The 111476-nt window shown below is 40.1% G+C and overlaps 2 protein-coding genes and 2 long non-coding RNA genes across 13 annotated transcripts; 2 read left to right on the plus strand and 2 right to left on the minus strand.

Moving 5' to 3' along the window:
* Positions 1–27822: 27822 nt before the first annotated feature.
* Positions 27823–44665, minus strand: LOC120094226 (uncharacterized). 2 transcript variants are annotated; one of them, XR_005488372.2, is made up of 3 exons: positions 38253–44665; positions 38109–38151; positions 27823–37688 (listed from the first exon to the last, which is right to left on the minus strand). It is a non-coding gene; the product is annotated as an uncharacterized LOC120094226 (long non-coding RNA). The 2 variants fall into 2 exon arrangements; XR_010054239.1 differs by having other exon boundaries at positions 27823–38151.
* Positions 35742–57704, plus strand: Plscr1 (phospholipid scramblase 1). Of its 4 annotated transcripts, none has more exons than XM_006243537.4 (9): positions 35742–37515; positions 44629–44649; positions 45763–45813; positions 49660–50009; positions 51200–51242; positions 52388–52608; positions 52709–52870; positions 55576–55737; positions 57261–57704. In XM_006243537.4, exons 2-9 carry the CDS (start codon positions 44637–44639, stop codon positions 57315–57317), a joined length of 1059 nt encoding a protein of 352 aa, XP_006243599.1. In that variant the 5' UTR covers positions 35742–37515; positions 44629–44636; the 3' UTR covers positions 57318–57704. The 4 variants fall into 4 exon arrangements, with proteins under 4 accessions (XP_006243599.1, XP_006243600.1, NP_001410588.1 ...); NM_001423659.1 differs by having other exon boundaries at positions 37351–37515; positions 44624–44649; XM_006243538.5 differs by lacking the exon at positions 45763–45813 and having other exon boundaries at positions 37285–37515; positions 44624–44649.
* LOC102550510 (uncharacterized) lies at positions 55315–62388 on the minus strand. The gene is made up of 2 exons (NR_186860.1): positions 62139–62388; positions 55315–55830 (listed from the first exon to the last, which is right to left on the minus strand). It is a non-coding gene; the product is annotated as an uncharacterized LOC102550510 (long non-coding RNA).
* A 43-nt stretch (positions 62389–62431) lies between these two features.
* On the plus strand, positions 62432–98956 carry Plscr2 (phospholipid scramblase 2). Of its 6 annotated transcripts, none has more exons than XM_039081540.2 (8): positions 62432–62753; positions 70280–70360; positions 88733–88965; positions 90846–90888; positions 91777–91997; positions 92116–92277; positions 96797–96958; positions 98436–98956. In XM_039081540.2, the coding sequence occupies exons 2-8, from the start codon at positions 70282–70284 to the stop codon at positions 98463–98465; spliced, it is 930 nt and encodes a 309-aa protein (XP_038937468.1). In that variant the 5' UTR covers positions 62432–62753; positions 70280–70281; the 3' UTR covers positions 98466–98956. The 6 variants fall into 6 exon arrangements, with proteins under 6 accessions (XP_038937468.1, XP_063121643.1, XP_063121642.1 ...); XM_063265572.1 differs by having other exon boundaries at positions 62435–62937; positions 88721–88965; XM_063265571.1 differs by having other exon boundaries at positions 62437–62503; positions 88721–88965.
* Positions 98957–111476: the final 12520 nt, after the last annotated feature.

Below are 111476 nucleotides of genomic sequence, written 5' to 3' on the forward strand. Positions count from 1 at the left end.
ATTTTTCAGGAAGTCTCTTCAGGAGAACCATTGCTACTGGATCATGATCCCTTTCAGAGATACTTACTAAATGATGGGCAACTCCAGCATCAGGTCAGATCTCGTCCCTCTTGTGGTTTAATCATCAAGCCAGCATTAGTAGGTCTGATAGTAAATATATGTTAAAGTAAGCTCCTAAGATCATAAACTAGTATGAGCACAAAACCAGGCCGCATATACCATCCAGAACAGGATGTGGTGTCAGAAGGGAAAAGGGAAATAAAAGAGAAATCCACTCTTTCCTGTACAGGCAATTTTTCAACCCCTTGAGTATTTAATTGCAGGGATAGATGATTTCTTAAATGCCAGTGTCCAGGCCTCATTTGCAGACCAGTTAAAATGTGATTTGTACACATTTTCTTGGTCACTGTATATAGTTTTATAAGAAAAGTCTGTCTAAATTTTGTCTAATAAGCAATAGCAGCTACCTACACAATATTGCAGAAAATGGAAATTTAGTTTTGATGCAAACTCTGTGTTTATCATTCTAAAGCTTCAGTGGGTAGGCTTTTTAGTGGACTCAGGACACTCTGGGATCCCTATGCTGATACCTAGCTAGCTGGGGTTTGTTTTTTTTTTTTCTTTTGACTTGCATTTCAGATAAAGCAGGTAATTACAAGTTAACAATACAAGCAGCGATGTCATCTCTTGTCTTACTCCTTCCTGTACTGCAACGCACTTCTACAGATACTAATGTGCTGAGCTGGGTCTCACAGGAACTTGAGAGACTTGAAACTTGAGAGAGTATCGGTCACCTGCTAAAGATGAGCAGGTATAGCCCTCCCCAATGCACCAGAAACGTAGAAATGAACAATAATTAACAAGAAATGAAGCAGCTTTATTCTGGTTTATGTCAGGTTGTAAATAGATAAAACACACAGAGAGTGATGACTCAGACCTTTAGGAAGAGCAGCTGATCCCTAACTTCAAGGATATCCTGGTCTACACAGTGAGTTCCAGTAAAAATGTGTAATTTATACTTGAGCAAGTATGTGCTAGATCTGGTAACAGTACAGCTATAAAGTTCTTACAGAAAGTAATATGAAATTAAGATCCCAGATCTATTTTCAGAAGCTTCAAATCATGATTCAGTTCCAAGCCATAAAAGTATCACACAGGAAAAGGAAGGGAGAGGTGCAAACAGAAAGAAGAGAGAGTAGAAAAGTGGGGAGGAAAGTCGAAATACTTTATCTGCTGTCATAGAAGTCATATCACCTAAAACAGATAGCCATTTTCTTCAGTTATACATATAACAGAATGACAGGCAGGCACAGGTCTACTCCAAAGTATTTAAATGTGCAATTTATACTTGAGCAAGCATGTGCTAGATCTGGTAACAGTGCAGCTATAAAGATCTTACAGAAAGTAATACGAAATTAAGATCCCAGATGTATTTTCAGAAAAATGTTTATATAGATTTCTTTTTTTTTTTTTCAGAAAAAAATCCCCGGGACTATATTTTTGAACTTGAATTGGTAAAATGTGGCCAAAGAGTCAAGCTTCCCCTTTCTACACAGTTTTATCTACCAAACTCAGACATAGAAATGAACATGGGTTCAGAGATAAGAAGGCATTCTTGACCATTCTTGGCATAAGCCTCAATACACAGGAGCGCTAAGAGCCTTCATGATATCTCAGAATAATCTTGATAGAGCTCTGGGAAGTTAGGCACTTTGTTTCAGAACACAAACTTGACAGTTGTTTCTTGACCTTCTGGCTAAGAATAAGTGTTTTGTATTTTGGTTGGTTAATGGATTTTTCAGACTGCACCTTGTCAAATTAATTAAAGAAGCTAGCTGTAGTTTTTTGTGTACATGACATCGAGAGAAATGAAAAGAGTAAATAACATGAAAAGGTCAATATTCCTGTTTGCAAGAGCAGAAGCACAGTTACACATCCATCTGTAAGCCACATAAAATGTGTGCAGTATGATTAAAAGGATGACAGCCAAAATACCTCTACCTTCCTGGTCTTAGTCTACTCAAAAAACAATTGCTTCTTTAGCTCTTTGCTCAATCTAGCAGAAAAAATAAACATGCATTATAAAAAATGATATCAGTAGTCTTCTATGCTTAAATATGAATAAACTAAGTAGTATTATATCTATGTACACACATATACACATGTAAACAGACACACAAACACCACAGACACATAGACACACACACACACACATACACACACACACAAGCCCTGTCTTGGAGTGGGGGCTATTGGGGTTCAGGAATCACCACTCAAACCAAACACATATGAACTCAGTCAAGCAAGAAAAGTTTATTGAATGCACACCAAAAAACTGGACGTCCAGGCCTGGGAGCCTAATTACAGACCTAGTCATCCCTCAGAGTAAACATTTTATAGGAAAAACCAGGTTCAAAAGTTCAAAGTGCAAGGAGAGGAGCAGTTGGCTTACAAGGCAAAGTATCATCCTGTAACCTTGAAGCTAATTGGTCTTCAGTAAGGTGTGGGGGTGGAGTGGATGGGTGGGGAACCGGAATTTCAGAACGTTGAGATAACAGAGCATGAGTAGTGTAATCATAATGTTTTGGCTTTTTATTAGTGTTCTTTAGTGTCAGCCACAAAAAATGCAGTGAGCTTATATGTAGGTGCAGGAAGGGTTGCCCAGTGGCCGTCTCTGACTCAAGCTGTTTTAAACATAACAGTTTATATTAACATTTGATTCGATGAGTCCTATGTAAAGCTTCGTGGAATTTCTTAAGATGAGCAAACCTCATACAAAACACTCAGAATATAGAGAACAAAACAGGGTATGTGGTCTGCATGTTCTTGAGCCCCGTCACTTTTCTGTGTCAGTGACTGACAGGCATGTTACAGCAATGATACGAGCATGGAACAAAATGGCTACAGCTATTCTGGGGTTAGGAGGTCCAGACTATGACAGGGATGGGATGGGCAAAGATTTCCTACCCTAAATCTGGATCATTTGAGACCAGAAGACCCATCCTAAATCTGGGTCATGTGCTCTGGTGATTCTTTGGCTGTTTTGGAGAACAGTCATGGTAGATCCCTTTCTATGAATGCCCCATAGCTTCAGTAATAGTGTCAAGTCTTGGGGCCTCCCCTTGAGCTGAATCCCACTTCGGGTCTGTCACTGGACCTTCTTTTCCTTAGGCTCTTCTCCATTTCCATCCCTGTATTTCTTTCTGACAGGAAGAATTATGGTTCAGAGCTTGACTGTGAGATAGCAACCCCATCCCTCACATGATGCCCTGCCTTTCTGCTGGAGGTGGATTCAATAAGTTCCCTCTCCCCACTGTAGGGCCTTTCATCTAGCCCTCCAGCCTTGATTCCTGAGAGTCTCTCACTTCCCAGGTCTCTGGTACATTCCAGAGGGTCCTCCCAAACTCCTTCCTCTTGAGGTCCCCTGTTTCCATTCTTTTGCTGGCCCTCAGGGCTTCAGTGCTTTTTCTCCACCCAGTACCAGATCATGTTCCCCTCTCCCCGCCACACCCCCATCCGTCCTCTGTCCCTCCCTCTCTCCCTCCCTCCCCCTTGTGGTTGCTTTCTTCTCCCTCCCAATTGGGACTGAGGAGTCCTCACTTGGGCCCTTCAGCTTGTTGACCTTTTGGAGTTCTGTGGACCGTATCTTGGGTATTCTGTTTTTTGTTTGTTTGTTTGCTTGCTTGCTTGCTTGCTTGCTTGTTATTTTGGCTAATATCCACTTATTAGTGAAAATATGCCATGCATGTCCTTTTCAGTCTGAGTTACCTCACTCTGGATGACATTTTCTAGTTCCATCCATTTGCCTGCAAAACTCATGATGTCCTCATTCTCAATAGCTGAGTACTATTCCATTGTGTAAATGAACCACATTTTCTGTATCCATCCTTCTGTTGTGGGACATCTGGGTTTCCAGCTTCTGACTCACAAATAAGGGTGCTATAAACATAGTGGAACATGTGCCCTGTGGCATGGTGGAGCATCTTTGGGGTATATTCCCAAGAGTAGTATTTCTGTGCCTTTAGGTAGGTCTATTTCCAATTTTCTAAGGAAACTCCAAATTGATTTCCAGAGTGATTGTACCAGTTTGCACTCCTACTAACAATGGAGGAGTGTTCCTCTTTCTCTACATCCTCGCCAGCATCTGTTGTCACCTGAGGTTTTGATCTTAGCCATTCTGACTGGTATAAAGTAGAATCTCAGGGTCATTTTGATTTTCATTTCTCTGATCACTAAGGACTTTGGACATTTCTTTATGTGCTTCTCAGCCATTTGATATTCCTCTGTTGTGAATTCTCAGTTTAGTTCTAGACCCCGTTTTTTAATTGGGTTGTTTGGTTTTTTGGTGGTAAGCAATAGTGATAAAAACTGCATGGTGTTGGTACAGAGACAGACAGGTTGATCAATGGAATAGAACTGTGAATAAAAGCACACACTTACAAACACTTGATCTTTAACAAAGAAGCCAAAAGTATACAATGGAAAAAGGAAAGCATCTTCAATAAATGGTGCTGGTCTAACTGGATGTTTGTATGTAGAAAAGTAAAAATAGACCCATATTTATCACCATGCACAAAGCTCTTGTGTTCTTGAGTTCTTTGTATATTTTGGATATTAGCCCTCTATCAGATATGGGGTTAGTGAAGATTTTTTCCCAATCTTTAGGTGGCTGATTTATATTATGGACAGTGTCCTTTGCCTTACAGAAGCTTTCAGTTTCATGAGGTCCCATTTATCCATTCTTGATCTTAGAACGTAAGCCATTGGAGTTTTGTTTAGGAAATTTCTGCTTGTACCAATAAGTTCAAGGCTCATTCCCACTTTCTTTTCTATTAGATTCAGTGTATCTGGTTTGATGTTGAGGTCCTTGATGCACTTGGACTTGAGCTTTGTGCATGGTGATAAATATGGGTCTATTTTTACTTTTCTACATACAAACATCCAGTTAGACCAGCACCATTTATTGAAGATGCTTTCCTTTTTCCATTGTATACTTTTGGCTTCTTTGTTAAAGATCAAGTGTTTGTAAGTGTGTGCTTTTATTCACAGTTCTATTCCATTGATCAACCTGTCTGTCTCTGTACCAACACCATTCAGTTTTTATCACTATTGCTCTGTAGTAGAGCTTGAGGTCAGGGATGGTGATTCCCCCAGCTGCTCTTTTATTGTTAAGAATTGTTTTCACAATTCTGGGTTTTTTTCCTTTCCAGATGAATTTGAGAATTTCTCTTTTCATGTCTTTGAAGAATTGTGTTGGGATTTTGATGAGGATTGCATTGAATCTGTAGGTCGTCTTGGTAGGATGGCTTTTACTATGTTAATTCTGTCAATCCATGAGCATGTGAGATCTCCCCATTTTCTGAGATCTTCTTCGATTTCTTTCTTGAGAGACGTGAAGTTATTATCATAAAGATCTTTCACTTGTTTGGTTAGAGTTGCTCCAAGATATTTTATATCATCTGTGGCTATTGTGAAGTGAATTGTTTCCCTAATTTGTTTCTCAGCCTGTCTATCATTTGGAAGACTACTGATTTATTTGAGTTAATTTTATATCCTGTCACTTTGCTGAAGTTATTTATCAGCTGGAGAGGTTCTCTGGTAGAATTTTTGGGGTCATTTATGTATACTATTATATCATCTGTGATACCTTTAATTCTTCTTTGGCAATTTGTATCCCCTTGATCTCTTTTTGTTGTCTCATTTTTCTAGCAAACACTTTGAGTACTATATTGAATAGATATGGGGAGAGTGGACATCCTTGTCTTGTCCCAGATTATAGTGGGATTGCTTCAAGTATCTCTCCATTTAATTTGATATTAGCTGTTGGTTTACAGTAAATTGCTTTTATTATGTTTAGGTATGGGCCTTGAATTCCTGATCTCTCCAATACTTTTAACATGAGTGGGTGTTGTATTTTGTCAAATGCTTTTTCTGCATCTAAGGAGATGATCATGTGATTTTTTTTCTTTGTGTTTGTTTACATGGTGGATTACATTAATGGATTTTCTTTCAATTATTTTTCTAAGATTGACTTTAAATGTGTGCGTGTGTGTGTGTGTGTGTGTCTCTTTGTCTGTCAGTGCATATGTGCATTTAAATGCAAGTACTTGATATAGCCAGAGATATAAGCCCCCAGTTCTGAGGTAACAATCTGTTGTGAGCCATCCAGAGTGCTCACAGAAGCAATCATACTCTTAATGCTGAGATGTTTCTCCAGCATAATTTTGATAATTTAATTTGAATTTAATTTAAAAATAATTAAAGAATCTTCTCTCTTCATCTTCTCCCACCAACGTCTACCATCTCTCTCCATATCCTTCTCCAATTTATAGTCTTTTTCATATATATCTATATGTTTGTGTATATGTATATACACATAAACACATGTTGGGGTTGAGAAATCACCTCACAAACCACAGGAACAATGGTCTCTGTCAGATAGGGATAGTTTATTGAGCATCCAGGACTGAGCAACCAGGGCCATGGTCCAGATTCGGGAACTGAACCATGATCCCAAGGTCAGGTCCTACAGGGCTTCTTAATCCTGAGATCTACAAACATCTGTGCCAAGTTGATTGACCAATAAAAAGTTAAGAATAGGGGGATTTCCTTAGGAACGTGTCTTTGTGGTACACTTACCCTGCTCCCTTTTGTTGCAGTATTCAACTGTGACAGGGGGCTTGCCTTATCTAACATTCATGTCTTAACTTGTTTACCAGGATGGGACATGTCTAACATTTATGTCTTAACTTGCCAAACAGGATGTCAATTTCCCACATATATGTTTGATTGTTTTTGTTTCTTCCAAGAGGAATCTCAATTCCCATGAAATCTTGGGAACTTAAACGTTACTTGACCATTACTCAAAATATAAGTCTTATTCCAAATAGTGTTTTTATATTGGCGCAGGTGTCTTTCTTATGTTGGGATGCATCCCAATGGCAGCTTATAAAGGCAAATAATACCTTAAAAGTTTGTACACCAGTGCTGGACATGATGCTAGGTTGTTGGTTCAGGTCCAAGCCTATTGAGGGTAACTGTACAAAACAGTTCTACTGATTTCTATTGAGACTGGTTTCCAAGGGCACAAATCATAACAAAATGTGTAATCAACTCAGCATTAGAAAACTTCCTAGTAACAGCAAAAACATATGAGAAAATGTCCTTATAATGGCAGGCTAGCCAGGTAACAGTTACCTAGGCCTTAACACTTTACCTAAGCCTTAATATTTTACCTAGGCCTTAATATACGTGTGTGTGTGTGTGTGTGTGTGTGTGTGTGTGTGTGTGTGTTCATTTGTATGTATGTACATCACATATCTGTAAAAAGTCCTGCACTCATTGATAAGTGGCTATTATCCCAAATGCTTGAATTACCCTAGATGCCTAGAACAAATGAAACGCAAGACGGATGATCAAAATGTGAATGCTTCACTCCTTTAAAAGGGGAACAAGAATACCCTTGGCAGGGAAGAGAGAGGCAAAGATTAAAACAGAGACTGAAGGAACACCCATTCAGAGCCTGCCCCACATGTGGCCCATACATATACAGCCACCCAGTTAGACAAGATGGATGAAGCAAAGAAGTGCAGACCGACAGGAGCCGGATGTAGATCGCTCCTGAGAGACACAGCCAGAATACAGCAAATACAGAGGCGAATGCCAGCAGCAAACCACTGAACTGAGAATAGGACCCCCGTTGAAGGAATCAGAGAAAGAACTGGAAGAGCTTGAAGGGGCTCGAGACCCCATATGTACAACAATGCCAAGCAACCAGAGCTTCCAGGGACTAAGCCACTACCTAAAGACTATACATGGACTGACCCTGGACTCTGACCTCATAGGTAGCAATGAATATCCTAGTAAGAGCACCAGTGGAAGGGGAAGCCCTGGGTCCTGCTAAGACTGAACCCCCAGTGAACTAGACTGTTGGGGGGAGGGTGGCAATGGGGGGGTTGGGAGGGGAACACCCATAAGGAAAGGGAAGGGGGAGGGGGGAGGGGGATGTTTGCCCAGAAACCGGGAAAGGGAATAACACTCGAAATGAATATAAGAAATACTCAAATTAATTTAAAAAAAAAAAAGCAAAACCAACAACTGAAAAAAAAACGTCCTTTGGTGTTGCTTATATGTATATGTCTTTATGCTTGATCACTTGGCAGTAGTTAACCACTGAAGGGGCTCATCCCTGGGGAAGACTAACTTTCCCTCTCTAGCAGTTGTAAATTGTTTGTAATTCCTTACCTCAGAGTAGAGCCCTATGAGATTTCCCAACTCCACATTGGTATGCCACCAGGTATTGCCATTTCCAGGTGTTGGTCAAGCATCCACTGTGGAATTTTCATGGGTACAGCTTCCCTGCCATACATAGAAAACTCTATTTCACTGCAGGCTTCTCATCTTCTGCCTCTTACAACACTTCTGCACTCTATTTTCCAATGTTCCCCTAGCCTCATATAGTAGAGTTAGTGTTATAAACATAGTAATTGTGGCTAGGTCCTACACGGTCAGTTTTTCTCTGTTTGTTTTGACCAGTTGTGTTTTCGGTAATGTTCTCCTGTTGTAAAATAAATGCTTCTTTGATTAGGGATAAGATCTATACTTAACCTCTGGGTAAGATTATAATGTACTTAGGCATTCCAATGGTTAAGGAAAGTATCAGGAAGTAAATTCCATACTTTACTAGCCACATATAGCTAGCTAAGTTTACAGTACCAAGTATCATTTGTCTCCTGTCAACCAAACCTTAAGTCCAATTACATGGTTACTGCCAAGATGTAGGTGACACTATTGTACCTTTAGGAACATCTTGCCATGCTGATGGTTGCTGAGGTTCATAGGCATCAAAGCTGGTAGAACTATTTAATGGCTTCCTCCTTTGGCAACTTGTATAGCACCTCCCAGTACTATTTAAAGCTGGTTCTCATGAAGAAGACTTTGGATCAGACTCAGCTGAAATGTTCCACATCCCATGTCTGCACTACATCGGAACTTACCTTCACATTCTGGGAGCCAACCGAGGGCAAAAGAAATAACCTATATTGTCGTGGAAGTCTTTGGACTACCTGGACCAACGACTCAAAAGGAGGTTTCTCAGGCCTAAAGTTGCTATTTTTTTAGATAGTCTACAATTCTTAGGGTAAGCATTATCATCCGAATTAATATACTAAATATATGTGTGTGTGCACATATAACATATATATATATATAAAACCATATATATTATAACATCTATAAAACCATAATGTGATATAACATATAACATGATATGTGTGTGTGTGTGTGTATATATATATCATACATATGGTATAATATATATACATATGTGTGTATATATTTAACTTTAGATAAATATAAAATAATGGTTCCTTTTGTCTTTCACAAAGTACTATTAGAAGTACTATGAGAAGGGAGGAATAAATAGTTCCTTTAAACAGAGGTAAATACTAGCAATAAAGATAACAATAATGAAAAAGAAAGGTTGAACAAAGGCATGTAGACATCCATTACATGATCCCTTGGTAATGTGTTTGTTTAGCGAATGTGCCAAAAGCAATAAATAGGAGCCAGATTTTCTAATTTGTAGATTACGAAAAGAAATGTCAGAGTCTGTGCCTCTCCCAGCTTTTTTATGAAATTATAAAACTTTTAAAGATGTAATCCATGTAAGTGATCCAAGAAGTCTCGTTAAAATTGACAAAAAGGATTAATTATTTTCTTAAGTATTAATGCTACTATTTCTTAAGCAACTGAGAGTATGGTAATATTTATATTAGTTAAAAAGTCATCTACATAAATGGATAAAGAAAAGATGCTATGTGTACATGATAGAATTTATTTAGATGAAAGAAAGAAAAGAAGGAAGGGAAGGAAGAAAGGAAAGAAAGAAAGAAAGAAAGAAAGAAAGAAAGAAAGAAAGAAGGAAAGAAAGAGAAAGAAAGAAAGAAAGAAAGAAAGAAAGAAAGAGAGAGAGAAAGAAAGGAAGAAAGAGAGAAAGAAAGAGAGAAAGAAAAAAGAGGGGGTACAAAATACTAATCTTTGCTGGAAACTCAATAGAACTGGAAACATTTGAAGTATTTGTTTTATTCTTAGTTGAGATATGTGTGTTTGTCTATGTGTGCACCACATGTGTGTGGGTGCCCATAGAGGTCAGAAGAGGGCATCCTTGGATTCCCTGGAGTTGTGGTAGGCATGACTAAGTACATCCTGAGAAAGAAACTTGAATTATTGAAAAAACAAGAAAAATCCTTAAGCTGTGGGTCCTTTTTTCAGCTGTGCAATGGAGAATTTAAATGAAATGAGTAAGAGAGAGAATAATAAATTTTACATGTTTTCTCTTGTTTGTGGGTCATATAATTCATTATACACAAAAGACACACACACACACACACACACACACACACACACACACACACACACACACAATTTGCCCTGAATCCAAAAGAGAGACTGAAAGAAGTAGGCTAGTGAGGCAATCAAAAGAGGAAAGCATGTTTAGAAAGCATATGGTCAAGGTATGCTTTAAAAATGTCTATAAATAGCCCAGCAGTAAGAATGATGCCAAAACCCAATACTCCTCCTGGATAGCTGGCTTCCTGTCTCACCTTCTGACCTGTCTGAAGCACTTGGCTCTTGTAATTTCCTCTGCCATGAGGCCTTCCGCCGGAATTAGAAGATGCGTTCAATGTAAGCCTAGCTTCCCAAATGGAAGGAAGAGAAGTGGAAGGACCAGGAGACAAGATGAAGTGCTATGACTGATGATGGGATTCCAGTGCCACCGAAAAGCCTCCAGGGACACAGGCACAAGGCCACTCTTCTGCCTGCCAGGCCACAGACATGCAAAAGGAGCCATTAGTAGTCTGGACTACTAATGAATGCATAAAGCAACTGTCTCATCAAATTAATATGAAAACAGCATAGAAGATCTCATGTGTTTGCAATAGTACCACAGAGAGGGGGAAAGCATGCCTTAGTGAACCGTGGTGTGTTTAAAGAAGCAAAGGCCAAGGAAGGTTTGAAAACAAAATGGAAGGAGATAACATGACATTTTGAAACACTATCCTGGCCACAATGGTTGGGAAATGTAGAACAAGGCCAAAGTTGAGCAGGCAGTGGACTGCTGATGTCCTCATCTAGGATTTGATGTAAGGCTGAGGCAGCTTCTCTGAAGACCAGTGGTTCCAGCACCATTGTGACAACTGCCATGAGACAGACCTCTCTTTTCAGAACTTCAATTCTTTTTTACCTGTTAATTGTTGAAAGAGGTTGACAGCACTTGACTTTATTTGACCCTGACCATATTCCCATTTCTTTCAGATTTTTTAATGAAGTAAAAAGCAAAAACAAACAAACAAAAAGAATGTTTGTTTCTTAAGAAGAATGTTAAGAGAAATATCAGTGAATTGGGCACCAAGACTTGGGGGAGCCTCACCTGGTCCTGCATTGAAAATTAAAACCCAGAAAAGTGAAGGTACACTTATAAATAGGTAATAGGTCAGCTGCCCTCTCAAAAAGTCCTCAAGAGTCGACAAGCACTAGATAGCCCTGGAAGGGGAGAGAAGACAAAGCCTCTTTACAAGTAGGATTTCAGGACTGTAGACATTAGGCTCAACTGTTACATTTATAAGCTTCCTCTGTAAACCTTCAAGGCAGATATTTTCTTAGTACAGTGCTGAACCTCACAGACACCCTGTTATCCGTGCCCCTTTTCTGCCACTTGCGGAGTCCCAGGGCAGCTCCTGGAGCATCAGTAGTAAATCAATAGCCATCCCAGCTCCAAAGGAGATGCTTAGACAAATCACGGAATCAAGGTCAAACGTAGGAACACAGACCTGGTTCCCTGACAAGCATGTAGATCCTTCTGTGGCTACAGCAAGAGCTGGTTACCCAATGGCCTGGCAAGAATGAATTGACTAACAACTCAGACTATTCCATCAGCTATCATTTTTCACGTTCCTCTTTTTGTTTTCCCCCCTCTCCCCTCTCCCCTCTCCCTGTCTCCATGAGGATGCTCCTACTCCCACCTACCCACTCCAATGCTCTAACATTACCCTACATTGGGGAAATGAGTCTCTTCACAGGACCAAGGGCTTTTCCTCCTATTGATGCTGGACTTGAATGCCATAGTTCAGATGGCTTGTGGTTTAGACCCATCGACCCAAGCAACCTCGGTTTTTACACCCATCAGTTTGTTCTGGACCTTTAGAATGTATTGTAATCTATCTGGTAACACTCTCAACAAAGGAGAGTTATTTAAAACATGTAATCACCCTTCAGAGGAGTTGAAAGTTGGGACACTTCACATCTGGTACATTCCAGTGACACACCTTTGTCCTTCAAAACCAGACATTTCTGGCTCCTCAGCCTACTGACAGAGCCACCCCCATTCTTGGGGGTATTACTGCCTTCTGGGCCTTGTAGTCCTCATTCTTGGCAGCACTAGTGCTTTGTGGGACTTGTAGTCTACCACTCCATTCAGTAACTCCGTTTTGTTCACCACTAGTCCAGGAAATGTGACATCGAGTACTGATTGGCCTAAGGCCACTGAAAATTCTCCCTCATCTGACTCATCTTCCTTGTAAATCTGTCATGGGGCAGACCTGCAACCCCTTGTAGATATGGAGTATCACAACTTGAAGAAGAGAGCCTTGCATGGGTTTCTTTTGTACTTCCCTTATGAAAGTGAAAATCGGGGAGGGAGGCAGTCTTGAGATGTATTTTAATCTTGTTTCCTGCTCCCTGACTGCCATATCTTTGCAAACCAAATTCACACAGGAAAGGTCTGTAAAGATTTTTTTTTTTAGATATTGTTTTGTAACTAACATCACACAGCATTTGGGCTTATGCTTTCAGAGAAACAGCTGGACTCAGCTACAAATTCTAGCTTGATCTGACTTGCAAGCACTGTTTCACATTGCCACGAAGCATCTCCTGCCATATTCCTCTCTCTCTCTCTCTCTCTCTCTCTCTCTCTCTCTCTCTCTCTCTCTCTCTCTGCATGTTGCCATTAAAATTAAGAAATTAATTCCTATCATTCAGAACTTTTGACCTGTAACATTTTTATTAAATTATCAAGCTTGGTTGTTAACTTCAAAAATATTTTGAGGGCCCTATGCTCTAAATACAGATATTTTGAAAGACTGAAGTTGTCGAATATTAAACACAGATTGCAGAAATGGTCACTGTTGATGTCACCAGGGCATCTCTCAATAAAACTACAAAGCCCACTAGGTTGGTAAAAAGCAAAGATGAACCACTCTGGAGAAGGTTAGGGAACCAGTGTCTGCCTTATTTCATGCAAGCAGCCATTTATAGAGGGGAAACCTATCAGTGATGATTGGTTCGGACGCTCCCTCAGATTGGACAGTGAGCTCTCTCACCGTCAGGGTTTCTGTGCAGAAGAAGCACAAGAGCCAGGAAGAGTACAGACAGGCCAGTTACAGGTTACTCATGCCACCTCTGAATTCAGTGTTCTGACATCTAGGAATTCTCAGGATCATGGTGCACCATGTTTCTAATTTAGAAGCACAGTATGCCGGATAGGCCGACAGCCAGTCATGCTCGCATTTTATCCTTCAGTTAACAGACCTTGGAATACTCAGTAACTAGAAAAGCATTCAGTTAAGATAAGTATTTTCTGTTCCTCTTGAAATACACTTTTTATACTTTTTAAATGTGAGCCGAAATGCACCTAGCCAAGTCTTAAAACAGAAGTGTTTCTAAATAAATACAACATTGTGCTTTACTTTGAAATAATTTCTTTCAAAAATAAACATTTAGTCCATCAGAGTCGAGAATATTCATATCCATTACAAAAAAGGATGTGATAGGAGCCAAATGTACAAACCATGTTATTGCCTTATAGTATAATTGAAATACATTTTATAAAGTGAATACCAAGAATAAAATATCACAGATAAAAACACATAGGCCATAGTTGTAAAAAGTTATATTCTGAGAAAATATTCTGCTAGATGGAGAGGTAAAACCCATTTCTGCTTTCAAAATGATACAAATTTCATAATTCTGTAATTATGAAATTACAGAACAAAAACAGTTCTCCACAAACCTGTAGTCATATGTTAGGTAAAGCCTCTGTGTCTGGCTTGAATAAATGTTTCAGTGAAGCCTTGCTATATTTGGGTGACTCGGGAGAGGATGAAAAATCGTTTTTACATTGTTTAAACCTTGCAGAAATGTCTCCCGGAAAAGTCTACACTTGCTACTACACGAGAGCTTGCAATGGGACGAACGTCGATTGTTGGGGGGAGGGCGGCAATGGGGGAGGATGGGGAGGGGAACACCCATAAAGAAGGGGATGGGGAGGGATTAGGGGGATGTTGGCCCGTAAACCGGGAAAGGGAATAACACTCGAAATGTAAATAAGAAATACTCAAGTTAAAAAAAAAAAAAAAGAACAGGGCAGAGAGACCTGGGAAGGTTTTTCATGTTTAAGAGTGATCTAAAGTTCATTCAGAACAAAAACAGCAGGTCAGGAGCTCAGCCCCTAAAATCTAGAGCCAACATGACTGTGGCACAATGAGCTAGCAGGAAAGAGAACTCTGCGTGGCATCTTCAGTGCCGAGAGAAATCAAGAATGAAGTTGGGATCGTAGTTTCTGTGAAAATTGCACATGGGAAAACCTATTTAGGCTGTTGTGAAGGAGAACAGGTGGAGATATATACCTGGGAGGGAGATGTCTAGGAAGAAATAAAACAGGAAAACCCAACGCTCTGATTGATGGGACCTGAGGGTGTGTGTGCGTGGTGTATATGTATGTGGTGTGTAGATGTGTATGCTATATATGTCCTGTGGGTATGTGTATTTATGGGTGTACGTGTATGCTATCTGTGCATTGCTATGCATGCATGTGTGTGTGGTATGTTATACAAGTGGTGTGTACATGTGTGGTGTGTGTGCTGTGTGTGTGTTATATACATGTGTTTGTGCTATACCTATGGGGTGTGTGCGTGTGTGTGTGTGTGTGTGATATGTGTGATATGTATGTGTGTGTATCTATTCATTCACTGCTGAAACCTAATTTTAATGAAACCACTAACCTTTCCTCTTAAAAGCACAGCTATTAAAGAATCACTATTTACACAGGGGTGTTTCAAATAATAACAAGTCAGTGTTTTGGTATATGCACACAAATAATGCCAAGCGAACACCATGAGTTTTTAATGATAATGGAAGTAAAACAATATTCAGCCAAATGCTTTTAAATTAAAATTTAATAAAGAAAAGATTAAAAGATGAAAAAAAAAAGATACTCCTGTCACACTTCCAGTTCTTACTTTTGATTGTGGTTGGCCACAGGAGAACTGAAATTTGTGTGGGGTGTCTACCCTTTTGGGCAGCAAGGGCAAGAGAACTTGGTAGATGGAAACTTTCCAGCCCCAATTAATTTTATGTAATGATTGAATAAAAGTAACTGGAATGAGCTAGTTGGGGCTAGGACCAATGTCAACCAATATAAACTCCTTTGAAAGGCACATCACTTACTGTTTTAGGTCTAGTCACAGCCTTCAGAGAAAGCCAACATGTAAATCTCTGTTGAGCAGGGTAATTCAATCACCCAAACAGCAAATGGGGGTTGAAGCTGGGGCTGAGGAAGTATGTAAAAGTCACCACCCAGTTGCTGGGGCAAAGGCTCAGTCAGAAAAGAGCTCGTTATGAAAGCAAGTAGACTTCGATTCAGATCATTGGTAGCCACATAAAAAGCCAGATGCCTGAGTACATACCTGTCATCCCAGTGTCAGACTGACTTACAAAATAAAGAGAACACTTTAGGACCAGACCTTGGGCCCCTATGTAATTTGCACGCACACACACACACACACACACACACACACACACACACACACACACATTAATATACAATCATTATGTGTACTGGCTGGTTTTGTGCATCTACTTGACACAAACTAGAGTTATCACAGAGAAAGCAGCCTCCCTTGAGGAAATGCCTCCATGAGATCCAGTTGTAAGGCATTTTCTCAATTAGTAATCAAGGGTGGGATGGCCCATCGTGGGTGATGCTATCCCTGGGCTGGTAGTCCTGGGTTCTATAAGAGAGCAAGGTGAACAAGCCAGGGGAAGCAAGTCAGTAAGCAGCATCCCTCCATGGCCTCTGCATCAGCTCCTGCTTCCTGACCTGCTTGAGTTCCAGTCCTGACTTCCTTTTGTGATGAACAGCAATGTGGAAGTGTAAGCTGAATAAACCCTTTCCTCCCCAACTTGCTTCTTGGTTGTGGTTTTTTGTGCAGGAATAGAAACTCTGACTGAAACAAATTGGTAAGACAATAGTGGGGTATTCCTGTGACAACCTGACCATGTTTTGGGGAAGACTGTGGAAGGACTTTGGAACTTTGGCTAGGAGAGCCATTAGATGTTAAGAGCTCTGTTTAATGATCTGCAGGAGCTTGGAAGATAATGTTGAAAACAATGCAGAAGATGGAGGCCTGGATTGTGAAACTTCAGAGGGAAGAATAAAGACTCTATCAGGGCCATTGCTGTTTCAGTTGTGAAGATTCTGTGGTTTTGGTTAGCTGGGGCTGACGAATCAGCTGTGATTAAGAAGATACCAGAACTAACCTTTGCATTGCTGGGACTATTGATGCTGGTCAGCTGGAGCTAAGAAATTAGTGATAATTAAGAAGAGAACAGCATCATGGAGGTGAAATCTTCTGGGAAGTGTTTTCTGACTAAGACACTATGTATGATTCAGATACTGGTTGCAATATTTCACACATTTCTACATAATTGCAAAAACATAACCAGAATTTGCAGATCTATTGTCTAAAAATGGAGGGACACCGTGACCTCCAAGTCAAAGAATCAAAATCATAATATTAAAGTTTCAAATTTAATTTCAATACTCAAACAACATCTGGCTTTTTGAATACATGCAGCCTGACTTGCTTTACCATGACAGAGTTTCCATTTCAAAGCTTCTCTCATTTTCATTCATTCTCACATTAGCATTTCCATTCTTTTCATGTCCATAAAATACACCAAGAAGCTAATTGTGGAAAATACCATGTTCTATAATGTGTGTACACATTCAGTTTCTGCTCTCACCCACCTGAACTAGCCTGAGCTAGATCTAGGCAGGCTCCTATACAGAACTGGGTTTATTGTCTTTCTTTTGTGTTTTTGATTTGTCCCCACCCAACACAGGACACTGTGTTACATATAGTTCATTTCCATAAGGAATTGTTGTTTTTATGTTTTTGTTTTTTTGGTTTTGGGGTTATTTTTTTTTTTGCTTCTTTATTTTTATTTTGGTTTTGTTTCGTTATTTGTTGTTGTAAAACAAATGAAAAATTAAGTAAATATTTAGTGAAGTTCTCTATAAAATATCTAGCATTTTAAAAGAAGGTGTGTCAATCTTTGTAAAAGGAAAAAAAAGCTTTTTTTCTTAAGTAAAAGTTAAAAGTAAAAAGCTAAAGTTTAAAAACAAAAAAAAAAAAACCCAAACAACAAGAAAAAACAAGAAAAACAAAAAAAAAAAAAAAAAAAAAGAAGCAAAGTTTAGAACAGAGACTGAAAGGACGCCCGCCCATTCAGAGCCTGCTCCACAAGTGGCCCATACATTTACAGCCACCAAACTAGATAAGATGGATGAAGCAAAGAAGTGCAGGCCGACAGGAACTGGATGTAGATCGCTCCTGAGAGACACAGCCAGAATACAGCAAATACAGAGGCGAATGCCAGCAGCAAACCACTGAACTGAGAATAGGACCCCCGTTGAAGGAATCAGAGAAAGAACTGGAAGAGCTTGAAGGGGCTCGAGACCCCATATAAACAACAATGCCAAGCAACCAGAGCTTCCAGGGACTAAGCCACTACCTAAAGACTATACATGGACTGACCCTGGACTCTGACCTCATAGATAGCAATGAATAGCCTAGTAAGAGCACCAGTGGAAGGGGAAGCCCTTGGTCCTGCCAAGACTGATCCCCCAGTGAATGTGATTGTTGGGGGGAGGGCGGTAATGGGGGGAGGATGGTGAGGGGAACACCCAAATAGAAGGGGAGGGGAAGGAGTTAGGGGGATGTTGGCCCGGTAACCGGGAAAGGGAATAATATTTGAAATGTAAATAAGAAATACCCAATTTAATAAAGATAAAACAACAACAACAACAAAAAGAACCCTTTTACTTAACTAAAAGTTCCAGGGAACATTTGGAAACCAAAGATTTGCTGAGAGGAACGGAGGAAAAAGTCTATGACTAAGAGGTATCTGTGGTACTGTGTACGTCAGTGGCCCTGTTTCCTGTGGGTGACATAATCTACACTTATAAACTATAATCTTGCCCTAAAGCTGAGGACATCTGGGAAGGAATAACTAATAGGAATAAAGAGTCTGTGTTCTCTGAAGAATCAGTATCAGAGGAACAGAGGAGATTAGCTTGTCCATCCAGGAAGCCTGTTTATTTTGTTTTGTTTTGTTTTGTTTTGTTTTTTTATTGAACCAGAGGTGTGGGTCAGGGGAAGCAGAAGTGGGAGAAGAAGGGGAGGAGTGGAGGAAAGAGGGAGGAGAAGGAGAAACTGCAGTTAAGATCTAGAAGAACTTTTTAAAAAAATCAGTAACAATTTCCATCACCAGCGAAGCAAATGCAAGCTTTGTTCTGAGTCATTTGGATGTCTCAGTGCAGTGACCTATAAATCTGACTGACACAGTGGTTGTAAACTCCTCTTAGGACTCCCCTGAAGATTCAGTAAGCCCCAAATAGTTCTGTGCTTAGAGTACGTAAAAGAATGTAATGAAATCTGTGAAGACGCCAGCCTCTCCTTTCCTTACCCTTCTGCAGTGGGCAAGCAGTGATAGGAAAACAGGCAGCATTTCCTCTATAAGAGAAAGCATGGTGATGATTAGAATTCTCTTCCCTCTTAAGAATAAAATAGTTTAACTCTCAACTTAGAAGCTTACAGGGAATATTCTAATCCTGGGAAGAAGTCAAGCTGGACATGCTTCCAGGTAACAAGCAGGGACCGTGACCTCAGAATGAGAAAGCATGGCAGAATGCTAGCAGCTCCTGTGGAATGTTGTGTCACTCTTGGTGGGGAGGAGCAGTGCTTATCTGCTTCCTGTGTGGAAAGGTTGGAATTACTCACACACCTATCGTCATGTCATTAGTTTGAGGCCTATGTGTGCCTGATGGAATTTATGATCCTTGCTCTACAACACTAAAGTGCTGAGAGCTGAGTGCTAAAGATGAGGGTTCAAAGGTCACTGAGATCTGGGAACTGAGAGCTGGGGGCTGGGAGCTAAGGGCTGGGGCCTGGAGACTGGGAGCTAGGGGCTGGGGAGCAGCCACAGGAAGACTCAGGCTCTCTCAAACACAGCTTATTTCATAAGGGTGTCTTATGAAATACCTGGATAGTAGAGATTAAACTGAGGCAGGGAGTAACTAGGATACATTGTGAAAGCCGTAACAGCCCCAACCTGCCTGAAATGTTCTAAACATTTGGAGCAGAAAGGCAGCATCTGCAGTAAACGAACGATGTTATTGCTTAGGAAAATCTACCAAGAGTGGTTTAGGGAAAACTATGTGCTTTATTTTCTGTTGTATACACTTACCTTAGTAAGGTGGAGAAGGTGGCTGGAGAGATGGCTCAGTGGTTAAGAGCACTGGCTGCTAGTCCAGAGGACCTCGGTTCAATTCCTAGCCCCCACTTGGCAGATCACAGCTGCCTGTAACTCCAGTTCTAGAGCTTCAGACGCCCTCACACAGACACACACACGGGCAAACATCAATGCACGTGAAATACAGGTAAATAACATTTGGGAAAGAAGGAAAAAAAATCTGTGGAGAATTTGCTGAATGGCACAGACACGCCAGCATTCTACTATGAAGAGAAGAAGGCCAGTGTCACTGGTGACGTTTAGATCCTCAAGCCCACTTATGTTACTCTAAGTGTAATGTCTCAGAGTAATCAGTTTTCAGTACATGGAATTAAGGGGACTATTTACGGTGAATTAAAAACAAATCACTCTGGATAACTAAACCATAAAATGATGTACAGAAGGTAGGTTTCCAGTTTGGGGATGGAGGCTAATGAGAGGGAGGGGAGTAGAGGAATGCAGTCTGAGCCCTCTTGGTTTGCTCCTGGGAACAAATACGGTGCTAAGAAGATAGGTGGAAAAGAAGAAATCAGGATTTCATAAAAAGTGTTTGAGAATGTGGTAGATTTCCTGAAAAATGAAAGTACTCCTGTAAATTATTCTGATCTTCTTTCATATTTTTGATTTATCAACTCGAGGTAAGCCATGTATTAGAAATAATTACATGAAGAGGAAAATGTGAGCATAAACTCGGAAAGTAAAATGTAAAGGCAGAAGATAGAGAGGGCAAATAAGAGAGCTGAGTAGTGGTGCGTTGGCCTTCAATCCCAGCACTTGGGAGGCAGATGCAGGCAGCTCTCCGGGTCTGTGCTCAGCAGGGTCTGCAAAGCCTCTGAGACGTAGTACTGAGTAACTCACCATTTCTAGTTCTTTCTGAACTCTAGCTGGCTGATTCAACTTGGCTGCTCTGGCTCAAACGCCTCCCCCAGCTGACTTGAACAGCTAGCTTTTCTCTTGGCGTCTGAATTGCTTTGCTTGGCCTTAAACTAACTCTAGCAGTCTTTTCTAATCTCCTGGCACATTGCCATTCTCTTGTTAATTCTGTCTTTATCTGTGTCTAGCTTGTCTCTTCAACTTGTCTCTGTACAACTATCCTGGTAAAACTGCCTCCTTCTCCCTCTCTGTGCTGCTCTATGCTCCCTCTTAACTCTACTGCACCGTTCTCCACAAACACTACTGTATTCCTACACTGTACCCTCTTCTTCCCGTATTGTCTTTCTCTCCGTTAAGTAGCTTCCCTTTCTTCTCATGAGAGTAGAGCATATCCCATTCTGTCAAATCTTTCTCTGATTCATCACTTTTTTTCTGTCACTCAACTAGACATCGCTTTTAAACTAACTTTACTTTGACTGTTTGAGATTAAAGGTGTGTGGTAAGAGCTGAAACACACTCTAACTAGAAGCAGGTCGAAACATCCTGTAACAAATTGATACCAGCATAGTGGGGTATTGCTGTCACAGACCTAGCAATGCATTTTGGGAGGATTATGGGTGGACTTTGGAACTTTGATTAGAGAAGCCATTGAGGGTTATGAACTCTGTGGGATGTTCTGCGAGAAGTTGGAAGATTAGAATGTAGAGAGCAGTGCTGAGTATGGAGGCCTGGCTTGTGAAATTGCAGAGGGAAGTTTAAAGATGCTATTAGGGCTGTTTACTATTTCATTTAAGATTCTGTGGCTCTGGCTAGCAGGGGCTAATGTATCAGTTGTGATTAACAAGAATACCAGAAGCCCTAACCCAAAACCTTTGTGTCACTGGGACAATTGGTACTGATTAGCTGGAACTAAGAAATTAGTGGAGATTAAGAAAAAGAAGGAGAGAGGTTTAGGGAAGGGGAAGACCCTTATAAAAGAAGGGGGAATGGGGATAGAATAGTGTACTCATTATGGACAGGAAACCAGGAAAGGGAATAACATTTGAAATGTAAATAAAAAATATCAAATAAAAAGTGCTGCCCTATTCAAAGTGAGAGAGAGAAGAAGAAGAAGAAGAAGAAGAAGAAGAAGAAGAAGAAGAAGAAGAAGAAGAAGAAGAAGAAGAAGAAGAAGAAGAAGAAGGAGAGGAAGAGGAAGAGGAAGAGGAAGAAGAGGAAGAGGAGGAAGAGGAAGAGGAAGAGGAAGAAGGAGGAGGAGGAGAGAGGGAGGAAGAAGGGAGAAGGAGAACATCACTTAGGTGAAATCTGAAATCTTCTGGAAAGTGTTTCCTGAGAACACAGAGAAGTTGTGTTCCAAAGGCAGCCATGGCTGTACCTCATGTTGGCAGCTGGACTAATTAAAATATGAGCCATTTTACAAAAGGCAGTGGTACTGGCTTTGAAAGGGTGAAGGAGTCATGGAGAGCATCTGAAGTTTGACATTGCAAGAGAGGACTATGACATTGTGTCATTGGTAAACATACAGCCTCAGTGGCAGTTGAAGGCCCAGGGCTGAAGGGTTCATGCAGCAAAGTTGAGAAAGAGAACCTATGAGAGGCTATTGGTGAAAGTGAAGCCCAGTTGCAGCAAGGGACAAGCAGTTTTGAAGATGCCAGTTCCATGGAAGGACCACCAAGAACAGCAGCAGCAAATACAGCCAGCCAGAGTCTAGAAGATAAGCCGTGTGTGCTAGAGAGGGCAGATCTGGAGAAGTAACCCAAGCCCTTTGGAAGAGCCCAGAAGATAATGTGTGGATCCCAGACATTGGATGTTGAACTATGTATACTCTTGCCGTTTAGTTTTGTTTGACTTAGATTGTGACTGTGCCCTGGTTCTTCCCTAAAGAAGAAGGTATTTAAGTTAACTTTGATTTTTACAGGAGCCCACAGCTGAAGGACCTTGAACTTCTAAAAGAGATTTGGGATTTCGAACTTTGAAAGGAGACTGATATTTTAAAGAGACTGAGATTTTAATGTGTTTTAACTTGTAAAGACTGTGGGACTTTTAAGGTTATTTACATTTTTAATGTGAAGTCTTGGGGATGAATATGAAAGTAAGGGTTGAGGCTTAATATTGATGTGCTCATATGTCAAGTTCATTGGGGTCACTTGTACTGCCTGGATTTGTATGGCAATTTGATACCAGTTACAGTCATCAGAGAGGAGCTTCATTTGAGGAAATGGCACCATGAGATGGAGCTGTAAGGCATTTTCTCAATTAGTGATCAATGGGGGATGGTCAAGCCCACTGCCGTTGGTGTCATCCCTGGCCTGATGGTCCTGGGTTCTATAAGGAAGTAGGCTGAGCCAGCCAGGGGAAGCAATCCAGTGAGCAGCGCCCTCCATGGCCTCTGCATCAGCTCCTCTAGGTTCCAGCCCTGCTTGAGTTCCTGTCCTGACTTCCTCCAATGACAGACTATGATCTGGAAGTGTAAGCTCAATAAAACCTTTCTCCCCCAACTTCCTTTTGGGTCAGGGTGTTTTTGTCATAGCAATAGAAACCCTAAGACACTGTTTGAGAAGTTTCTTTATGAAAATAACGTGTTTCCATCAAATCCATGCCCACTCTACTCCCTTAAACTTTCCCCATACTCCCTTACCACTTTCTTCTCCCAACTTTATATGCTTGGCTTTTTTTCCAGCTACTGAGCTCACTCTGTGTTGTCAGTATATACATGGTTATAGACCATCCTGTGGGCCATAAGGAAATGACCAAGGGTTGCATCCCTGAAGAAAATCCACTCTTACTTCTCCAATAGTCATCAGCTACCTCTAGTTCCTCTGCTAGAGATATGTAGCTATGTGATCACTCCCTGATCCATGCCGGAATGTTGCCTGACTTGATACCGTCCAGGTCTTGTGTATGCAATGAAACTCTCTGTCCATTCATGTGTGCTACACTGCTGTGGAACCCAGAAAACACTGCTTCACAGCCGTTCTCCACTATTTCTTGCCCTTACAATCTTCCTGCCCCATCTTCTCTGATGATCTTTGAGGTATTATACAGATTGTACAACCCAGTCTCTTTCTTTCTTCCCTTGGACTAGATATGAATCTCTGCGTTGGGTGTCATTGTGATGGTTTGTATATGCTTAGCTGAAGGAGTCACAAGATTAGAAGGTGTGGCCCTGTTGAAGTAAGGTGTGCCACTATGAGTGTAGGTTATAAGATTCTTATTCTTGCCTAAAAGTCAGCATTCTGCTAGCAGCCTTCAGATGAAGATGTAGAACTCTCAGCTCTGTCTGCACCATGCCTGTCTAGATGCTGCCATGCTCCCACCTTGATGATAATTGACTGAAACTCTGAATCTGTAAGGCAGCTCCAATTAAACGTTGTCCTTTGTAAGACTTCCCTTGGTCATGGCATCTATTCACAGCAGTAAAACCCTAAGACAGTCATCTACTCTGAAATAAAGCTTCTCTGAGGAGGGTTGAGATATGCCCTAATCTGTAGGTGTGAAGATAAGTAAGGAGTAATTTCATCTATGTCAATTTAGCAAAGTAATGGTCGTAGGTTCTCCCTTGGGTCAAGACTAGCCAGTCATGAGTTCTTAGCCCATTTAACAGTGCCAAGCATGAGTTCTGTTTTATGGAACAGGCTTTAAATTTAATCAGAAAGTAGCTGCTTATTCCTGTAATGTTCCTGTCATTATTGAACCAATGGACACATATTACCAGGATGGTTATTGTAGCTCACAGAAATCACAGCTGTATGAGAATGTTGGTGATTTTTTATCAGAGAAAAGTAGTCTTTTATTCCTGAGATAACAACAAGCATTTTGAAATTTCAGTGACAAAATATCCCACTTAAAAGTTACCACAAACACTCTAAAATTATATATATACGTATATACATATATATATTTTAAATGTACAAGAGGTAAGCCTTAAAAATATGAAAAAGATCATTTAAAAATGTGTGGCTACATGTAGACTGTGCAAGGTATTTTGAACTTTGTATTCTAATTATAATATTCATCTTGATGAATTATATGGGAAAGACGTAACTTAAAACAAAAGTGAGGGGTATTAAGAAGGCTTAGGAATACAAGGCACATAATGCTTTGAAGAATACTCAAGTTCAATTTCTAGAACCCCAATGAGGAAGCTCACAACCACCTGTATCTTTAGCTCCAGAGAATCTGACGACCTCTTTTGGCTTCCACAGACAACCCCACTCATGCGCACGTATCCCTGACAGACATACACACATATACATACTTAAAAATAAAAGGTGAATACTGTAAAAGTGAATACTATAAAGTTAAATAATTAAAATACAGACGTATGAAGCTTACACTTGTGTTATTACCTTAAGCCAATGAAGAATAATTAGTAAGAACCATTAGACCTGTAACTGAATATAGAAACAAAGAATTAGGACCCTCCTGTATATACAAGTAAAATATTCTACAAAATGAAAAATAAACTGTGAAGACACAAAGTTAGAAAAAATGGAAAGGAATATATACATTCTTGGGTTTATCGAAACTATTAGAAAAAAACAGAAAAGATAGATATGTGTATGTTTATGGAAACTATCATTGAAAAACTTGGGAAACACTGGCCATAGATCAACAGCCTAAAAGTTTATGCTTTTTTATATTTGTAGGATAATAAAGCCTTAAAATAAAATTAGAAGATGCCAAAGAAATTATTATTGCTTTTTTTAAAACTGTGTTTAAGAAATCACGAAATGTTTCAGTGTGATCAGAATAAATAGTGGCTGCTCTGTGAATAAATGGACCTTAGATGTCAACAAATGTTACAGTCATAATGATTAAAAATTTTACCTTCTTAGTTAACAGACTACTTCTACTGTGATAGAGGTGCCTGCTGATGCACAGTTGGGAGGGGAGGAACATACAAGGTTTTGATAATAACCTCTATGCAACCCCAACTCCCATATCCAACCCAATATGAAGCAAGATCCTAGACAGGAAGCCACCAAAGAGAACTCTTAAAATGGAACTCAGATGCTGAAGAGTAGTTCTTCACAGATGTGAAGAACACAGTTGCTTCTCGCGTAGGTGTGGGAGGGGAAGAAACAATTATATTTAAGGAGCAGGTCCCTGAGAGTTTGACCATACTCTCACCAGTGAGTATACAGATGACACCAAGTGTCTTTCCCTCTCCCTCTCCTTCTCCCTCCCCCCCCCCTCTTTTTTTTAACATTTTTAGGGACTGCATCACAAGGCTGAGGGGCAGACATGGAATGAGTGGGAAGTTAGTGTGATCCAGATGTATGAGGGGAAACTTCCAAAGAATCAATTAACAGTTTTAGGTAGTGAAAGAAAAGAAGTTTACTTTCTCATGAAGAAATAAAAACATGTTAAAATGTTGCCTTTAACATGGCTTAGCAGTAGAAGCCTTACATGTTATGCTTCTTCAAGTGCCTTAGCTGTCTGATTTTAATAAAGTGTATTAAAATCAGTTTATGAAAGTCTATGAAAAGCTGGATGGTTTGAACATTTAACTCAACTGTGTTTATGCCATGCCATACCTCTAAGTATAGTTTCAAAAGCTCTGATATTAAAGAGAAACAGACAAAAAAAAACTTTTCTGCAGTTTTTGAAAGTAAGAGTTGAAAATGGGAACATGCAAGTGTGTGTGTGTAAGTGAAACCAACCTAAAGAAGTAGATTTAAAAAGCTGTGGTCCCTGCCACTAGCCTGGGCCCTGCTCTAGAGCCTCTGCCCGCCTTGAATTACCAGCACAGGGCCTTCACAAAGCCTAACAACCTTTATCCATTTGTGCCCAGCACAGTTCTGTGATACAACAGAAAAGCCGTAATCAGTGTTTGGTTAGTGAAAGTCGATCTTAACTTCCTCAGAACACATATGCCAACAGTCTCTTTATCTTAGCCCCAATAAAAGTAAATGAAAACCTCTCACACATACATTGATCTGAATGACTCACCGGTGAGCATTATGGATAAAATTGCCCTGTGATTCTGGACATCAGGAAGTAAATACTGGGAGGAGAAATGAATATGACCAAAATACATGATCTGCATGCACAAAATGCTCAATAATAAAAGAAATATTATGGGGCTGGAGAGATGGCTCAGTGGTTAAGAGCACTGACTTCTCTCCCAGAGGTCCTGAGTTCAATTCCCAGCAACTACATGGTGGCTCACAACCATCTGTAATGGGATCTGATGCCCTCTTCTGGTGTGTCTGAAAACAGCTACAGTGTACTCTTACGCATAAAATAAATAAATCTTAAAAAAAAGAAATATTCCATTTTGAAAGTCAAAAAATAGCAAATTAGAAAGAAAGGAAGGAAGGAAGGATGGATGGAAAGAAGGAAGGAAGGAAGGAAGAAGAAAGAAAGAAAGAAAGAAAGAAAGAAAGAAAGAAAGAAAGAAAGAAAGAAAGAAATATTCCACACAAAAGATGATTCTCTTGGGCTACAATGAGTCTCAAGTCACCCACAGCCCACCCATATGCCTGACCTAACATCCTATAACTCCCAAAATCTTAAACTGTATTACTAGGAGACCACTAGCTTTTACTGATACATCTAAAAAGTTTCCTCTGAAACTAGTAGAACCTTCCCCCACTTTTCCATAAGCCCTAACCTGTGGCTTCTACCAACATATTCAGTGAACACTGACTCTTTACTCTCCTGGATCTGTAACTAATAAAACATCTGACAAGACACGGGTGAAGATATAAAAAATAAAAATGTCTGCATGGCTTTAAAATATGTGTAATTTCTGAACAGATTTTCAGGTCTTTCTTTGTATACTTTTTCTACAATTAAGTTAGCTCTTAATGTGTTTGTTAGATTTCCTAGGCAGTTTTTACGAGAAATTTCTAACCACATTCACAGGGGAACATGATATTTGGGGAAACTTAATCTGTGTACCCGGAGAGTAAATAGAAGGGAACTCTGTATTGTGTCAACACAAGCATGTGGGGACTCAAGTTGACGGAGCGCATGTTACTGACGGGATCACGGTTCCTCTTTAAAACTGAATGCAGTTATGTTAGCAGAGCAGGAAGCAAGATATTATCACTTTAAGAGCACTGGCCCTGAGAAGAGTAAAAAAAAGCTTCACCTCCTTCAGCTGGGTTCACATCTTCAACTCTGTGCAAAATGTACATCTGCCCTAAAATTGGAATAAAACACTCACCTAAAGCACATAGAATTCTATTGCGTGGCATGAACTTTTAGAGCAAGGAATCTCTCATAAATACTGCCTAAGGATCGAACAAACATGGAAAGAGGTAACGTAATGTAGGAAAAAAATAGAAACCAGAAGAGACGCAAAACTTCATTTCTAAAGTAAGGCAAACACATTTTATTTCCATATGTTCATCCTGCCTTGCGTCCCGGCATTAACCTCTCGAGTCTCTCTGTCCACACAGGACTGTGGCAACACAAGAAAGTGTCTAATTACACTCTAGCAGTAACCCTTAGCACCTGGGCTCCCACTGTGGTTGAGGAAGATATTCACATTTAATGCTCTAGGTGTTTACATTTAACAGATTCTTTAGGTCCCACTCACCTAACTTTTAAACCGAATTTATAATGATCGAATTAAAACATGAGGTGGACAACGTGATGAGTCAGTGCTCAGGGCCGTCCCGAGGGAGCAGCTGCTGAGATGATGATGCTATCAGTGCTCTGAAGGAGACAGAAGCTTAGGCAACGGACACATGGCTAACAGTGTTCAGATTAAACTCTTAAAATGAATGCACTCAAGCTGGCCTATTTCTTATAATGTTTTAGAAACTTCAGAAGTAAATACACAATAGATCAATTTTTATTTAATAAAGTAGCACCAGTTTATGATATTCTAAACACTTTTCACTAATAACAAAACAAATGAACAAATGAGCTGTGGCCTTAGCTCAGTGGAGGAGAGCCTTCCTAACATTCACAGGTACTGTGAAAGAATGCATGTGAGAGAGAAATGCTAGGCCCTGGAGATTTTCAACATTCAAATAATATCCTAGATATTCTCAAAGAAGATTTGACTCCAATACCACAGTGTCTACATTTTAGAATTAAAAACACAAATAGCTCACATATTACTCAATGTAAAATGGGATTGGATAATATTATGAATATGAATCTTACATTTAAAGTAATCTTAAGTATACAACATTTTGATCTAATAGAGAATGAAGTATGTATTTATTTATGTGGAAGCACTAAACTATGTTAATTTATTATTTTATTGAGATGACTCTTTTCTACCAAGTGAGTAGCAAGGCGTCATTCAGTGAGTTATTTTATCAAAAAGAATTGAATTGAACCATTACTTAGGAGGACACGTCCTAGCTTTGCCAGCTCTAGTAAGGATATTAACATGACTATAGTCACTGAGGCATCCTTTTCTGCTCAGCAATTAATATTTCCAGAGACAAAAGCAGACAAAATCTCCAGTATATTCTAGTTTTATGTAAACTCTTCCAATCTGACATCACACCGGAGCCTCCGTTCCAGATTTCTCTGTGGTTTGATTAATTCTGAATTCTGGTGCTGTATATTATACCTGACAGATATGGGGTCCCTAATGTTCTTACAGGTTACCCTTATGCTCCTCCATCAATGTCTTTGCTTGGAATTTCTAAGATGGACGTGTTTTCCCTAGCTCAATTCTGATGTGTTCAAGCCATGGACACTGGAGGAGTTGAGGAGTCATTTAACTGGGCTGCTCAGTTCCAAGTCCAGGAAGTGAGGAATGAAACTGGGTTTAGGCCATCTTAATTCAACCTATTATCAATTTGCTGAGCTGTTTAAGGAGGGATAATTGTACCCAGCTCAAGATTTTTACCAAAGTGGGGCAAAAGTGAACGTTAGTCTGAACAGAACACACAGACACACAGACACACAGACACACAGACACACACAGACACACACACACACACACACACACACACACACACACACACACCAGTCACTATCCAGGTTAACTGTGGTTTCTACCCCTCCACCCCTGGGTTCTCAGGCTTTTGGACTCCTCCTAGAGCCCATGATGTTGACTCAGTGGATTCTTCAGGCTTAAGTCTTTTTTTTGTTGTTGTTATTTTATTTATTTACATTTCAAATGATATCCTCCTGCCCAGTTTCCCCTCTACAAGTCCTCTATCCTCTGCTCCCTTCCCCCTGCCTCTATGAGGGTACTCCCCCACCTGCTCACCCACTCCTACCTCAGAGGACTAGTGTTCCTCTATTCTGGGTCATCAAATCTCCACAGGACCAAGGGGCTCCCTTCCCAGTGATGCCAAATAGGGCAGTCCTCTGCTACATACCCAACTGGAGCCTTGTGCACCCCTTGTATACTCTTGGTTGGTGGTTTAGTCCCTGGGAGCATTGGGGGTCTGACTGGTTGATATTGTTGGTTTTCCTATGGGATTGCAAACCCCTTCAGCTTCTATACTCTTTGCCCTAACTTCTCCATTGGGGTTTGGCTGTGTACCTCCACATCTGTATTCCTTCAGCTCTGACAGAGCCTCTCAGGGGACAGCTATACCGGGTTCCTCTTAGTAAGCACTTCTTGGCATCAGCAACAGTGTCTGGGTTTGGTGTCTGCAGACAGGATGGATCCCCAGATGAACCAGTCTCTGGATGGCCTTTCCTTCAGTTGCTGCTCCACTCTTTGTCCCTGCATTTCCTTTTGACAGGAGGAATTCTGGATTAATATTTTTTCAAGGGTTAAGTCTTTGAATAGAAGTAACCCATTGGTTTTCCAGTGGGGCTTCCCGACTACAGTGAGCAGAGTATGAAACATCTTAATGTCACATAATCACAGGTGACAATCACTTGGATTGGCTCCTCCCTGTAGAAAAGCATACATATACCCTGGTGAGTAGGACTTTCTAGAGAATCCTGATACACACATCTGACATCTAAACATTACATTCTGCAGCTAAAAGACCTCAAATTGCCCAACCTATTATCAGTTTGCTGAACTGTTTAAGGAGGGAGAATTACCCAGCTCAAGATTTTTACCAAAGTAATAAAAGTGTCTAAAGTATGGGTTTGAGAGAGATGGCTAAGAGATTAGGAGCAGGTACTACCCTTGTAGATGACCTAAGCGTGGTGCCCGGCACCCACACCAAGCAGTTTACAATCATGTCATTCCAGTTCCATGGGAGCCATCCGCTACTTACCCTGTCTCTGTCTCTCTGTCTCTTTCTGTCTCTCTTTCTGTCTTTGTCTCTCTCTCTCTTTCTCTTACACACACACAAACAAATCATACATAAAATTAATAAATATTTTTAAAATGTTTAGTTTCACGGACATATTGAAGTGTTCTTCCTTTTAGAAGGTTTGAAATATAATTCTGGTTAATAGCCTGGAAAACATTTATTATTGCCTTTAAGTAAACTTGATTAACAGCAACAGTGTTTGCATTAATTGTCTACAATTCACCTTTTCCTCTTTTATTCTCTAAATGAGTAAGATACAGAGTCCATCTCAGCATCTCATATTTAAAATCCTCTGGCAGCTGTTAAATCACGAACAGAAGGTTGAGGAAAATACCACGCTTGTTCATTTTTAGAACTTCTGACCTTCCTCCAAAGCCTATGATAATTATATTTTATAGCCACTTGGCCATTGTTCTTTTGTAAACAAGTGGGAGACTTCAGGCCTTAAATTCATTGCGTTTGGTGTTACTGATTTGTGTTTTGAGTGAACACAAAGTAAACACTTAAACAAGCTCTGCTCTCAGGCAATGTGTGATAAAATCACAACAGGCACAGAAATGTAACCCCTGCATCTCCTACAGCAAGCAAACACGTGAAGCAAAGCACCACTGATGACCAGAAGGAATGCTCTGCATGGAGGAAATAGAAAAGGGAAAAGGAGCGCTGAGCCCCTGAGGTAGAAACCCCGTGGAGCGGTTCTACCTTCTTTCACACTCTGTGACAGTCAGTCAACAAGGGATTGATTATGGCTCTAGAATTGCATAGTGTGACTTCTGATTCTTCCTCTTCCCCCTCTGCAACTAGAGAAGGTAGAGGACAAAATAAACTAGACATTGTGGTCAACACTGGGCTATGTGTGAGCTCTTTCATTGCTATTAGGTGTCGCTTGGGTAACTAGGTACTATGATTACCTTAGGAGTAAGGCTGGGTCACCTCAGTCAGACTCATTCTTTTTGATTCTCTCAAATGTGCAGCGTCACCGTCATCGGAGAGCCCTTTCTCATTAAGAGTATCATAAAAACAAGCTTTTCTCCTTTCCACACCCCTCTTTGTTACACCTTTCCTCTTACAGGAAGAAGTAAAGGATCCATAGTCTTTAAACTTGAGTGTGTCCCTTGTGTCAACACCTGACCTGACCAGGGGACCTGCTCTATCAGTTCAGAGTATTGATTAGTCTCTTTGATGGGTTCAGTGTCTATGTCAAATTTTGGGCCCTCAGGACTCACTCATGCTTAAAAAACAAGAATCCCCCCCTTCTCTCTCCCTCCCTCCCTCCATCCCTACCCCTCTCTCTAATTAATTTATTTAATTTACATCCTGTTAGAAGCCTTCCCTCTGTCCTCCTGCTCCCCTCCCCTCCCCACCTCCTCCAATCCTCTTTTTCTCCTCAGAAAATGGAGTGGATATTAATCCGCCTTTGTATATCAAGATGCACTAGAACTAGGCACCTTTTCTATTGTGGTTCGTCGAAGCAGTCCAGTTAGGGGACAGGAATCCAAAGGCAGGTAACAGAGTCAAACACAGCCCTTCCTCCTGCTCTTAGGAAGTCCACATGAAGGTGCACAATTATTACCCGTGTGCAAGGGGCCTAGGTCTGTCCCATGTGTGCTCTCTGTTTGGTGGTCCACTTTCTCCAAGTTGGTTGATACTCTAGGTTTTTTTTGTGGTGTCCTTCACTTCTTTGGCTCCTTCAATCCTTCCTCCTCCTCTTCCACAGGACTCCCTAAGCTCTGCCTATGCTTGGATGTGGTCGCTGCATCTGTTTACATCAGGTGCTAGGTGAAGCCTCTCAGATGACAGTTATGCTAGGCACCTGACTTCAAGTTGCTGCAGGGTTCTCTTCCCCCACACCAACCCTCTCTGTGTGTTTGTGTGTGTGTGTGTGTGTGTGTGTGTGTGTGTGTGTGTGTGTGTGTGTGTGTGTGTGTAGCCCTGGCTGTCCTGAACTCAGTCTGTTGAACAAGCTGGCATTGAGCTCCGAGATTAGACTGTTTCTATTTCCCAAATGCTGGAATTAATGGCGAATGCCACCACTACTCTGCTCAAACAGGCTCTCTATAACATTTAGATTAATTAATCAATCTGTTAAATGGATTCAGTTTCTCCACCAAGTGCTAGCTCCTCACTCAAAAAAAAAAAAAAAAAAGTGGCCAGGACTATATCTTAATAAAGTTATCTTCACTTTGACATCTTACAAGATTGCAAACTAGGTCAATCTAGCTCTTCTTCAGATCTCCTTTATAATGTTTTCTGAATTTGAGCATGGTCCATTTTTCAAGGTAGGAACATCCTGTGACAATTCTCTTTCCTCTCTAAAACTATTTAGTTACTAAAGACTGCTTATTCCTCTTCATCAGGGTATATTAATTATACAAGGTGACTTTTCATTCTGACATTTTCATACATCACATAATGTGCTTTGATTATATTCGCTCTTGCCCACTCCTCTTTTTTTATTACTAAATACTGACTCAGTATCTCAATATCACATCAAACGGTTTACGATGTCAATAAAATAATCTCCCCTGTACTTGTTTCTCTTGTCCTACAAATCTTACCTCGTCTTTACAAACAAGAACCTAATAGTGTCTTTCCTGTACTTATAATTAGATAACACCCTCTTCTACCTTCCACAATAAAATGGAATGTCTTCATTACAAGCCCTTGGACTCAATAGCCCCATTTCAACCTCTCCAGGTTAGATTATATAATGCTAGCGGCTGAACACAGTTTCCCTATACTTGGTTATCAAGATGAACTTTCTCTGATTGAAGAACAGATCTTAGCACTTAGAAGAGAATTTGAGACAGTATTTTAGAACTGAGAGATCATTCTGCTTTAATCTAACGTGAGGTCTTACCATCTACAATAAAGTACTGGAAGGACAGTGGGACAATGAAAGCACATCTAATCTTTAGATTCCTGTCTTAGAAGTAACAGCCTTGTTTCTTCGATGACACTGGTACTATTTCAATCACACCTGGAAACAAGGAAATACATTCTAGGGCAAACAACCACTGCTCAGTTTCAATTATTTCCATTGGAAAAAGGAACACAAGTTTTGGTTTTAAAAGTAACTTTTAGTCTCCTGTAATTATCGCTTTGGAGGCCCTTTGCCTCAGTCAGCTAGCCTAGGCCTAGGCCTGGAATTTTCTAGCCTCTGTACAGTCTTATTTAAGTCTAGACTATTTTCAGCCTCTGGGACTTACTGCTGAATTCGCCCTTCTGGTTCTTTCTTAACTAACTCTGGCTGTCTGGTTCAACTCAGCTGCTCTAGCTCAAACTTCTCTCCAAGTTGACTGAATCAATCTGGCTTCTCTCAGTGTCTGACTGAGTTGCTCTTCTTCACCTCCTACTGACTCTGGCAATCTGTTCTAATCTCCTGGCTCCTTCTCATTTTCTGACTTGGTCTGTCTCTGCCTGTGTCTGGATGATTCCATCCGTAACTTGTCTCTGTAACTCTCCTGGTAACACTACCTCCCTCTCTGTCTCTTCACGGCCCCTCAAGAACCTTCCCCTTTCTTTATCTTGTCATGAGAGTTGGGTATATCCTATTTTGTCAGATCTTTCTCTGATTCATCACTTTGTCTGCCACTCAATTAGACATCATGTTCAAACTTGGGCGGTTTGTTCTATAAATTAATTTTACCTTTATTGCTTGGGATTAAAGGTGTGTACTAAGGGTGTTTCTGGATGCTAGCCAGAGAGATTAAAGGTGTGTGTTGCAGCTGAGCCACAGGACAACTAGAATCAGGTTTTTTGGTGAACACAATCTCAGGGTTCACTGTGTGATCAACCATCCTGCAATATTTGGTCTCTGTTGCAAACGTAGGAGTCTCTGTGGTTCCATCCATACCTTTCTGCTGAAACTATGCATGTTTGTATCCTTGAAGTACCTGACCACCTCTCTTTACATTAGTTCTGCCTTCTACTCATGGCTGCTTCCTACTTTTTCCTTTAAAACTTAGTGGAACCATGTGTCATAGAAAGCTATCATCACTGTTCTTTCTTTCCGAATAACTTCTTTGTGTAATCTATACGATTTTGTAGCCATAAATTCTGGATAACCTTGATGAGCTTCTTCTATACACTATTATTTTAAAATGTCAACTTTCCACTTCGTCAAGGGACCTGAAAAGCTTTGGATTAAATATATGACATATTTGGAGTTATTTATTTATTTTTCTTATAAACGTAAGGAAATAGTTCTTTTAAGTAAAAAGATCTAGATTTGCTTAAAGACTTGGTTGCTCATTTATTTAAGAGGAGCTCTTGTTTTAATTTTAGTGGAAACTCCCTAATGATAGTACTTTTTTTTTCCTCAATAGGAAATTCCATTCTTTCTCTTTCTGGGAAGGCTCCACCCTGCATTTCCAATCCTGTCGGGAAAGTTGTGTGTCTTTTTAACCTAATCCAGACTACAGGAGGTGAATAGAAGTGATAGGTGTTATCAGCTCATTCCCTGGCTCCTGGGACCACCCTTCGTGGCTAAGCCCTTTCTCTTCCTTTGCTTATGGACCATATGTTAAAGCCTCGAACTACCTGGAAAGACGTATACTAAAGATTACACAGCCTGGGGCTTAGTATACTTCTAGGAAGCACACACACACACACACACACACACATACACACACACACATACACACCCACACAGACACACACACACACACACACAGAGACACAGACACACACACACACACACACACCACACCACAAACACACACACACACCATACCACACCACACATATCACACACCATACACACCACACCACACACACACACACACACACCATAACACCACACCACACATCACACACACCACACCACACACACACACACACCACACCACACACACCATACCCCACACACACACACACACACCACACCATACCACACACACACACACACACCACACCACACACACACACACACCACACACACCATACCACACACACACACACACACACACACACACCACACCATACCACACACACACACACACACACACACACACACACACCCCACATCACACAGCCACCAAACAGGAACATGTCCATTCAGTTGTTACCTGTTTAATACTTTAGGACATTAAAGTTTGGAAGGTGGGAAGACGCAAACATTACCTAAAATAACTCGACCTCCTGTTAGTAATAAGGAATCAGCATAGTCATTCAACATTTAAATCGTTTGCTAAGGATAGTTTTTCTAAGTAGAAAACTTAGAAAAAAGTTTCTAAGAAGAGTGGGCCTGAGGTACGAAGACATTAGGCAGGGAAGCAAACACAAAGTGAGCCACCAGCTGTCAGCGGCTGCCCATGAAGCTCCACCTCATGGATTCCCCTGTGGCCAAGAGTCTCGGAGCTGCTGGTAACAACGGTTAGCCTAGGAGACACAACAGAGGGGAAAGCAGTAGGAAGACTCTTACTTAGACAGACTGCCCTAATGCTGAAAAGCTCTTCAAGGTATTACCTATAAATAAACGTCAACTGCTTACGTTAAAACAAATAAAAGGACTAGCGAATAGCTATAACTATACTATAACATTCAAATGAAATGAGCCCATTTATGCAAAGAGAGGGTAGTGAAGATCCTTGTTTGGTCTGAGTAGAAAATCGGGTTAAGAGTGACGATAAATACGAGTTCCTACCAGCAAGCCAGTTGAGGTTACAAACCACCTTGAGCTATGTTGAGTTCAGGGTTCATTTCTCAGCATCAGAGTGCCACGCTCTCAGACTCCTTTTGTAGAGGTTCACTTTTCCATGGAAGAACAATATACTGAGTGCACACAGGTACTTATGTGTGTCCAGAAATACATACACAATAAAAGTAGTGAGCTCTTCCCAAGACGCTCCCCAGATTTTTAGTTGAATATACTTAGAAATGCACCAATCACTGGGAAAGAAGAGTGAGCTCACTAATCAAAATTCACCTGTAACCCTTTCATCATCCTTTCATAACCTCCCCTCCCCCAAGAATATCAAATGATTCATAAAATGCAGGCAGGAAAAAATACCTTCCGTGTCATAGGGAAATTTCTTAGAAATGTCCACACCTGGCATAGTAAGTCAGAAACTTTGAAGGTATGACCTTCAAATGCAGTTTTAGCTGGGTGTTTCTTCTCCGGCTGTAATTTGAGAAGCACCATTTTACTACACAAAGCAGATGCTGATTTTTGGTGATCGAGCAGTAGTTCAAACCAAACCTGAATGTTTTCTAGTTAAGGGTGGTACTTTCCCACAATCTGTAGTAAAAAGAAAGTAAAGACTGCTAACAGCAAAAGACTTCAGACGGTTATATAAAAGCCGTGAGACTTTTAAAAAGAGGAGTAAAATGCTGCTAGGAAAAGAATTCAACAAACTTGAAAGTGCAAACAGGGCGGATGGAACAGATGTGGTAATTGATGTTACCACTTAGGAAAGTGTGAAAAGCAGTTAAGTAATTTTGAGGAAACTCGATTTCTTCCACAGAACCCAAATAGGTTGAGTAGTTGAGATGGGGCAATGTAAAGAAAGTTCCCAGTAGAGGCCACTCCCCAGGTGATGAGTAGCCTTCCCTTCCAAGGCCATCAAAATCCCACTTCCTTTTGCGTAGCCCATGGGCGGGGCAGGCAAGGTGGACTGTCGCCTGGCCCCTTGGGCGCAGTTGGAGGATTCTGGAGTGCTGGCTCGCGTCATCCAGAGTGAGTCCCTCTGAGAGGCTTTAGGGAGAGCTGTGCGACAGCTGCACCACTAGCAAGGGGTTGGGACTCACGACTGCCAGGAGCCAGCTGTCCACCTTGCAGACCTCAGAGCAGAAGGAGCCTCAGGTGAGTCCACATTCCATGCTGTCCCGGACTGAGCTCGCGATCTGTGCGCGCACCGGAGCTGGGCACGGTGATGGGGCGTGGGGCTGGCAGGGGTTTACTGGGGGGCGGGAGGAGCAAGCAGGAGCAAGGACTGGGGGCGGTTTGCTCATACGGCAGAGGTTATGGTCTGGAGCCTAGGAGAAATGGCCGAAAGACTTGGGCTCAGTGACCCCGGAAGTGGGAAGGGAACTCAGCCAGAAGCCCTGCTGTCCTGCCCGCTGCTCGGAATCCACACTCTTGTCACCTCTTTGCTAGTTCCTACCGGATCGTTTTCAGTTTAGCACACTGCTTCACACACTAGAGCGGCTCTGTGATAGCGCTCTTTTCAAATGCGCAGAGCCCAAGCTGGAGTCCCATTGCAGGAAAAGGAAAGGGAAAAAAAGAAGAGAAATTGTTCAAAGAGCCTGCTAGCTCTTTAACAAGGGTGTTCTTTGGGATTGTGGCTAGAACTCAAACTATGCATAGCATTCTAAATATAAAAGTAGGGAATGTACGGGGTTAAAGGTCAGGGTGGGTAGGACCAGGAGGCGCAGATTCAGTCTTCCGTTACATACCTTGCATTCTGACAGGGTTTCTTCAGGTGCATTCATCGCTTTCCTGAAATTGTTAACAGTAAAAGACTTAAAGATTGTAGCCACTTTAAAAAAAAAAATCCCTTGGGAGGAAGAGGCATACATATTTCTGAGTTCGAGGCTAACCTTGTCTGTAGACCAAGTTCCAGGACTGCCGTGGCTACGCAAGAGAAACCCTGTCTGGAGAAAAACAAAACAGAGGAAAACCAACCAAAACAACAACAAAAAGAGTCGTTACTTTTGCATCAGTTAATATAAACTGAATAAAGAACCAAGTGGAAAACTAGCGTTTATTCGATTAAATACTTGACACAGCTCCCACGCCTACAACTCTCCCCGCTGGTTCCTGTGTGGCTTGATTTCTGTAATCTTATTCCTGGAAGTTGGGTATGGCCACCTCCCCTGTTCCAAGACAAACAATTACACTTTCTTCCGGCTTACCAGTTGGAACTAAGTAGTAGGTGCCAGTGAAGCTTAACAAAAAGCACCAGGCACTTGAGGGTGGGAGAGTGTGGTTCCTTGAGTTTTGCTAACAACAGAGCTTTCTACCTGGATTCTTACAAAAATTGTGCCCCTTTGAATAATGAACAAACATAAAGAAATAGACTGTTGCTAAACCAAAGAGAGTCCCTGCTTCTGGACAGAGCAACGTGACCTCTCCTTTCTCTGCTGTGTAACTCAGAGTTTGTTCATTCCCCCTGCATGAGGTGAGGTTTTAGCTTCAGGGCCTCGACCTGAGCAACATCACCTGTGTGTAGCGCTCGCTGAACACTGTCGTGTAGACTTAGAGAATTTTGCTGTCTCTGTACACATTGTAAACAGTGTATACACTGTGTAGAGAGTGTAGATAGAATAAACTCTGGTATCCATGAATACCCCCTTGGAAACACAGGTGAATATTTCCTCAGGAAATATTTATACAAGCATATATGCCTGTGTGTGCACAACATACTATTGTAGTAGAACAGTATGAAATAAATAGAGCTTGTTGAAACTATGTATTTAGTTAAGTGTTTTAACAAGTCTTTGTATTTTTCAAATTAAAATTTTGGGTGGGGGGAACTTACCTAGTCACTAAAAGATTGACACCAAAAGTAAACTGGAACCCTAGGCTTTGCTATCTTACAAAAAACGAGTGCCCTTTTAAAATACTTGCTAACAAATTTCACTTGGTAGAAGGTTGGGAGCCTTTTTCTTTCTTTCTTTCTTTCTTTTTTTTTCATTAAACCAGAGATAATGATAGGAAGATATGGAAATGAGCTGCTTTAATTCATCTAGTTAGTGAACTGAGCAGCAGTAAACAACCTTGGCTCAGTGAACTCAGGGGCTTCATTTATAAGTAAGCCAAAAAAAACTCACCTCAAATTAATGTAAAATTTTTTGGCTTCCCAGAAGGTATTTTGCAATCATGTAGGAACCCCAGTAAGAATAACTGGATTTTGAGATGTGTTTTTGCTTCTTTAAATTTACATCTTATTTTTGTAGAACACTTGACGACTGTGTGTTCAGTGGATTCTAGTTGGCATATAATCTATTTTCATTCAAAGCTTGCCCATGTCTCCTTCAGAGTTTAAGCTTGTTTGCTTTTTGTGACCATGAAATAGTGAGGTGGATTTTGAGAAGGAAGCATTCTCTTTCAAAGGATATTGCATTTGTAAGCAATGTACTTCTGGTATAAGTGCACAATCAGGGGTTCTGTTTCCCCAAACGCTCACCAATGCCTTGAAGCATTGTGGAAATGCATTGAACCATTTGGGGAAATATATTTTCATACTCATCTGCCTCGGTTTGACAATCGCTGAAGCCACAATTTGACAGATGGAATGTTTCCTTCTAAGTATTTACTAAACCTTTCCAAAACTACAAAACCTACCTAAAAAAGTGGAGCTAAAATGTACCTAAAAATTATTTGATTTGTGACCCAAACACAACTAAAAGAACCTGGAAAGTATTTGATATGTGACTTCACTGTCACAATTTTGCTTTACCACTTTTTCTATCACAGCTTTTTTTTTTCTTTCCCCTTTACCCACCACGAAGTCTCTCACTCAACTGGTCAGCTCTTCGGGATTCTAATGATGGTTTAAAAGCAGTAGAGTGTTGCTGGGTTGCACAGAGCCATGTGTTGACATTTGGGCTGTGAAGAGAAACGTGAGTTTAACTTGTCCACTGGGTGGTTTACAGGCAGGCGTGTGTTCTCATGTATGCACTAACAGGTAAATTCTGGTTAAATAGCCTCAAGCTACTTATTTTCTGAATTGTGGAGACATGATGTGAATCCCTCGTACTATCTCCCAGTCTCAGATGGGAATGTTTTACAATTCGGAGAAAACTCAGAAAAGAACTGAGGAGATGGCTCAGTAGATAAAGAACGTGTTATGCAAGCATGGAGGTTGGAGGTGGGAATTACCAGAATCTACATAGAAGCCAGACAGTTGCGGCCACTGCCTGAAATCCCAGCTGACAGGAAACAGAGGCTGTGACCAGAGTAATAGTCAAGCTCACTAGATAGATGAGCTAGAACTGGCTAGAACTGGCCAGCGTCAGTAAAGACGGTGAAGTGAAATTGAGGAAGATGCCGGGTGTCCGCTGCGGCTCTCTAAACCTCAGTCCATATCAGCACACACGCAAACACATATAGACAAATGCTTGCATGCCTCATACACACTTAAAAGCAAGCACTTCTTAATTAAAAATTTTAATTAAAAAAACTAGAAATGAAATGGAAACTTGAGGTTGTAATAATAAAAAAAACCCAGAAATTACATAATTGTATTATATAGACTTTCATTAATATGTATAGGGTGCCACAATTTTCCATAAATGTGTCACATAATATAGTAACCAAGAAGATAATAGTAATCAGGAGGTATTTCTTGAAGTTTCTCATTTGTTCTGGGTAATTGCATATCATTGGTGCAGTTTATATATTTATTAGAGACATCACAAATATCATTTTCTTTTTCATAGAAACCTCCTGAAACAAAAAAAAAATTAAGAGCAGAAAACGTTATTTAAAAATCATCAGGATAAAATGTGGGTGACATGCTGCAACTGGGGACACAGTTTCAAGTTATTTTTAAAGCTGGGTGACATTTGGGCTGACAAGGCTCCAGTAAGGTTAAAGAAGGCAGAGGGGTCATTTCTACAGCTAAGGAGAGCAGTCTGGGTAGGCAGCTGTGCGTTTAATGCCTTCATTCATTACACATATGGGTCTCTATTCTAAGTGGCACATGCAAAGGCTTAGTGGCCACCTAACATTCTGCTCTAGATTCCACACACAGCATTTTAAATCCTGGGCTGTTCTAAACCCTCCCCTGGGAATGAGATCCCACATTTTATTCCACAGCAGTTTTTCTAATGGGCGCTTCTCCTCACAAACATAGATCAAGCCTCAAAATTATGAATTAGAGTATTAAGAAAACATCCAGGATTGACAAATGAGCACAGTTTGGGGATTTCTGTGCAAGGAGGAAATTGTCCTTTAGCCCCAAGACAAACAAACCCAGTGGCTTCTCAGTGGGTTATGTTATACAGACAGAATCTTATTACACCACCACATTCTTAAGGTCCACCTGACATGGCTTTGGAATTCCCCTCTTTCCACATCCTAAGAAGAAATATTTGTCAACAAAGATTTTCACAGTCAAGCTGTCTAGATAGACTAGCAGGAATTGGCAAACTGTAGGTTCAGTGGGAGTCCTGCCCCAATACATAAGGTAAATTACAACTGAGGAAGATACCAGGGTCAATTTCGGCTCTCTAAACTGTAGCCCAGGTCTACACATGCAAACATACACTATCTGCATTAAACATATGTACACATTTTACTTTTCACTCTGTGTGGTATGCATACATGTGTACAGGTATGTTTACATGTAGGTATTATATGTTTGCTTGTGTCCCACCATGAGAAGAAAAGGTGTTTTTAATTAAAGTATTTTCAAAGATTGAACTGTTGAGCTGGTTCATCTTGAACATTGGATGAGTTAGGGAGAGGGAACTGCTCGCATTTTATAATTGGAATTCAATAACTATGACAGGATTTTTTTTTTCAAGTTAAGAGCTTTGTTTACCAAATGTAAGAAATATGAAGTTGTTTGACTGGATGGAAGATGAAAATAACAGAAAGCTGCAACCCTTTAAAGTTCTTGTTGAGTTGAGGCCATAGATCTCTGTAAGCTAAGTGCGTTAAACAGCGGCATAAGAAATAAGGAGCATGGGAGTGGTGAGATGGCTCAGTGGTCCTTGCAGATCTTGCAGAGGACCAACCTCTGGGTCCCAGCACCCACACGATAGGATGCTGCTGTTGTAAAAATATAAAAAGAGAACAGTCTTTTTATCCGCTCTAGGTCCAGAACTGTAGTGCCCCAAGATATCTGCTAGATATCTTCCCAGAAGCACACATTCCAATTCCGTGGCGGCCCAGACTAGCCGCCCCACACTCCCTTACACTTAAATCTGCACACGAAAGAGCACACGACACAATAACCTCTGATCCAGTTGATAAGATATAATTGCCCACCTAAACTGCAAAGCCCAGTACACATCCATCCCTTAAGAACATTCACAACAACCTGTACATGGAACCTTAATGCCAGCCTCCATATTGTCCCACCACAGCTTCTCTCCTTCCTCTCCTCTTCGGTTCCCATCTCCTCCTCCTCTTTCAAACTTTTCTCCCGCCCATCCGTCCTTCTCGTCCAATGACAGGCCTCATTCTATCTTGTACCTGTGACATCATCCCACAGGATACCTTCCAACCCTTGGTACGTTCAGTGCCAGAGCCTCCAGAGCCCTCTACTGGCCTCCTCATGCAGTAGGCTCACACTGCATGTACATACATGCATACATACATGCAAGTAAAGCCACTCAAACACATACAAAAAAATAAATGATTCTTAAAAGTAGAAATGGTGCGGGTAAAAATTTGGTCATTTAACACAAATATTAAAGATGGGATGCCACCTCTCGCTAGACCAAGATTTGTTTACCTTTCAATTTGATACATCTGTTAAGGTACTGTTAGCATGCTTAATGAAAACTGATATTCTTTTCAGTGCATAAGCTTTTATAATAGAAATTTGATGTTGAGAAAATATGTGTGAACTTTTTATGTGTGTGTATATATGTGTGTATCATATATATATATATATAATGAATTCTGAAGGATTAATATAGCCCTATACAACCTTTAAGTCTACTGTGATTACATATGCCTATTAATTCATTATTATCCCTATGGGTTAGTTGGCGCAAAACATAAATATTTATATTTTTGGTCAGTTAATGCATACTCATGTACTTATTGTTTGAAGTAAATACAGAAATTTAAATGAACAACACAAGATTTTTTAGATTTATTCTAGAGTACAGTAAACCTATGGAGCTGTAATAAACCGCTGTTGAACTTCTTGCTTATAAAGTACATATAAATGGGATTATACTACTTAGAAATCTTAGGTATTTCATTAAGATATGAAATTTTAAACTTAATTGTCTGTGCTAAAGAAAAAAATTATGAAATGGTACAGAAGGTGGCAATTGTTTCTTGAGAACACTGGAATTAATTATCTATGTAGACACATTGATGAATGTTTTGTCACTCGGAAGTGCACAGTAGAAGGAGTAAAAGGACAGCCAGCAACACCGGAATGTGCCAGAGAAGATGTGGGGTCAACTACATTCATGAGAGTCCAGGATAAAAGTTTTGAGTAACAGAATTTCTGCCTCATATGCTTCGGTTGTAGTCAGTAGACATGGAATGAGTTGCCATTTACAGTTCAGAATATGGTACCTGGATAGAGCAGAGAAAGCAAAAATGGGGTTCAACTATGGGGAATGGAGCAGTATTGAGTAAAAATTTTGCACGCTGCTGCAGAAATAGTCAGGCACAGAATCACTTGGATTGTCAGATAGCTGGTCTCTTAGAACCATAAGTAGATTCACTTTGTGAAGAGCAACTTTTAATCTACAGAGCAGAATACCAGACTTTCTCAAATTTGTGGCTTGGGTTAGGCAGGACAGTCCACACAGACCCTAGATTCCAGACTCCAGTCCAATACCCTGGAAATTTACTTCTCCTCTGTTGCTGGACCATTCCTACAGCCAAACTCAGAGGCTCATACATGGGCTCCATGCTTCTTTTAGAAGTGCATGTTCTGAAGACTAATTTCTGCCTCTGGTTGTGTGGAGGGTCTTTCACAGTGGTCCTCCTTGGATCCTCTTTCCAAAGACTCTTAGGAATGTGACTACCAATTAGGGCCACTAAAAAGACTCCCACAGTCCTACTGAGCACAGGAGTATAGAGACGAGGTTCAAACCCAACCATTTGAGTAAGCAGATCAGCCTAGACTACAGGAATCAGGAGGATGAGCCAGCCGGGCGCCTGAATAGTTTGTGGATACATTGAACAGTCACATCTCTCCTGTAAATGATAGATGGGTAGATAGATCTGGTAGATGATGAGCTAACACCAGATATCCTTTCTTTTCCAGAACAGTTTAAATCATGGAGAAGCACGGTAAGTAGTTTACGACAAATATTTACTTTTCTTCTTTATCATATCATCCGTTAAGGCATTCCTTGATTGTAATGCTTCCTTCAGTTACTGAGATTGATTTCTGACTCATTGTTATGCTATTGTCCTCAGTTTCCTACTTAGTATTCCAACGTGGAGAAGGTAGATACAAATGCCCACGGTGCCGTTTAGTTAATAACAGGAAAGCCACAGAGGGAGAAATATATGTTTACAGATAAGTACATTGTGTGGAGCATACTAGATCGTATCCAAAGAACTTTCCTGGGCTTTTGGGCACCTTTTAAATGTATTGATTATTCTAGTCATACTAATTAAAGAAAAACATTTTCAATATCAGTTCTTTCTGAAAAAAAAATGTTCAGATGGCTTGCTTTGATGACGCGTTTTACAACATCTCAGGAAAGTTCTAAAATAGCATTTATCACGTCTACAGTAAAAGAGTTTGCCTTACTGTGTTTTAGATACTGAGAGGAAAATTATTACAAATCTTTGGAAATAATATTAGTCAAATAATTTTCTCTGTAATGTTTTTTCTTTCTCTTTCATCTATGTGGAGATGATAAAAATATATATATCTCACCAGAATCGACATATTCTACAACCTTCAGGCCAGACCATTCTTTTCTTAATGACTTATGCAGCAACCTAAGTTTTCATAAAACAAATAAAGCCATTGAAATGAAATTTTGTGAAGACTTGAGCTATTTTACATGCTAGCAATTTGTTCAGGTTAGAGAAATTCATTTGACTACTGCGGCAAAATCACTTTTTTGCTCATTATATTCATATAGTTACATATACCTGTGTATACATAAAAGCAAAATAAAATATCTTCGAGTGATAGTTTAATGATAGGGCAGTGCTTTTTCTAAGCTACGCATGCTAAATTTCAAAAACATAAAATACATAAATTCAATTGTATGACTCAATTTTCACAGTATGTTTAAAGGTCCCCTTCATATTAGCTTTCTCTACAAGCTGAACTCATGTGTTGAGCCTACTTTGCCTGTCTCAGTTCAACATCACACGTTTTCTCGTTACTGTGCCTTCCTCTTCCTGAAACACTCTCATCAAATACCTTTTCCTGAATTACAGGCAAGCAAACCGAGCCTCCCTACCCGGGACCATATTTGCCAGCTATCCAAGGTAAAATATGTGCTGCAGAAGAAAAATAACACTTATCAACTGACAATTGGAAGACAGAGAAAGAAAGGGAGTGGGGGCACACGTGCCTTTATTTTAGTAATTCTTCTTCAAGAAATTGCATTAAAGGAATATTGTCAGCTTCACTTATGTTAAATATTTAAAAATGCCTGAACCTTTAATCCCGGTGCTAGCTCCTGCACAAGTAGGGACACATGGCACTGTGGGGTATTTTTATCTGAGAGGCTCCACGTTGCTTCCAAGTACTCTGTGACCCAGGTGGTCCGTGGGCTGTTCCAGCATGGCACCTTGCTTCTCTGGTCCCTGGAGTTCATTCTGGTACATGTGAGGCCATGTGGAACTAACCATAGTTTATCTCTGGTTAGTATCTTTCCCAGTGGCTCTCTGCTAGCCCCAACCTCTCTGGTTCCAGCTACCAGAGCTCTAGAAAAGAGCTATAGAATCAGGGCTCTAGAAGTCCAGCATGGGCTGGCCTATCACGGCTCCCTATCAATGGACTCTGCTCACACTCCCAACAACTGCCCCCTGGTAATTGAAGTATAAATTCCCAACTAGCCTGTGAAATCAGGACTAAATAAACTATAACTTATCAATCAGATTTATATATTAAATTCTCAGTCCAATACATCCACACAATAAACTCACGACAAATTGATAAAGACAAAAACCACCCACCTAGATAAGATAATTTGACCTATAGAAATCCATCCCTTAAGAAATATTCATAACAACCTGTATCTGTAGAGATACGTGGTGAGAGTCATTTACATCTGCCTCCATGTTGTCTCTCCCTTCTCTTCTTCTCCCTCTCCTTTTAAAACCTCTCTTCTCGCCTCCCTTCTTGTCCAATGACAGGCCTTGTGTCTGCCTTCACCTGCATAAAGGCATCAACCCACATTCACTCTTTTTGGTTTTCTTTTGTTCCATGTTTTCCATAGGAGTATTTTTTTAATGTATTTATTTTCATTTTATACGTGTTAGTGTCTTGCTTGTATGTCTGTGTGAAAGTGCCAGATCTTGGAGTTACAGACAGTTGTGAGCTGCCATGCGGGTGCTGGGAATTGAACCTGGAAGGGCAGTTGGTACTCTTAACCACTGAGCCATCTCCCCAGCTCTCATAGAAGTACTTTTTATAGAGGGCAGAAGAAGTTGTAAAGAACTATAAAATGAACAGTATGTTTATTTCAAGCAACAATGTTTCACTTAAAATACACAACCAAGAGTTCATTTTGTCAACTGCTCATGGGCTGTGAAGACTGAGATCAAGTATTGAGAATTTGAAGTTTTCATGGGTGTTTGTGAGTCCTGGGGGACTGGGAATTAATTGTAAAGTAACAGACAAATGAAAAGACTGCTTAGCACAGGAAGTGACCTAGGGTTCTTGTTTCCACTTTGTGGCATATGTGATAGTCTTATTCTTAGCCAAGCCTAGAGATGTGGGTCTATAAGCCCAGAACCATAGTAAACTGAAACAAGAAGGTGGTAAGTTCAAGGCCAAGCAAACATTTAGCAAAAGCCTGACTCAACATAAGAAACACAGACAAAGCTTGGATGAAGCAAATTTGTACAATGCTTGCCCTGCGCGGGTGAGAACACAAATTCCCTCCTCATAGCTCAAAAAAGGAAAAAAAAATCAAAAACCTTTTATGCTGTAATTATGACGATTCTTGTTTTCTGTGTCTCAGAAAAATACTCATCATATCATTATATACCGGGGACACAGATTTTGTCTTATTTCGAACCAATGCATAAAATAATCGAAAGATTCTTCAGGAGGCAAATGCAATTGTCAGCATTGCCTTAAATGCCCATGTAGATAGTTTACCCAGATTTCCCAGTAGCAGGCTATCCACATCTTCAGAAAGCAGGCTGGGGATTAGCATCAACGCGTCCTGATTAGGTAGAAGGGCAGTATGCATTCTGTTCTGTTTGCTGAGCAAACAGATTGTCTTAGAAACTGCTGTGTGGATCCCAGATCTAATCCAGATGTTTATGATAAGAATATGTTCTGGCTGAGCCCCAAGACTCTAACTTGTAGGTGTCAGCCATCTTCACTTCAGAGTAACTTCCAGGGACTTAGGTAGCAACAGGAAGTAAGCCACATGAAGTAGCCAACTTCTTTGCTGCCATCTTGCTCCGTCACATCAGTGCAAATGGTTGTAAATGCACCAAAACCTGACTGTAGCCCCTTGAGTCAGTTCTCCTGCTTCAGCCCCTGAGTTCTGAGAGCCTTCTTTTATTTATCCTCAATAGCCCTTTGCTAGGACAGAAACTATGAAGACAATTAAAGATCTTTCTGAGCTGTAGTAATTTTTCTAAACCTTGTTGAGGCTGAGAGGCATGAATTTTGTCAGAAGTCTTCTATTTATCAATTGAGGGTTCTAAGTATTAACCTTTGCACGTCTCAATGTGGAATCATCGATGCCCATAGTGCATGATCAATACATTGAATATATATTCCATTTCTATATTGTAACTACTCTGTCGATACAGTGAGTGAGGATCACTGTAATCATTCCTTTGTAGAGAATATGAAACAGGTATTAATTCCCTCCTGTTTTCAAGAAGTTAAGTGTTTAACAGTTTCCACAGGGCTGGAGAGTTGGCTTAGTGGTTAAGAGCACTGGCTGCCCTTGCAGAGGACTGGGGTATGACTCATAGCATCCACATTGTGGCTCACACTGGTCTCTAAGGCCAACTCAGGGGATCCAATGCCCTCTTCTGAGTGTCAGAGGCACCATGCATGTACATGGTAAGCATGTATATATGTCTGTAGTAAAAAAAACCCATATACATAAAATGATATCAATGATATAAAATGAAGGAGCCAGAGAATATGGTTCAGAGCATGGCCCGGTTCAGTCCAGGGTAGACACGATAGAAAATAGAATTTAATAAATGATGACTTGGGATTATCAGCAGGAAATTGATTAACCACATGGAGGCCCAGCTATTTCACTCTTTAAGACATTTTAAAATATAAGAATGTGTGTGTGTGTGTGTGTGTGTGTGTGTGTGTGTGTTTTCAGGAACCCAAAACTTTGGGGCAGGAAGCAAGAACTTGTGACTGGGGCTTATTTAATAATTTTAATACCAAAAAAGACTACAAAATGATAATGAAAAAATTTGCTTCATAATTTTTACATTCTTTGGTTAATCAACTGTATTTTCTAGGAGCTTCTATGGAGCTAAATTGTAAAATTTCAATCTCTAACCTTAAGAAAATGCAGGTGATTATCCGTTACTTTTGTAATGGACAAAACTGCAGAGGAATATACGAGATTAAAACTCTTGGCAAACAAGTGTACTAGAAAGAATAATTTGTCTTTAATTATATACCAGGATTTCTCAGCAATGGCCTGATAATATTTACATTAAACAATTCTTTCCTGGAACCTATTGTCCTTGCTGGGTAATGTGTAATTACACCCCTTCACCCAAGGGACCACAGCACCTCCTCAGCTCAAGCAGATAAACAACAGTCCATATATTCCCAGTTCTCCCTCGGGGAGACAGAAAAAGCGATCTCTGTCCCCGGTCTTTCTGAAATTCTAGAATTGTGGTCTCTATTTGGGGTGCTTTGCTCAGAGCCTTCCTTTTGAGTGTTCTAGCAGCAAACATCAGGGGGTTTATGTCTTTCCTCTAGGACAGAGCTTGTTTTTGTCCCCACTCTCAGTTATTAGAGCTTACTTTCTGGCATATAAGAAGCTACAGCATCGTACAGATCTTGTATCTGTAGGATTTCTGGGATGAGAACTCAGTGTGTAGATCGTTGAGATACAGCGAACGAACTGCCACTGTCACTTATTTCATTTGCTTTTATTCCAGGACCACCAGAACATGCTGCTTACCCCATTCCTCAGGCTGACTACCAAGGGTCCCAGGGTCCCTATCCAGGACCGCAGGGTCCATATCCAGGGCCCCAGGGTCCCTATGCAGGGCCTCAAGGTCCCTATCCAGGGCCCCAGGGTCCCTATGCAGGGCCCCAAGGTCCCTATCCAGGGCCCCAACCTGGCTACCCAGTTCCACCAGGCAGTTATGCAGGTGGTGACCCAAGTGGCTTTCCTGTCCAACATCAGCCGGCGTATAATCACCCAGGTGGACCTGGGGGCACCCCATGGATGCAAGCACCACCTCCACCCCTGGACTGTCCGCCTGGGCTGGAATACTTAACGCAGGCAAGTGTCAATGCCCGAACCACTCATGGGCAGAAAACGAAAACCAATAAACGAAAAACAAATGGGTGTTTCAAGTTTTTAGGGTGGAGTATCAGACCAAAAGTCCCAAAAAACTGAAATGAAATAACATTTCTACCAGAAGATAACTCTTGAGTCCTCTAGGTTAGGTTCACCTTTTAAGAAAAATATTAATGTGCAAAGTAATCATGGTTTTCATAATTTTGAATCGACCTAGGCAGTAATAGTTGTTAACAGTATTTTCAATTCCGGTCCTTGATTGGTTCTTGTATTACCTCACTTAAGCACTATAGAAAATTCTCTGACATGCAGTGCAGGTATTATAAAATGTGTTTCTCAGAAGAAACAACTACTTTACAAAAAAGAATAATATGTATTTTTTCACAGTAGTGGGCCTGGCTTTCTAATCTGGCCTTTGGTACTAAACTCAGTGTTTTGCATATTGACCCCAATTCACGCCCTCAAAATATATCTTCTCTTTTTAGCACCAATAAAGCTCATATTTATGCTGTTGCTTTTGTTGTTCGAATGATGCAGTTTTCTAAAATCCTACGAATAAAGGAAAAAGGCCAAGAATATACCGCACTATGTGGTAATGAGTGGCAGACTTTAACATTTATGAAGGGCATTAGGGGAACCAGGGACAGGAAATATATTCAATTTATGAACTCATAAACAAATAGGCTGCGATAACCACCCAGTGGTCAATCAGTCCAGCATCCTGGTGGATACTCTGCGGGAACTTAATTTTCCACATGGCACTCAAAAGTGTAGGGCAGGAAAAGTTTATGAGCAACTCTTTGATCATGAAATAACTTCAAAATAGGTTTTAATAAAATTAGCATCCTTTACATACCAGAAAAGGCTGTATCCGTATTACAATTCGTATCAGTCCCTCGTGATGTCTTTCAATCTTGCAGGACAAAAGCTTTAATGAATCAATTGAAGTATCCTGAATTCCTTGGGAAGCTTTTCTTCTAAGAGAGAATGTTGCTTTATACACAGATGAACTTGTTACACATTGATCTTATTTGACCAAAATGTTATCTTGGAGGAGATACTTTCCACAAATGCTTTGCAATTTTTTTTTAAAAAAAAATATTATCTTTTAAATGAAAAACACATCAAATGTGAAAGGTTGGTAACGGATTTCCTCTTTTTGTCTGTAACAGATAGATCAGATTCTGGTTCATCAGCAGATTGAACTTCTGGAAGGTGTGTACGCATCGTGTTGACGGTATTTGTAGAAGCAGAAACAATTCATTCAGATAAAGGCCTGTCAGCTGCCCTTCCTACAGCGGTCTGTGAAAGGTTCAGCCAGGTCACAGATGTCTCTACTGCAGTGGCTCCCAACCTTCCTAAGCTGCCAGTCCTTTACTATAACTCCTCTTAGATTTATAGGCTTTAAGATACTGTAGCACTTGTGTTGGGGATTTAGCTCAGTGGTAGATCGCTTGGCAAGTGCAAGGCCCTGGGTTCCATCCTCAGCTCCTGGGGGGGAAAAAAAAGAAAAAAAAAGATACTGTAGCATTACATATAAATCATGAAATATGAGTAGTTCTAAAGTGCACTATTTTTAAACATTTAGTATTCTTTTAAAACAAGATGTCCTTAATTTACTTTTATTTTACAAAAATAATTTTTAATTTACTTTTTTATAGTATGTGTAGCACAAAGATAATGAAATTATTCAGGTTTTGCATTTTGGATGTCTATCAGTTCTTAGGGAGTTTTCCGTATTCAAATCTCAATATACAGGAAAGATAGACATCTAAAATTATTTTGGTGGTTTCAGATTTTATTTACTAATTTATTAGCAATCACAAGGAAACTTTGAGACCAAAACTGTTTTTAATTTTCATGAATAAAGGTCAAATTTCTGAGGTTAAGATATTAAAACAGCAATGGATTAAAAAATCAGCTGAGCGACAGCCAAGTGCTGAAAAGAGGGAAGTTCCCAGGAAAGCAGAGCTCAGACGGTCTCAGCCCCACCAGAGGCTTCACTGCAGAGAACATCTGCAGACGACCAGAAGGCCTGGCCTGCAGATGGCATGGGGCACTTTGAACTTCTGCAAATTTTAAATAATTCCTCATAATTTCATGCAGTCCTCTGATGAACCATAACTCTTGTGTCAGAGGGCTATGGACTAGATCTCCCATAGGGACTTCGTTCCTTCTTACCTGAATGTTCTTCCGCCTTTCCCACTGCCATTTCCCGAGTCCATATCATCTCTCCACTGCCCGTCTCCCCTTTCTACTGTTCCTCGTAGGCTCGGGCACACCATCCCCCTGCTACCTTAGGAGAGAATCACTATTCCTCACAAAGCAGTGAGGGTGATTTTTTTCCTGTATGTTTTCAGTCTTAACAGGCTTTGAAACAAATAACAAATATGAAATCAAGAACAGCCTTGGGCAGAGGGTTTACTTTGCGGTGGAAGATACGGACTGCTGCACTCGAAACTGCTGTGGGGCGTCTAGACCGTTCACCTTGAGGATCCTGGATAACATGGGCCGAGAAGTCATGACTCTGGAGAGACCCCTGAGATGCAGTAGCTGCTGCTTCCCCTGCTGCCTCCAGGAGGTCAGTGTGAAGTTCCCATAACAGCCAGGGGTTTCAATTATGGATTCAACCCGGACGACATGGCCACGGTTACATTAAATATCCACTCTTGCTCTTGTAGATAGAAATCCAGGCTCCTCCTGGGGTGCCAGTAGGTTATGTGATTCAGACCTGGCACCCATGTCTGCCAAAGTTCACTCTCCAAAATGAGAAGAGGCAGGACGTTCTAAAGGTCGTTGGTCCGTGTGTTGTGTGTAGCTGCTGTTCAGACATTGACTTTGAGGTAAGAAATATAATGACTACGACAGGATGCATTTTCCTGACATGAAAGGAATATATCCCAATAGGGTATTATTATTGCATTACCTAAAAAGTGTGAATGGATGTGTTCATCTGATAATGATTACTCTGATTTAAGGTCAGTGTAGATAAAAAGCAGGGTTTGTAATGTGGGAAAAGGAGAAGGAAAGAATATTTTTAAAATTTCAGCTTAAAGTCTGTTTGGGTAAGGAGACAGCTCAGTTTACAAAGTGCTCACTGTACAGGTAAACTACATTTGAAACCCCAGCATCCATGAAAAAGCCTGGCACAGAAGCAAATGCCCATCTGTCTTCTAGTACTGGGGAAATGTGGAAAAAAGACTGCCAGGGAAAAAAAATGGGTCAGCAAGTGAGAGATCCTGTTTCAAAAATAAGACCTCAGCAGTAAAACAAAACAAAACAAAACAAAAAAAGCAAAACACTAAAGACTTTCAGTCCACACTAAGGCATGCTGAGATGCTCATCCATAAACACCTACACACCTACGATGCACACACAAGCAGAGTAACTTCTGGGTGTTTACCCTTTGTGTTGGGCGTTTTTAATTGACGAGTTACCAAACCACTGAAATGGGCTTCCTTGGCTTGCTCTTGTTTTTTTCTCTTGTTCTGCATTACCAGCTCCCACTATGTTGAGGAAAGTATGCACTTTCAGTTTCTAGAGTGTTGACTAAAACCCCAGTGTATACTTTCACTAGAAGAGGTGGAACACAGACATTTATTTATATGACATCTTATTTATATGAATCCAAATGCAGACAGATTATTATATTTCATTAATGACAGTTTCACTGTGATTAGTTTGAAAGTCTCATCTTTTCCAGGATTTACTTTTCACAGCTTTCATTACCCATAGTAAACAATGGCTTGAAAATACGTAATAGAAGGTTCCAGACATAATACTTCATGGGATGTAAATTACGTCTCATTTCCAGTAGTATGGGCTAACCTCATCCTGCGTGGGTGTGAGTCATCTTCTTGCACACCCTTCACAATGTCTATCACGGGTGCCCTGTTATTAGGGGTCAGTCACGGAAGTGTGACCTTGTGCTCTCTCACTGCAGTGATCCAGCAGGGATCACGTAGCCTAAAACAGTCACATGACCTGGGCAGCCTTTATCTCAGTTCATCTCAGGACCGGTCACTGTTCAAACTCATTTCATAATGGGAAGGATCAGTAGACACTAAGATCTTTTGAAAGGTCTACCCATTCCTGAAACTTTCCTCATAGATTATCATACTTTTCTACCAATGTCTTTTAAAAAACATTTTAGTTTTCCTGATTTATAAAACAAGTGCCACATCAGGAATGTAACAGTGGTAAACCACTTGGCAATTTGCTCAGTACTGTTTGCATCTCCTGTCCTCTATAAGTCTTGACTCAAGTGGCCCTTGATGACCAACTGTAAAAGCTTAAATGACAGCTACTGGACCTAAGACATTCAGATATTTCAAGAGAGGATATGTTTTAGAGCACTTATCTTAACATCTGAAACAACTGTAAAGGTTCATGCCTTCAAACAAACAGCAACGTGTTCCCATTATGATCATTAGGTCAGTCAAGTTTTGGGGTATTGATGAAGCTCGTATAGATGGCTCTAACTTGGACCATGCAGTGACCTCCCATCCTAGGACTGGGACCACAGCATCTTGTTGTGTGATACTGCTCACTGGATGCATATACAGGCTAAGCCAGTTGGCCATGGTAAATACCCAAGTTCTCGGTCACACCCTAGACACCCAACCTAACCTGACCCTAAAGGAACAGAAAGCGTGCTGTGCCTAGCCTGGGTGTGGAATGCAAGGACTGCTCTATGAGCAGTAACCTAAGACTTTGTTTATGGTAGTGGTAGACCTCAGCACGTTGAAGTGCCATCCTCCTCCAGCCACATCAGTCGTGACTACCTCAAATGTCCCTTGTCTCCTTGGTGGATCCTGCCTGAGGCAAGGGCTTTGAAGGAGGCTATTCCCACCTTTGGTGACCTTTGCAGGTTTGGAGAGGATACACCTTCTCCTTGAACACAAGCCTATGTGTTCCTACCTTGGGGAACATCCACGTGCCCTCTACGGAGTGTCTAGCTTGGACCCATTCTGTTCTACTGTTCTACTACCTGGTTTTTCCTCTCACAGAGCCCCCTAAATCAGAATCTTTTCACATTGGCTTCACATGCCTCTCTTCTTGTATTCTTTATACCCTACTAATGTTATTCCCTAGTTTCCCATCCCTACCTCCTTTCTTCCCTGGCACCCTCCTCTGAAGCTTCCTGTTGTACTGGTCCACTAACTAGCTAGTCTCTAGGTCTTTCTGGGCTTTTGCATTTCAGGAAACCCCATGGGTGGCAGTGAGCCTCTGCTAAGCTTCTTGAAGAGTATTTGAACAGTAGTTGCATTTATCATTTTCCCAATGGTTCAAGACAATGTATCAGTAAAACATTTAATTTTTCTTCTATTAAATTTGTGTTGCATTGAGAGTCAGAATTTATATTATCTGTCTTAACAGGAGCCAGAGAACTTGAGTTTTGTTCGCACAGAATGAATAGCTCAATCTGCTGATGCTTACCACTTTATATAATTTAAGGCAAATATTTGTTTTCTCAAATTGTGACTCTGAAAGCTATGTTTGCCATTTAGATTTTGGAAATGTTTATGACTTTACTTTTGCTACGCAGCTCAAATCTCTAGATGAGGAATCCGTTGTTGGCAAAATTTCCAAGCAGTGGTCTGGTTTTGTGAGAGAGGCCTTCACGGATGCAGATAACTTCGGGATCCAGTTCCCGCTGGACCTGGATGTGAAGATGAAAGCTGTGATGCTTGGCGCTTGTTTCCTCATAGTGAGTCTGTCCGTCCCTGCTAATGTTCCAATCAGTGTCTTCATAGAGTCACTCTGAACCCATTCCCCAAATTGTGTGTTCCAAGATGATGCCCTGTGAAAGGAATAGCAATTTATATTAGTATGTACCATTCAACCAGATCTGAAATTCCATTTAACATGACACTCAGGACACAGTCTAGTACACTTGATTGCCAACACTGTGTATGCCCACAAGCCAAAAGAGGTTTTGTGACTTGGAGTGTTTCTAAGTCAGGAAATTGTTGTTCTGGCAGAAGTTGGCAGCTTTTTAGGCCACAGACCAGGTCATTAGAACTTTAGTTAACTTACTCATTTAAAATTAGGCAGAATTGTTGGAAGTCCAAGTTTACAAAGATAAATCCTGGTGACTCTGTGATAATTGGGTTGAAAGTTGGTAGCACTGGGATTGTTCAAATGATTAGCAAATGGGATAGAAGGGAAAGAGGAAAAACAGAGATCAAAGAAATACAATGTGTAAGAAAATTGCTGACCTGTTCAGAAGAGAATTGCTGACCCAGGTCCCTCTAGGTATAAATTATTTTGCAACTTACTTTCAATAAGTGTTCAACCTCTCCTCTAACTACCTTGCCCAGCTCTGGTGGTGGAAGAGAAAAGTTACTAGGAATTGGGGGAAGCAGACTTGTTCAGCAATAGTTCTTTGGGGTGGAGCTCAATTTTCTTTGGCAGCAGTTCAGTCTGTAGAAAACACCAAATACAACTCAGCAACTGCAGACCAGTGCTCTAGGCAGGCAAACACCAGGCACAAATCAGCAGCCGTAGTTCAATCCTAATGAAACTGCCCCGAGGTGATGCTGCAGAAATCTCAGGGCTGTTCTTGGGCAAGATTCTTATGATGGTGGCATTACCACAAGTTGAGCTCAACAAGGCTATATATAGCAAACTAATACATGCTGCAAGGATAGCGAGGTGGAACAAACCAAGCCAATGCTCAGTGCCTGTTTCCCACTGTCTGTGGGATTATATTTACACCCCTTTATTAAAGGTCCTTTCAAGTGCTTGCTATATCAAAACATCCTTTTACCTGTGTCTGCTTCAGCAAAACATCCTTTCACCTGTGTGCCCCAGCAAAATATCTTTTGACATAACTGACTTTCAAAACAGACCCGAAGTCAGCTTCCCTGTCAAGGTTGCCAACTGAGAAGGCTCCACCAGCCCCAAGTCGAAAGCTGAATCTGGAACTCCTGTAACTAGAAACATTAAATTACTAGAAAAAGGGCTAGCAAAAGTTCAGGAAGCAAGATTTCAAGGGACATGAGAAAAAAGGAGTATCCAGAGAATTTGTCAGGGGTTAATCTGACTGGTGCAGAACAGAAGGAAGGGATTTAATTGGTTGCTCTTAAAATGCAAAGAGAAAAGCAGAGCTTACATAGCTATGGCTTCCCGTTGTTCTTGGGGCACTTAGTTTTTATAAGTTCCCTTTGTATCTGGGATTTGCTCTCTGTTTTGTGGTCGAAAACTCTTTTCTTTCTTTCTTTTATTCAGGATTTCATGTTTTTTGAAAGAACTGGAAATGAGGAACAAAGGTCAGGAGTATGGTAGTAGTTTCCCAAGATTCCTCGGCTGTAAGGACTGCATGCCGATAGACGCTGAGAGGAGATCAAGGAATCAAAGGAACGCACCATGGCTTCTTTTCCTTTACTGAAATAACTTTATATCAATTAACCTGTGATGGCTGTAGGCCCTTTTGTACAATTGTGCTCTCAAATTAGAGTTTATTTTCTGTAACTCTGTCATGTATTTGTTTTTATACATTCTTAAGGTTGTCACTGTGAATTTGTGAAAAAAATATATGAATTTATCAACATAGAAATGATCTTGTCTATGAAAAGAGGCTTTGACTTAGTCTTTCATTCATTTTCATTTTTATGAAAACTTAAATATATTGTAATTTAATATAAAGCTACATATTAAATGTAATTTAATTTATATGAGAGAGTTGATGTTATTTTACAGATGCTACCCATTTAAAACCTTTAAAAAAGTCCCTGTCTCCTTTACCTTAGGATTAACTATTACTCAGTATAGTCGTTAATAAGAAACAGTAAATGTATTTCTTTTTTTCCCTTTTTTATTGGATTTTTTTCATCTACATTTCTAATGTTATCCCCTTTCCCAGTTTCCTGTCTATAAACCCCCTATCCCATCTCCCCTCCCACTTCTTCTGTGAGGGTGTTCCCCCCACCCATCCACCCATCCTTTCCTGCCTCCCCATCCTGACATTCCCCTGCACTGTGGGGTCTGGCCTTGGCAGGACCAAGGGCTTCTCCTCCCATTGGTGCCCAACAAGGCCATCCTTTGCTACACATGCAGCTGGAGCCATGGGTCTGTCCATGTGAATTCGTTGGATGATGGTTTAGTCCCTGGGAGCTCTGGTTGGTTGGTATTGTTGTTCTTATGGGGTTGCAAACCCCTTCAGCTTCTTCAATCCTTTCTCTAACTCCTCTAATGCAGATCCAGTTCTCAGTTCAATGGTTGGCTGTGAGCATCTGCCTCTGTAAGTAAATTCTGTATGTATTTTTTTCTCTCTTTAGAAAAATCAACGTAGTTAGGTAAACCTACTTCTAGACTCTACCAATATTTATAACATAATAATGTATTATAATATAATCTGATATATTATAATACAATAATACTATATACACATATTTTCATATGTGTATTTCATATAAACACATACAATTATTTCATCATGAAATGTTTAGCTTCTATATTCTAAACTTCTAGAATAATTGGTCAGGCATTTTGTCAGTGATTGTTATCAGAAATTTTATAGGGTAGTTCTTTTGAAGGATTTTCAGTTTTTTCATAACTTAGTCTGGAGACATACCTGGCAAATCAGGAAATTCACTATGGCTGAGAATTGTTTAAAGTGATGGTTCTTTCAAGACAACTGCTAGATCAGATAAGTTTTAGTTTATGGAGGTTGATCTGTTAAAGGTGCCTTTTGTGCAACAATAAAGAGGCTATGGTAAAAGGGTGTGGGGTTCAGTCCTTGAGAGGCTAATCCCTTGCCTCTTGAGAAACCAAAATTTATTTTGCAGAATCTCTCTTTTCTTAGACCAGTTGCCCCCGAGTAATCCAGAACACCAACATAGGATCACTAGTGGATAAACAAAAATCTAAAGTTAGTATTCCTAAGATTGCTGTGAAATCCAGAGTCTTCAAAAGGGTCTGCTTTTTACTTGACAGGAAAAGGATCACTTCCCTCATTCACCAACTTTGGTCATCTAGTTCCTGATTAACCCAAAGAAACCATGGAATGATCAAAGTCCCCTTCAGCTCCTAGCTGTCAGGACTACTTTGTCCCTGAGCCCTGCTCTAACTCTCAGACTGTGCTGACTCACAAGCCTTGTCCTCAAAATTCCTAAGGTTCATTCTCCGGTTTGCTGTTCCATTTTTTTCTAGATACAAACCTGGCAGTTTGATTCCCCATTAAACCCCTCTACCTGCAAAGTGTGCTCTTGCCTGCAGTTTTCTCCATCTCTGGGGGTTGAAGGTAGAACCCAGGGCCTTCTGGAGAGATGGGTAAATTCAGCTGCATCCTTGGCTACGCTTTCATTTTTAAATGGACTATAGTCTTGTTAAGTCCAAATGTACTACACTGAGATCACCACTCACAGACGCAATTGGCAGGACTGTTGATATTTCTAGAGAACAAGAAGCCTGCATGCAGAGGTCAGCCACTTAAAAAAAAAAAGTTGACCCCAGACAGACATGCAGGCCTTTTTCTAGGAGAATTTTAGCTAGGGTTTGGTCATCTAAAGCTTCATTGGTGGGTGCTGGGGATGTTAAATGGATTGTTTTTTGCTTGACTTGTGTCCAGGTGGTCAGTGGATTGCATTCCTGTGTCCTGAATGTAAAACCACAAGATGAGATGGCCAAGTCGTATAAGGCTGATGGCACAGATATTTCCCCATGCCTGTGGCTCTCTCCAGGATGTTCTTTGGATGGGGTATTTATGGCCTTGTTACTTTTGAAGTCAGGCCTGGTTCTAAAATGGAGTGTATGCGGACCTGCCAGTTCAGAACACACACTCTCCTTCCTTACATACTAACGCCTGTACCCTGTACCATTGTTACAGACTACTGTTTTCATTCAGGGGTGTTGATGGGGTCCATTTTCTATGCCAGCTCGAATTACCCAAGATGCAATGCCCAAACCACATGAAACTCAAGAAGGATAACTAAAATGTGCATGTTTCACTCCTTCTAAAAAGGGGAATAAAAATACCCATAGGAGGGGATAGGGAGGCAAAGTTTAGAACAGAGACTAAAGGAACGGCCATTCAGAGCCTGTCCCACATGTGGCCCATAGATATACAGCTACCAAAACTAGATAAGATGGATGAAGATAAGAAGTACATACTGACAGGAACCAGATATAGATCTCTCCTGAGAGACACAGCCAGAACATGTCAAATACATAGGCAAATGCTAGCAGCAAACCACTAAACTGAGAATTGGACCCCCGTTGGAGGAATTAGAGAAAGAACTGAAAGAGCTGAAGGGGCTTGCAACCCCATATGTACAACAATGCCAACCAACCAGAGCTTCCAGGGAATAAACCACTACCTAAAGACTATACATGGACTGACCCTGGACTCTGACCCCATAGGTAGCAATGAATATCCTAGTAAGAGCACCAGTGGAAGGGGAAGCCCTTGGTCCTGCCAAGGTTGGAGCCCCAGTGTAGGAGATTGTATGTGTGTGTGTGTGTGTGTGGCGGGAGGAGGCAGTAAGGGGGAATGGATGGGGAGGGGAACATCCATATAGAAGGGGAGGGGGAGGGGTTAGGGGCCTGATGGACAGGAAACTAGGAAAGGGAATAACATTTGAAATGTAAATAAGAAATACCCAATTTAAAAAAAATGGAAAGAAAGAAAGAAAGAAAGAAAGAAAGAACGAACGAACTAAATGGCAGGAAAAAAATTTCAAGAATGACAGGTAGAAAAAGGAAAAAAAAAATCAAGCACAAGCAAGCAGCCATTTGAAGAGAGGCTTTTATTGGGTACATGGGAAATAGGTTTGGACCAGACTCAAAGAGGAAAGAAAAGACCCTCTAAAAGCAGGAGGGGAAGAGGACCCTCAAGCTGAAATCCACTCTTCTCTCAAGAGCTTGTTTGTGTTGTTTGTTTTCCCCTGAAGAGTCTTCCTTCCCTAATTTAAGGTTTATCGGTTTGAAGAAAGACGGGATGGTTGATTGGCTCACAACTGCTGTGTGAACATGGCTTGACCTGACCTAGTAAACTTATTGAGCAAGGGTGAGAGTTCTGGGGGGGGGGGTGCTAAGGATAGGAGAAACCCTCCTTGAGGCCCTTGTTTTAGGCTAATGGGTTTTTACCTCTGATCAAGGGTGAGGGAGAAGCTATTAATTATGTAGCCATGGCTCACCCTGCCCTGAGTCCCCTTTGTCTGCCTGAGGAACTCTAATTAGGAGTCCCTCTCTAGAATTTTTATCTGTTGAGAATTTTTAAAAAAAAAATCTGTAATCATTTTGTGGGGAGCAGTGAAGGGAGACAGGAGAAACAGCTCAGCTTTGTGTGAAAGAAAAATGAGCTCAGGAAAGGAAGGCCTCTGATGACTAACAATTATAAAGTTTAGACTCACTGTGGTTGAGAGATCAAAAAAGCATTGTAAAGGGGAGAGCCCAGAGTGTACCACACAGACAGACAGAGCTGGACCAGGTGAGGAGAGAGGAAGGGGAGGGAAAAGCAGTAGAAGGGAGAAAAAAAGAGGACCTGCCAACTAAGGATGAGGAAGCCTGGGATGAGAGACGAGCCAAGAGGATAAAGGATACACCAAAAAAAAAAAAAAAAAAAAAAAAAAAAAGGCAAAACAAAATGTCCAGGTAACCTAAATGACTGGATTATATAGGGAAGAGCAGCCCAGTCCATAGGCTGGAGAATTTAGGGTGCCAGACCAGATATGGCAGCCACAGCCACACCCTTTAATAAGTAGGGATTGAAGTAGAGAGAGCCTCTGGCAAAGAGCATTCACTTTCATATGTTTATGGAACCTCAGCCCTTTGTCCCAGGTTTGAGACCCAACATGAGACTATTTCCAGCTTTTGTAATCAAGCTTGCATACTCCAGTTCAATGACTAGGACATCTTCATATATGTTAAAATTAGACTCTGCCTCCAGGTAGACAAAATACATGTAATCGCATGAGCTTGGCTTGATAGGACTAGATGGTGCATCTGGGGAGCCCCGCTCGGTTGCGGTTCTGATGCCATGAGTATCTGGTGGCAGTATTTAATAAAGCCTCTTATTACAACTTATCCGTGGACGTGGTGAATCCCTGAGTGACCCCAGATCCAGAACAGCCACGGGCAGACTCCACTTCAGAGAGGCCTACTCACCGGAATGTGAACAGTTGTCCCATGATTATGACAAAAAGCACCGTAAGGAAAATAATGTTAGTAGTCACGCCGGTTCCTGCTGGTACTCTGTATGAGACGTTAGGCAATCGAGGTCTATCGGAATATATACTCTGATTCTCCCAACCCCAAACAAAACAAAACAACGAAACAAAACAAACAGCAAATCCAAAATAGAGAAGGAAGGAAAAACATCCCCAAGTCTCCTTTGGAATCAGTGTCGTCAGTATCTGAGGAATGCGGTGGAGGGCGGAGAAAAGGAAATGCCAGTAAGTGTTCCCTTGGTGTTCTAGAACTCTGCACAGACCAGATAGATCCTTTCTACTGATAGCCTCTGCCAGGAGCAGGTAAATACTCCAAAAGGACGACTGGGTTTCAACTTGGTTACAGGAGCGTATCTTTCAAGTCAGGAAGAGGAAACCACTAAACTCAGGAAACAAAACCTAAAAGTTTCCTTGGTGACTGCCGCAAAGTCAAGGTGCTTTTCTCCCTGACTTAAGCAGACGGTAGCACCAGTGCCTTTCTTAGGAGTCTGAAGAGCTGAGTTGCAGCTGGTGCCAGGATTCTAGGAACTCAACTCACTTGGAGCCGCTTAAGGTAAGCCAGCTGTCCTAGTCCCTCTCAAGAGGATCCTTGGCCTTGGCGGGACCCAGAACATTCGCGATCCCTGGGAAGAGGATTGTGAGGATGGAGATTTGAGCTGGAAGTTAGGAAAGGTGACCTAGGCGCCTGGCAAGTGGATATGGACACAGGGACAAGGGAAGGACTTCTGCCTGGAGAGGTAATATGCAATTCTGTCAGGTTTGTCTGTGGGCAGGTAGGAGTTAAGGGTTACTTTTGCGCATATGTTAACAAGGAGCCAGTTATTCCTTCTATTCTATTCTTGCCACGGTTGCGAACAAGATTTCCTGTTTTGTTAGGGGAAGGGTCAGTGGAGAAGAGAAGCACCTACTGTCTACTTTTGTAAAGCAAGCAAACGAACAAAAACCCGTTAACTTTAGAGCCAAAAGAGTCAAAAATAACCCCTTACACCCCCACTCCCCACGCTTGAGTCATCAGACCTAGGCAACTGGCAGCTGGAGCCAGTCCCTGGGAAGTCTTACACAAATGTTAAAGATTAATTTATAATGGTCCGGATAGTTTACCAGCAAGGGCCACTCTCAAAAAGGAAAGGTATTGCTATAAACTATAATATTAACAAGAAAGTGGAGTGCCCACATACCTGTCCACAAAGCACGAGAGTTAAGGCCAGTAATTGTTCTTACCGGTTTTAGACACACATTCTCTTTTTAAGAGGGTCATTGGAGAATCTGCTTGTTTCTTTCTTGCAGCATATTTTATTAACCCTTTACAAATATCATTTCTGGTCTGGTGACTGCTTTTACCTTATGCCTCTGCTCATTATTTCTCTAACCAGAGCCTATACCATTTGTACAGGGTGTTTTCAGCCAGGAGCTATGCCATTTGTGATACCGAATGAGAAGATAGAAGATGTTCATATGTCATAAATAATACCTGGGAAGTAGTAAACGTCTCTCCTCTACTTATTTTTCTCCTACCTAACATCCTGTACCACATCCTGTCTGAAAAGATCACGAGGCCCCAGTTCAATTTATTAACAGCGTTTCACAGCTCAGTGCAATCCCTAATCAAGGTCAGCGTGGAGGGGGGTTAAAGAAATAGATCACAAGGCCTTTAGCTAGTGAAGGATAAATATTAACTGGAACCCAAGCTAGGCTTGGCGTCTTAGAGTACTAGATGCACGGCGAAGACAGAGCAGACGGTGTTTGCTCACTAGCTGCCGACTCAGGCTGCCCGAGTGTGACCCTCTATCTGTGGCTTTCTATCTGCAGACCCTGAACCAGTTTCTTTACGTACACTGCCTCAGCTCCTTTACAAACTGTGTAACAAATTCTAGTTACCAATGCAAGCTGACGACTTGTGCAGGACTTAAAGGGTTAAACTGATTTTACATCAACTAGTATAAGCTGTTACAGTAGGTGCTGCTACCTTAAGGGACTGAGTGACAGTTGACTTTTATTATGTCAAATATTTAAATACTTGAAGAAGAAATGTTGGTGTAAATAGGTGTGTGTGTGTGTCCATTCTCTACAACTTATAATTAATATCACTCAGTTTGAATGTTAGTTCATTAAAACTAACAGTTCTCTACAACTTATAATTAATATCACTCAGTTTGAATGTTAGTTCATTAAAACTAACAGTTTTTATTATTTATTTATTTGTATTTAATTATTTAATATTTGTTTACTATTCTGAATTTTGTCTTATTAAATGCTTAAACTATTTCTTACCTTAGGAGAAATGACATGGCCAGGAGAGTAGATTGAAATAAAAGACTTTTCTGTCTTTCATAAGAAAGATACTTTCATGGAAGTGGATAAGAAATTTCCCTAAGGAATGCTAAGGCACTGAGGCAGGAGTGGGTGGGTAGATGAGTGAGGGAGCACCCTCAGGGAGGCAGGGGGAGGCCATAGGGGGTGTGTGGAGGGGAAACTGGGAAGGGGGATAACCTTTGAAATGGAAATAAATAAAAGGATATTAATCATCTGATTTATGTGATTAGTGAGCTGCATGTTATTAAATATTTACTTTTACCTCATGGGTTTAGTTTCAGTTATGTGGAGGAAAGAAGACAATACAGAACGGTGAGGGAGCTCAGGCTTGTCCAGAAACAGTTTGTAGGAATAATGGAGCAACCAAGAAGAAAGGACTGGGTCGGTTCTAGTCTCTTTCGATGACTTGAGCTTTCTTGGTTTTTTTGTTTGTTTGTTTGTTTGTTTGTTTGTTTGTTTGTTCTGTGGAACTTAACAGGCCCATTCGTCCTAGATTCTATAGAATATACATTCAAAATTTATGAATAAAATTCTCTAAGTTTCTCTCTCTGTAATTGTTTCTAAGCATGTTTAGTTTATTGTTCTTCCGTAAGCTCAGATATTGGTAGGAAGTCTTTCTTTCAAAGATCATCACATTTCCATTTGCCAGATTTCTCCCTTCTAACACTTTTGACTTGCACTGTGTCCCTAAGAACTCACTGGCATCTTCTTTTCTAGCTCACATTTGTGCAAATACAACTCGTCTGGCTTGAGAGAACCAGCCATCCAAGCCACAGTTCAACAACTGCAGTGCATGTCCTTTTCAGACGTTAACTTTCCAAGTGCATAAAACATATGTACAAACATTGCCAGAAATACACGGAAATTATTGGGTTTGCAACTTATTTACATTAATTTTGGGTCACTCTCTGAACTACTCTTTACTTCTCTTTTCCTCAGCACAGTGACTCAGTTTCACTTATTGGTAGGGCATTAGAGACTTAGAATTCTGGTGATGATCTCTAAGACATGAAAACTGGTTCCTCTTGTGTGTTGAATAGACTTACAATGGAACTTTGTTCTTAGACACTTAACTAGTAGTTTCTCGATAGTATACCAGATCTACTTTTTTTTAAAAACTTATTTGATTGGCATAATAGTTTTATGATATTCCAAAAATACTTTCTGAATGCTATAAGAGAATTTTCTGAATCCTGGGGCCTGGGTTAAAAAGTTTTACTGTAGCATAAGTTGTGGACAATTCCCACAGCATTCTGCTTGCTTGGAGGGGTAGAAGTTATCAAGGAGCTGAGCACATGAGTGTGACCTTATGATTTTTAATAGTATGAGGCATCAGCTTCCCCCAAACATTCATCATAGTTTGCAAAATGTGTGTGATCATCACATTGTGCCTGAAATTCCATTCTTGGGCAATGATTATTCACATGGCAGAGAACATAAGATAATGTTCCAGAAAGTTCAGGAATACACCATGAAGAGTTCTTTTCCACCTAAAGTCTTTTTGTAATTCTTCCATAAAAATTATTTCACATTCATGATATATAAGCTATTAACCAATTAATTAGGCTAGACTATGTCCAGCTGTTTTCAAAACGAGTCACAGGCCTGAGAATAGCTCCATTAGTATTGAGAAAGCCAAAGATCATTATGATGGCACACAAGGAATAATATAGCGCCATACAAAGGAAGTATTGATTGAGTAGCTGGCTTTGCTCTGGTTGCTTATTTTAATTGGCACGTGTACAGGTACATTTACAGACGCACCTCACCCTTTGAACCACAGCTCACGGTGTACCATTTTTAATGCTTGTGATGCTGTATTCCTGCTGCACTTGAAGTCTACGATACAGTAAATACACTCAGGCTCTTTCTCCGCAGCCCGTTGGTGATAGGTGCCCCTCCTCATTCTCTTATGTTAAGAGTAATGTGACAGTGTCAGAAGAAAGGAACAGGAACGTGGAGCAATAAACATGTTTTAGAATCTGTTCTATGCAATGAATGGGTGGCTCCCATTTGGAAATGCAAACCTTGTTTATTCCTATTTGGTGCACATAAGGCAGAGACCACCAACGTTTAAGACCCACCTGACACACTGGATGCATTTCCATCCTTCCAGCGAGCTCTCAGTTTCTTTTCTTTTTTTTTTTTCTTTTTCTTTTTTTCGGAGCTGGGGACTGAACCCAGGGCCTTGTGCTTGCTAGGTAAGCGCTCTACCACTGAGCTAAATCCCCAACCCGAGCTCTCAGTTTCTAATTTGCATTAGACCTCTCAGTTTAACATGGCTAAACCATAAGATGAGATTTTCTCAAAAAAACTAGACAAGAAATATTACTGTTTACATGTATGGATCGAACAGTTGTAACTGTTAACTCAACTGAAAATAAAAGATTAAAATTTAAAAATTTGAATATAAAATAAGGAAAACTTGCCTACACCCTTTCTTATAGAAGTTGCTGATGATTTACCATGAGGCATACTTTTCTGACAAGGAGGCAAGGTGAAAAAACAGTCAGTAATCTTTGAAATTGCTGTTAACGTTTGTTGGAAGTATGCAGACCCTTCATTGCCCAAGCATTATCAATAAAGACAGATGTCTTATAAAAAATTGGGGAAGATTAAAATTTTACACACAGGTTAAATATGTCACATTCATAAGAGACCCTACTCATTTCTACCTCTGATTCACTGGACCATTTCCCCAAAGTCTTTTGGAAAATCACTAATCATCATGGGCCAGCCACCAATTTCAGTTCTTTCTGAAAACTATATCCAGAATGAGAGTCAAGCCCAGAGGTTTAGCTGCATAGATGAAACTGTATCAGATAACTGATGACCATTAGCCCACGAGTCTGTGGGACTCCAGGGCACTTTGTTTGAGTCAGTCAGTGTGTGATGTGCTCACAGAAGGTCTTCTCTTCTAGGACTCTCAAAATAAATCATGGATAAACACTGTAATTACTTTTACTTTTCTCCCTGTTAATTCTGTTTACTTATTTTCTGTCAAAAATGTTCCTTTTTTGTTTTATTTTTTAGTTTTGTTTTTGATTTTAGTTTTGGTCTTTGTTTTGATTTTTGTTTTTTTTTTTGACCATGGTTGCTCTGTGTAGCCCTACCTGTCCTGGAATTCACTCTATAGACCTGGCTAGAATCCAATTCTAAAATTCCCCTGCTGCTGCTTTTGCAAATGCTGGGATTAAGCCATGTGCCATCGCCATCTTGGGCTTGTATTTTTTTTTTTCTGCCATAGAAGCCAATGCCTATTTCAACATTTCAACAACAGAGAAAATGTATGCGACAATATCCAATGCCATGAATTTTTCCCTTATAGCCTTTGGAAAAACTAAATTTGTTTTCATAAATTTGTTTAGCTGTTGATAAATATCTTGTATATGAAGAATGTATTTCAGATGGACAGTTTTCTACTTCTGTGTACATTTTATATACGCAAAGCTTACTGTAGTCACACAAATTAAAAATTATAACTATAATCAATCTGTCCATTCTAACAAGAGCTCAGATGCGTGCCTTTATATATTTCCAACACAAACCTAAGTGCACATCAATCATAATGCTTTGCGCTTTTGCTCTCAATAAATTTTTAAGCAAAATGTGTATCTATTAAGTATTTAACAAAATATTTTGCCATGTTAGAGTTTTAAGTCTCTCATTTAAGGAGAAAAAAATGCTTTTCTGAAATGATCTTGCCCCCCACCCCTGGTCAATGTAGAAATAGCAATAAAATGATGTGTCTCTCATCAAGTCAACATGGTTGAGTATATTAGACCATTTCCAGGACCATATACCGCTTACATTTCCTCCAAGTTGATCTTCAATGAGGTCAGCATTGACTTACTTTCACAAAAGGCTTTAAAATGTAAATTTATGTAGATTACACTTTACAAGCTTCAGAATAGTTCATTTTAGTTTAGAAAGATCAATACAGCTATGCTATGGGCATATTTAATTCTTTTGTTTTGCAGATGTGTAGTTGTATATGTGTATATTTGTGTGTGTGTGTGTGTGTGTGTGTGTGTGTGTGTGTGTGTGTGTGTGTTTGTATGAGATCCTGACATTGAGTCCATCTCATCCTGGTTATATGTGTGCAGTTTCTATTTTTCAAAAAGTGAGGATGGTTACATCACACCCAAGTGTGTCATGTCTGTTCAGCATAGATCTTTACATCAGAGCTGCAGTGTGTTTCCTTTTTAGATTTATCTGAGACCCTGGGTGTCAGGGCTGCATGCAGGCCTTTAACAGATAGAACTAAGCATCCAGGCCACTCATCTACAGCAGAGAAGTGGGAGAGAATGGCTTTAATGGGAATGAGGTGGTGGTCTGTCAGAGGTCTTCAATACCTGATAACTTAGGGTAGGTGACAGGAATTTGCTCAAGGGATTCTTTGTTTTCTAGATTTATGGTTGTTATAACTCTATTCTGCTGAGTTGTTATGAAACAATCAAATAAGGAGAATGACTTCAGTCTAGCCTTTCTCATAGACATGCATAAACAAATGAGTTGAGCGATCTTTAAAAGTCCACAAAAGCTTGACATGCTAAAAATACAAGTTAAAAAGCTTGAATAGTTCTTTCCTTTTTTTTTTAAATTGTTTTTTCCTGTTCCTTGTTTTGCCTGTGTGTGTGTTGCTGCAAGGGTGTCTGATCATGTAGAACTGGATTTACAGACAGTTGTGAGCTTTAAGGCTATGTTTCTATAACTAAATATAACATCTACTATATCATAATTTTTGTAATGGCAGAGACATTGTCACTCAGAGTATAACCTAGAGTAGCACAGAAAGAAAGATGCTCATGTCATATTTATTGACTACTTGAGATGGGTCAATGACTCCCTCGAGATGACACATGACTATAAAGAAGCAACAGGTTGAAACGTGTGCATATATCAAGATGATTCAAGCTATAATAGAAGATAACATTCAGATTATGACTGAAGAGTATAGCTTTTAGAAATAAGTTAATTACAACTTAGAAACTTTATACAAGTCAGTGTCAATAGGGCAGGTCCAGAGTAAGCATAAAAGTGGCAATTTCTTACTTATGAGAATGTATGTCTGTGTGACTGTCTGTGCTTTTACACATGTGTTCAGATACCTCTAGAAGCCAAGTGTCAGATCCACTGGAGCTGGAGTTACAGACGGATGTGAGCCGTACAACGTGAATGTTCCTAGCAAAACTCCAGCCCCTGAACAAGCAGCATGTGCTGTTAACTGTTGAGGCATCAAGACCCTAAAAGTAATTCTCAAGGCAATGATTACAGACACTTAATTCATAGTTTAATAAACCACTGACTCCAATTGGTATTCTTCATATGAAATTCTCAAAGAATTAATGAAAACAGCTTATTTAAAACACACACACACACACACACACACACACACACACACACACACACACACACACACATTTCTACCAGTACCACATACAGGTAGTTTTATTACTTTCTACGTTGTTTATCCATATGTGCTTTTACAGCGATCTTTGTTCTAATGTCATAAATAGAACCATGGGTCAGACAATCCAGAAGCAGACTTGAAATTTTGGGAATTCATCCCCAGTAACTGAGCTACCAGAAGCTACGTAGAAAAGAAATTGTTGCAAACAGGATTGTGTTTCGTGTTGGCTCTTTTCCAGGCCCCACCTTAATGTGTGGAGTTCACTCTGCATGTTTCAAGCATATTCTCTTGGCACTGTGCACTGTTTTTTGCTCATTTAAGCTAATATATATGTTGCCCTCCCTGAATTACAGGCATGCAAATGGAGACTCCTCGCTCAGGAATGTATTTGCCAGCTGGTTATGCCCCTCAGTATCCACCAGCAGCTTTCCAAGGTAAAAGAGTTGTTGAAGAGGAAAAATAACACTGATCAATTGATGTTCCCAAGAGAGAAAAAGAAAGATGAAGTGGCCATGCCTTCATTTTTATTAATTTTTTTCTTAAAATTGTATCACAGAAACACATAGTGACCTGGGTTTCATTTTGTTTTAGACTATGCATTTTCCCCATGAATCCATTTTTATTTAAAAGAGGAACCTAAACGATGTGACAGATTAATAGAATCAACGAGTCTATATTTACTCATGAAATATAAGATTGAAAATAAACTAAACCTTGAGAGATAGTACGTAAAATCTTTTGTTGGCAGTTCCCCTGTGCTGAAAATTGCTTCACGTGATAGTATTTCAAAAGATCGAACTGTGGGAAGTTTTGCACCATAAAGTCTTTGGAATTAATTGTACCCAGCGAAAAATAATAACTTCTTAAAACTGGAAGCTGCCTACTACAGAAGTGTCACTAGCTCATAGTAACCCCCACTTTCATTGTGTAATGAGTATGAAAGCTTTACCCTCTGTAGATGTAGCTGTTTTCTGGTGAAAAAAAGGAAGTTAGTCACGTATTACACATACCAGAATGTTCATTTATCTTCCCCAACACTGAACTATCTCAGAAATCTAGGCAAATGATATTGTCAGCATTGCGGGACCTTTGTAAATGCCAGTGTTGATGGTGTGCCAGATTTACCAGGCAAGCTGTGTAGATCCTCAGTGAGCACCCTGGGGATGATTAGCAAAGATGTTCTGGTTGTGAGGAAGGGTATGAGCATTTTGTTTCCTGAGTAAACAGATTGGCTCAGGAGTTGAATGGCCTGTGTAATTGTCTTAGAGAACTCCCTGTGGGTCCGGGATCTTTGTCCAGATGTTTGTAATTAAAGGACTAGGAGCTGGCAAAGCTCCAGAGCTCCGAGGCAGTCGTTCTCATCTGTAGCTGTCATTAATTTTCATTTAAAAATACTAATACAGAGACTCATCCTAAGGAAATTAAAGCACACCTTTAAACAATGGCCGCCGATCTCCAAATCGCAAGGTGATTCTATTGTGAGGCCTGGGTTGAGAATGTCTGCTCTGAGTTCTTATAGATAAAGGGCTTGGAGAATTTCCAGCATGTTCATCATTCAGCCCAGGCCCACATAAAACAGTTTAATTAACCTTATAGCTAATTTGAACTAGGCATACACGATAAGTTCACTTAGTGTCTGGCTTGGAATTTATTAGAAAGACTAGCTTGGTATGGTTTCTAAATTCCATGACTATGTATGGGAGATGTCTTCAGATAACAATGATGTGAAAATGATGATGATTTAAAATTTAAAGATTCCTAGGCTACAGGCATTGCTTTAAGCCATGAATTAACACAGTTAGGCTGGTTTATCTGAGGATTCTCTTAAGTTCTAAGAAACAGGATTTTGTGCCCATTGTCTGCTGATTCAACCAAAATGCAATCAACCAAATACAAACAAAACAATATTTGTATTGAACTTGTAGGTACAAATTCCTTGTCACTATTCCCTATGCAATAAGATGTGGTAGTTTTTATGACATTTTATAGAATTAGTATTTTAGGCAATGCAGTAGTGATTTTTTTGTCTATGAGAGATATACACAAATCATATGGAAATATGATACATTGGATTTCTATCCAAATGGCTTCTCTACAACCTTCATCCTGTAGGGATTTAGGAACCATTGGATTATTATTGTCTTCCCTACACACTGGAAAGTTAGGTACAGAGAGTTTGGATGAGGCTTTCAGTTCTGCATCTTGTACTCACAGCAACCTGGTGGTGTCATGGACCTTTCTCTCCTTAGACTCCTCTGTATCTGCCAGTGTATACCACAGTAACACTCTAAAGTCCTCTGTAAGGAACCAGGTGAACTACTTCCTGTTGCCTTACTCAGTCATTCTTGATGTCACCTAGTTCAAGATGTTCCCCTCCTTAACAATAAGGCCAGAATCATGCACAGTCACGGTTTAGACATTCTCTTTCCATATGGAACATTTCTCGCCAGACTATCTCGTAAAGCGCTTCCATTCTCCTGCCTTACATAGCAGCATAAATACGATCTATGTAAAGTAACTACCTCATACACTGCCATCTCTCCTAAAACATTTCCTGTCACATAAATATGAAATCTTTTCTGCCTGTAAGTGTACTAGAAGTTAGCTGAAAGTCTCTCAGGTCTACAGCAGCACCTGCCATTTATCTGTCCTATAGAAAGCTTACTTGATAGGTAAGTTACCAATCGCAAGTGTTAAAGTTATACTAAAAAGCATTATTGTGTCACTGCCGAATGCTTATATGTCTTATTTTTAGAACTGTATTCATTTTAGTTATTCAAATTCCTTAGGCCTTGACCATGGGGAAGTGAAAATTAACACTACATCAAAATTCCATGTCACCTGATTCTAAATGGTTCACTTGAAGAAAACAGCAATAAATGATGAGTTAGGGAGTGGGGTCTTATGTCCTTCTGGTACATTAATACAGTGAGTAAGAAAATTAGTATTGTAGGCCTTTCCAAAAATTAAACCATGGAATCATCACATGATCCCCTCCTAAAGGATTCTAAGTCAGCATACCACAAATATTTATCCATAGTGATTACCATACTATTTGTAATGACCAAAATAAAGAGTCAGCCTAGATGCTTATCAGTAGATGAATAAAGTCACACATATACATATACATACATACACATATACATAGACACATGCATACATACATATACACACACACCCTCTCTGTCTCTCTCTAACACGCGCGCATGCACACACACACATACACATTTTATTCAGAAAAAAGAGTGAAATTATGTCATTTGTAGAGGATGGATAAAATTAGACAGTATCATGTTTAAAAATCCAAGCCAGGCTGAATGTAGTGGTACACATCTTTAATCCTAGTACTTTGGGAGGCAGAGAACGATGGATCTCTGTGAGTCTGCTGACAACTTGGCCTACATAGCAAGCTAAAGGCCAGTCAGCCAGGGAGGTATAGTAAGACATCTAAAAAACAACAACCACAAACACACCAACAACCAACCAAACAAACTAAAACAATATAAACAACCAAACAAATAAAACAGAGAGAGAGAGTCAGAGAGAGTGTATGTGTCAGTGTATGTCTGAGTAAGCAAGAGTCAGACAGAAGATACAAGCCAGAGTCCCAAAGACAAACATCCTTGTTATGTAACAATAATAATAATTAATAATAATAATAATAATAATTGTGTATATGTGTGTGTAATCTAGATTTAAGAAACATGTCTATATAAAGTGAAAAAGTAGGCCCAGCTATTCTGGGTACTATTCAAAACCAGTGAGAAGATAGAGGGTGGTAGACAAGAGGATCCCAGTAGATGAAATGAGAGGAAAGGACTTGATGTGCAAGTATGTCAGTGTCACAATGCAATGTGTCACTTTGTCTGCTATTCTAAAATTTTAAGTTGTTGTGACCATTGCGTTATTGGTCTAAACTATATGTATGTATGTATATAATATATATTATATATATGTGTGTGTGTGTAAATCATATATATGGTATGTGTGTGGTGTGTGTGGTAGGTAGGTAGATATGCATAAAACTAGAAACTATAAAGAGAAAGCAAATGCAGTTAATTTCAGAGCTGAGATAAAAAAGTTTTCTAAAACCCAATAATCACATAGAAAATCACTATGATCCAGAGTCACTCCTTAGTGACAGAGAGAAGCACTGGGTGTAAGACAAAAACTGAAGGCTCTCAGCTGGCTTCTCAAGATAAAGACGTCTAAGGAAGATTATGATAATCCTAGATGCCACCAAACAGTGTCTCCTACACATGTAGACCTAAGAATGATTTGCCCTCTTCTTGAAACTATTTGGGAAGACTTAGACGAGTATCTATTTACTGAAATTGGTGATCCTGACAATCTTTTCAACTGGTGGGTATACAGAGCTGCTATTAAACCTTAAGGGTCCAGAACATGTCCCGGAAAACAGGTGTCATTCAACCCCAAACATTAGCTTGCTACTTTCATGAACCCTTGGAATACAGGTGACCACAGTTCGGTTCATTCCTCTACATTAGTTATTTGCCCAGATTGACAGATTGCCTAGAGTTTTTGTTGTTGTTTTGTTTTATTAATTCCTGTTTACTTATGCATATTCCTTTTAATTGAAAGAAACTAAAATTTCAAAAGACATGATATACATATGTGAAAAAGCCATAGAAAAGTTCATCATTTTACTGAGCATTTTCCCACGTACTCTACAGAAGGAATTTCTAGGTCTTTGCTCATAAAAATCTAAACAAGCACTGGAGAAATGTCTCAGTCGTTAAGACCACTGGCTGCTCTTCCAGATGACCTGAGATCCATTCCCAGAACCCACATGGGGCTCAGAACTCTCTTTAACTTCAATTCCAGGGGATCTGACACTGTCACACACACATACATGCAGTCAAATCACCAATGCACATGAAATAAAAATAAACAAACCTTTAAAAGGATAAACAATTCCATGGGATGCTAGATATTTACATTTTATAATTTAACACCATATGTTCTTTGGGGAAAAAGCATTTTGATTTTAAAAAGGGTGATGTAAAAATCTGTAAGAGGAAAAAAATTGTAGCTGAGAGGCAGAATAGAGGGAGAAGTTAAATAAGTTTATACCTTACAGTGAGCGTATGTGACAAAGAAGCTTCACATGATTGGCTACTGAGTGCAATCGGTAGGAGTAGAGCATGTTACAATAGAGCACTCAGATTCAACATTTAGAACAGGCATCTTAGGAATACTTAAGTGTAGCAATAGTGGCAGAATTCTTGTATATGTTATGGAACATTACATACGTGTATATATGTTTCTTGAATTTAGATTCTACAAAAGAGAAAGAATAAATATATTTGCCTTTGTGCATCTGGCTTGTGTCTCATGTGGTGGTATCTAGTTTCATACATATTCTTTCATGCTAATTTATGGCTGAATAAACCTCTATTGTTTATATTTATAAGACACAAATATGTCTATATCTATATCCATATTAATTATAAGTGTATCTAAATTCATATATATATATATCTGGTGTGTGTGTGTGTGTGTGTGTGTGTGTGTGTGTGTGTGTGTGTGTGTGTGTGTGCGTAAAGTTTTCTTCATTTATCTGTTGGTTGGTAGTTGTCTAGGCTGATTCCACACCTTGGTTATTGTCAATAATATAACAATCAACATGGGTGTTTATTTTTCATTCCTTCTAATTAGAAGCAGGTATAAACCACAGGTACTGCATTAAAAAGTCTTTTTTTTAAATTTATTTAATACTTAATAATAATTCTTTGGTTTCCGGGCAAACATCCACCTCCCCCCTCCCCTTCCTTATGGGTGTTCCCCTCCCAACCTCCCCCATTGCCGCCCTCCCCCCAACAGTCTAGTTCACTGGGGGTTCAGTCTTAGCAGGACCCAGGGCTTCCCCTTCCACTGGTGCTCTTACTAGGATATTCATTGCTACCTATGAGGTCAGAGTCCAGGGTCAGTCCATGTATAGTCTTTAGGTAGTGGCTTAGTCCCTGGAAGCTCTGGTTGCTTGACATTGTTGTACATATGGGGTCTCGAGCCCCTTCAAGCTCTTCCAGTTCTTTCTCTGATTCCTTCAACGGGGGTCCTATTCTCAGTTCAGTGGTTTGCTGCTGGCATTCACCTCTGTATTTGCTGTATTCTGGCTGTGTCTCTCAGGAGCGATCTACATCCGGCTCCTGTCAGTCTGCACTTCTTTGCTTCATCCATCTTGTCTAATTGGGTGGCTGTATATGTATGGGCCACATGTGGGGCAGGCTCTGAATGGGTGTTCCTTCAGTCTCTGTTTTAATCTTTGCCTCTCCCTTCCCTGCCAAGGGTATTCTTGTTCCCCTTTTAGAGAAGGAGTGAAGCATTCACATTTTGATCATCCGTCTTGAGTTTCATTTGTTCTAGGCATCTAGGGTAATTCAAGCATTTGGGCTAATAGCCACTTATCAGTGAGTGCATACCATGTATGTCTTTCTGTGATTGGGTTAGCTCACTCAGGATGATATTTTCCAGTTCCAACAATTAGACCACGAATTTCATAAAGTCATTGTTTTTGATAGCTGAGTAATATTCCATTGTGTAGATGTACCACATTTTCTGTATCCATTCCTCTGTTGAAGGGCATCTGGGTTCTTTCCAGCTTCTGGCTATTATAAATAAGGCTGCGATGAACATAGTGGAGCACGTGACTTTTTATATGTTGGGGCATCTTTTGGGTATATGCCCAAGAGAGGTATAGCTGGATCCTCAGGCAGTTCAATGTCCAATTTTCTGAGGAACCTCCAGATTGATTTCCAGAATGGTTGTACCAGTCTGCAATCCCACCAACAATGGAGGAGTGTTCCTCTTTCTCCGCATCCTCGCCAGCATCTGCTGTCACCTGAGTTTTTGAACTTAGCCATTCTCACTGGTGTGAGGTGAAATCTCAGGGTTGTTTTGATTTGCATTTCCCTTATGACTAAAGATGTTGAACATTTCTTTAGGTGTTTCTCAGCCATTCGGCATTCCTCAGCTGTGAATTCTTTGTTTAGCTCTGAACCCCATTTTTTAATAGGGTTATTTGTCTCCCTGCGGTCTAACTTCTTAAGTTCTTTGTATATTTTGGATATAAGGCCTCTATCTGTTGTAGGATTGGTAAAGATCTTTTCCCAATCTGTTGGTTGCCGATTTGTCCTAACCACAGTGTCCTTTGCCTTACAGAAGCTTTGCAGTTTTATGAGATCCCATTTGTCGATTCTTGATCTTAGAGCATAAGCCATTGGTGTTTTGTTCAGCAAATTTTTTCCAGTGGCCATGTGTTCCAGATGCTTCCCTAGTTTTTCTTCTGTTAGTTGGAGTGTATCAGGTTTGATGTGGAGGTCCTTGATCCACTTGGACTTAAGCTTTGTACAGGGTGATAAGCATGGATCAATCTGCATTCTTCTACATGTTGACCTCCAGTTGAACCAGCACCATTTGCTGAAAATGCTATCTTTTTTCCATTGGATGGTTTTGGCTCCTTTGTCAAAAATCAAGTGACCATAGGTGTGTGGGTTCATTTCTGGGTCTTCAATTCTATTCCATTGATCTATCTGTCTGTCTCTGTACCAATACCATGCAGTTTTTATCACTATTGCTCTGTAATACTGCTTGAGTTCAGGGATAGTGATTCCCCCTGAAGTCCTTTTATTGTTGAGGATAGTTTTAGCTATCCTGGGTTTTTTTGTTATTCCAGATGAATTTGCAAATTGTTCTGTCTAACTCTTTGAAGAATTGGATTGGTATTTTGATGGGGATTGCATTGAGTGTGTAGATCGCTTTTGGTAAAATGGCCATTTTTACTATATTAATCCTGCCAATCCATGAGCATGGGAGATCTTTCCATCTTCTGAGGTCTTCTTCAATTTCTTTCTTCAGTGTCTTAAAGTTCTTATTGTACAGATCTTTTACTTGCTTGGTTAAAGTCACACCGAGGTACTTTATATTATTTGGGTCTATTATGAAGGGTGTCGTTTCCCTAATTTCTTTCTCGGCTTGTTTCTCTTTTGTGTAGAGGAAGGCTACTGATTTATTTGAGTTAATTTTATACCCAGCCACTTGGCTGATGTTGTTTATCAGCTTTAGTAGTTCTCTGGTGGAACTTTTGGGATCACTTAAATAAACTATCATATCATCTTCAAATAGTGATATTTTGACTTCTTTTCCGATCTGTATCCCCTTGACCCCCTTTTGTTGTCTGATTGCTCTGGCTAGAACTTCAAGAACTATATTGAATAAGTAGGGAGAGAGTGGGCAGCCTTGTCTAGTCCCTGATTTTAGTGGGATTGCTTCAAGTTTCTCTCCATTTAGTTTAATGTTAGCAACTGGTTTGCTGTATATGGCTTTTACTATGTTTAGGTATGGGCCTTGAATTCCTATTCTTTCCAGTACTTTTATCATGAAGGGGTGTTGAATTTTGTCAAATGCTTTCTCAGCATCTAATGAAATGATCATGTGGTTCTGTTCTTTCAGTTTGTTTATATAATGGATCACGTTGATGGTTTTCCGTATATTAAACCATCCCTGCATGCCTGGGATGAAGCCTACTTGATCATGGTGGATGATTGTTTTGATGTGCTCTTGGATTCGGTTTGCCAGAATTTTATTGAGTATTTTTGCGTCGATATTCATAAGGGAAATTGGTCTGAAGTTCTCTTTCTTTGTTGTGTCTTTGTGTGGTTTAGGTATAAGAGTAATTGTGGCTTCATAGAAGGAATTCGGGAGTGATCCATCTGTTTCAATTTTGTGGAATAGTTTGGATAATATTGGTATGAGGTCTTCTATGAAGGTCTTATAGAATTCTGCACTAAACCCGTCTGGACCTGGGCTCTTTTTGGTTGGAAGACCTTTAATGACTTCTTCTATTTCCTTAGGAGTTATGGGGTTGTTTAACTGGTTTATCTGTTCCTGATTTAACTTCGGTACCTGGTATTTGTCTAGGAAATTGTCTGTAGATTTCCTGTAGATTTTCAAGTTTTGTTGAATATAGGCTTTTTTTTTTTTTTTTTTTTTTTTTTACATATGGTACTTGACTCAGTCATGTTTCTTCCATTTGGAATTGTTTTTTTTTTTTTTTTGAATTTTTTTTTTATTAACTTGAGTATTTCTTATATACATTTCGAGTGTTATTCCCTTTCCCGGTTTCCGGGCAAACATCCCCCTCCCCCCTCCCCTTCCTTATGGGTGTTCCCCTCCCAACCCTCCCCCCATTGCCGGCCTCCCCCCATAGACTAGTTCACTGGGGGTTCAGTCTTAGCAGGACCCAGGGCTTCCCCTTTCACTGGTGCTCTTACTAGGATATTCATTGCTACCTATGGGGTCAGAGTCCAGGGTCAGTCCATGTATAGTCTTTAGGTAGTGGCTTAGTCCCTGGAAGCTCTGGTTGCTTGGCATTGTTGTACTTTTGGGGTCTCGAGCCCCTTCAAGCTCTTCCAGTTCTTTCTCTGATTCCTTCAATAGGGGACCTATTTTCGGTTCAGTGGTTTGCTGCTGGCATTCGCCTCTGTATTTGCTGTATTCTGGCTGTGTCTCTCAGGAGCGATCTACATCCGGCTCCTGTCGGTCTGCACTTCTTTGCTTCATCCATCTTGTCTAATTGGATGGCTGTATATGTATGGGCCACATGTGGGGCAGGCTCTGAATGGGTGTTCCTTCAGTCTCTGTTTTAATCTTTGCCTCTCCCTTCCCTGCCAAGGGTATTCTTTTTCCTCATTTAAAGAAGGAGTGAAGCATTCACATTTTGATCATCCGTCTTGAGTTTCGTTTGTTCTAGGGATCTAGGGTAATTCAAGCATTTGGGCTAATAGCCACTTATCAATGAGTGCATACCATGTATGTCTTTCTGTGATTGGGTTAGCTCACTCAGGATGATATTTTCCAGTTCCAACCATTTGCCTACGAATTTCATAAACTCGTTGTTTTTGATAGCTGAGTAATATTCCATTGTGTAGATGTACCACATTTTCTGTATCCATTCCTCTGTTGAAGGGCATCTGGGTTCTTTCCATTTTCTGGCTATTATAAATAAGGCTGCGATGAACATAGTGGAGCACGTGTCTCTTTTATATGTTGAGGCATCTTTTGGGTATATGCCCAAGAGAGGTATAGCTGGATCCTCAGGCAGTTCAATGTCCAATTTTCTGAGGAACCTCCAGACTGATTTCCAGAATGGTTTTACCAGTCTGCAATCCCACCAACAATGGAGGAGTGTTCCTCTTTCTCCACAACCTCGCCAGCATCTGCTGTCACCTGAGTTTTTGATCTTAGCCAATCGCACTGGTGTGAGGTGAAATCTCAGGGTTGTTTTGATTTGCATTTCCCTTATGACTAAAGATGTTGAACATTTCTTTAGGTGTTTCTCAGCCATTCGGCATTCCTCAGCTGTGAATTCTTTGTTTAGCTCTGAACCCCATTTTTTAATAGGGTTATTTGTTTCCCTGCGGTCTAACTTCTTGAGTTCTTTGTATATTTTGGATATAAGGCCTCTATCTGTTGTAGGATTGGTAAAGATCTTTTCCCAATCTGTTGGTTGCCGATTTGTCCTAACCACAGTGTCCTTTGCCTTACAGAAGCTTTGCAGTTTTATGAGATCCCATTTGTCGATTCTTGATCTTAGAGCATAAGCCATTGGTGTTTTGTTCAGCAAATTTTTTCCAGTGCCCATGTGTTCCAGATGTTTCCCTAGTTTTTCTTCTATTACTTTGAGTGTGTCTGGTTTGATGTGGAGGTCCTTGATCCACTTGGACTTAAGCTTCGTACAGGGTGATAAGCATGGATCGATCTGCATTCTTCTACATGTTGAACTCCAGTTGAACCAGCACCATTTGCTGAAAATGCTATCTTTTTTCCATTGGATGGTTTTGGCTCCTTTGTCAAAAATCAAGTGACCATAGGTGTGTGGGTTCATTTCTGGGTCTTCAATTCTATTCCATTGGTCTATCTGTCTGTCTCTGTACCAATACCATGCAGTTTTTATCACTATTGCTCTGTAATACTGCTTGAGTTCAGGGATAGTGATTCCCCCTGAAGTCCTTTTATTGTTGAGGATAGCTTTAGCTATCCTGGGTTTTTTGTTATTCCAGATGAATTTGCAAATTGTTCTGTCTAACTCTTTGAAGAATTGGATTGGTATTTTGATGGGGATTGCATTGAATCTGTAGATTGCTTTTGGTAAAATGGCCATTTTTACTATATTAATCCTGCCAATCCATGAGCATGGGAGATCTTTCCATCTTCTGAGGTCTTCTTCAATTTCTTTTCTCAGTGTCTTGAAGTTCTTATTGTACAGATCTTTTACTTGCTTGGTTAAAGTCACACCGAGGTACTTTATATTATTTGGGTCTATTATGAAGGGTGTCGTTTCCCTAATTTCTTTCTCGGCTTGTTTCTCTTTTGTGTAGAGGAAGGCTACTGATTTATTTGAGTTAATTTTATACCCAGCCACTTGGCTGATGTTGTTTATCAGCTTTAGTAGTTCTCTGGTGGAACTTTTGGGATCACTTAAATAAACTATCATGTCATCTGCAAATAGTGATATTTTGACCTCTTCTTTTCCGATCTGTATCCCTTTGATCTCCTTTTGTTGTCTGATTGCTCTGGCTAGAACTTCAAGAACTATATTGAATAAGTAGGGAGAGAGTGGGCAGCCTTGTCTAGTCCATGATTTTAGTGGGATTGCTTCAAGTTTCTCTCCATTTAGTTTAATGTTAGCAACTGGTTTGCTGTATATGGCTTTTACTATGTTTAGGTATGGGCCTTGAATTCCTATTCTTTCCAGTACTTTTATCATGAAGGGGTGTTGAATTTTGTCAAATGCTTTCTCAGCATCTAATGAAATGATCATGTGGTTCTGTTTTTTCAGTTTGTTTATATAATGGATCACGTTGATGGTTTTCCGTATATTAAACCATCCCTGCATGCCTGGGATGAAGCCTACTTGATCATGGTGGATGATTGTTTTGATGTGCTCTTGGATTCGGTTTGCCAGAATTTTATTGAGTATTTTTGCGTCGATATTCATAAGGGAAATTGGTCTGAAGTTCTCTTTCTTTGTTGTGTCTTTGTGTGGTTTAGGTATAAGAGTAATTGTGGCTTCGTAGAAGGAATTCGGTAGGGCTCCATCTGTTTCAATTTTGTGGAATAGTTTGGATAATATTGGTATGAGGTCTTCTATGAAGGTTTGATAGAATTCTGCACTAAACCCGTCTGGACTTGGGCTCTTTTTGGTTGGGAGACCTTTAATGACTGCTTCTATTTCCTTAGGAGTTATGGGGTTGTTTAACTGGTTTATCTGTTCCTGATTTAACTTCGATACCTGGTATCTGTCTAGGAAATTGTCCATTTCCTGAAGATTTTCAAATTTTGTTGAATATAGGTTTTTATAGTAAGATCTGATGATTTTTTGAATTTCCTCTGAATCTGTAGTTATGTCTCCCCTTTCATTTCTGATTTTGTTAATTTGGACGCACTCTCTGTGTCCTCTCGTTAGTCTGGCTAAGGGTTTATCTATCTTGTTGATTTTCTCAAAGAACCAACTTTTGGTTCTGTTGATTCTTTCTATGGTCCTTTTTGTTTCTACTTGGTTGATTTCAGCTCTGAGTTTGATTATTTCCTGCCTTCTACTCCTCCTAGGTGTATTTGCTTCTTTTTGTTCTAGAGCTTTTAGGTGTGCTGTCAAGCTGCTGACATATGCTCTTTCCTGTTTCTTTCTGCAGGCACTCAGCGCTATGAGTTTTCCTCTTAGCACAGCTTTCATTGTGTCCCATAAGTTTGAGTTTGTTGTATCTTCATTTTCATTAAATTCTAAAAAGTTTTTAATTTCTTTCTTTATTTCTTCCTTTACCAGGTTATCATTGAGTAGAGCATATTTCAGTTTCCACGTATATGTGGGCATTCTTCCCTTATTGTTATTGAAGACCAGTTTTAGGCCGTGGTGGTCCGATAGCACGCATGGGATTATTTCTATCTTTCTGTACCTGTTAAGGCCCGTTTTTTGACCAATTATATGGTCAATTTTGGAGAAAGTACCATGAGGAGCTGAGAAGAAGGTATATCCTTTTGCTTTAGGATAGAATGTTCTATAAATATCCGTTAACTCCATTTGGCTCATGACTTCTCTTAGTCTGTCGACATCACTGTTTAATTTCTGTTTCCATGATCTGTCCATTGATGAGAGTGGGGTGTTGAAATCTCCCACTATTATTGTGTGAGGTGCAATGTGTGTTTTGAGCTTTAGTAAGGTTTCTTTTACGTATGTAGGTGCCCTTGTATTTGGGACATAGATATTTAGGATTGAGAGTTCATCTTGGTGGATTTTTCCTTTGATGAATATGAAGTGTCCTTCCTTATCTTTTTTGATGACTTTTAGTTGGAAATTGATTTTATTTGATATTAGAATGGCTACTCCAGCTTGCTTCTTCTGACCATTTGCTTGGAAAGTTGTTTTCCAGCCTTTCACTCTGAGGTAGTGTCTGTCTTTGTCTCTGAGGTGTGTTTCCTGTAGGCAGCAGAATGCAGGGTCCTCGTTGCGTATCCAGTTTGTTAATCTATGTCTTTTTATTGGGGAGTTGAGGCCATTGATATAGAGAGATATTAAGGAATAGTGATTAATGTTTCCCTTTATATTCATATTTGGATGTGAGGTTATGTTTGTGTGCTTTCATTCTCTTTGTTTTGTTGCCAAGACGATTAGTTTCTTGCTTCTTCTAGGGTATAGCTTGCCTCCTTATGTTGGGCTTTACCATTTATTATCCTTTGTAGTGCTGGATTTGTAGAAAGATATTGTGTAAATTTGGTTTTGTCATGGAATATCTTGGTTTCTCCATCAATGTTAATTGAGAGTTTTGCTGGATACAGTAACCTGGGCTGGCATTTGTGTTCTCTTAGTGTCTGTATGACATCAGTCCAGGATCTTCTGGCCTTCATAGTTTCTGGCGAGAAGTCTGGTGTGATTCTGATAGGTCTCCCTTTATATGTTACTTGACCTTTTTCCCTTACTGCTTTTAATATTCTTTCTTTATTTTGTGCGTTTGGTGTTTTGACAATTATGTGACGGGAGGTGTTTCTTTTCTGGTCCAATCTATTTGGAGTTCTGTAGGCTTCTTGTATGCCTATGGGTATCTCTTTTTTTAGGTTAGGGAAGTTTTCTTCTGTGATTTTGTTGAAGATATTTACTGGTCCTTTGAGCTGGGAGTCTTCACTCTCTTCTATACCTATTATCCTTAGGTTTGATCTTCTCATTGAGTCCTGGATTTCCTGTATGTTTTGGACCAGTAGCTTTTTCCGCTTTACATTATCTTTGACAGTTGAGTCAGTGATTTCTATGGAATCTTCTGCTCCTGAGATTCTCTCTTCCATCTCTTGTATTCTGTTGGTGAAGCTTGTATCTACAGCTCCTTGTCTCTTCTTTTGGTTTTCTATATCCAGGGTTGTTTCCATGTGTTCTTTCTTGATTGCTTCTATTTCCATTTTTAATTCCTTCAACTGTTGTATTGTGTTTTCCTGGAATTCTTTCAGGGATTTTTGCGATTCCTCTCTGTAGGCTTCTACTTGTTTATTAATGTTTTCCCGTGTTTCCCTAAGTGTGTTCATGTCTTTCTTGAAGTCCTCCAGCATCATGATCAAATATGATTTTGAAACTAGATCTTGCTTTTCTGGTGTGTTTGGATATTCCATGTTTGTTTTGGTGGGAGAATTGGGCTCCGATGATGCCATGTAGTCTTGGTTTCTGTTGCTTGGGTTCCTGCGCTTGCCTCTCGCCATCAGATTATCTCTAGTGTTACTTTGTTCTGCTATTTCTGACAGTGGCTAGACTGTCCTATAAGCCTGTGTGTCAGGAGTGCTGTAGACCTGTTTTCCTCTCTTTCAGTCAGTTATGTGGACAGAGTGTTCTGCTTTCGGGCATGTAGTTTTTCCTCTCTACAGGTCTTCAGCTGTTCCTGTGGGCCTGTGTCTTGAGTTCACCAGGCAGCTTTCTTGCAGCAGAAAATTTGGTCTTACCTGTGGTCTGAGGCTCAAGTTCGCTCGTGGGGTGCTGCCCAGGGGCTCTCTGCAGCGGCAGCAACCAGGAAGACCTGTGCCGCCCCTTCCGGGAGCTTCAGTGCACCAGGGTTCCAGATGGTCTTTGGCTTTTTCCTCTGGCGTCCGAGATGTGTGTGCAGGGAGCAGTCTCTTCTGGTTTCCCAGGCTTGTCTGCCTCTCTGAAGGTTTAGCTCTCCCTCCCACGGGATTTGGGTGCAGAGAACTGTTTATCCGGTCTGTTTCTTTCAGGTTCCGGCGGTGTCTCAGGCAGGTGTCCTGCCGCTCCTGGGCCCTCCCCCACAGGAGCCCAGAGGCCTTATACAGTTTCCTCTTGGGCCAGGGATGTGGGCAGGGGTGAGCAGTGTTGGTGGTCTCTTCCGCTCTGCAGCCTCAGTAGTGCCCACCTGACCAGGCGGTTGGGTCTCTCTCTCACCGGGTCTGGGAGCAGAGAGCTGCTGCAGGCCGGGATCCGCGGGTGTGGGACTTCCCGAATATAGGCTTTTATAGTAAGATCTGATGATTTTTTGAATTTCCTCTGAATCTGTAGTTATGTCTCCCTTTTCATTTCTGATTTTGTTAATTTGGACACACTCTCTGGGTCCTCTCGTTAGTCTGGCTAAGGGTTTATCTATCTTGTTGATTTTCTCAAAGAACCAACTTTTGGTTCTGTTGATTCTTTCTATGGTCCTTTTTGTTTCTACTTGGTTGATTTCAGCTCTGAGTTTGATTATTTCCTGCCTTCTACTCCTCCTAGGTGTATTTGCTTCTTTTTGCTCTAGAGCTTTTAGGTGTGCTGTCAAGCTGCTGACATATGCTCTTTCCTGTTTCTTTCTGCAGGCACACAGCACTATGAGTTTTCCTCTTAGCACAGCTTTCATTGTGTCCCATAAGTTTGGGTATGTTGTACCTTCATTTTCATTAAATTCTAGAAAGTTTTTAATTTCTTTCTTTATTTCTTCCTTGACTAGGTTATCATTGAGTAGAGCATTGTTCAATTTCCACGAATATGTGGGCATTCTTCCCTTATTGTTATTGAAGACCACATTTAGGCCGTGGTGGTCTGATAGCACGCATGGGATTATTTCTATATTTCTGTACCTGTTGAGGCCCGTTTTTTGACCAATTATATGGTCAATTTTGGAGAAAGTACCATGAGGAGCTGAGAAGAAGATATATCCTTTTGCTTTAGGATAGAATGTTCTATAAATATCCGTTAACTCCATTTGGCTCATGACTTCTCTTAGTCTGTCTACGTCTCTGTTTAATTTCTGTTTCCATGATCTGTCCATTGATGAGAGTGGGGTGTTGAAATCTCCCACTATTATTGTGTGAGGTGCAATGTGTGTTTTGAGCTTTAGTAAGGTTTCTTTTACGTATGTAGGTGCCCTTGTATTTGGGGCATAGATATTTAGGATTAATAGTTCATCTTGTTGGATTTTTCCTTTGATGAATATAAAGTGTCCTTCCTTATCTTTTTTGATGACTTTTAATTGAAAATTGATTTTATTTGATATTAGAATGGCTACTCCAGCTTGCTTCTTCTGACCATTTGCTTGGAAAGTTGTTTTCCAGCCTTTCACTCTGAGGTAGTGTCTGTCTTTGTCTCTGAGGTGTGTTTCCTGTAGGCAGCAGAATGCAGGGTCCTCATTGCGTATCCAGTTTGTTAATCTATGTCTTTTTATTGTGGAGTTGAGGCCATTGATGTTGAGAGATATTAAGGAATAGTGATTATTGCTTCCTGTTATATTCATATTTGGATGTGAGGTTATGTTTGTGTGCTTTTCTTCTCTTTGTTTTGTTGCCAAGACACTTAGTTTCTTGCTTCTTCTAGGGTATAGCTTGCCTCCTTATGTTGGGCTTTACCCTTTATTATCCTTTGTAGTGCTGGATTTGTAGAAAGATATTGTGTAAATTTGGTTTTGTCATGGAATATCTTGGTTTCTCCATCTATGTTAATTGAGAGTTTTGCAGGATACAGTAAACTGGGCTGGCATTTGTGTTCTCTTAGGGTCTGTATCACATCTGTCCAGGATCTTCTGGCCTTCATAGTTTCTGGCGAAAAGTCTGGTGTGATTCTGATAGGTCTGCCTTTATATGTTACTTGACCTTTTTCCCTTACTGCTTTTAATATTCTTTCTTTATTTTGTGCGTTTGGTGTTTTGACTATTATGTGACGGGAGGTATTTCTTTTCTGGTCCAATCTATTTGGAGTTCTGTAGGCTTCTTGTATGCCTATGGGTATCTCTTTTTTTAGGTTAGGGAAGTTTTCTTCTATGATTTTGTTGAAGATATTTACTGGTCCTTTGAGCTGGGAGTCTTCACTCTCTTCTATACCTATTATCCTTAGGTTTGATCTTCTCATTGAGTCCTGGATTTCCTGTATATTTTGGACCAGTAGCTTTTTCTGCTTTACATTATCTTTGACAGTTGAGTCAATGATTTCTATGGAATCTTCTGCTCCTGAGATTCTCTCTTCCATCTCTTGTATTCTGTTGGTGAAGCATGTATCTACAGCTCCTTGTCTCTTCTTTTGGTTTTCTATATCCAGGGTCGTTTCCATGTGTTCTTTCTTGATTGCTTCTATTTCCATTTTTAATTCCTTCAACTGTTGTATTGTGTTTTCCTGGAATTCTTTCAGGGATTTTTGTGTCTCCTCTCTATGGGCTTCTACTTGTTTATTTATGTTTTCCTGGAATTCTTTCAGGCATTTTTGCGATTCCTCTCTGTAGGCTTCTACTTGTTCTCTAAGGGATTTCTTCACGTCTTTCTTGAAGTCCTCCAGCATCATGATCAAATATGATTTTGAAACTAGATCTTGCTTTTCTGGTGTGTTTGGATATTCCATGTTTATTTTGGTGGGAGAATTGGGCTCCGATGATGCCATGTTGTCTTGGTTTCTGTTGCTTGGGTTCCTGCGCTTGCCTCTCGCCATCAGATTATCTCTAGTGTTACTTTGTTCTGCTATTTCTGACAGTGGCTAGACTGTCCTATAAGCCTGTGTGTCAGGAGTGCTGTAGACCTGTTTTCCTGTTTTCTTTCAGCCAGTTATGGGGACAGAATGTTCTGCTTTTGGGCGTGTAGTTTTTCCTCTCTACAGGTCTTCAGCTGTTCCTGTGGGCCTGTGTCTTGAGTTCACCAGGCAGGTCACTTGCAGCAGAAAAGTTGGTCTTACCTGTGGTCCCAAGGCTCAAGTTTGCTCTTGGGGTGCTGCCCTTGAGCTCTCTGCGGCGGCAGCAACCAGGAAGATATGCGCCGCCCTTTCCGGGAGCTTCCGTGCACTAGGGTTCCAGATGGCATTTGGTGTTTTCCTCTGGCGTCCGAGATGTGTGTGCAGAGTGCGGTCTCTTCTGGTTTCCCAGGCGTTTCTGTCTCTCTGAAGGTTTAGCTCTCCCTCCCACGGGATTTGGGTGCAGAGAACTGTTTATCTGGTCTGTTTCCTTCAGGTTCCGGTGGTGTCTCAGGCGCAGGGGTCCTGCCGCTCCTAGGCCCTCCCCTACGGGAACCCAGAGGCCTTATACAGTTTCCTCTTGGGCCAGGGATGTGGGCAGGTGTGGGCAGTGTTGGTGGTCTCCTCCGCTCTGCAGCCTCGGGAGTGCCCACCTGACCAGGTGGTGAGGTCTCAATCCCACGGGGTTTGGGAGCAGAGATGCATTAAAAAGTCTTAAACCTCAGAGACACAGAACTTCTGGGTGGAGAGGTCACTTGGCAGGTGTCTTGGATAATTCCACATGACCTGCTGATACCTTCACTTTATGAAGTTGAAATCAATTGTCTAGCTCCTGTTTCAGGACCTCCAGAACATACTGGACACCCTGCACTCCAGACTAACTACCAAGGTCCCCAGTCTGGTTATCCAGGGCCTCAGACTGGCTACACAGTCTCAACTACTGGACATGAAAGTTATGCTGCAGCGCGGCTTCCTACTCAAAATAATCAGACTATAGTGCTTATAAACACCCAGTGGATGCCAGCACCGCCACCTCTTCTGAACTGCCCACCTGGACTGGAATACTTAAATCAGGTCAGTCTGTATACTCAGAACTCGCAAAGAAAGAAAAGACTGTATTTCTACTTCTAATGAACAACAAATGATTCATTCAGCAAAGCATGACATCTTCCTCTGTGCCTGCCAGGTACTTATAATTCCCCCCCTAGATGAGGTTCACTTTTTAAGCAGAATATCAATGTGTGAGATCATTGTGTTTTCTGTTCCTGTAAATTTAGCCTGTGATGGCAGGCAATGGCCAGGATAAATTAAACATTATTCTAGTCATCCTCCATGGGCAAGATAATAATTATCACTATTCTTTTGGGGAGTAGAAGCTACTGTCAAATGAAAAACTGCTTTGTTCAGGCTCAAAAACCATGGAAGAGTCATTGTGATTTCCTTTTCAAATGTGGACTTTAGTACTGAGCACAAACACTTTTTACCCCAAAGCCCTGGTGTAAAGAATAATTTATCAGTTATTATCTTTAAGTGGTAGATAACAAAGAGTAAGTGTTTCATACATGTAGGTTTATACACTATAAAACTGTTATTATTCATTAGAAAGTTTAGTATTATAAATGCCTCCAGTGAGGAAAGTATGAGGTCTGTTGAGCTTATAGTTCAGTGATAATTAATTTCAACAGCATGAAGTTCAATAAGAGCTCATAGTAACTCAGGGTGAAGTACATAAATCAGTGAAGTAAAGAGGGACGTGGGGTACCCCCAATCCGGGAACACACGCAGATGACCCTGTGGTAGCTAAGTTGTCTCCAGTCCATCTGGCACATATGGCAATAGCATGTCCCATGAGCACTCAAACAGCAGACTCAGAAATTTCAGTCATTGTAAATTCCCATCCCTAGAGAGGACATCTTTCTTGGCTGGCAATACCCCTATCAGCCAAAGCTCGGGGTCAACTGCACGAGAAGGAGACAGAAAGAAGGGAGACGCCTGAGAATAAGTAGGGGAGTTGTGGTATGTAGGCTTCTGGGTGTGGTGTAATTGGGAACTCGAAGATGCACCCAGATCTGATTACCTACAAATGCCTGAAGAAGGAGAAGCTGGGCAAACCCCTCCACTGAAGCTGGAACAGCTCCCGAGACCTCATCCCTAACTTTTGATACCTGCCAAAGGAAGGAGACTGTTTCTTCTTTAAGAGTATGGTCACGGATAGACTTCCCAGGCTCCTGTGGATAACCCAACGCCTATGTACACACAGGCTGTACTAATTGGACTTTGTGGAATATTTAAACATAAGAAAAAAAGAGAAGATTTTGATCTTTAAAAAATACCCTGGAATATGCATAATTGAATCTGGGCAAAAATAAAATATTAAGGGAAGTTATCACTTACAATAAATGATAGCATCCTATAAATTGTTTTTAAATATATACCTACCTTTTTGACCAATCCTGTCTTCTAAAAAGACCACTGTTTTGTAATTTTATGGGAATTCCATTATAAATCAACTTTGTATGAGCTAAAATTTTTCGTTTTGAGATGAACAATTTAGACACACCTGTGCTGGGTCTGGAGAAGTGGATCAGGAATTAAGAGCAGTTCCTAGTCTTGCAGAGGACCCAGACTTGGTTGCACATACACACACACACACACGCACACATACACACACACACACACACACACACACACACACGGCTACTTACAACCATCTTTTTTGACATTTCTGGTGAACCTGCGTCCCACTTCCTGTATCTCCAAGTACTAGTTACAAGTGGCACACTTACATTCATGTAGGCAAATCATTCATATACATAAAAATAAATGTATTTTAAAATAAATGATCACCATTAAAATATTAAAATGTAGTGCTGCACAAAAGTAATGTAAATTGTGAAATATTAATAATATTAAGGATTGATAGCCCATTCCATGTATCTTTTTTTTTTTTACAGATAGATCAGATTCTGATTCATCAGCAAGTCGAACTTCTAGAAGGTGTGTATCCATCGTGATAACGGTATTTGTAGAACTAGAAGCAGTTCATCCTGTCAGATGCCTCTTCTACAGTGGTCTTCTGAGGAAGGTTCAGCTAGGAGGTCACAGATATCTCTGTTCACAAGAAAAGGAATTGTGGACATATTCTCCTGTCCACTTTGGAGAAGTAGGAGTCAAAACTTCCTGGGCTGGAAGTGTGTACCCATGAGATCTCACTGTGTTTAGAAAGGAAATAGCCAACTCTTTCTCTCTTACTCTGCATGCACTAAAGTAACCTAGCCCTTCCCTTGACTTCTACCCCTTAGTGACTCTCTATCAGTGTGTGACCTGCTTGAGACTTGCCAGAACCTCGAGTAGTGGTTCAGCTCCCATAGTGAATGTGTGTGTGTGTGTGTGTGTGTGTGTGTGTGCATATTCCTCAAACTATTGATTGTGTGTGTGAAGTATATATATATATATATATATATATATATGTATATATATATATATTTCAAACTATTGGTTAAATCTTTCACAGACTATAAACTGAACAATCACTCTGTAAGCACCAAAGGAATGCTCTGCTACATAAGTCGGCTTGACATTTATCCTCATATCTAGCTTTACCTGTTCTCTCAGCACTGGATGACCATAGAAATTAAAGCCCCTGTGACAGAGTCCATGGTGGAGAAGATTCAGCTTGCTTCCTTAGGAAGTCTTGTCCCTTCTGCCCTGAATATTTTTTCTCCTTTCCCATTGCCATTTCCTGAGTCCAGATCATCTCTGCACTGCCCGTCTCCCCTTTCTACTGTACCTTGTAGGCTCGGGCACACCATCCCCCTGCTACCTTAGGAGAGAATCACTATTCCTCAAAAAGCAGTGAGGGTGATTTTTCCTATATGTTTTCAGTCTTAACAGGCTTTGAAACAAATAATAAATTTGAAATAAAGAACAGCCTTGGGCAGATGGTTTATGTTGCGGTGGAAGATACGGACTGCTGCACTCGAAATTGCTGTGAAGCGTCTAGACCGTTCACCTTGAGGATCCTGGATCATCTGGGTCAAGAAGTCATGACTCTGGAGAGACCCCTGAGATGCAGTAGCTGCTGCTTCCCCTGCTGCCTCCAGGAGGTCGGTGTGAAGTTCCCATAGTAGCTTGAGAAAAAGTTTAACAAGAATTTTCAATTATGGATTAAACCTGGATGGGATGGCTATGGTTACATTAAATGTGTACTCTTTGCTTTTGTAGATAGAAATCCAGGCTCCTCCTGGAGTGCCAATAGGTTACGTGACTCAGAATTGGCACCCATGTCTGCCAAAGCTTACTCTTCAGAATGACAAGAAGGAGGATGTTCTAAAAGTTGTTGGTCCATGTGTTGCATGCACCTGCTGTTCAGACATTGACTTTGAGGTAGGAAATATAATGTCCATAGGATGTGTTTTCCTGACATGAAAAGAATATATTCCTATAGGATAGTAGTATTGCATTCCCTAAATAGTGTGACTTGATATGCACACAGCTCACAAATGATCATTTAATTATTCAGAGCAAAGGTTATTACTCAGATTACAGGTTATAGAGTATCCTCAGAGACATGCCAAAAGAGGTCAATTCAAATAAATAAATGAATAAAAAGGAAAAGAAAAAATTTCCAGCATTTAAGAATTTTAGAGATTTTGCTTGTGAATTGGCTGAATGTCTCTACTGTTTGCTATTCAAATATAAGAACCTGGATCTGGATCGCAGCATCCTTATGAAAACCCAAGTGTTTAGGTTTGTACCTTTAATCCCAATTTGGGGGAATGGGGGAATGAGGCTACCTAGGGCTGTTGGCCAACCTGTCTAATTCAATAAGAAATAGTCAGGCTCAGGCAGGAGAGACCTGGTATCAAATAACAAGATAGAAAGTGCTAGAAGACACCTAACTTTATCCTTTGGCCTCCATACCCACATAAGTATACACACATACACACATACACACATACACACATACACACATACACACATACACACATACACACATACACACATGCACACATACACACATACACACATACACACATACACACATGCACACATACACACATACACACATACACACAGAGAGGAGAGAGCAAGAGAGCACTCTGTTAACATGGCATTATCGATTTTATATCTAAAAGTAACCAAGACTCTTAGACCCTTATACTCCTAGGCCCTTATTCTTTGTGTTCTTAATCTGCATTAAAGATACACATTTTATTATTCAGAATTCCTATCAAAACCCCACTGGTGTAGTGATAGTTTCAATGTGGTAAATATAGAAGACACATCTTCTCTCTTCTCCAGTATTCCATTTTCCAATTTCCATTACCCAGAGTGAACTGTGGTTTGAATATCTGGAATAGAAGATCCCTGAAATAAACAGGGCTTAAGTTATAAATTACACACTAGTCCCATTGGTGAGACTTAACCTCAGGCTGTCCTGTTCCACCTGCCTGAGTCTGAGTCATCTTCCCAAATACCCTCCACAGTGTCTATCACAGAAGCCCATTATTAGGGTTCAGTCACAGAAGTGTGACCTTGTGCTCTCTCACTTCAGTGATCAGTCTTTACACCATAGCCCAAAGCAGTCACATGACCTGGGCAGCCTTTATCTCAGTTCATCTCACTACCTAGCACTGTTCAACTCACTTGATCGAGAGAGAAAGAGAGAGAGAGAGAGAGAGAGAGAGAGAGAGAGAGAGAGAGAGGAGAGAGAGAGAGAGAGAAGGATTAAACTCTTGAGAGAGACACCCATTTTTGTAACTTTCATCATAAAGTATTAGCATATTTTTCTGTTTTACTAATAAGTTTTTCTAAATAATTCAGTTCTCCAGATTTATAAAATAATCTCTGTAACAGAAATACATTAATAGGACATGATTTTACATACATGGATCTCAGTAATGTCTGCATTTGTAGGTCTCCTCCAGGGTCTTGGCCCATGTGACCCTTGCATAAGACATACATATATACATCTCTGTATATACATTCAGAGTTCTGCTTCTCTCAGCCGTGATAAATCCTTGCAGTAATTTAAGCATTGGAATTTAAATATGTCTGACATTATAAGATTTCTACAACAAATGGCCTGGCCAGCTTTGCTGCTCTATTTTTATTGGCAAGTATTTAAAGGATGGGGGATGTTTTAAATTTATAATTCATGTCTTACTTTTCTTGGAAAATCATAACAATGAGAAACTCAACTCAACTTCCACACAGAGAAAATACTCCCAAGGATGAAAAGAGCTATCCCTTTGTGGGAAACTCATCCCCAGGGTTCTGGAGGTTTCTGTTTTCCAGTTTTAGTTTGTTTTTACTGACTCCCCCTCATCCTTTCATATTGACTCGGTTCCTCTGTGAATCTGGGTGTGTGAAGGTGGATTTTCCCTTCTTCCAGAATCCATGGTCTTATGGGATGAGCTGAAATTTTAAGAAAATACAAGTAACAGAGAAATGTATATATGGTATACTGATAAAAATACATATGAATATTTGTATTGATAATTCTTTATACAGCAAACTCTGCTTCTATGAGTCATGAGGTAGTTTTAGTTAGTTTCAAGATATAATCTATTGCTCTCTTAAAATCAAGGAACAGCATTAAGTTAAATTTTGTTGGCATGTGCTTAATTTAATAAAAAAAACTTGAAGTTTTGTGATATTCTTAGTGATTTTAAATTTAATTGTACCGTCTGTCTGCATGAATGCCTTCAAATACCCAATGCCTTAAATGGGATACAACCTTTATTGTATGTTTAGAATGATTACATCTAGGTTTTGTCTTTGACAGACCTTAGAAACTCCCACTTGTTCCATTTCTTATTGAAGCTGTGATGGTAATGTTCATATCTTGGAAACGGGAAATCGTACTAGAAGCCACTAACAATAACAGGAGAACTCTGAGTTATGCTGGACCACTCATTTGGAGATGAACTTTCCTTGTTCAGATGTCCTGTTTAAAAATCTGCCTGGGCTCTGAATAGGAGCTTTTATAGCCAAAGGTGCTTACTACCAAGCCGGAGCTTCAGAGTTCTACCCATAGGACAAGCATGATAGAAGAAGAAAAATGACATCCCCAAGTTATGTTCAGACTTGTGCACCTACACCAAGGTGTAAAAGTTTGCACACACACACACATACACACACACACTCACACAAACACATACACACACATACACACATGCAAACACATACACACACATATACACACACTCATACAAACACATACACACACATACACACACAAACACATACACACATATACATACACACACAAACACATACACACACAAACACATACACACACACACACTCACACAAACACACACATACACACACAAACACATGCACAAACACACACAAACACATACACACACATACACACACACACACACACACACACACACACACACACACACACCATACCCTTAAAAAATTCTCAAGTTTAGGCAGAAATCCTTCTGTTCTAGTTACTTTGAAGTGTAGTTTACAATTTACATTTCTGAACTTTACCAATAAAATTACACGTACATCCGAAATAAAATTTGGTTGGTTTAGCTTTAAGTTTTTGCTTTGTAAAAGCTGGTAAATTTTCTTATGTTCATCTGGGGTATTAGGTTTATGATGCTGGAAAATTGCTAATTTGCTTCCATCATATAATTTATACTTCAAAAAATGTATAATGATCTATGACTGGTCACAAATATTTAAATGACAGCTATTGCATCTAAAATGCAGAGTGATAGAGCAGCTTATCGCAATGTCTGTCATATCTGATAGAACTGTAAGGGTTTGTGACTTCAAACAGACAGCACTGTTTTCATATATGGCCATTAGATCAGCCACGTTTTTGGGCATTGATGAGGCTCATGTAGATGTCTCTATCTTGTATCGTGCAGTGACCTCCCATCTGCTCAAGAAAAGTGTGTTTTAGGACGGCAGCCACAGCATGTTGTGTGATACTGTTCACTGGATGCACATGCAGTCCAAGCCAGTTGGCCAGTTGAATACTCAAGTCCTCTGCCACAACCTATCATCAAATTAGACACAGGACCAACCCCAATTCTAAAGGAACAGGGAAGTCCTATGCCTAGCCTGGGTGTAGAATACAAGCTCTACTCTATGAGCAATAGCCCGTGACTTTTCATCCATGTTGGAGTTAGACACATTGAGCTCAACACATTGAGGTACCATCATTCTCCAGCCACATCAGCTGTAAATAACTTTAATGGCCCTCGTTTACTTGGTGGATCCTGTCCAGGCCAAGGGCTTTAAAAGAGGCTGTTCCTATCTTAGGTAACTTTTGCAGGTTGGGACAGGATACTCTTTCTCCTCATTTGGCACACAACCTATATGTTCATTCCTTTGTGAGTATCCATGTCCCTTCTGTGGAGTAGATTTAGTTTGGGCTCAGTGTGATCTACTATGTTTTAGGGACCTGGTCTTTCCTCCCACAGAGCCCCCAAATCAGAATCTTTTCATATTGGAAGTCCTGATATCACATGCCTTTCTTCTTGCATTCTTTACACCCTACTAATTCTCCATGCCTAACTCATAGCTTCCCTAGCTGTCTCCCATGGAGTGTCTGTTGGAGTCTTCCAGTCACCACATGGTCCTTTGGACTTTCTGGACTTTTGCATTTCTTCCTGCACCCTGACTACCCCATGCCATGGATGACAAAGAGCTTCTTCAAACTGTCAGCCTATGTGAAAGCTATAGTTCACAAAGCAGATAACCTAATAGGGGTTCTGTCTATTGTCTTCCCGATAACCTCTAAAAATTTAATAAGAGAAATATTTTTTGAAGATAATTTTAATAAAATCTCCCTCTGATTTTATTATAACTGTGAAAGTAGATCTGACACGTGTATTCTACAAATCTGTATGATTTTATTTTTCATATGCAGATCAAGTCTCTTGATGAGGTGTCTAGAATTGGCAAGATCACCAAGCAGTGGTCTGGTTGTGTGAAAGAGGCCTTCACGGATGCAGATAACTTCGGGATCCAGTTCCCGCTAGACCTGGATGTGAAGATGAAAGCTGTGATGCTTGGCGCTTGTTTCCTCATAGTGAGTCTGTCCCTGAGCCTCCTCCTTACAAGAATTCCATAATGATTAGGCAAATATGCATCCCAACACGACACGGTGACACTAATGGGTTTTACATAGGATTCCACTTTATCACAGCTCTTTGACGGCATTTAGTCCTGACGTTCAGATACCACTGACTCCTTACTCTAATGAGTCAGTACCCTGTTAGGAGACAAAGCACAGAGTTTACTTTTCAAAGATTTTTGCCTTTAAGGTTTTTCTTTTCAAAATCAAACATAAAACTAGAGATTTGAGGAAAGCGTTGAATCTGTGTTTATGTGGAAACATGTGGATGAAATGCAGATGTTATTCAGTTATTAAAGTTATCCTCTAATGCATAACTATAAATTACAATAAAGTTATACATCCAGTCGTACCTCTCTTTTCCAACCTCTAGTGTACGTATAGATTCAAGAGAGACATTAATATAAACATTTGTATGCCCAGGTATCTGAGCAGTTCAAATCAATCAAAAACTCATGGTTGATATGTTTGGAGTACCCTAGCAGTTTCCAATATGCAGCCAATGTTCTGGAAGAAAACAGTTGTCTTCAGCCTTAGCTATACAATGGAAACACATAGGACACTATAAATGCTCCCTGACCAGATTTCATCCAAATTAAACTCTTTGAAGGTTTGTCCAAGCTTTTGGTCTGTGTATAGTTCTCAGCTAGATCCACTGAAAATTTGAAACCTGAGGTATCTTAAACATTGATTTGGAGACACAATGAAAATTATACAAGCTTGTGCGGCCCTAAAGGGTATATGCTTTCAACCAAACAAATAGAAAGTAGGATAACAAGAAAAGAAAACAGGAGATTTTAAAGGATGTAACATAATTCAGATGGCGGTCATGTCTAGACATTAATTCAAGGAAGACTATATTAGAAGTAATTTATGAGACGTTCAAGTAAATATCAACAACGACTGGCTATTTGATAGTACAGAGAGGATTTATTGTGGTATTTAGCCACAACTTGCCATTTCTGTGTCCCTTCAATATGACTCGGTTTGATAAAAGATTTTGCTTTGAGATAATGTAGGGGGGAAAGTAAGGCTATATGGAGAGTTAAGTGGCAGACACAGATTACTCAAAGTAACCATTTTTGAAGCCAAATGATCAGGTTCTAAGACTTTGTTCACTACTGATTTTTATTTGAGTTATGATTGATTGATTTTTGTAAAAGTATTAAATAAAGCCAATATTTTACGGAGAGAAATGGGAGGGTGTTGAGTACTTTTTTTTTTTAAACTTGAAAAGCAAATTTTGATTTAATTTTGGGGAAACATTTTGAATGAGAGTCAGGGCATGTGAAAAATACTCTGTTTAGAAAAAGAACATAATTTACAGAGTTTGGGCATTAAGTGCCCTTAGCTTTCTATATCTGAGAATATCTGAGAATAGGTTCTTCTTTGTATCTGAAAGAATTATTTCTATGTTTTTCTTTCTATCTAGGATTACATGTTTTTTGAAGGCTGTGAGTAGGAACAAAAATCAGATCTGTGGTGGGGACCAATAGGAGACGACGGAGAAGATCTGAAGTCTACACAATGAACCTATATAAATTTGGAAACCTGGGGGTTTTTGTTGCTGTTGTTGTTGTTTTGTTGTTGTTGTTGTTGTTTCTTCATTAAAATCTCTCAGAATCAAGCTGTTATACATGAGGCATAGAATGTGTAATTTTGCTTCCTAAATGGTAGTTTATCTCCTACATAATTGGAATAGATGTGAATAATTATCTTTATACACTTCTAAAATATTCATTAAATTCAAGATAAAAATAAGAAAAGTATGTTTAAAAATGAAACATTTTCTCTGATTTATTTTCCATCTTCTATTCAGTTTAAACCTTGTTAGTGTTGATTTTATTATAAAATTATACTTGACTGTATTAAAACTAGCTAGTTTATTTCCTAGAGAAAAACCTGCTATTTTATTGAAATTATTGAAGTTTGCAATAAAACCTACTTATAACATCAGGGTGTTTTTATTCCCACAACTATGGAGAAAGAAAAAAAAAACAAAATTTATACCAAGATTTAGGGCTGTTAGTATAATAACTTTATCATGGTTATCATGTGCTTCATAAGTCTTTGGAACTGGATTGTGGGGAAAAGGTGAAAAGGTTAGGAATGTTAAGCTAGAAAAACTCTAAAAGCTGTTACTGGAGCACCAGCAGGCTGGCCACTAGCAGACAGACTGGCCTGTTCTCAGCCCGGCAGACTGGCTAACCTTATCTCGTCCAGACAGACTCTCTGACACAGAGCTCTAAAATCTCCCCACCTGATTTGCTAAATTCCCATGGCGGGTCACTGCCACGCCAGCCCCACGCTTTGAAATTCTCAAGGCTAGTTGAGGTGCACATCTTGCAAACCCACACTTTGTCTTCATACCTTTCTCTCTGGAAGCCAGTTGAGTTGCAGCATGAAGGAAAATACCACACGAACTTAGTTTAGAATCAACAGGTAACACAATCGCTGGGCAAAGCAACTAAGCGTCCTAATCTGTAAGCTATTCTAAGGTAAAATCCTCTGATACATTCCTCAGTTCCACCGCCAGAACTGAGGGCCTCTGCTACCTCATTTTGTCCTTCATCATCTCTCCCATCCAAAAGACCTATCTTTTCTCCTGCTTCCCCTCTTCCCCTCTCTGACCTAGAAGTCTGCCTACTCATGCAGTGATTGGCTCCTTGTAATCTTTATTCATTAGGGAGAGGATCTGCTACAAATGGCCTACTCTGCACAGGGACAATGGTAAAGGTGACCCAAGGACCAGGCCCCAAAATCTCTGTCTTAGGGTTTTACTGCTGTCAATAGATACTATGACCAAGGGAACTCTTACAAAGGACAACATTTAATTGAGGCTATCTTACAGGTTCAGAGGTTCAGTCCATTATCATCAAGGCTGGAGAAAGTCAGCATCTATCCAGGCAGGCACCGGGCAGGCAGAGCTGAGAGCTCAACATCTTCATCTGAAGACTGCTAGTGGAAGACTGGCTTCCAGGCAGTTAGAACGAGAGTCTTACAACCCACACTCACAGTGACACGCTTACTCCAATAGGGCCACACCTTCTAATCCTGCCATTCCCTGGGCTGAGCATATACAAATCATCACAGGCTCCAACTTGTAAAAATGAAAATGTAGAAAAGAAGAGAGTCTAAAAGGAGAATGTAGGGGTTGGGAATTTAGCTCAGTGGTAGAACGCTTGCCTAGCAAGCACAAGGCCCTGGGTTCAGTCGTTAGCTCTGAGAGGGAGGGAGAGGGAGAGGGAGAGGGAGAGGGAGAGGGAGAGGGAGAGGGAGAGAGGGAGAGGGAGAGAGAGAGAGAGAGAGAATGTGGCTTGGGGGATTATTTTTTCTAATGTCAAAACACAGAAGTTGATAGAGTTGTAGCCTCCAGGGAAGGGGCGGTCAGATCATGTCCAAGTCCAACATGTGGCAGAACTTGGCAGCGTCATCCATGTGATAATAGTGTTGAAGGCATGGAAGATTTAGCATCGAGAGCATAATGGAAAACAGCTCCAGCTAACCAACGTGGAACAGAGCCAGAGTGTCTAGAAAGAGGGCTTGGCGGGCTATTACATGAAGCTAAAAATGTCAAGATTAAGTTACGAGTGGAAAACCTAGGCTAGTGAAGATTCCAGGAAAATGGGATATGTACAAGAGCTGCAGGCATAGAATGAAGCCATTCCCTGCTAGATGTGTGGCAGGCAGCAGAGCTGGACAAGTGAGTTATCTAACCTCTACGGAGTTCAACTTACTCTACCATAAGCTCCAGGTGCCAGACAAGTTAGTACTTTTCTAGGTTCACTCTCTGTTTTTTTGTTTGTTTGTTTGTTTAGTTGCTTTTGTTTTGACGTATAGATCTATAAATAAGTGCTGAGTATTTTCTATGAGATTTTATTCCATGTCAGTTCCCACCCTATGGTGTGTACAGCAGGCAAAAGGGAGGAACCAAACAAAGTCATTCAATATCCTGCGTGGAAGAGCTTGTTTTTAGGTGTGTACCAAATTAGCTACTTAGAGTCATCAGTCATTATTATTACGATAACTTACCTATGCCATTCTTAATCTTACATGCAGTGTTAAGCGAAGAGAAAAGTAATGTGTAGATGAAATTAGGAAAGTGATGTGTCTGTGCTTTGTAGACTTGGAGAAGGGCTGCTCTGTATGACTTGAAAGGAAATTCTATGTTACAACCCTTATTTACTGTAAGTAGAACCTAAAACGTTATGTATTAAAACAATTTATGAGTCCAGTACTTGTAGTATTAATATAGGTTATCAGTTTTATAACAGATAAATTAAAATAAGGTTTAATTGATGAAGATTATTAATGTTAATTATATATATGCACATATACACTGTAAACATCTCAGTACAGTTATACAACTGATGACGTTTGCTCTGAGTTAACCTTTACCCTACGTGATCTTGGTAGTGATGTGAGGCTCAGCCGCTCTGGAGAAGGTAGTTTGTACTGCTGGATTTTGCTGTGACTGTTCCTAGCTAGGACCTGGCTCTTTCGATTTGGAACCAAAATGTGTATACTCTGAAACTGTATGCTGAAAATTTGTAACTTTGCTTTTAATGTTACAGGAGACTAAAATTAAGAGGGTCTAGACTTTTGAAGTACTAGAACTCCTAATGACTATAGAGACTTTCAGTATAAGATTCAATGCATAAGACATTATAACATGGTTATAAATTCATAGAGAAAAGAGGCTGTGGGTTATGGGTTAAATGTTATTTGTTTGAATGTCAAGTTGACAAGGGGTAGAATTTCAATGGTTACTGTTAATTGTCAATGTCAGAGAATGTGAGGTGGGCCTTTAAGCATGGATACAGGGGATTTCCTTGACTATGTTAACTGATGTCCATAGAATATTGACCAAGGGTGGGAACATGCCTTATGACTTCTTCATGAATCCTAGACTATGTAAAAATGGGGAAAATGAGGTAAGCATTAGGGCCCATTCATCGCTCTGCTTCTTGTCACATATTTAAGTTCATTTTCAGCCTACTTTCCATGTTTATACAATTTTAAATGACCCTGTATGTGCCAAAATATAGTACAAAAATTTACCCAAGTTGAAAGCCAAGATCCAGAAACTAATGCTTAATTCTGTTTCTCTGTTAATGAAGATGTGATTTTACTTGTGAATTCTGAGTTTATATTGTTAAGAGACTGAAGTTTTACTATCTGGTAGGGCTAGAGAACACAGTGAGACCCCATTTCATTCTGTTCTGGTGCATGTACATGTTTGAGAATTAGTTCTAGGAAATATTTCAACATTAGTTACACATTGGCAGTGAAACAAATCATACAGGAATAATGCAGAGAATTTTCTTCTTACATGAACTTTAAGTTGGATCCCAGTTGATTTCACATCCTTTCTAGTCCCTACTCTTACAAGAGAATATATTAGACTATGTAATTTATGAATTCCAGGTATCTATTTATCACCTTGAAGAATGAAGTTCCACTCTGATGGTCACAGCTCATTTGACGTGCTGAAACTCCCATCTTGGTGGCCCTATCATCACCTTATTGGTATATTACTCCATGCTGAATATCACAGTAGGGCAAAAGTGGCCTGACTAGTCCCTGGAATGCTTTTATAGAGATGACTAATCCCATCCACAGTAGTGGTGCCCTCAGCCCTTAACCATGCCCTAAACAGTCCTCCTCTTCATCCTTTAAACTTCAACACATAAATTTATTCAGGATGTACGTAATCTACAACAGGTTGCCACTACACCCAAAAACCCACATGTAAAGTATATATTGCATCTTTACAATTATTAAATTCTCAGACCATTCCTCAACACCAACTTTAAAGTCTTTTCGCGTCTCCCACCTAAGTGTCATCTACAGCAGATGACGGTAATACTTTAGATGTGACTCTTCCACGGGCAAATTCTTAGATGGGAACGCAAGAGGTCAAACAAGTTCTATACTTCTAAAGAAAGAAAATAAAACTTATGAGCTAACATGGTTCTCAGTAAGTCCAGACATAGAATTTTAAGATTTGATAATAAACATTTTATCTGTTCCAATTACACACCATTGGAAGAGGAAAGCATTTCCCATGGATTTACTGGTAACATCTCAGGCTGCAGTTTTTATATGATTTTCAATTACATCTTATACTCGTCATCCCTTCCAGTTGGGCTTGCAAGTTCTGTACTTCTGGGCTTCTGGGAGCATTCTAGCTCTTGGGACCTTGTTTCCTCATTATAGCTTCAAGGGACAGTATTCCAGTGACAGCTTGCTACAAGGGTCTACATCTACAGGCCATTGCTCTAGTCTGCCCATGTTTCATTTGGAGTCCAGATGAAGGTAGCCATAACTCCATAGTTGTCCACTAGACACAACAGCAGAATCAGTACCATATGAACATCCCTCATAGCTTTCTATGGAGTGGCATCTCTGGACATGCAGCCCCATTTGAGCCACATGTCAGACATTCAAAGAGCAGTGCACCAGAATATAGGAGTCAAGATCTGCAGCAGCACTGGGTGTGTAACCCCAAGTTTCCATAGGCCCCTTAGGCCCCTCTCTTGACAACGTTCTGCTCTCAAGGCACACTAAGTCTCTAATGGACATGGGAGCATTGGAAGTCTATGAACTGAGACTTCTATTGGCTTGACAAATAGCATGTGGCTTCATCAGCACGTATTACACACTCTCTATGCCACACTCTCTGTGTTTTCTCCAGCCACATGTGTTAGATTTGTTTACAAGCTTATAAATGTCCAGCCCTTCACATTATGCATGCCTTTTGATTATACCGCCTACCTTTAATGTTTTTCTCTATTTGCATCCTTTTGCTATAATCCATCAGCAAAAGCCATGCTACCCCGTCATTGCTTTGCTGAGATGTTTTTCTTCTATTAAATAGTTTAGTGTTTTACTCTATGGGTCTGCCCTTTATGAAGTCATCAGGCGAAAACATTTCAGTCAATGTTTGTTAGTTTGTGAGAAGTCGTACTTTAATCTCGGTGCCAATACCTATTTCTCACTTTTGTTTAAGCTATTGTGTCCTTCATATACTTTTCCTTTACTGTTCAATTTTCTAACATCATAGTGATTATATCCATTAAGAGAAGTCCAAAATACAGTGTTTCTCTTCTCTTAATCCTTACCAGATCTCTGTGCAGGCTCAATTTACCCACCATTGCAAAGTGACCCTATGGTTTTTAAGCGTTGATTACCACTGTTTCCAGTGCAATTGTGAGAGGCAGATTTTATTGTGGACTTGACTGAACCTAGAACCACCTGGAATTGAGATTCTCAATAAAGATTTCTACATTTCATTGGTCTGTCCATATGTCTGTGAAGGGCATTGGATTTTATTGTTATTAATACCGTGTTTTTATTCTGTACAACATATTTTGGTCTTATTCTTTCCCCTTCTTCATTTCCTCCCAGATCCTCCTCACCCTCCTACACACCCAACTTTATGTTCTTTCTCTCAAAGGAACACACACACACACACACACACACACACACACACACACACACACACTTTTTTGTTTTGTTTTATAGAAGAATTGTCTTACGTTATGGGAAGACCTAGCCCCCTCTGGGTGGGGGTGGTACCACTGGGTAGGGGCTGGTGAACTGTGTGAGTAAGAAATTAGACTTGAGCACAAGCAAGCAACCAGGTAAGCTTGCACGCATTTACTTTTTTTCTGATCCTGACTGTGGATGTGACCAGCAGCTTTAAACTCCTGCCACTGGGACTTCCCCATAAGGATGGTCTGTATCTTGGAAGCATGAGCTGAAAAAACAAACAAACAAACAAACAAAAAATCAAAAACAAAGAAACAGAAAAACCTCTTTCTCTCCTAAGTTGCTAGGATACCAACAATTGTTTCTGGTCCAGTAGTGATGCTGCAGCCACAGCCTACAGATGAAAGCTCCTTCTGTGAGAGCCCCCTGTTGTCTTCCTAGAGGAATCTAGGTGATATGTATTCACATGACAGAAAAACTAATAACAGAAATATTGTATCTCACATGGCAGAATAGGTTATCACTAACTCCCATTCTGTATGGCAAAGCCTTCAAGACAATTACTTTCTAAATGTCCTCTCTCTGTCTCTGTCTCTGTCTCTGTCTCTCTGTCTCTCTCTTTCTCTGTCTCCCTGTCTCTGTCTCTCTCTGTTTCTGTCTCCTTCTCTTTCTCTGTCTTTCTGTCTCTCCTTCTCTTTCTCTGTCTCTCTGTCTCTCTCTGTCTCTGTCTCTCTCTGTCACACACACACACACACACACACACACACACACACACAGACCACTTCTTTTCCTATTTTTGAGCTTATGACTCCGCCATTTCCCTTTTTTCTTTCTTTCCTCTAAACCTTCCCATATACCCCTCCCTGCTCTTCTTCAAATTCATGACTTCTTTCCTTAGCTATTATTGCTTACATATAGGTATCCATATATATATATATATATATATATATATATATATATATATATATATATATATATATATGGCGACTATTTGTCACTAGACAACCAATTCATGTGCTCTTCCCTGGGGAAGACCACCTCTCGCTTTCCTCGGTTGCCTGTACTTCTAACATAACGTTGAGGCCTCCATGGGATTTTTCTTGCCCACACTGACATGCCCATTGCTGCCATCCCTGTTCAGCCCACATTCGGGCAGCTATATTGCTGAGAATTATGGGTATAGTTTCACAAGTTACTAGACGACACAATAACAGCAAAGTCTCTGGCCCACTGGTTCTTACAATCTTACAATCACCCCTACTTCTGCAATAATCCTTGAATGTTTTTGAGATGTATCCCTTAGGACTGGGCTCCACGGCACACTAATTGGCCTCTCTTAAAAATGGCATTGGGTCCTAGATTAAAAATATTTATCTTGTGGGACACAGATACCTCTCCAAAACAAGAGCAAACAAAAACCCAAACAAAGCATATATGTCTATTTCTATTTTAAGTAATTTCCTCTATTTTCCATTTTCATTTGCTTTGGTGATCAGTTTTGTTGTTTGTGAAGAAAATAGATCTGCTCAATTTATATGAACACGTTTGTGGTGTCCTTTCATTAGAACTTACATAACAGATAAAACGTAACAGCTAATTGACTTGTGAGGCGAGATCACTAATGAAAAGTCCCATGAAAAGATCCTCCATCTGGCCAGTGTTTGCAACCCTGGACATTACTTGTGGGACTGATACAGATTGTTTCCCAGGAGGCATTAACAGATATTCAGTCATGGGAGAAGTTCATTACTGAATCAGAATTTTTTTTTTTAGAGATAACTTAAGCTAAGGAAGTTTTCCATAGAAGAGGAAGTGCAGGCAACATTTTAAGAATTCACCCCTGCCCCTTAATAGCCCACGGCTTTCCGATACTTTGGTGTCAAGTTTTGTGCCACCTGACATGTTAATGGAAATTTCACTTCTATTAACTTTTCTGACATTTCCAGTGACACATAGCATGCTTTCACTTCTTATTTTGGATATTTGAGGTTATGAACTTGAATGTCTATGTAGACATTCAGATACTTCTATGTTAGCAATCTTTTTACGTATTAAGTAATTTTTTTCTGTTAGTTTGCTTTATCCTTGCTGATTTGTTGAATTTTTTTCTGATTATCAGACTGTTCATAAGTTATACATACTGCTATTCTTTTCTTAGCTATGAATATTATCTTATCTGACTTGTGATGGGCCTTTAGTACAGAAATATCATCCTAATTACTAAATTTTTACTGAATGTTTTGCAGTTTGTTTTCTGCTTTTGCTTTAAAGGTTTCTTTATGTAGGTCCTGAGTTTGCTTTTCACATGATGTGAGTAGACATTGATTTTATTTTATATGATGGCTGATTTTCTCAACCTTAATAGAAGTTCATTTTTGTCATTGATCTGTAATACTGCTTCTGGCAATATCTGAATGCTCATAGTATGTCCATGGTGGAATGGAAGTTAGTACTTTTCTAGGTTCACTCTCTGTTTTTTTGTTTGTTTGTTTGTTTAGTTGCTTTTGTTTTGACGTATAGATCTATAAATAAGTGCTGAGTATTTTCTATGAGATTTTATTCCATGTCAGTTCCCACCCTATGGTGTGTACAGCAGGCAAAAGGGAGGAACCAAACAAAGTCATTCAATATCCTGCGTGGAAGAGCTTGTTTTTAGGTGTGTACCAAATTAGCTACTTAGAGTCATCAGTCATTATTATTACGATAACTTACCTATGCCATTCTTAATCTTACATGCAGTGTTAAGCGAAGAGAAAAGTAATGTGTAGATGAAATTAGGAAAGTGATGTGTCTGTGCTTTGTAGACTTGGAGAAGGGCTGCTCTGTATGACTTGAAAGGAAATTCTATGTTACAACCCTTATTTACTGTAAGTAGAACCTAAAACGTTATGTATTAAAACAATTTATGAGTCCAGTACTTGTAGTATTAATATAGGTTATCAGTTTTATAACAGATAAATTAAAATAAGGTTTAATTGATGAAGATTATTAATGTTAATTATATATATGCACATATACACTGTAAACATCTCAGTACAGTTATACAACTGATGACGTTTGCTCTGAGTTAACCTTTACCCTACGTGATCTTGGTAGTGATGTGAGGCTCAGCCGCTCTGCTCCCAGAGAAACCACCCTGAGGGAGAGAGTTCAGCAGAAGAGGCAGCACCATGGATCTCATGGATCTCAGCAACAAAGCTAATCTCGCTCGGAACGAGAATAAATGATTGGCTGTCTGTGTTCCAGTTCATCCTAAAGTGTGCTACCAGGGGAGGAAAAAAAGAAAGAAGAAAGGGCTTGAGGACTGTTAATCTATCTCCCCAGATTGCTGGCTCAAGAGCTTAAGTTTTCATTCCTGTTACAGCTCACTGGTGTTTGTGACTACAAGCCTCACAAACTGCACTGTTCTGTTACAGTTCCTTCCCTTACACAAAACTGAGAATGGTGGAAGTTTATTTCCTGGTGACATCTGTAAACTGGCCTGCAATGACCAGACCTCAAATTTCCTTTATTCTTAGCAGTGTACCTATTCTGTACACTATTCTGAGGCTAACTGTGCTTTGGCTAGATGAGAAGCAGATAAGCAGAGCATTTAAAAATACAAACAAGAGCAAAACATTTTCCCTGGGAGACTTCACGAACTGAGGTCTCAGGCTAATGCTCCAGCCATGACTCCTATTGACAGTTAACGCCCTGGGACCTGAATTCAAAAGCTGTGGTGGCCATTTTGAGAGGCCCAAAAGGAAACCAAGGGAGCAGATTCTGAGGCAATCACTCTAGGGTCTTTATTCAAGCTTGAGCTTGGGCCACGTCATTGTCACTGATGCAGAGAGAACAGGAGGGTGAAGCCGGGAGCCCAGTTTCAGGAAAGCATTTACAGAGGCAAGCAAACAAGCAAGAGTGTTTCCAGTTTGGCACACATCTAGCTGGGAGCTATTATGGAATTTGTTGCCCTTTAAAGTGATTGGCTGGTGCTGGGAGCCAAATCATAAACTTTCATAAATAAACATCTTTAGGTACAACTGTAACTTCTGCTTTCTTCCTGATCAATGTTTGTTAGGAAATGACCTGGAGACCAATGCTAGGTACAAGCCTGGTGTTTAATGAGTTTAACCTTAAGTCCAAATCTCTAAGATGGAGCTTGAACCCATGATAGAGTTGGTCTGGTCTCTCAAAACAACTTGTCCCAAGTCCTGTTTGATTCTTTATCACAGTTATTCAGGCCACTGTACATGTTGATTTCTTTGGAAAGACAATGGAATTTCCACAGAAAAAGTCCTCCTATGGAGAGAGCCAACAAAAGTAAGCATGAGGCCAACAGAATAATACAGCAAAACGATTATCATGTTATACATGGCTGTAACAACGTTTCTTTTTTTTTGTTTGTTTGTTTTGTTTTGGTTTGGTTTTTTGTTTTTGTTTTTGTTTTTGTTTTACCATTTTGGGCTTTTCTCAGCTTATAAGCATTGTTAATTTTTTTTTCTTTTGGCTGGTGTCCTGAACCTGCTAATTAGGGCTCCTGGCTCTGCTACCACATGGGCAGCCAGGTGAGTTAAACGTCCAGTGCTGCAGGAGTATCATTCTCCAGGTCAGGAAGGCAGGCGCCACCGACAGCTGATGCTGGTGTGTCCCAGACTAAGGCAAGCCCCCTCCCGAGCAAACTGCCTAACAGGTTGTCACTGCTATCTACCAGCCAAGGTGTAAGGTCCATGCTCTCCAATGCCAAGAACAGTATAGTGTCTCGGGAGTCTGAAAGGTTGAAGGGAGTGGAAGAAGTCTTAGCAGGCAAGATATGCTTCATTCACCAACACACAAACCACTAGACAAGTAGACAATGGCAGGCACACAGGCTCACACCAGTGGACACACCTACATATGCAGGTCAGCACACAGGTAGCAGGTAGGCACACATAGACCTTCACCTATGGGCTGGCAAAAGCCCAAATCACACACCTCTGACCTTAAAGCCATATTCACACAAAAGTAGTATTTTTTTTTCTCTCTATGAATTGTCATTTAACAGATTACATCACCCTTTACTGTTAGGTCTCCAGATCGTCAGGATAGCCTCTGTGGTAGTTCAAGTGAGAATACATCCTGTAGACTCACTATATGTGGATACGTGGTTCTAGGAGGTTAGAACTATTAGAAAAGGATTAGGAGTATGGACTAGCTGCAAAAGGTGTGTCACTGAGGTGGTGGTGATGGTGGCTTTGAAGTTTCTAAAGAACTGTGTTATTCCCAATGATGCATTCATTCTCTCTCTCTCTCTCTCTCTCTCTCTCTCTCTCTCTCGTTTCTCTCACTCTCTTTCTCCTCCACTTTGCTTCCTACTTGTAGATCAAGATGCAAGCTCTTTGCTGTTTCTTCACTCTGCTGCCACAAACTACTATTTAGAAGTTGTAAGCCTCATTAAGCACTCATTAGGTGACTCATGGCCCCTGGATATTCAGTATTAACCATGTTGTCAGATATCCATACCACTGTCGGATATCTAATCATAAACTGACCCTTAACAATTCTTTTGCTCCTTGTACAGGGATGCTGTCATGCCTAAGAAATACTTCCTGTAAACAGATGACTTATGAACAAAATTGAAGATCTTAGGACAATTTCATAAGTGTCGTTATTTCTTCCAGTTTAAGAGTAAAGAGCTTTTCTCTGGGCTAAACCTATTCTTCCAAATCTCAAGGCTAACCTTATCCTTCCTCTGACTTTCAATGTCACAGGTAGACAAAAATCTTACATCCAACTTTAAACTCTTCTGTACGTTATACCTTAAAACTGTTATTTCACATATTTAACTTCACTACACCTAATTCATCCTTTGAATAAGTACCTCTGAATGATAAGTAACCGACTCTCTGCTGAATCCTGCCAATCTATCTTCCTGATGGACATTCCACAAACAATTGTTTAATTGAGGTTAAACTTAAAGGTATTCATAGCAACCCTAACAGTAGATACACATGAGGGAGAAAATTGCTCACTTCCTGATAACCAGAAAGCAGAGAGGAGCAAGGGAAAGTTGACTGTTGTAGGGGTTTCCCCAATGACTTCCTTCTTCCAACCCTGACCAACCTCCTACCTTGTCTGCCATCAAATTATGAATCCAACAATGATGAAGTTCTCATCATTCACTTCTCAATGAATAGATTCATCATCTAAGAAAAAGATTCTTCAAAACATGAGCATTTTGGGTGAACATTTAATATTCAAACTTTAATAACTAGGATGTTTAACATTCATATCACATTTAATATAAATTTCCATGATTTATTTTGTATATGTAGGATTTTTAATTTGTTCAAACTACTTGTTGATCCTTTCTTCTACTAATCTTTATATGCCCACTGTTCATTCCTTAGAACTTCTTCCTTGATACCACAAGGATGCCTACCTTCCTCACCTCATCCTTTTAAAATAAAAACTTTAAATCAACAAATAAGCAAATGTTTTCACCATTCCAGATGTTTGTTTTGTGTATTTGGAAAGATTATTTGAGAGTAGTGTAGCCTCCTTTTAAGGAGAATTTAAAGAATATTAAGCCATAATTTTGAATCTCAGTATTATTGGCAGAGGAGCAAAAGTTTTTAGATCCCAAGTAGAAGACAGATGGAAAGGGTGAAGAGTTAGAATCATGTCCAACTACAAGGGAACAACATCTTCAAGACACAGCAGGGAAATTGCAGACATTAACTCACAGCAGTTGTGACAGTACACACAAGATCAGTGTAAGCACAAACCAGGCCAAATCCTACCATGGAGAGAAGAGTAGAAAAGATCAATTCTACCTCATAGTCATGGAGCTATTGGAAATGACCATCTCCTGGAGAGAAAAAGGTAGCTGTTTCTGAGAGTGTAGACCCTGGTAAGTCAACCTTGCTCTCGTGGAAAACAACACATCCAAGAATATTTGTTCTATAACAGAAAAGTTATAGAACAAATAAATAAATAAATTGATTGATTGATTAATACA

The sequence above is a fragment of the Rattus norvegicus genome, chromosome 8, assembly GCF_036323735.1.
Source record: "Rattus norvegicus strain BN/NHsdMcwi chromosome 8, GRCr8, whole genome shotgun sequence".
Taxonomy (NCBI): Eukaryota; Metazoa; Chordata; class Mammalia; order Rodentia; family Muridae; genus Rattus; species Rattus norvegicus.

Bases quoted from the DNA above. Each gene is read 5' to 3' on its own strand.
- Plscr1 (XM_006243537.4), top strand. The intron at 51,243-52,387 runs GTGTGTACGCAT...GTATGTTTTCAG, and splicing joins GCAGATTGAACTTCTGGAAG to TCTTAACAGGCTTTGAAACA. The intron at 52,871-55,575 runs GTAAGAAATATA...TTTGCTACGCAG, and splicing joins GTTCAGACATTGACTTTGAG to CTCAAATCTCTAGATGAGGA.
- Plscr2 (XM_063265572.1), top strand. From the start codon at position 70,282: ATGCAAATGGAGACTCCTCGCTCAGGAATGTATTTGCCAGCTGGTTAT. The intron at 70,361-88,720 runs GTAAAAGAGTTG...TCAATTGTCTAG, and splicing joins TCCACCAGCAGCTTTCCAAG to CTCCTGTTTCAGGACCTCCA. The intron at 88,966-90,845 runs GTCAGTCTGTAT...TTTTTTTTACAG, and splicing joins GACTGGAATACTTAAATCAG to ATAGATCAGATTCTGATTCA.